Here is a 141,354-nt window from a genome sequence, read left to right as displayed (position 1 = left end):
AGGAGGCTTCCAGGAGGAAGTTAGGGTCATACTGGGGGACAAATGAGAGGGGACAAGAACAGCACATGCAAAGGCTAGGGATGAGGAACATGGCACAATAGGAACCTCTTCCTCCTCCTCCTCCTTTTTTTTTTTTTTTTTTTTTGATCAGTTGTGGGGCTGTCCCTGAGCTCTTCAGCTCAAGGCTACCACCCTACCCCTGGGTGTTGTCCTTGAGCTCTTGAGCTTAAGGCTACTGCCCTACCCTTTGAGCCACAGTGCCACTTCCAGTTTTCTAGTGGTAAATTGGAGATAAGAGACTCATGGTCATTAGTGCCCAGGCTGGCTTTGAACTGTGATCCTCAGATTTCAGCCTCCTGGGTAGCTAGGATTACAGATGTGAGCCACTGTGCCCAGCTTCTACCTATTATTTTCGTGGCTGGGTCTGTACAGGTACCTGATGAGATACCAGGGACGTAGATGAAGACCAGTCAGTCTTTGACAAGAATAGTCATCTTTTTATTTTTTTAATTTGTCAGTCCTGGGGCTTGAACTGAGGGCCTTAACACTGTCCTTGAACCACAGCACCACTTCCGGCTTTTTTTATATGTATGTGGTACTGAGGAATCAAACACGGGTGTTTGTGCATACTAGGCCAAACTCTCGACCAAGAATATTCATTTTTATCTAACTTCTGAGTACCCTGGGGTTGGCTTGAGGTACAAAAGTCAAACAGATGGTAGAGACATAGAAATGTTGGGACATATCATTTGCCTTATTTGTTTTTGTTTTTTGCCAGTCCTGGGCTTGAGCTCAGGGCCTGTGCACTTCCTTGGACTTTCTCAAGGCTAGAGCTCTACTGCTTGAGCCTCAGCACCACTTCTGGCTTTTTTCTACATATGTGGTATTGAGGAATTGAACCCGGGTCTTCACGCATGGTAGGCAAAGCACTCTACCACTAGGCCAAACTCGCGGCCCCATTTGCCTTATTTGTGACTGTACCTTGGGACCTGTCACAGTGCTAGTAAAGCACATGGCATGCACTCAATATAACACTTGTAACATGAATGAATGAATAAGTGAATGAATGAAGAGATGGTATGGCCAAGTAAAGAAAAATAGAGAAAAGATAAGTCAGTTGAGGCAGAGACCCTACACCTTAGAGAAGTATCCTTAGGATACTTTTTAAGCTAAGAGGATTCCTGTCATCTTGAGCCACTGTCTTAGCCGAGGCTTGTGCAGTTAGTCACTCAGCAGCATGGATTCAGGTATTTTGGCTGCTGATGCAATGTGCGGTGAGGTTTCCATAGTGCACCGTTGAGCAAGCAGCTAGGGCAGGGGAGAGTCTGGGCGGGGCCTCCAGAAGCTGGGAAGGAAGGTCAAACTGATGCAAGAAACAAACCTGAACAGGGAAATGATCATGCGCTTGCCCAACACACTTGGAATGTGCCCCCAGGTAGAAGCCTTTGGCTTCGCAAAAGCCAGTTTATCTGAGGACAGACTGTGACACTTGGCTTGCTCAGAGTTGAGAGCCCATAGGTTCTGTGAGTGGAGAAGAAATGTGTGTCCTTATTACAACTGAGTGGCCACTGTCACATTACAGTTGAGAGTGGCTACTCTAAGCTGGAGGCTGGAGGTTTGGTTTGGTGGGTGGGGACAGGGTGCAGAGATGGACCAGCCACAGATCTGAATCCTGGTCGAGTCTGCTCTCCAAGCTCTCTGGGGACATCTTTTGTGGTGTCTTCTCCAGGCTCCTTTGGTGGTACTTCTCCAAGATGAAACATTTCATCCTCCTCCCATCTCCAGCTCTAAGCCTCTCCTGGAAGAGACAAAAATAAATCCATGAGGCTGGGACTGTGGCTCAAGTGGTAGAGTACTTGCCCAGCACAAGACGCTGGGTTCAATTGCTCAGTATCACATAAACAAACAAAAAAAAAAGCCAGAAGTGGTGCTGTGGTAGAGTGCTATCCTTGAGCAAAAGCAGCTCGGGACAGTGCCTAGGCCCTGAGTTCAAGCCCTAGGACCAGCAAAATAACAACAACAACAAATCACCTCCTAGAGAATCATCCCTGACAGGACCCAGCAAGCACCCAGTGCCCCATGCAGATAAGTTCTAGACCATATTGCATTATTCATCTTACAAAGACTCCCCCAGACTGGATTTACCCCCATTGTCAATCCTGCTCTGCTCTGGAAAGCCTTGGGCAGACCCTGCAAGCTTAAGGTCAGAGGAAAGAGAAGTTCATAGAATTGTCCTGGGGAAGTTATCTGATAGGACTGAAGCAGATGATGTAGTAGGGATACAAGTAGGGCATGTGGTGATGACCCATAGCTGATTTGCTGGCTTTGTAAAGTACCAGTGGATTGCATAGGTCTGAATCTTATGGCATGTGAATACTATTTCCCCCCCCAAAGGATACTGAGAGCTTATTTGTGACACTTAGTACCTCTGTTGTACCCAGGCATGTCTAGTCTATGAAGCATTGCTCTGTTGCTGGGCTGCCTTCAGAGAGCTCAGTCACACACAGCCAGAGTGCTGTGTGTGTGTGTGTGTGTGTGTGTGTGTGTGTGTGTGTGTGTGTGTGTGTGTGTGTGTGTGTATGACTTTGCAGTTTAACCAAGTCCCTCACCTGTGTTGGAATCAAGACAGTGGTGACACTGCAAACAAGTTTCCTATCCAGCTGGGGATGTTGATGGGGGCAATTGAGGTGGCCTTGGTTGTTGGGCCTCAATTTACTTGGCATTTTTTTTTTAGCTCTAGGAACCTGGAATATGCTCAAGCCAGGGAGAAAGTTAACAATTATTAACTAGGAGCTGAGGAAAGGAGAGAAAGAAGTTGGGGCAGTTGCTCAGAGCTCCTAGGCTGATCTCCAAGTGTGGGGGAGGGAGGGAGCAATGTGTTACACCTTTGAGCCTGCAGAACAGGCAGGTGAGGTCTGCCACCTCAAAGAGGTACTTGGCCTCAGAAGGGCCAAGGAGAGCCACCCAGGCTCTGGTGTAGGCCCCACCCCTTTACAGGTGTTCAGACACCAGGGACAGACACCTCCCTCTCTGAGGCCTGCCTAACCATCCTCAGCTTGTAATTTTTGCCATTCCCAGAGCTTGGTTAGGCTGCATTTCCAAGTGCATGAGTGGCACATGCAACCCCTTCTGAGATGACTTCACTGGGGTGCATTTGTCTAAAGAATCCCACAGGATCAAAAGCAAGGGTTGCTTCTTGTATCTTTCTCTAGGACACATATGTGCCCACATGCATGTACTAATACATTGGGATCAATTTTTTCATTCTTTCCCCCCCGACCATCTGTGCCAAAGGCATATAAATGTGGCAGCATATTACATCCACAGAATGTTTTCATTCAAAGTCCTTGGCCAAGGTAGGTGAGTGTCTTGTTAGGATTGACTGCTTACAGATCTAGACTGTCATACCAGAGCTCTTGAGGTGAAGGTGGTAAGTGGAACTGAATGGGAGTCTCTTTGGAACCCCCCTACTAGTCACTGCCAATTTGCTTTGGACACCAAGTCTCAGCAGAGGACCAATGAGGGGAAAAGAGCAGGTGTCCCATTATTCCAACTACCTCCGAGACCAGGCTTGAGTCTCAGGTGAGGGACCCATCTCTGCAGCTGAAACTGGCAGCTGAAACTGCAGCTGAAACTGCAGCTTGGCATTGCTCTGGTGGCAAGAGGCAGACTGGAGGGTGGGGTGAGATCCCTATTTAGCAAGGTCCACCGCCATCTGCAAAGTTGAAAAAGTCCTTGGATGTTCTAAATTCTTGCACCTGCTCCACTCCATTCTTACAGGCATGCAGTCTGGCCAGAAGACACCCTGCCTTAGAATCTCAGCTTGGTTATGCATCATGTCTGTCCAGTACCTACCCCTGCCTTGACAGTTTCATCCAGTCAGGGGAGTAGCTTGCTGTCACATGTCCCATAACCTGTCTGCCTGCCTGCCTGCCTGCCCACATCCCCATCGGGAATGCCAAAGCATAATGGTGGAGCAACATACTTTTCCAGAGCTTCAGGAAAGGAAAAAAAAAAAAAAAGCATCCAGTGAGACAGTGGCTCACATCTATAAACCTAGCCACTCAGTAGGCTGAGATCTCAGGATTGCTGTTCAAAGCCAGCCTGACAGGAAAAGAAGTCTTGTGTGGGGAAACAAACGCAAACTATGTCCTCATTCCAACTCTTTCCTTAATGCAGTTTGTCTACGGTTCTTGAAGAGAATGGAATATGACAAGGGTGGCCCTGTGTGATTCTCACCCTCTTTCCTTTCCTCAGGGTCAACTCACCCACCAACCACCCATACTAAGACATTTTACAAGTAATGGTGCAAGTAGGCAGGCTTGGTGGGACATGTTTGTATTCCCAGCATTTGGGAGGCCCGAGGACATTGGAAGGTTTGAGATAAGCCCAGGTTACACACACAGACACACACACCATGCATGCACGCACGCATGCACAGAGACTGGTCTTAAATAGAAGAAAAAGACACCATTTGTAATTGTTTTTTAATTAAAATACTGTTATACCCAGTGGAATGCAGCAGCAGTCCTGGTTCAGGGTAGCATAACAAAAACGGCCATGTTTACATTTTTTAAATATTTACGATAACTTAAAAACATACAGACACACATCATGATCTTTGGCAGAAAATGTTCACAGCACAAAAAAATACTTTAAAAAGAAATACCAAATATTAATCCAAAATATATTAAGTTGCTTTTTTTCTTTCACAATATTTTTGCCTTTTTTCCTCCTGTTTTTTTTTCTTTTGGTTTTTGTAAACAATGCACATGAACCAAATGTATTTTTCAGCTTTAAACAGGGGCACAATAATTTTTTTAAAAAATTATGCAGTTGTCCAGCAAATGCAAATGTTTAAAAAGAAAACTTAAGAAACTGTCAGGATAGAACACATATAGAACTTAGAAACAGTAAAAGAAAAAAAAAAAGGAAAGAAAAACATGAAAATCTGAAATATCAGCAACAAGAAAACAATTAAAGACAAAAACTGCTAAAAAAAAAAAAAATCCACCAATTGCTCTTGGTGCTGAATTGGGGGATTTTATGACTGGAAGTCACTGCTGATGAGTATGAGGCTGCCATATGGATACCTCTTCCTCATTCCCAGTGTCATGTCCCTGCTCCAGAGCTGGGCAAAGGGTGGCTTGAGGAACCAGCCTCGTGGGTGCCATTTTTTAAGATTGAGGCTCCACTCAGAAGACCAATTTCCAACACCATAGTTTCCTCCCTCCAGGCAGAAAAAAAAACACAAGGACAAGACACAAAGTCCCATTAGTTCAAAACTGGTAGTGGGTAGGGCCACCCAAAAGCCCACAGGTGGTCTTGGCAGATGTCCATTGTGTGCTGGCTCATTTCGTCGGGCTCAGTTTATAACCAAATTGTCAGGAAATCCCATGGACAGGAACTATGGAGCCAGCCAAGTTGCATCATAACAAGGGCTCTACATGTAGGAAAAGGGGCAACCAATGTCTCAAGAATCAACCAGCATCATCACAGTTCATGGGCCAAGGAATCGAGGAAGAGGAGAAGTTACTCAGAGACCAGTGAGAAGTTTCCAGAACCGTGACAGCAGGGATGGGCAGCTCAGCCCATGGACATGAATGTGAACCAGCATGCTTCAATCTTCTGTTCCCAGAGAAAAGGGAATTATATACAAACTACACACTGTCCCTGGTCCACACAAATGGCCCCTAAACCACACCAAGTAAAGGACAAGACAGTGATTTCTCTGAGTCTCACGCCTTCAACAGTCTTCAGTCTGAGTGACCCCAAGAAGGCAGTGAGGAACTGAGGAGTGGGTGAGGCTGGCTGGGGCCATACTTAAACCAGAAAACAAACCTGGGCTAGTGCCAGTCTGGGGAATCAGCTTTCCAAACTAACACATTTCCCTCTTCCTCTCTGAGTATGAACAGGAAGGGCAGGAGAGGCCTGAACTCTACTCCTTTCACCCATCCAGCTGGTGAAAGATGGATCATCCTTCTCCATAGGTACAGGAAGACGATGGCCTAAAGGAGTCTTCAAGGTGCCGAGCTCTCTCAGGTCCCCCATCCCCAACAACACACCTCTCCATGAGCTCCCAGGAAGAGATAGTCAGTGGCAGAGGAAAAGTGAGGAGCCAGCAGTTGGAGGGAGTGGCTGGAATGGCGGAGAATGGCAGTGGTGAGGGCATGATTCAGGGTCCTCAAGAAACCCACTCCTTCCTTTCAGATCAGTATCTCCACCATATCTGACAGGTCCTGGGCTCGGGACGAGGCTACAGAGTCTGGAGAGACAAGACCATAGGCGCAAGCCGTGAGGGTTAGCAGCAATGCTTCATCCTAGCACATTTTAAAGACAGGACACTCTCTCATCAACTCCTGCCCTGCCCCCCCTTCAGTTGCCCTGGTTCCTATAACTTGGCCACCAAACACAATATTTTGTTCCCTTTCAATTCTTGACCCAGACTACCAAGTTTCAGTGTAGAAGATGGCATTTATTCAGGACTATAAACTGGTTGGAGGGCTCAAAGGAGCTGGTTGGGGGGGGAGAGGGAGATAGCCCTTCCCCCTGGGGAGGGGAGGGAGGTTGCAGAATTCCTCTCATGCCTGTGGTTTTCTGAGATCATGAGACACAGACAAATATGCAAAGGCTAATGTGAAAGGGAAGCTAAAAAAGAAAAAAAGGGCCTCTTCTCAAGTTTCTCCTTTCCTAGACTTGCTCCCATACTCTCGGTATAGGCCAGGAAAAGTAGAGGGCTTACCTAGAGAAGCTGCCCTCTGGCCACCGCTGCACCCCAGGAAACTGTTGGGTTCTGGAGCCAGGCAGGCAGGGGTGCTGTCTGGAAGGCCATCAGTCTGGGTGCTCCCGTCTCTGCTCCCGTGTTTGGCGTGAGTGGCAGGGGTAGCTGTGGCTACCAGTTCCTCCATGGGTGCTCTGTCTGTGGAAAACAGAGAAAGTTGGTGGTTACAGTCTGGCTGACAAGATGTGACCCCAAAGAAAGAGCTCCCTAAGTGAACCCAGGGCCTTCTGGGCATTTGTGGGTGGCTCTCGATCTGCAAGTCTGATAAGTCACAAATGCTACTGATTTTTCAGGTTGGATTAGCTTCCAGATGTTTAAAATGGTGAGCTCCCTCCCTCTTTATAGATACCTCTAGTTCTGAGGTATCTGCTTAGAAGTCACCAGGGCTTGTTTAGAAGGCATACTGCACGGGGAGTTGCTTTTACTTGGATGGCTAAGCAGGTGATAGAATGTGTGGGGATGTGCTAGCACTCCTCTTCACTCTGGTGAGCCTTGATTCTGGGCGGAAAGGTCCCTGGCAATCTGTTTAGGTCTAAGAAGTTCTTGTCTTCATTGCACCACCAGCCTTCTTCCTCTTACCTCCTGTGAGCCGGGCAGGAACATCTGCTTGGCGCTCACTGGTTGACAGTCCTTGCCAGCCCTGGGTTCCTGCAGTGGCTGCGAAGATAGATGGCACCGACTTGGCAGGCCGCAGGGACCCTTGGATGGCCTTGCCAGGGTCTTTCCTGGAGCGTTGCTGGAGGACTTTGATCACTGCATCCTTCTCTAAGATCTGGGCATGAAGAACCTTCAACCTGAGGGAGAAAGCCACGCCCCTACGGTCAGACCTACTAATCCAACACCGCCTCCCAGCCCACCTTTTGCCAGACACAGGTGAGATCTCCTGTCTTCCCTACAGATCCTAGGATGGGCCTAGGCGGGCCTGAAGAAATGTCACCACAGCCCTGCAGTTGATGGTCTTAAGCTCAGGCTCCAGAAACTACCAGCGTGCTTGAGGCTCTAAGCCATCTGATACTGCTAAGGCGCATGCTCAGGGGCAGGTCCCAGTCTCGCTGCTAGCACTGTATAACTCTTACTCTTCCTAAAAGGGCAATGCTCTTGAAGAGTCAGGCATAACCTAGAAGGATGTCCAACAGCTCCATAGTCAGTCTCCTGAGTGGACAATTTCCTGTCTATCAAAATTCTGTGGTCAGAAATGCCTGCTGAGCTGAGTGGGGAAAGGGCCTGTGGATCAGAAACGAAGGACTGGGCTGAGAATGTGTCTGAGTGTTACAGTGCTTGCCCAACATGCATTAAGCCTTGGGTTCCATTCCTTGGTACCATATAAACAGAAAAAAACCAAAAGTGGTGCTGTAGCTCAGGTGGCAGGGAATTAACCTTGAGCAAAAGAAGCTCAGGCTTGAAACCCTGGGTTTGATTCCTCAGTACCACAAACACAGAAAAAGTCAGAAGTGGTGCTGTGGCTCAAGTGGTAGAGCTCTAGCCTTGAGAAAGCCTAAGGACGGTGCTCAGGCCCTGAGCTCAAGCCCAGGACTGGCAGAAAATTAAAAAAAAAAAAAAAAAAGGACAGCACAGAAAACTGGCCACCCCAACCCTCTTCCTCAGGGGTCCCTTGGGTCTGGTCTGCTGTGTCGAACCTGCTTTCCATCTCCTGGTGCCTGTGGCCTCCGGCGAGCAGACCCTCATTGAAGCTGCTGCTGGGTGAGGGCTGAGGGGAGTGGCGGATAAGTGTGGTATCCCGCTGGGCGGCTGCAGTGGCAGCTGCATCCATGGCAAATTGCCTCATGGCTCGCTCTTCCAAATATTTCTGCTCCCACTTGGTCATGTCGGCCTCTAGTGCCAGGATCTGCTCCTCTTTCTCTCTCAGTTGTTCTGATAGTCGCAGGGCACTGAGCTCTTGGGACCCACCATGGCTACTGCCACCACTCAGGGTGCCTGTCTGTCTCTGCAGAATAAGGAGCAACCATGGTCAAGGGTGAAGGATGAAGTCCCATGGCCAATGGTCCTTGATCTCAGTCAAGGACTCTCAAAAATATCCCCAGCTCTGCCACCTCCATAGGCCCTCCAGACTCACCTGCTGGGCACGCAGGGCCTTGAGTTCCTGCTCCAGGCGAGTCCGCAGGCGCAATTCTAGCTGCTCCCGCTTCTCGCAGGCGGCCTGCAGCTGCCCAAGTGCCTGCTGTAGCCGCTCCACCTTCTCCACGTAGGCCTGCTTCTTCCGCAGCTCCTCTTCAGCTCGGGCAGCTCGGCCCTGAGCATTGCCCAAAGCCTGCTCCAGCAGCTCAGCCCGCCGCCGCTGGTCCTCAAGGCCACTGCGCAGCAGTGCCATCTCCCGCTCTAGCTTTTCCTGCTCCTGCTGCTGTTCATAACCTGCAGGGACAACGACAGGGGCTCAGGCAGTGATGGTGACCCTGCTAACTAGTCCTTTACCTGCTGGACTCAAACATCTTACTCCACTGTACCTTCCGATGACTCCAAGTAGGAATTTGGCCCTCAACTTACACAGGGAGGGGGAATGCATGGCAGGTGAATGGTGTTGTCAAATGGAAACCATGTTGTCCTGGCTCCGAAGCCTCCAGTCTATGCTTGGCTGTGCCATGAGGCATTTGCCACTGTGTTCCCCTTAAGTGGACTTGGGGGGGTCGTTTTGCAGGCCCAGTCCTTTCCTGTTCCTTCTATGGTTTGGAGGACCCTCCTGTGGATTAACCAGGCTCATAAAGAAATGCCAGCACTGCAGCACAATGAAAAACAACACACATACAAAAAAATTCCTGTTGAGTGCCAGTAGCTCATGGTCTGAAGATCATGGTTCAAAACCAGCCTGGGCACAAAAGTTCCAAAACTGGAAGTGATTGATGTGCCTCAGAAGTGTTAACATCTTAAGCTGGCCAGCTCAGGGATAGCGCCCAGGCCCGGAGATCAAACTCTATGGCCAATAGAAGACAAAAATGACCCCCCTCCCCCCAAAAAAGACAACAGCAACAAAAAAACTCTTGTCCAAAAGGGGCACAGCTAGCAGTCAGGCTTTGGAAAGTCAAGGCCAGCTTCTCAAGGCTTGAGCAGAGAGAAGGGTTAGACCCAGGTTAGTGCTGCATGATCTATGGCTCGCTTAGGGAAGAAGTAGCCAGCAATGGTGATGAGAACCACCCTTCTGTGCTGGGGCTGTTTGAGTGGGGGCCAGGGGGGCGGGGAGAGGGAAGACACATAAAGAAGAGATCAGGTATCTTGCTTAGAGCTAACTGTTTTGAAAGAAATACAGTTGCCTGGGTTTCTTTAGCCCTCAGGTGGTAAAGCCAGTGGATCTAGCCTTCTGTTCTAGAAATTTCCTGTAGCCTTGTACCACTTCTAAGATACCTTTGTGTGAACTGGGAGACTTGGGGGCCACTAGGACACAAAAACCACAGGCGGGGGATGGGGGAGGTTCTAGAGGAAGGGGAAAGGGAGATGCACATGCTCCTTGGAAGGAAGGAGGTCCTCCACCCTCTTCTCCTCCCTCCCAAAGCTGGGCAAGGAGGAGGCAGGGGGGACAGGCTGCTCCCTGGGAGAGAGAAGGGGGGGGCAAGCCCAGAGCAGAACAGCCCCAGCAGCTCTGGAATGCTAGGCATCCAGGTCAGCCATGGCTGGAGATTAATGGCTCTGAGGAGAAGCCAAGAACAGCCTGGCGCTAGCTAGCTCCCTAGGGAGGGGAAAGGCCTCTGGCCTCCAGGCCTGCCTCCCCACTCCCCCAGGTCCCCTTTCTCATAGGGGTCCAGAAACCGGCTCCAAGGCTTCCTTTCTTTCACTAAACTAAGCTCGGAAAAACTAGAGACCCTTTAATCACTGATACCTTGATTCCCCCTACCCAAGTACAGATTAATTTACTCCTCCCCAGAGCACTGTTCTAATTAGTGCTTTGACCCCCATTCCCTGGTAGGCTTCCCATATTAGATCTACCCTCTGCTTATCCCTCTTTCTTGCCCTTCAGGCCACTTGTAGGGCCTGTTCCCACCCTCTGAGCACCAGCCAGGGGGTACTCAGCCCAGTTCTGCTAAAGAACAAGGAAGTAATAAGAGCCAATAAACTTCGCCACCCTTCACTGATGCCAGCCAGTACCCATGTCTTTACAAGGAGACTTCCTCAGCCCCTTCTTTTAGACTGTCCCTATTGGTTAAGCTCCAGGGCTCACTGCTTTCGGCTATCTCTGGTGCTTCTTTCTACTTGGCTACTTTCCGAGGCCCAGCTAGCTCTAACCTGTTCTCACACACTCGGCTTTCTGCTGCCTCCAGCTCCCCAGGAAATTCCTTCTTCATTCTCCCGTGTTCCTACTTATTGACAGAGTTACCTAGCCTCACCCTACACCCTCTCATAGGCACCCTCTCATAGCTTTTCAATAAACGTAGAACCACCACATCTTCTCCCAGGTCTAGTCTAGTGTTGGGCACACAGTAAACAAGTTAGTAAATCTGTGCCCCCCCCCCCCAGTAAAATGCTTTACAAAGGCCCCGTCCAGAGGGGCCAGTGGTCCCTTTTCTGGCACACCCAGGGTTCTTAGGACTTCTACTCACTTTGAGCAAGCAGCTTGGCCACCATGTCCTGACTACCTGCTTGGGCCTCCTGGGACTTGCTTGCCAAATGACGGTTTGCAGACTCCAATCTCTCTGTTTCAAATGAAGAACGAACATATGTTTTAGTGTCAGGTGATGATGTAGCCTGCCTGGGGGTTCTGTCTGTAAGCTTACATGCTCCAAGCTGGGGAAAGGACATGGGGAGTCGCACAAAAGAGAGAGAAGCACATTCCTGCTCTTGGTCAATATGTGCTTCTGTTTGCTTACAGAAGTTCTGAATCTCCTCTAGAATGCAGCACCCCAGGCTCTACAGATGATCCCCAATTCTCAGTCCTCACATGCATGCAACTCTCACCTCTAAGATCACGGTTGAAGTCCTGTAGCCTTCTCATTTCACTGTCCATCTTATTCCTCATGGTTTTCTCCAGGGCCTCACGTTTGGAAGAGGCCCGGGTCAGGCTCTCGTGGGCCTCAGACAGCCGCTGGATTTCGTTCTCAAGCTGCAAAGGCAGACAAGCACAAACTGAAGAAAGGGAAACGTTCCTTGGGAATGATCCTAAGACATGTAGCCACTTCTCAGCAGAAAAGAGAGGATTAAGACGAAACAAAACTGGAGCCATCAAGAGATGCAAGCATTTTGCACTGGAAGGAGACCTGAAGAGAAAGGGCCAAGTGATCCAGTTCTAAGCTTTCTTGCTTTTTTTTTTCCTGCTCCAACAGGGACCCAAGCATTGGACCCTGACTGATTTAGACACAGGAACTCTCTGAGTGGCTGCTCCTAGGAGACGAGATAGAGATTTCCTATTTCCAGTGTTCAGAAAGAGGCATGCTACTTCTGGCTGGCATCTATTGAGAAATCAAGAGGACAAAGGGCCAGGGGTGGGCCTATTCTAGGTGGTTCCATCTACGCTGAACACCTGAAGACAACCATGGAGGCTGTGTGTGTACAGCATCTGCTTCCCTCAAGAAGTGACCATCGACACAGAGGGCTGCCTGGCTCCAGCTGCCCTTCCCACTTGGCAGCCACAGGTCCTACACGTGCTCCTAGCTGGCTTGCCATGCCAACAAGTCATTCTCCCCCTCTCAAAAAAAGGAGGAGCTTTCTCTTTGGCTAGGGTTAGCCTAGGAACAGACTGGCTGTTGTGTGGGGGATACAAAGGGCTCTCTATGGGAGGTATCCCTGGAAGTGGGGGGGGGCGTGGATGGTGCAGGGTGAAGGTGCTAGCTGGTGAATGAGCTCTTTCTAAGAGCCACTGGCCAGCAACTGCTCCTGCTGCCGGCCTGTAGGTCTCTCAGCTGTTCCACAGTTGTCTGGAATCAGCTTGGAGGAGGGGGTACAGGAGGGATAAAGGAGACTGGGAGACAGGAGGGTGGTACTAAATCCAGTCAGATACAGGCTTTCAGGCTTCTCTGGCCCCCTTTGCCCTGCCCCCTCCCCTCAGTCCCCTGCACCCTTCAAGGCCTACCTTCTCCATGCGGCCTGCTTTCTCCATGGAGCTTTCCAGCTCCCTCTGCAGCCTGTCATTATCCCGCTGCAGCCTGGCATTTTCCCTTAGAAGAGTCTCCATCTGGGCCAAGTGGGCATGGCCTGGGGTGGTCGAAGTGGCCTGGGTACTTGTTGGGCCCTCCACTACAGGTGGACTGAGGGAGCCCAAGGGGCCATGGCCGAGAGTGGCTGGATGTGGGGGTGGGGGGTGCTCCTGGGGCTGCTGCAGATACTGGTACTGTTGCTGCTGGAGGAACACAGGGGGTACCTGGGCCTGCAGGATCCTGGAACAGAAGAGGAACAGTTAGTTGATAGAAACCATAGACACCTCCTCAGCTAAAAGCAATAAATTACTAATACCACCATGCATCATTCACTACTCAATATTTTAGTCATCAGAGAGCAGGAGAATGTTTTTTTCTGAAGGGGCCAAATAGCAAGGTGGGAGATTAATGTCAGAATGCTTATTTTTCACTGGGACCTACTGTGTTGGCCGTGGGCTTTGGTATCAGCCTCCAGTTATTTTGGGCCCAATTACTGTTATTTAAACTGCTGTTTAAGAAAAATGGGGGGGCCGGGAGTTTGGCCTAGTGGTTAAAGTGCTTGCCTAGCATGCATGAAGACCCAGGTTCGATTCCTCGGTACCACATACATAGCAAAAAGCCGGAAGTGGTGCTGAGGCTCAAGTGGTAGAGCTCTAGCCTTGAGAAAGTCCAAGGACAGTGCTCAGGCCCTGAGCTCAAGCCCAGGACTGGCAAAAAAAAAAAGGAAGAAGAAAAATGGGAAGCAGGGCACAGTGGCTCACACCTGTAATCCTAGCTACTTTGGAGGCTGAGATCTGAGGAGCTCGGTTCAAAGACAGCCTGGGTAATACAAAGCCAAGAGACTCTAATTAACCACTAGAAAATGGGAAGTGGGGCTGTGGCTCAAGGGTAGGGCAGTAGGCTTGAGCTGAAGAGCTCAGGGACAGGGCCCAGAGTTCAAGCCCCATGATCTCCCCACCCCCCAAAAATAGAAAAATGGGGGCCGGGAGTATGGCCTAGTGGTAGAGTGCTTGCCTAGCACGTATGAAGCCCTGGGTTTAATTCCTCGGTACCACATACATAGAAAAAGCCAGAAGTAGTGTTGTGCTCAAGTGGGAGAGTGCTAGCCTTGAGAAAGCTAAAGGACAACTGCCTAGATTGAGTTCAAGTCCCAGGACTGGCAAAAAAAAATAAGAAAAATTTACCCAACATACTTATAATCAGTGGAAGGTTCTTTTGGGATGACCACTTGGAGTATAACTGAATTCAGTCTTGCAGAACCTGGGACCATTTGGTGGCAGGGCCCCAGCAGCTACACTGTGCCTGGTATGTGTCACCAGCTTCATGTCTGTAACACTTAGGTTTTCTCCTTCTTAGTCCTATTCAGGTCCTGTTCCCCCCATAGCCCCAATACCCAAAGTGCTTTTGGAAGATGCAAGTTAAGGTTCCAACACTGAGATAAATGTCAGGTAAATCTCAGCTCCAGTCAAACGAATGGGTCATGACAGTGGGGGGCGGGGAGAGGGACATGGGGAAGGAGATATCAGTTGTTTTACTCTGTGCAAGTGTCTCAGCCCATATCACCTTTCTTCTGCTAAATCAGGGTCTCCAGCTACAAGTACTAGGCCTGGCAGGTTTCTGGGAAGGTTCTCCTATAATGGCAGTCCGTCTGTGCACCTGTTTATTGGGATTTCAGCTTTCTCTTGGACCATGTATGTAATCATTAAGTTGGGTGTTTTACTGGCCCCATGCATTGGTGTCATGGAGGAAAAAGCAAAAAAAGAGGCTGAGGCAGGGCAGGGAGATCAAGAGTTCTTTGCCAAGCCTTGTGACTCCACCTATCACAACAGTCTTCAGTTTCACGAGGAATTTTTTAATTCTGCTTCTAGGTCTCTTCCCTGTAGCACTCAAATCTAGCCCTCTAAGCCTAGGGATCTTATGACCTTAGGCTAAAAGCCCCTGACCCAATTCATTTAACACCCTTCATGTAACTAGGAGAGACCAGCAGGTATATGAAACTTCTCCTGGTACCCACAGTTGGGCTTCTAGTAGGAGCAGAGCAGAGCATCTATACCAGGAATGTCCAAACTCACCCCTCCTCCTTGATAAATGTGGCCATTTTCCAGGTGGCTTAAACTTGCTGTCCCCTGCAGGAGGCTAGGCAGATGCAAGCGGCATTCTTTGGAAATGACTTAGCTCCAATTAAGAATAGCCTCTCCTTTCCTTTCACACTTGCCTTCCCAGGTTCTCCCTTTCCCCTCCCCTTTCTTTTTGTTCTGTAGAACAGTCTATTTCCTTGACTCACTATTATCTTTTCCTGACAGGGTTCTACTATAGACTTGGTCCAAAAGAAGAAGCCAGGACTCAGCTTGCACTCAGCTTCCGAAACTCTTCCCAAACCATCCAGAATGGGGAGATAAAGGCAGGGGAGGAGTGTGGACCTACTGAAGGTTGGCTACACCCCCCTGGTTCCTTCATACCAATGACATCACTCACTTCTGGTCACTCATTTCTTGAGAGCAAAGGAAGGCCAAATGGTGGGAAAATAAGTGACTAAATGAAGACTCAGCAGGCACAAAAAGAACCAGACTTTGACCCTGAACTGCAGGAGGAAAGGGAGTTTACAAATCTTTGGGTGCCTCTGACAGGGGTGGCGTTCTGGAACCCTCCCCTGCTCCCTGGGAAAGATGGGAGCAAGGATAACAAGATGTCCAGCCAGGTGAGAGATTTCTCTCATTTCCAGCAACCCGTATTTCTGCAAATTATCTGGTTTCCTTCCTCCGTAACTCTCTCCCTGCTTCCATTCTAAATGCAGCCATGTCTTACCCACGACTTACCATTAAATGCATCCCCTGATAGCTTCCATTCAAACTAAGTCACTAACTACCCTGGCCTAGCAGTCACTCTTGAGACCCCCCTTGAAAATAGTTTGATGGTGATTTTTATTCCTTGTCTTGAGACAGTGGGGTCCACCACTGAATGAAAGCAATGATACTCCCTTTAACCTCTGGCTTGATCCTCTGGCTATTTGCCTCCCTTTCCCAGAAAGGAGGGAGTCGATCAGGCGGCCTGTGGTACTGATGGGGACATGGGAATGGGATCTTGCCAGCTCAGACTTTAGGTGTGTGACCTTGAGGCTCTGCCCGCCTGGGACACTACATTGAAGGAAAGCAAGAGCTTGAGAGATCAAACCACTTACCTGACTTCAGCATGTTGGAAGTGTGGGCTGCCTCGAGCTCGGTACCTTGGGTCGGTGACAGCAGTGGTTTCTTGCGCGACTACAACATGTGGGTATTGAGGTGGAGGCCCACGGGGTTCTGGGCCTTCTGCAGGGGGACCCCGGAGTGGAGGGCCCTGCTGGCTGCGGGCCAGCTGTGGGAAGCTGTGGGAGGAACTCATGTGGCTGGGAGCGCGGGCACCATTCCTCTCCAGAGACAGCTGTAGGAGCCTTTCACTCAGGGAGCGCACGTGGCCATGCCTCAGGTCCCGAAGAGCCTCATCTTGCCTCCGGCTAACTCCGGGGGCACCACGAGGATCCCGGTCCCCAACATGTGGCCGGGGCCCAGCCTGCTGGGCTGCATAGTACTGTGAGTGGACTTTAGCCTCTTCGTAGGTCGGCAGCTCCTCGCCTTTGCTGGGCTGTGGGCACAGGCGGTAGAGGGTGTTCTCCGCCAGGTGGGGCTCAGTACCCTGGTGCTCCTGGCCTTGTGGCTCCTGCCTGGTGGCCTGTTGAAGCCCCTGGTTGTCCTCTGGTGGCAAGATCTCTAGGGAGGCCTGAGGGTTCCCTGTGCCACCAGCTCCAGCGCCACCTCTCAGGGCCTGCTGCTGAATGGCCAGCAGGGTACGGGTCTCAGTCAGGTTGCCATAGCGCAGCTGCTCCTGGATGAGGCGGTGCAGGACAGTGCCTGAAGAATCTTCCAATGTCCTCATGCTTCTTCTGCTCACACACAACTGCCTAGACAATGAGGTGCATGCACCTGGTCCCTGAGCACCTGGTGGGAGTGGGGGGGGGGAGAGGAAGGAGAGGGAAAGAGAGGATAATCAGTGGGGGACACTTGGAAAAGTAAAGGACTTTGTTTCACTCTGGTTGAAAGCATAAATATAATGATCATGGTTGGAATAGGTAGGTTACACGAAGGCCTAAGCTCAGATGCCACACTTACACATACTAAAGCAAGTTGCTAAACTTCTGAGCCAGTTTCCCCTGTGGAAAACAAAAAGAAGCCATACACTGGAAGATCACAACTGTAATCCTAGCTATTCGGAAGCATGAGACCTGAGGATCTCCTTTCCAAGTCAGCCCAGGCAGAAAATCAGAACTGGAGCTGTGGCTCAAAACGGGTAGAGCATTAGCTTTGGGCAGAAAAGTGCAGTGTCAGTACCAAGGCCCTCAGTTCAAGCCCCCTGACCTGCAGAACAAAACAAACAAAAACAAAAGGAAGAGCCAAGCACAGTGGCTCACACTTGTAATCCTGGCTATTCAGGAGGCTGAGATCTGGGAATCCAGATTTGAAGCCAGCCTGGGCAGACATATCCAAAGACTCTTATCTCCAACCAGCAAAAATCCTGAAGTAGAGACTTGGCTCAAGCGGTAGAGTACCAGCCTTAAGTGAAAAAAAGTCAAGCAAGGGGGCTGGGAGTTTGGCCTAGTGGTAGAGTGCTTGCCTAGCATGCACTAAGACCCGGGTTCAATTCCTCAGTACCACATACATAGAAAAAAAAGCCAGAAGTGGTGCTGAGGCTCAAGTAGAGTGCTAGCCTTGAGAAAGCTCAACAACAGTGCTCAGGCCCTGAGTTCACACATATACAGAAAAACAAGCCAGAAAATATGGTTGTGAATGCAATTCAGAATCATGAAGCAATGACTTTTTTTTTTTTTTGCCAGTCCTGGGCTTGAGCTCAGGGCCTGAGCACTGTCCTTGGACTGTCTCAAGGCTAGAGCTCTACCACTTGAGCCTCAGCACCACTTCTGGCTTTTTTCTATATGTGGTACTGAGGAATTGAACCCGGGTCTTCATGCATGCTAGGCAAGCACTTTAACCACTAGGCCAAACTCCCAGCCCCATGAAGCAATGACTTTTGAGCTTCCCTGGCAAATGATTACTGTTGTAACGGTATTCATGGAGACTCACTAAACCTAGGGAACTAGTTTCTAACAGAAATCACCATCTCCATAGCCAGCCACCCATCAATCAGGCTGGTAGGTGACTCCAGGACAGGCCTAGCTCAGATCCAATTGCTTCTTCTAAGTAGGGGTGAACAGGGCGCCAGTTTATTGATAGTTGATAAAAACAAAAAAAAAAATAGCCCAATGGAAACACTAGCAAAATGCTCCCTGCCCTCATTTCTGAGCACCGCCTCTTCACAGTAGTTCTAAACTATCCTCCACAGACCCCCTGGTCTTCATTTCAACAACAGCTGCAGGTAAATTTGAGACACCTTGCTAGGGATGACCTGCTGCAATCAGAATGCCAGGAGACGCAGAAAGAAGGGACTGCTTGTTAATTGAAGAGAGGCTGCAACTGACAATAATCGATGGCTTTGTGACAGGAGGCACAAAGGTGAGGCACAAAGGTGAGCGGTCAGTCACCTAGTGTGTGCTCACTGTAACTGCACCGGAGCCAAGGGACAGAAAGAGTGACAGGAAGTCTCTTGATTTATGATTGTCCTCTCTCTGCAGACTGGCTGTTTAGGGGAAAAAAAAAAGCCCTCAGTGGACCTCTAGACACACAAAGGATCACCACTGAGTAACAACCATTGCACCAACTGGAGAGGTAAGAAGGTTAGTAATGAGATGGTCTTGGCTATCAGGGACTCATGGGCTGTGAGCCTAAAGTTTGGGAAGATTATATTCGAGAAAGCTTTGTCTTCCAAAGCTGGTCTCCTAAGCAGCTCACTGCCTGGAAGGCTTCCTGCTTTCCTCACCAGCTGCTTTCTCCACAGCCTCCTCCAACACAAACCTCCAAAATGAGATTCAGGGAAAGCCAAACAAAATACAAGTCTGCCACACGGATCCTTTGTGTATGGGGGTGGAGGTGTGGCACAGGGACGTGTGAGCCCCCTTTTCTGCCACAAAACTAGCCCCAGTGTCCTGCCACAATTGCAGAAGGGGTGGGGGTGGGGGGCCCATGGCTTCACTCCCAGGACTCCAGCTGCGAGTGAGGAATGATTAGTCCAGGGGACACGGGATGTTCCCGGGATTCCTGGCACCAAATTACCGTTCCCCCCCCCCACCCCTCCACACACACCCTGTGTTACCAGGGCAAAACCCAAGCAAACAGAAGCGCGGCTCACATGGCTTTGCCTCTGCGGGGCTTTTCCTAACTTAATCATTGTCGGAGAAGGAAGGAATGCAGAGCCTGGCCTACAAATTCCAGGCGCGCCAACACTCCAAGCCTGGACCGGGCAGTCCGGGCTTAGACTCGTGGCACTTCTGTCCTGCTCAAAGCCCCTCAGACAGCCATCCAGATACTCACGGCCGAGCGGTTACCAAAAAGTGCTTTTCCGGCCCCCCCAGCGGTGCTAGCTTGCGGAAAAGAAAAGTCACCCCTCTCCTAAGCCAGCAGGCATCCGTCAGCAGCCTTGACCTGGGGGCTCCGGCTCGCCAGAGGAGCCAAAGATAATCACGAAAGGCAGATTCTCACTCAGGCCGGGGCGTGCGCGTCTTCACCTCGACCTTCAGGCCAAGCACGAGCGCCGGTAACCACCCTGTGCGCCCAGGGCGAGATGGCAAAGGGGAGCAGGTGGCCCGGGGAGGTCTTTTAAGCGTCTAGGGTCCCCTTTTCCCTCCCTAAACCTCTTTGTTTTCCAAATACCCCGGCGCTGACGTCACCGGGCCGGACTGCAGGCTGCTGCGTTCCTTCTGAGTGAGAGCCAGTTGGTGGCTCCAGAGAGGATTTACCAAGACAAAGAGGGATTCTTGGGCTAGTTGGGGAAGGGGGGGCAAAGACACCTGTGCCCCCGCCTCCCCACCTAATCAGATCAGCCACGAGGACCCTGTAGTCTGAACTGCAAGAGGCGCCCGCAGTCACGTTCCACGGCCCCGAGCCTCCACCACCGTCCCAAACACCAACCCCGAGATCCCCCAGTTCAGTCCCCTCTCCTTCACTCCCAGTCCCCGTCCCGCCACCCGGTGGGGAACCCGCGCGCCTCTGGAGTCGGCCGGGTCGCACCGCGTGGCGCACCCCGGGAGGAGCGGCCCTACCCGGGCTCGGCGCCTTCCTGGGAAGAGCGCACGGCGTCCCGGGGGACGCTAGCGGTGGCTGCGCGGGGGATCCCGGCTGCCGGTGGGGCACATCTGCTTGGGCCTCGCCCCCCCACCTCCGTCGATTCCCCCCCCTGGGGTCGCATGGCGACCACCCTTACCGCTACTGCCCGGCGGGTGCCTGGAGCGCTCAGCACCAAGGTCGCAGCCGGACTGGGCCCGGTTCAGCTCAGACAGAGGTGCGCACTCACCGGTGGCGCCGACGATGTGGCGGCTCCCAGGCCCCAGCGCGCAGCCCCGGGCTCGGTGCTGCGCTGGAGGCGGCTGCTATGCCAGGAATGTGAGAGTTTCAGGTTCCCCCGCGGGATCAAAGCGAACCACAAATAACCTCTCAGCAGCGCCGCCCTCCGCCGCCTCCTCCCGCTCCCCAGCCCGGCCCCCGCCTTCCTCTAGGGAGGCGGTGCTGCCGGCCGGGAGCTGGGACGGCCCGAGCTCGGGCCCCCCCCCCCCCAACCAAGTAGCCCAGAGTCCTAGTGGCCAGGCTGGCTTTTCACACTTTCCCCTGAGGTTCGCCCCCCACGTTGGCCGGCCCACAATCTCCCCCTCCCCGCCCCCACCTTGTTCTCACCCGCCATCCTCTCTGAACGCTTTGGCTGGACTGTTCTAGCCTGGTGTGTCCAGGGGTTTGCTGCAGTATGGTGGCGCGCGTGCGCGCGGGAGAGTGTGTGGGGGGAGCGATGAGCTGCAGAAACATCCGCTCTCTGCAAGGAATTGATTTCTCTGACCAGCTGCCTCTCTCTTTTCCCCTCCACCCCCCTGCTGTTTTCACACCCCAGTGGCAATCTTTGAATTGCACTTTTATTGTTTACAGACACCTTTGCTAGCCCTTTTCACACAGGAAGTGAGAATCTGGGTTGGAATTTGGGGGGGGGGAATCTGGCCTATCTATCTGCCCAACTAACTGGTCCCCTTTCTCCCCTCCTCCCCAGCTCTCTTCTGCTAGGTTGTAAGCAGTTTTTGTACCTTTAAACTGTGCACATGCCACTAACCTGCTTTTCATTCAGTCATCCAACTCATTGTACTATTATTTTTAATCATCCCCATGGAAGCCAGGGTTTAGAGATTAAGAGCGTGCCTCGGATTACACAGTGCCAGGTCCCTGTCTCGGCCTCCAGAATGCCGGATCCTTAGATGAAAAGGGCAGATTGGGAAACTCCTGTCCACCTGGCATCTATCTCTCTGCCCCTCCCCTACTCCAGCCAGGAGACCTTCTTTGTTCTCGCTTCTCTATCCCTTGTTATCCTCGCCCTCCCCCCACCCGCACGCATGGAATCCTCTTAGCTCTGCAGACCTTCTACCCCTTGCCTTCCTCCTGGGCTTAGTCCATATCCCTTCTTCAGAAAGCCTACTGGAGGGGCATCTGCTCACCTCTGTGCCATTCCTCAGGCCTCCACCCACCAGGCCTGATGAGTTCTGTCCCCCTCTACCCCAGGCATAATTTGCATTTCCTAGAATTTGTTGAAGGGAACTAGGGACAAGAAAATTCTGCAAGCTCACTAAACAGGGCCATCGGTAATTTTTAATCAAGCCTTCCAAAGTGTGTGTATGTGTATATAAGAGAGAGAGAGAGAGAGAGAGAGAGAGAGAGAGAGAGAGAGAGAGAGAGAGAGAGAGATTTCACTTGGACTCCAAATAGTGCATCTCAAATAGAGACTGATCTGAGACCAGTGAGGCCCCAAAACTACCTTACAAAGAGAAGCTATGGCCAGCATACAACTGTCCTAACCAGATGCAGTTAGAACCTTACATATGATAAGGAGGTTTCCAGGTAACCTCCCCCACCCTGCAGAATTCTTTTGGGAAAGGGAGTGATGAGAGTAAGTGTGGGCCTGTGTATTCTGGAGTTGCAAAATCTGGGGAAAGGCCACCTGGTCCATTCTGGTCTTTTAGGGGCATTTGGAACGAAGTTTGTCAACAAAAAGTTTGACAAACTTTCCTGGCATGGTTGCAGAACGGGTACCCATTTAGGGCAGTTAGAATCAAGGAGTCACATCCTGGAGTGAGCAATGTGTAAGCTTGCTGCAGCCTGCAACAGGTTCCCCTGACAGTTCACCTCTGTACCCCAGACCGAACAAAACCCAAATGGGAATGTGTGAACACTTCATTTGTTTATGGCACAAAGGCTGAGGACAGAGCCTCTGAGGTAGGGCTGGGCCAGGGCCTTCAGGGGAGCCTGCCAAAATGTTAGCCACACCTGACTCTGCAGGAGGGGTGGTGAGAATTTGTTCCCAGGTCAAGTGTGCTGAGGTAGCAGGTGGGCACTGAACTGGCCAGCTTGCTTGTATCCACATTTTTATGTACTTACTTATTTGCTGTCAACTGGGGAAGAGAGACCCTAGTAGTGAGTAAGCTAGGTTTCTAACTTCCCTTGGTTTGTTCCTTGCAGGTCATGATTCTTCCCAGATGACAAGGTGGCTGCGATGACAAGGTTGGGGCTGGAATCTTGCCCTGGTAAGATAGAGTTGACCCAGTTCTCAGATCAAGCCTTTTCTTCTGGAGCCTGCAGCTCCCATAGGGTGTGGCAGCATCACAGACCTGTGCAGGGTTTAGCAAGTGGTCCAGGCACCCACACCCTTAGTCCCTCAGCAGCCTGGATCTGTGTCTAGGCCTGCACTGTGACCTCACAGCCTGGTTTTGCAGCTGTGGTCTCACTGCAGCCAGCTGCAGGATGAGGCAAGAGGAGGGAGGTCTCAGTGGAGCCCTTTAGACTTAGCAGCCCCCTCCTGTGGAGTTGAGAAGGAAAGTCCTTCTGCTTCCCAAATGGTTAGTGGATGGGGGATGGCCTTCAGGGGCCTGGTGACAACTTCAAAGGAAGACTGCTCGTTGTGAAATCCTGCCCCCGCCTCCCCTGGACAGGTTATGGGAACAGGAAGACTACCAGAATCTGGGGCAGGAAGCAAATGGCAGGAAGTACCTGGACATTGAAAAAGAAGTCCCAGGGGTCCAGTTCCAAGAGCAGAGAAAGCCAAGTAAGGACCTGCTCTCGGTCCCCTCCTCCTCCCCCATCCTGCTCTCGGTCCCCTCCTCCTCCCCCTCCGACCCTCCACTACCGCCACCTTGGTTTTGCTCCCCTCAAGCCCCTGCCTTCTGCCTCTGCCTCCTCCCCTTTCACACCCAAGCACCAGATCCAGAATCTCTCTCAAGCTGTCTTTTCGAATCTGTGTCTAACAAGCAAACAAACACAGAGGAATCCTGACTTTCCAAACTGCATATACCCTGAGAGCCCTTAGCCACCCTCTGTGATTCTTTACTTCATGTGGGGTCTGGGTGAATCCTGCACATGTTGCAGGATATGGAGTGTGAGGGGGGTGTGTGGGGGTTCTGAACATGGCTCCTATTACCTCTTCCTTCTCTGGGGTTTCTAAGTGTCTGGACCCTCCATGAGTCCCAGTCCTGCGAGGAAGGTGAGTCAAATGGACATGGATGATTGTGTGGAGGAATGGAGTACCCTCCAGCTTATTCCTCTGTCTGGGCAGCCATCACACTGGGAAAGGAAGGAAAGCCAGTGGATGAGAGGAGCTTATTTAGAAATACCAATCTAACCCCTAACACGTGCCTCATATGTAGGTATGTTGACGTGTTGGGTATGCCAGTGTTGCCTGGAGAGACCCCCCTGCTTTTGACTAGAGACAGCAGGAAATGCAGGGAGGGGTTGGGTTCACAGTCCTTGAAGGGTTCAGGGTGGGGTTTTGTGAGGCAGGGCCAGTGTGACAGAAGAGCGCCCTCTAGTGAGTGGCAGCCCCAGCAGTCCAGACCAGCCTAACCCAGGGATCCCTTTGGTGAGTCTTGGCTCTGGGACAGGGAGGGGGAGGGGGGGAAGAAAGGGATTGGGACAAGATTTCATCCAGTGATGGATGACTCTCAGACCCTTTCCAGATTAGACTGAGAAGCTGGGTGCCCATGGATTGCACCTGTCATCTGAGCTACTCAGGAGGCTGAGATCTGAGAATCGCAGTTCAAAGCCAGCCTAGACAGAAAAGTCTGACTCCAGTTAACCACCAGAAAACAGGAAATGGCACCGTGGCTCAAAGTATTAGAGCACTAGTCTTGAACAAAAAGAGTTCAGGGATAGCACCCTGAGTTCAAGCTCCATGACCAACCAACCAACAAATACATAAACAGAGTAGACTAAGAAGCTGGGCATTGGTGGCTCATGCCTGGAATCTTAGCTACTCGGGAAGATCACAGTTCTAAACCATCCCATTACAAAATGCTGTGCAACTCCATCTCCAAATTAACCATCAAAAAGCCAGGCTGAAGATGTGGTTTAAGTGGAAACACGCCAGCCAAGCAAGTGAGTTCAAGCCACAGCACCAAAAAAAAAAAAAAAAGTCCAATAGTAGCACAAAGTAAAGACAGCCAGCACTCTGTCCGACTCTTAACTCCCTTCCCCCAAGTTCCATTTTGAATTCTTTTAGATAATCTGTATTCACACTTGAATTTCTTTTTCTTCTTTTCCCAGTCCTGGGACTTGAACTGAGGGTCTGGGCACTGTCCCTGAGCTACTTTTGCTCAAGGCTAACATTATTCCACTTAAGCCAGAGTACCACTTCCGGCTTTTTCTGTACTGAGGAATTGAGTTTAGGGCTTCATACATGCTAGCAAGCACTCTACCTCTAAGCCATATTACCAACCCCTGATGTAAGTTTTAACAACCTACTTCCTACTTCAAACGTTTATGAACACACACACACACACACACACACACACACACACACTTTTTCCCTCCATTCTTTACACATGAGTAAATGAATTTTGGTTAAATTACTAAGTATAAATCATAGTTTAATCATATACTGTATCTGCATGATCTTTCCCTATACAACTTTTTTTTTTTTACTGGAGTTAAGTATTATTGTGTTTTTCATTGGTTTAATGTTCTGTGTATTTAGCATTGCCCAGATAGGCAATTCTAAAATTCCCTTCCGTAAATATAGACTCACTGGTAATCCTTGGGGTCTACACCATCTTGGTAAATCCAAACAGATTTCCCTCTGTCTCACTGCTGTCTTCTGCTTATTTGATTTTTGTTTGGTCCTTTGTTTCTTGAAATCCTTATTCTTTTCTTTCTTCAATTATTGTAACTTTCCAAAGAATGAATTTGGGGAAGGCATTTTTTTTCTTTTTTTTTTTTTTTTTTGCCAGTCCTGGGGCTTAAACTCAGGGCCTGAGCACTGTCCTTGGGCTTTCTTAAGGATAGTGCTCTACCACGTGAGCCACAGCACCTCTTCTGGCTTTTTCTATGTATGTGGCACTGAAAAATCAAAACCGGGTCTTTGTGCATGCTAGACAAGCACTCTGCCACTAGGTCAAACTCCTGCCCCCCCCCTTTTTTTTGGCCAGTCCTGGGCTTGAGCTCAGGGCCTGCGCACTGTCCTTGGACTTTCTCAAGGCTAGAGCTCTACCACTTGAACCTCAGCACCACTTCTGGCTTTTTTTCTATGTATTTGGTACCGAGGAATCGAACCTGGGTCTTCGTGCATGCTAGGCAAGCACTCCACCATTAGTCCAAACTCTGGACCTTTTTTTTTTTTTTTTTTTTTTTCCTGTGGGTCATGGGGCTTGAAGTTGGCCTGGGTACTGTCCCTGAGCTCTTCAGCTCAAGGCTACGCCCTACCCCTGTTGTCCCTGAGCTCTACAGCTCAAGCCATCCTACCCTTTAACTAAGCTACTTCGGGTTTTCTAGAGGTTAATTGGAGATAAGATCTCAGCCTCCTGAGTAGCTAGGATTATAGGCATGAGCCACTGCGCTTGGTGGAAGGCACATTTTTTGCTGAGTTATTCATCCCTTAGTCCTCATGCATAATTGATGGTTGGCTGAATATAAAGTTCTAGATTAGAACTGGGTATAAAGTTCTAGATTAGGAATCATTTTCCTGCTGGGAGTTTAGAGGCTGAGATCTGAGGATCAAGGTTCAAAGCCAGCCCAAGCACAAAAGTATCTGAGACTCTTATCTCCAATTAACCTCTAGAAAATGGAAAGTGGGGCTTGGTTCAAGCTGAAGAGCTTAGAGACAATACCCAGGCCCAGGGGTAGGGTGGTAGCTTTGATCTGAAGGGCTCATGGACAGCACCCAAGCCGAGTTCAAGCCCCATGTCCCACAAAAAAAAACAAACATTTTTTTCCTTTACTTCTCACCCAATAACACAAGAGGCAGAAGTAATAGAAGGATTGCTGTCTGAGGCTGACTTGGGCAAAAGCCAATAAATACCCTACTTTTAACAAGGTAAAGCAAAAAGAACTTGGGGGTGTGGTTTAAATGGAAATGAAAGGCATTGAGTTTAATCCCTGGTGCTACAAAAACAAAAACATACAAACAAAACCACACAAAAGCAGAAAGAATTTTCCATGTGTATTTTGAAAGAATGCCTCATTGTCTTCTTGCTTCCGATGCTGCTCTAGAGAAACCAGATATGATACTGACCCTGACTGTTAATCACTGGGTATAAACTGTTTTTCCCTTTCTCTGCAAGCTTTTAGGGTTTTCTCTGTGAGTCCTGAAATTCCTCAGGGATATGTCTTGCTACATTTTTGTCCTTTGATCTGAGCCTTTCATAGGCCCATTATTTGGGCACCTCATGTACCTAAGGGCTATGAGTTTATCATATAATTTTGTTGCAACTTTAATCTGTTCTCCTTTCTGCAAGTCCAGTTATTTGAATATTAGAACTCGCAAAATTTTGAAGACTTTTTATTCCCCTCTATTATTGAAGATTGTCAAAATTTCCCCTCTATCATAGTATCGTTTTTTATTTTCAGAGATAAATTTTCTCCCCTTCCCCCTCTTCTTTCTCTCTCCCTCCCTCTCCCTCTTCCTCCCTTCCTCCCTCCCTCCCTCCCCCCCCCTCTCCCTTTTTAGTTTTCTGTGCCACTCCTGGGGCTTGAATGTAGGGCCTGAGCACTGTCCCTGACTTTTTTTTTGCTCAGGGCTAACATTCCACCACTTGAACCACACCTCTACTCTGGCTTTTTGGCGGTTAAATTGAAGACTTAGACCTGCATCAATGGAGGGAAGGAACATGGTTCATGAGACACTGTGGGGAGCAGAACATAATCCTAGCTGCTAGAATTGGCTGGCCAGCCCCAGCAGCAGGTTATGATGACAGTGGTGAAGATGAATCCGAGGCTTGCTTTTGACCAGGAGATGCCACTGGTCATAGATTGGGGGGGGGGTGTCGGATAAGCTGCCAAATAACAATGAAGTTTACCCTAATTTGTTAGAATTGTTATAACAAGGGGAAGCCCCTTCCTAACACACACACACACACACACACAAGTTGGGATCACATCATCCCCTTTCCCAGCTCCACTCACAGGAGGAAGGAAGCTTTCTCCCTAGGAACAGGGTTTGCTTTGGCTAAAAGCAATGTTCACTTCAGGATGAGCACAACAAAAACTTCAAGCGAGAGACCACACTAATTCTCCTGGCTTGGGCTCCTCCCCAAAGTCTAATTTTTCATGGCTCCGAGTTTGCCTTAGACACATGTTCCTCCTGCTTCAAGGGGTTTAAAGGTATCCCTCCACCACTTCTGTTTCTCTCCTGGGAGCCTCAGCAAGGCACCAGGACCACCTCTTTATGAGACCCTGCCTTGAAAAGACAGGCAGGACTGAGCTTTCTCTTCTCAACTCCCACTTCCAGCTCCAACAAGCTTCAAGGAAAAGAAAATCAGTTTAATTTCCCCTCCTCTCTTAAAATTTCATGTGGTGTCCAGAATCCCCTGGATTTCCTGGAATTTGTATGAAGAATTTCAGTTATTCCAACCATAATTCTCATGCACATAGCTCCTGCCAACTGAGTTAGACCATCTGGGGTGGCCATGGGGTGGAGTGAGCTTAGATTCTTTTTTGTGTGTGGGGGGGTCATGGGGCTTGAACTCTGGCTTGAGCGCTGTGCCTGAGCTCTTCAGCTCAAGGCTACTACCCTACCTTTAAGCCAAGCCCTACTTCCTATTTTCTAGAGGTTAATTGGAGATAAAGAGTCTCAGGTCCTTTTGTGCCTGTGCTGGCTTTGAACCTTTATCCTCAGATCTCAGCCTCCTGAGTAACTAGGATTTCAGGCATGAGCCACCAGGCCCTGGCAGTGAGCTTAGATTCTTGACCTTATGATTCTTTTCCTTCCTCAGTTTCCAAGTGTTAGGATTTACAGATGTGTGATACCATACTTAGTTTTTTAGTTTGGGTCCTTACATATCCCTTAAAAGAACATGTGTTAAATTAATGCTTAGAAGCCAGACACCAATGGTTCATGCCTGTAATCCTAGCTACTTAGGAGGCCGACATCTGAGGATCACAGTTTAAAGCCAGCCTGAGCAGGAAAGTCCATGAGACTCTTTATCTTAAACAAACAAACAAACCAGAGTGCTAGGTAGCAGGAGCCTTGACCGCAGAAAGGCTCAGAGACAAAGCCCAGGCCGTAAGTTCAAGCCCCAACACTGGAAAAAAAATATAGATAGATAGATAGATAGATAAATAGATAGATAGATAGATAGATAGATAGATAGATAGATAGATAGATAGATAGATAGATAGGTAGGTAGGTAGATAGGTAGATGGATGCCTGGTCGTCAAGGTGATGCTCTTGGGAGATGCTGGCACTTCTTACTCTCATGAAATGAGCAACTTTTCTATTCCACAATGCTCTTCTGCCCCTCAGCCCAGAGCCAAGGAGCCAGACAACCATGGTCTGAAACCAGAAGCCCAAATACATCTCTCCTTTTTTTTTTTTTTTTTTTGTTTGTTCTTAAGGCTTGAATTCAGGGCCTGGGTGCTGTCCCTGAGCTCTTTTGCTCAAAGCTAGCACTCTACCACTTGAACTACATCCACAGCTCTACTTCTGGTTTTCTGGTGGTCCTTGGAGATGAGTTTCACAGACTATTCTGAGGTTGGCTTTGAACGCAACCCTCAGATCTCAGCCTCCTGACTAGCCAGGATTATAGGCATGAGGCACCAGCATCTGACTATCTTTCCTCTTTTTTTTTTTTAATTGTTTTCTTTCAGCTACTTATTACAGTGTGGAATCATTAACGTATGACCCAGACTAAACTCAAAGGAGTAACATTCATTTTATCTGCCATGAAACATGAAACAATAGCAGATACACACACACACACACACACACACACAGAATTAAGAACAGTATTTAATTTGTCTCTATTGAGGTATTTAATCTCTTCTGAGGTGGTAACAACCCATCCTTACAACCTTAAATACCCCTGCTATAGTTGGACCTTGAATGTCCTCCGACAGTCCCTGCATTAAAAGTATGGAAGAGGGACCCCATCTGTGAATTGGGGAAGAGCAAAGGGACTTGAGAAGTGCTTCACTCCCCTGCCCCAACCCTTCCTGTGTCTGAGAATGGACAGTTGAAGCACAAATAGAGGCAAGATCTGAGATCCAGCCCCGCGTTTGTCCCCAGCAAGCCTCCCTTGAGAGGGAGAATTATAGGCTGGAAACATTAAAGAGCTACAGGAGCCTCAGTCTGTCCAGGTATTGGTGAGTGGGCTTCCGAGGAACTGGACCTTGTGTGAATACTATAAGATCAAGAGACCAGCAGGAAGAGTGATACTATGTATTGACACATCAGCCTCAATCACCTGCTGCTCCCTGACAACCCTCGGTGCCATGTAAGGTGCCCCTTAGTAACAGCACCCCAGGTTCAGGGTGAGGGCCTTTGGTTTTATAGGCCTAAGGAGTTCCCATCCCCTGCCCTGCCCCAGCTTCTTCTGCCTTTGGTCTTTATTTCCCCTGTTGAAGAAAAGAGTTGATGTACTGGTTGTCCACGGAGTGGCAGTGGGGATGGGTGGGATTTCTCCAAATTCATGTTGGGAGATTCTTAGGAGAGAGCATGGAGTAGAATCTTTGGTGGAGGAGGCTGGTTTTGGAAAGGCTGTGGTTTGGAAAGGCTGCATGGTCTACAGCTTGGTTGTGTTTTTCCTTTGTTTGTGTTCTGTTTGGCTGGATCACTCACAGTGAAAGTGTTTGAAACTACCCCTACTTACAGTGGGGGGCTGGGGATGAGGTGTTAGGCTAGCAGAATACGCATGTGTGTGTGTGTGTGTGTGTGTGTGTCTGTGTGTCTGTGTGTATATGTGTGTGTGTGTACACTTCAAAGAGCTGCCTTTGCCATTGCTGAAGAAAAGACCAGCTCTGCTTTCACCCAGCACTCATAAAGACACAGACAATTGGGATAAAGTACGTGGATCAGACTTGCAGGCAGACAAAACCAACATCTGCATTTGAAACAGACTCCCCGAACGCCTGCGCCCCAAAGAGCTTCGGGAGAAAGAATAACAGTGTAGAAAAGCCTATGCAAGGAGGATCTGGCTAGGATTGCCCACTCTCTGTCCTCCAGATTCTGGAGAGCACTCCCTTCCCTCAAAGAAGTTGTGTGCCAAAAAAAAAAAAAAAAAAGCTAGAGGACTAGAGAGCAGACAGATGCCCCCTGGGCATTAGGCTATTTTGTTCATGGTGACCTCCAAACGGGACTGGAATAAACCCTCCTTGTTTGCCTCCCACAAGGCCTAAGCCCTGGGTCCCCTTGGGTGTCGTCCAGGACACCAGGCAGGGATGCAGACAATGACACTCAGACGACAGATGGTGGGCAGGCGGGATGGGGGCACAGGGCAGGTGCTTGGGGTGTGGAGGGGAGGGGGCAGAGACACACACAGCTGCAGCACAAGATGCCAGGCCTTGGGGTGAATCGATCTGTAGCCACTATGGGTTTCAGAACAATAACAGAATTCTCCACAGCCACTGAGACGGCCCCATTCTCAGAGCTCGGCCCTGTGCCAGCCAGGGAGAGCCAACTATTGTACAGCTCAAGCCCATGTGTGCCCCAGGAGCTTTGGGCTCTAGTGCCAGGCCCAAACCACGTGTGTGTGTGTGTGTGTGTGTGTGTGTGCAGATTGCACAAACACAAAAAGGACCCACTCATGTGTGAGCCTGGTAACCTGGGGCAGTGTTTCCCTTCACTGGTGTGGAGACCTACACTTGGTTGGTGTAGGATTTGGGGTTTTTCCTAGAGTGCCGGAGAATCCAATCCTAGCATTCTTCTAACATGCTAGGAAAGCACACCGCCACTGAGCTACATCCCTTATCTCGGCCTGGTTGACTGATGAGCTAGGTTAAGTCACCAGGAGCCCCAGTGTTTCAGTCAGGACAGAGACAGCCTTGAACCAAGTGTTGGGAGAGTGACAACCTAGCCATAGCTGTGCCACTTGGTGAAGGGGGAGGAGGAGGGATGCCAGGTTGGTGGACAGTCCACCCGGCTTTATAGAACCACTGTCCCATGTTTGGTCCCCTCCCCGGTGCTGTCTTGAACAAAATGAAGCAGCACCTGACTGGCATGGCTCCCAAGCAGCCTTTCAGAACCAAACCGCTCCTGAGGCCAGTTCTGCCATGTTTTTGACTCCCCAGCTAAGGAACTTAATTAGTCCTTAGGGAAACCATCCTAATCCTCTGGAAAGATTGCGAAATTGGGTAAATCCATATTAAATTCAGGTAGGATACACTACCTGAATTTGCTGATGTGTAAAATGCCTGTGATCTGGGGACTGTGTGTGTTTGTTCAAGGTATGTAGGTAGCTATGAGTTTTTATTATGTACTTTGCCAGCATCCATTAGTTGTTGTTCAAGAGTTTTACATGTCTACTTAGGATATAGTACATCCTTTTTATTGTTATAAAGGTAATATACAGAGGGATTAGTGTTTCATAAGTGTGGTGCAGAGTACATTTCTTTTTTTAAAATGTTTTTTTTTTTAAATAATTTTTCTAGATCCCGGAGTTTGGCCTAGTGATAGAGTGCTTCCCTAGTATACATGAAGACCTGGGTCCGATTCCTCATACATAGAAAAAAGCTAGAATTGGTGCTATGGCTCAAGTGGTAGAGCTCTAGCCTTGAGAAAACCCTAGGACAGTGCTCAGGCCCTGAACTCAAGCCCAGGACTGACAAAATAATAATAATAATAATAATAATAATAATAATAATAATTTTTCTAAGCTGGCATAGGACTCACACCTGTAATCCTACCTACTCAGGAGGCTGAGATCAGAGGATCGTGGTTCAAAGCCAGCCCAGGCACTAAAGAATGTAAAACTCTTATCTCTAGTTAACCACTAGAAAACAAGAAATGGGGCTGAGGCTCAAGGGGTAAGGCAGTAGCCTTGAGCTGCAGAGCTCAGGGACAGTGCCCAGGCCCAGAGTACAAGCCCTATGACCCACCCCCCAAAGAAATCCTCTTTTAATTTTCTCTTTTGTTGTTGTTGTTTAGGTGGTACTGGTACTGAGGAATGGAACCCAGGGATTCATGCATGCTAGGCAAACACTCTATTACTAAGCCACATTCCCAGCCATGCATACATTTCTTTTAGGACAGGGTAACCCCTTCCTTCTTCCTCTATCCTAGATTTTTCCTTCCCGTCCTTACCCACAAGTTGTAGAATTCATTTCCAACACAAGATCTATGGAGTATCATGGCTTACAATGCATCTTGATCAGATTTATTTCCTCTCCTCCCTCCTGGCTCCCCACCCCCTTCCCGCCCCCATCAAGTCACTCAGTTTCTTTGTCCTGTTCCCATACATGTGCATAGATGATTATAACTACATTTGTTCTCCTTCCCCTTCTCCTTTTGCCCTCCCTCTTCACACGACTTCCAACATTCCGGTCTAGACATGTTTCAACTTCCTAATGTTTCTTTTGTTATACTGCCTGTTTGTTGTTCAGTGATTTTTGCCTTAACTTATACCTGCAAGGACCATGTTTTAGCTAAGTTGATATCCTGCATGTGTTTACATATATGTATTTGTATTTGGGGCTTAACATTCATATATAAGCTGGGTGCTGGTGGCTCATGCCTGTAATCCTAGCTACTCAGGAGGCTGAGATCTGAGATAGAGGCTCAAAGCTAGCTAGTCCAGACAAGAAAGTCTAAGAGACTTTTATGCCTAGTTTTTTTGTTTTTTGGTGGGTCATGGGGCTTGAACTCAGCCTGGGCACTGTCTCTGAGCTCTTCAGCTCAAGGCTACCACCCTATCCTTAAGCCAAGCCTCACTTCCTGTTTTCTAGAGGTTAATTAGAGATAAGAGTCTCAGGTCCTTTTGTGCCTGGGCTGGCTTTGAACTTTTATCCTCAGATCTGAACATCTTGAGTAGCTAGAATTACAGGCAAGAGCCACTGTGCCCAGCTGTTATCACTATTTAAGTATCAAAAAACCAGAACTGGAATTATGGCTCAAGTGATATGTATAAACTTAAGCAAAAAGAAAAAAAGAAAGCTAAGGGACAGTACCCAAGTTCTGAGTTCAAGCCCCAGTACTTACTCTCTGTCTCTCTGTCTCTGTTTCTGTCTCTCCCTTTCCTTTTCCCCCTCCCTCCCTCCCTCTCTCTCTCTCTGTCTCTCTCTCTCTCTGTCTCTGTCTCTGTCTCTCTCTCTCTCTTTCACACACACACACACTCACTCACAATTCTATGGAAACATAAATTTTCAAAACTGCCAAGACAAATTACCTTAAATGACTGGAAATATGATAGAAGGTATGCCATTAAAAAAAAAAACCCAAAAACAAAACAACAACAAAAACATGCCAGTATCACATGGGTTGATATCTGAAATATATTTGTTTTGTTGTGATCTTTAAAGAAAATCTGGTCATTGAAAAAGCTGGGATGATTCCAGTTTGTTTAATGAAGTTAGCTGTATGAGTGAGGTTAACACTACATAAGAATTTAAAACAAAATCAAACCTCAATGACTTTCAACATGGGCAGAAGACATGTGAGTTGGCCTGGCTATGCTTAGTTAGCTTGGCTACAGGGCTGTGGGTTGGGGCTGGTTCTATTCTACATGTATGGTAGTTTGTATCTCAGATATCTCTCCAAGGTCCCTAGGGAGTGTGATGTTATTAGTGGAAGAACTTTCAGTAGGCGGAGCCTAGGGGAAGGATGTTAAGTTATTGGGGGATTGACTTTGAAAGGATATCAAGACTCTAGTCTTTTCCTGTTGTTCTCTGCTTCTCACTGCTGACAGTAAGTAGAGGGAAAAATAAAGGTATTATTATCAAAGTACTGATATTCAAGTGTTGCAAATACTTCCAGCAGGTGTCTTAGACTTTTTTTCTCTTCTGTGGTTATAGAGATAGAAAGGCCATTAGACAATGGCCTCCCAGGATCCAACTACGACTTTCTATGCTATATCCTGAAAGGACTAAATAGTTCTTTTACTGTCTTCATTGTCACTTGATGCTCTGCTTTTGTACTATCTTACAACCCATGCTGGCATAGCTTCAGTCTTTATTTCTCCATTTGGGAAACCAAATCTTGGAAAGGTATGACACCTGTTAGAGCGGATATCTGGATGGTTGAAATGTTTTTTTTCTTCCATACCAGTCTGGCTCTTCTTAAAAAATTTAAATTCCCTCTAGACATCTCTACAGGAACAGCAGAATCAGTAGGTGACATTTGTTTCTATTCTTGGCTAGTCGTGGAAAATAACTCATTACTCCTTTCCTTTCCCTTACTTAGAACAAATGATCTCATTTATACACAAGTTAAAATAGATGTTGAAGGGATAGCATGGAATTTATAAGGGTTTTTGGAGGAGGAGAGGAAAAAAAATGTCCAGCAAGAAACCATTTAAAGTGCTTTGTCTTGCTTCTCAAGGTAGGGGGAGGAATTTCAGAATAGAACCCACGGAAGTGAGGTTTCCAAATAGAATAGTGGTGGTGGGTAATTATAATGCAATTGTGGGCAATTATGGTTTTCTAGGAAGTCTAGATGATAGGGTAAGGGATATTTCCATGTTACTTCCCCCTGAGGAAAACAGTATAGGCGTATGACAACTGAATACAGCTGGCCAGTTTTGTCTGGGTCTTCTCTTTGCTTCAGCCCTTTGTCACCTGCAGTGAGGGGTTGGCAATCACTTATCTCCCCTCTCACCCCCTCTATTCCCCCTGATACTTCATAGTGAGGTAGTACTGTTCACCAGTACCAGTTCTTTCGAGAGAAGAAACGGCGAGAAAGGCAACATGGATGAGGTCATTGGAGACCAGGCAGAGCTGTGAATAGCAGATCTCATTTCCCCTCACCCCCTTACAAAGGACACCTTTCATTCCCTTGGAAAAACCCATCATAGGCCCTCCTGAAGGAATGGATCGTTCTCCAGGACTCCTGTTTACTTAGCTTTGGCCTAGGAAGCCAGAGCTAGCTGACACAAATGCCACCTTTTTCAAGCCACATTGACCTCAAGTTGGCAGCATTCATGTGAGGGGCCTACAGGGACAGCTCATGGAATTTTCCTGGAGCCATTTTGACTACACCAGGAACAGCTGCTTCACACACAGTTGATTTCATGTGGAGACGTTTAGATTCCACCAAAAACGCAACAATTACACTTTAGGCTAAAAAAGAAAGAAAAGAAAAAGAACCCAGAATACATATTTTCATCCTGTTCCAGAGCTTCATAGCATGAAAGTTGGGTAAGGAGTAAGAGTCAGGAGATTCTCTATGTTTATTTGTTTCATTAGTCTTGAACTCAGGACCTGGGCACTGTTGTTGGACTTTCTCATGGCTAGTGCTCTACCACTTGAGCTACAGTACCACTTCCAGCCTTTGCTATGCATATGGTGCCAAGGAATTAAACCCAGGGCTTTGTGCATGCTAAGCAAGCACTCTACCACTAGGCCAAACTCCTGGCCCCAGTATGCTCTCTTCTATATACATGTATTATTAGTTTTTTCTTTCTATAGTCACCTATGAGAGAAGACATGTGGTATTTGTCTTTTGATTCAGGCTATTACTCTCAGCATAATGACCTATGGTTCCATCCATTTTTCTGCAAATGGCATGATTCTGTTTTTTTTAAATAGATGAATAGTATTTCTATGTATCTATCATAGATTTTTTCTTATATATTCATCTGTTTCTGGGAAATCAAGCTAATGCCATCAGAACTCAAATACTGCAAATGACATAGCAATAAATAGGGAGATGTGAATGTTTCTTTTGGAGGCTAGCACTGATTCCTATAAGCTGATGCTGCCTGTCGGACCACCTTGGAAAAACCTGTATGCTGTGTGTACCAGCCCAACACTCTTGGTGCCTTGCGTGGCACAGCACCCAGACCTTTCCAGCTAGGTACCTGCAGGCAGCTTCTGGGAAAGTTAGCTGTGGATTTCTAGAGGCCTTCCTAGGTCTGGGGTATGAGGAAAACAGGATAGGATGAATGCCATCCTTGAGATGTGTGAGAGATGAGGCACCTTCTCTGACCTCCCTGTGCTGCTCTGTGCCAGTTGTGAATGACTGACCTTGCAGAATAGTGGTTAAGTGGGTAGACACATCTGTGGACTCAGCCATGGCCCAGCCATCCACAGGGATGAGCAATAGGGTGTTTCACTCACAAGATGTTCATCCTGGTCTTTCTCACCCCCTCACTGTTTTCTCCATGATGCCCTAGGGGCAGTGAGAGACTTACTGCAAAGCTCAGGCTGTCTCATGGGAGGTAGGGCAGGTGAGCCTTGCTGTGAGGGTCACAGCAGAGTCTCAGGGGCCATTCTCTCGCTCTTGCTTTAGACACAGAAAGGAGGCTCAGAGCAGACAGAATTAGGGTTTTAGGTCCCTTCTCTCTGCAGGCTATTGTTGATTCCTTTAAGAAAGAGATGTCACACCAGGCATCCAGTGATTCATGTCTGAAATCCTAACTACTCAGGAGACTGAGATTTGAGCATCACAGTTCGAAACCAGCCCTGGCAACAAAGTCAGTGACACTCTTATCTCTAATACAATACCAAAAAAGCCAGAAGTGGAGCAGTGGTAGAGTGTTAACCTTGAGCAAAAAGAAGCTCAACTTAAAAATAAAAAAATGTCAAGCTGGTTCAGTGGTGCTTGCTTAAAGTCCCAGCTTCTTAGGAGCCCGATGTCGGAAGATCACTCTAAGAATTCAAGACCAGCCTGGGCAGCATAGAAACAACCTCATATTTTTTCTCTCTCTTCCTCCCCCTCCCCCTGCAAAAGATGACAAATTAGCCATCTGGGGTAAAAGAAAGTTCCAGTGACAGAGACCAGAGTCAAGGTTGAGGCACCATGTGCAGACAATGAGCTCTGTCCTCGACAGGCCCAGTATCCTGCCTTGGAGCCTGAGTGGATGCCACAGGAGGTCTAGCTGGGGTGTGGGCTGAGTCATCTTGGGTGGCTAGGCCGGGGTAGTCATGCCTGTGAGTGACGAACACCTTGACAGTGAACAACGTCACCACTGAGCCTAGAAGTGAGTCATGGGCCCCCAGAAGAAAAGCCTGTGCATTCTGGGGAATGGCTTCTGCTTACAGGGGTTTTGTTTTTGTTTTTGTTTTCTTCCCAAGTTAACCTCCAGGGAATGTTGTTCACTTTGCAAGTCACATGCCAGATAACAAAATGGGCTGGTGTGTCCTGGAGTTCAAGGGCAGAGTGCAACTTCCAATCCCATCAACCCCTATGAGATTTTGAAGGGGGATGAGCCCTTCTTTCTTCTCTCTCTCTCTCTCTCTCTCTCTCTCTCTCTCTCTCTCTCTCTCTCTCTCTCTCTCCCTCCTTCCCTCCCTCCCTCCCTCCCTCCCTCTGTCCCTCCCTTCTTTCCTTCCTTCTTTCTTTCCTTTTTTGCCAGTGCTGGGGCTTGAACTCAGGGCCTGGGCACTGTCCTTGGGCTTTCTCCAGGCTAATGCTCTACCACTTGAGCCACAGCCCCACTTCTGGCTTTTTCTGTGTATGTGGTACTGAGGAATCGAACTCATGGCTTTGTGCATGCTAGGTGGGTACTCTACCAGTAGGCCACACTCCTGACCTCCTTTCTTCCCTTTCTATATTCATCTTTCAAATACTTATTGAACAACTGTGGGGCATCAGGCATTGTCGACTGGGTCACAGTGATCATGTAGTTTCCATCCTCACCATATAGCAGGAGGATGCCAGCATTACACAGAAGATTGGCTGTAAACATAAATGCATAGTACAGGAGGCTCTGCAGGCATCTGACAGGGAGGCAGATAGCTGAGGAGATGGACAGGCTGAGAAGCTCACAGGGAAGAGAGAGTGGCGGGGGCGGGGGGGGGCGCGGTTCGAGCAGAGGGAGAAGATGCTGAGAGCCCCAGACCTTCCAAAGCAGAACACAGGGCTGTGTAGTTGAATGAAAGGGAATGGAGGGGGAGGGGCAAGGCCACAGCCGTGGGGTGCCTCAGATTTCAGGTCCATGGGCTTGGAGAACTGGATGGTGCCCCAATCTCTTCTGGCCAGCTACAGCCAAGACAATAACAATTGCAAGTTCAAATGAGAAGAATTTTCAAGGACAAACCCAGGTGGCAGTGACTCACGCCTGTCATCTTAGCTACTCAGGAGGCTGAGATCTGAGGATCAAGGTTCAAAGCCAGCCAGGGCAGGAAAGTCCCTGAGACTCTGGTCTACAATGAACTACCAGAAGTGGCACTGTGGCTCAAAGTGGTAGAGTGCTAGCCTTGAGCTGAAGAGCTCAGGGACAGCACCCAGACCCAGAGTTTAAGCCCCACAACCAAAAAAAAAATATTCAGGGACATGTGCAGGGAGGCCCAAGAGGAAAGAGAGCAGGAAGAAAGCAGGCCTATGGAGGGCTGAAAGCCTCTTCCTAAGCAGCCAGTTACTTTTAAGCCATCCCAATGGCTGGAGTTACCATGTGTTCCCTTCCCTCCCTACTCCAAATCCCAATGAAATTTCCAACAGAGAGTGCATTTGTCCCTACCACCTGACATCTCAAGTATTTGGAGATGATTATAGACAGGGTCTGTGGTCCACATCTGAGTTCTGTGAGCTCAGAGGCCAGAGGCAAAAGATATGGAATGCAATGTGGGTGTCAGAAGTCAAAGCAAGCTGACCGTGAGAAGGAAACCCCCTAAGCACACCGATGGCATCACAGTGGACGTGGTAATTAGCCTGATTTGATTGTTATACCCTCCAAACTTGTATTGAAATACCCTACTGTACTCCATCAATATGTGCCTTTACTTTCATTTTATTTTATTTTTGTTGGTCATGGGGCTTGAACTCAGGGCCTACATGTTTTCCCTGAACTTTTGCGCTCAAGGCTAGCACCTTACCATTTTGAGCTACAGCATCATCTCTGGTTTTGGGGATTTTAGTACGCCAGCTGGTTTTGAACCAGGATCCTCAGATCTAAGTCTCCTAAGTAAGTAGAATTACAGGAATGTGCCACCAATGTCTGGCCAATCTAGGAGTTTTCTTTGTAATGAATAAAAAGATCTCTTGTGGTCCTACACTCCTACACTGATAGTTTTGGAGAGGATGCTAGGAATGACTCTGGGACACATGGTCTCTATCCAGTGTCTTTCCAGAATGTTGGATGCTCTCTCACTCTGTGCTTAACACACCCTCACTCTGTTTTGTTTTATGTTGTTCTTTGGGGTGTGTGTGTGTGTGTGTGTGTGTGTGTGTGTGTGTGTGTGTATATGTGTATGTATGTGGGCGTGCTAATACTGGGGCTGGAAGTCAAGGCCTGGTAGCTGTCCTTTAACTTTTTCTACTCATGGCTAACACTCTACCCCTTGAGCCACAGCTCCACTTCAGGTTTTTGGATGGTTGATTGGAGATAAAAGTTTCACCCAGGGGGGAAAGAAAAGTTTCACTTAGTGCTCTGGATATTTGGCATAGTGGTAGAGTGCTTGCCTAAGCATGCACAAAGACCCAGGTTCTCTTCCTCCATACCATATATGTTGAAAAAGTGGTGCTGTGGTTCAAGTGGTAGACCACTAGCCTTGAGAAAACCCAAGAACAGTGTCTCAGAATCCTGGGTTCTCAGCTTCTTAAGTTTCAAGGATTATAGACATGAGCCACTGATGCCTAGCCACACCCCGACTGCAAGGGAGATCAAAGTATGTGTGTGTGGGAGAACCCAGTGCTTTTGAAGAATAGGTGACCATCTGGATAGTGCAGGTGTGAGATGACAGATGGCAATGCTCTGAGAAGACAAAAGAGTAAGCACAGGAGTTGACAGATGGGCAGGTGGTGGGTAATTGTGAAAAGGATATTTGCCCAGGTTAAAAAAAAAATATATATATATATATTTGGGGGGAGGGGTGCTGAACACAAGGCTTTTAACACTTTATTAACTACCTTTCAAACTTTATCCTCAAATGTAGGAAGAATCTCTTATGGAAGATTACTTTGGGGAAGAACTTGAGGAATAAAAAGAAGAGAAAGAAGTAAGGGCTTACCATCTCCCAAAGGTAAAACAGTTCCAAGAAGTGGTGTGTGTGTGTGTGTGTGTGTGTGTGTGTGTGTGTGTGTGTGTCTGTGTGTGTGTGTGTGAATGCGCATGCATTTTATTTTAAAGAACTGTTGTTTTTATTTGGAGCAGGTGCTGATGGATTATACCTGAAATCCTAACTATCCAGGAGGTTGAGATCTCTTTTTCTGAGTAGTTTATCAGAGATAAGAATCTCATGGACTTTCCTGCCTGGGCTGGCTTTGAACTGGGATCCTCTCAGATCTCAGCCTCCTTAGTATTACAGGTATGAGCCACTAGTGCCTTGCCTCATTATAACTTTTGAGACCTGCTCAGACCCCATTGGCATCCTGCATAATATAAGCATCGGATTACCTTTCTAAAATGCATCTGTCCCTGTGCCTGTGGGCACTTTCCTACACTGGCATATGATACAGGCTTCAGCAGGGTCTGGTTGTTGTAAGAGAGTGGAAAAGACAGGAGAGGCTATAGCTGTGGTGTGTCTCTGTGGGTCAGCTGGGCTGTGTGTGCTTTCGCTGGTTCCCGCTGACCCAGGATGGGAGGATGAAGTGAAACCCTTGAAATTTTAGTTGTTGTTGGTACTGGGACTTGAATTCAGGAACTGGGTGCTATCACTTAGATTTTTCAACTGAAGACCGGCTTTTGTTTGTTTGTTTGTTTGTTTTGTGGGTCATGGGGCTTGAACTCGGTCTATGTACTATGTCTGAGCACCAAGCCCCACTTCCGGTTTTCTAGAGGTTAATTGGAGATAGGAGTCTCAGGTTCTTTTGTGCCCAGGCTGGCTTTGAACCTTGATCCTCAGACCCCAGCCTCTGAGTAGCTAGGATTGGAGGCATGAATCATCACACCCAGCTTGAGTGACAGCTCTACTTCTGTTTGTTTGTTTGTTTGTTTTCTGGCTGATTAGAGATATGAGTCTCGTGGTCTTTTCTGCCCAGGCTGGCTTTGAACTGTGATCCTCAGATCTCAGCATCCTGAGTTAGCTGGGGTAACAGGTGTGAGCCACTGGTGCCTGGCTTCTTGAAACATCTTGATGGCATTTAAAAATACAAACCCAAACAAAAGCCAGCTCGATTCTATTAGGCTCAATTGTAAGTCAGATCTTCCTCCTTTTGAAAACACATTTCAGAAAGCTACAATTCCCTATGATGAAGGCCAGGCAGGAGTGTTGCAGTGGTGAACAGGGAAGTCTGGATGCAGGGAGTTGGGCAGAAGGTGGGGACAGAAAACAGGTGCTGCTTCTAGGACCAAAACTGGGGAGTCCCCATGTTCCCTTCCCCTCCTCTTGCTCCCACACTTCCCCTGCTCTAGGACCAAACAAGTCTAGAGGTAGCCAGCTCAGTTGATGGCTGTCCAAGGTTACTGCCCATACTTCCTTCTTTTGGGGGTGACAATAAGGCCCTGAAAGTCCCTTTCTAGTTATCAAGGATGTGTGGGCGTGTCTCCTGGGAACAGAGTCCACAGATTGTCTGTTATGGAAAGGCCCCAGAGATCACTGCACATGCCCTGTTGCAGACTTGAAGACTGACCCTGAGTCCATTTGCTTGTCCTCTAGGTGCTTCATAGAGGACCAAAGCTCATGGGTTCTCCATCTCTGATGCGTGTTGCAGGCTGCTTGCACTGAGGGAAGCTCTAGGAGTTGATTTTGGACTCTTTTCTCTGATAGGTGGTAATCTCCGTCCCCCAACTCTGGAAGTAGAGATGGCTTTTAGTAACTGAGAAAGTGGCAGGGGTATTGCTGAATATGTGACCAGAGCACTGACTGGAAATGACTCTTCCTTTAAAGTTAAGGGGAAAACCGAGTATTTCCAAAGGGTTGCCTTGGGTGTAGAGTCCATGATTATTCTGTCTGGCATCACTCAGCACCCACCCAATGGTTGGTACCCAAGTGGAAATACCTTCTCCCTGAGGATTCTGGAATGAGACTCGTGGAATTGGTGAGGGGCCAAGGATGTTTGAGGGCGCCAACTGTCAGCAAGTCTGAAGCCTAGGCCCAGAACCCAGGGGAGGATGGCACTGGGGAACCTTCTAGAACCATCTGGAGCCTTCTAGAACCATCTAGAGAATCGACTTTGGAAGAGGCCAGGTCTTCTTTTTTTTTTTTTGCCAGTCCTGGGCTTGAGCTCAGAGCCTGAGCACTGTCCTTCCTTGGACTTTCTCAAGGCTAGAGCTCTACCACTTGAGCCTCAGCACCACTTCCGGCTTTTCTCTATGTATGTGGTACCGAGGAATCGAACCCAGGTCTTCATGCATGCTAGGCAAACACTTTAACCACTAGGCCAAACTCCCGGCCCTGAGGCCAGGTCTTCTTTGAGTTGGAAAGGGGGGCATAGATAAAAACAAGATGTGATTTCCTCCCCCCTTTTACTACTGAGATCTGGGGTTTGAAGACTGTCCCTCCCAGTGGCTGTCCTGCAGCCTACAGAGGTACCACATGGGGGCATGTGGAAGACCAGGAGCCTTCTAGGTATTTTGGGGAGCCACTGCTGTGATTATCATCATTGCTAATGAGCCCTCACAAGAATGTTTTCATGAACTGTGGCCCAGTTGACATTGATCCTTTGTTGACTCAAGTTTGGTAACCAGGATACTATTGTCCAGGACATATCCCTAACATTTGTGGGTCCTAGGCCAAGAGTGCAGAAAGAGGCCCTTATTCTTTATCATAATAAAGTAAGCTTACAACCATGCTTAAAAGCAAGGCGGATTGTTGAATATTGCCAAATATTCCTTAGCCTCCCTATACAACTGTTCTGAATACAGCACTAATGAATGAGAGCCCCTTACAGAACACATTGAAACAGAAAAGGAAACAAGAAAGCAGATGCCTAGCAGAACTGGGAAAGTATATTCTGCTAATTATGCTAAGTAGCTTACTGTCTGTATTTCATTCACACTGTCTGAGAGGGAGGAATGGTGAGTTAAATGGCCTTTGCTTGATATATACAGTTTTATCTTGAAGTAGCAACACTGGACCATTTCCAGTGCTGTACCTTCTTAAGTATCCAGTCACTTTTGTTTTGAGGATACAAAGCAAAAACTCTCAAGTGTATTTTCCTTACGTGGCACTCATTGAGAGAGCATTTAGGTTTTGTGCCTGGAATATGTGATACACATTAGAAGCTGAGTCCTTTCTTTTGGGTGTGTGTGTGTGAGATGTCTATATTCTTTTATTTTTGGACATTAGTTAGGTGTATTCTTCAACCCATCACCCACATGCACACACACACACACACACACACACACACACACACACACACACACACGTTATTTGGTATGATCAAGTGCCTTTTCATAATAGCTGTAAAATACAGGATGAGTTTTCCAGAGAGATGAAGGAGACTAGTGGGAAAAAAAAGAGGCCAGGTCTGGTGGCTCATGCCTGGGACCTTAGCTTCTCAAGATGCTGAGATCTGAGGATCTCGGTTCAAAGTCAGACTGGGCAATTCAGAAAAAGCAGGAAGTAGCATTGTGGTTCAAGTGGTAGAACATTAGCTTTGAGCAAAAAGTCAAGGAAAACCAGGCACCAGTGGCACACGCCTAGCTATTCAGGAGGCTGGGATCTGAGGATTGTAGTTCAAAGCTAGCCCAGGCACAAAAGACTGTGAGACTCTTTTTATTTATTTATTTGTCTGTTTATTTAGTCAGTTGAGGGGATTGAACTCTAGGCCTGGGCTCTGTCCCTGAGCTCTTCAGCTCAAGGCACTGCCCTACCCCTTGAGTCACAGAACCACTTCCAAGACTGTGAGACTCTTATAGTCAATTAACCACCAGAAAACTGGAAGTGGTGCTGTGGCACAGTGGTAGAGCACTAGCCTTGAGCTGAAGAGCTCAGGGACAGGATCCAAGCCTAGAGTTCAAGCCCCATAACAGACAGGAAAAAAAAATGACTACTAAGTTGTTGATAATCTTTCATATTGAGTAATAGATTTAGGTAAATTTAAGATAATTTCAGCTTAGCCTCTGATATTTATTTATTTATTTATGGCAGTACTGTGTTTGAATTTAGGGCCTTGCACTTTGCTTGACAATCTTGGTCATCTGAGTTTCTTCCATTTGAGACATTCCTATAGCTCAGAGCCAGTGGTCTGTGTGTTCTTGGCTTGAGCAGGAAATGGAATAGGACAGAAGTATGGGCCCTTTGGTTATTGTGCTTACTATAGTCTGTAAACAGAGTACTGGGATCTGGGATCCTTCCTTCAGCCATTATTTACCTTGCAGGATCTTGCAATAAGGTATCAGCTACAACAGGGAAGGCTTTGGAAATGAGGCCCTCTCTTCAACTAGCCAAGTTGCCTCTGCAGAATTCATCTTTGGTGTTAATCATTTGTGCAAATATCTCTCCAATGTCTTCTTTTCACCTTTAAAATAAAGAGATCCTGTCTTCAAAAGTTTAATGCCCTAGGCCGGGAGTTTGGCCTAGTGGTAGAGTGCTTGCCTAGCATGCACGAAGACCCAGGTTCGATTCCTCGGTACCACATACATAGAAAAAAAAAAGCTGGAAGTGATACTGAGGCTCAAGTGGTAGAGTGCTAAGCCTTGAGAAAATCCAAGGACAGTGCTCAGGCCCTAAGCCCAAGCCCAGGACTGGCAAAAAAAAAAAAAGAAAGAAAAAAAGAAAAGTTTAATGCCCTAGAATAGCTAACAATGCCATCTGAGACAGCACAGATTTTCAATCTTATTTTTGTTTCCTGGTCCTAGAGCTTAAACTCTGAGTCTAGGCATTGTCTTTGGGCTTCTTTTTACCCAAGCTCTACCGCTTGAGCCACAATGCCATTTCTGGCTTTTTTTTTTTTTTTCTGAGTAGTTTATTAGAGATAAGAGTCTCATGGACTTTCCTGGCTAGGCTGGTTTCAAACCACAATCCTTAGATCTCAACCTCCTGAGTAACTAGGATTACAGGTATAAATCACTGGAACCCAATTAGGTCCTCAGTGTTATTGGTGAATGGAGGGATAAGTCAGGGAGGGCAAAGGTGGACCACATTCTTGCTCTTCTACAAGCTATAAAAGTAAACCCAGAAATTACAGGCATCCCAACAATTTAGTTTTTTAGATGAAAAAATATACCTCCTATGCTCATGTCTTTAATGGGTAGGTCTCATTAAAGTAGTTTGTAAGGTAGTTCTTACCCTAGAGATATTTTTCTTTATCATCCCCCCACCGTGGGAAGCCTGTTTTCTCAGCCTTTGCATCCAGACTTACTCAAGAGGCCCAAACCAGCTTATTTGGTGTTGGGCAACATACTTAGGGTGTCTGAGATTACTCCTAACTCTAGGAAAGCCTGTGAGATGACATTCCAAAGAGACTTCCTCCCCTGCCTTCTTTTCATTTAAATAATTACAGATATTTTCCTCAGAGGTTCTGAAAGAACTCCCCCAGGGGGCAAAATCCTTTAGAGGGTGGTTCAGACCTAGCATTAATGATGTGCACTCATAACTTTAAAAGCCCTGTTCTGTCAATTACCTCGAAAAGCTGGCAAGTCGCTATTTGTCAATACTGGGAGGAGAAAAACGTACTAGAGAGTCAAGTGCAGCTTAAGACTTGTTGAGTTTTCAGGGTGGGGTAAGTAGGCTCTGTCTATTTTCTATCCACAGCAAAGACCAGTGGAGGCATGGTAGGTTGATATAGTAATAGGTCATCCTGGAGCTCCTTTTAAGAATAAGACTAGGAGCCGGCAGCCTGTAATACTAGCTACTCAGGAGGCTGAGGATTAAGATTCAAAGCCAGCCTGGGCACAAAAGGACCTGAAACTCTTATCTCCAATTAACCTCTAGAAAATGGGAAGTGGGGCTTGGCTCCAGGATAGGGTGGTAGCCTTGAGCTGAAGAGTTCAGAGACAGTGCCCAGGCTAAGCTCAAGCCCCATGACCCACAAAAAAAAAAAAAAAAAGAATAAGACTAGGGGCCAGGAATATGGCTTAGTTGTAGAGTGCTTGCCTAGCATGTATGGGCCCTGAGTTTGATTCCTTAGTACCACATTAAAAACAAACAAACAAGCAAACAAACAAACAAAAAAACTGAAGAAGCTGGAGAGCTCAGGGACATTGCCCAGGCCCAGAGTTCAAATCCCACAACCGACAAAAACAAAACAAAGCAAAACAACAACAACAACAAAACAAACAAGAAAAGTCATTAAATAAATCATAAAAAAATATTTAAAAAGAAAAGAATAAGGCTAGCCGGCCTATGCGTGTTCACAGGGCTCTGAACGAAGTCCTATGTTCACTTCTCATTGCTTGTTACCTCAAGATGAAACTGGAGTTTTTAGACCCCCAAACTCCAGGAGTTTCACATGTCAGGTTTCACCACTCTATCTCTGTATGCGAAATAAAGAGACATGGGCGAAGATCAGAGAAATGTTTGTTATGTGGTTCAGGTATGCCACGGGAAGTATAACTTTAGTTCATCGTCAGCCAATCTTCAGAGTGACAGACATTTGTTTTAGGTTCTACAGGAAGAATTGGGGCAGGGAATGAGAAGATAGTTATAAGTCACATGCGTGTTCAGCAGTGGTCATAGAGTGGCATTAGAGATGGTCTTGACAGTCATTGTCTCAGGATTAGTCAAATGGAACCTCATCTAGCAGGTGATCTTGTCTTTCCTGGCTTCCAAGGTGGCTGAAAAGTAACTCCTATAGAGAATGGCTCAGGTACAAAATGGACGAGGCCAGAATGCCCACTCCTGCTCCTTGTTAATTCATGGGCCCAATTAAGGAGTAAATATTTCTCATAAAAAGCTGTTTTAAGGCATCTTTCACAAGGATACCAAGACAATTAAAGGGTAGGTTACCATACCAGGGCAACAGAAGAGACACTTTATTACTCAGAGTATACTTACTTGTTCATTTGCTCTGTCTTCCAGAAAACATTCTAGAGGATATTTCTCCAAAATTGAGATGGGAAAAGAGTACATTCATCCAAGAACTTATTCACTCAATAAACATTTATTCCATGTGCCAGGAATTCTAAGAACTGAGGATATGAACAAAACAGACACATGCTTGCTCTCTGGAACTCATATCTTAATGGGGGGGGTGGAAGAAGGGAAAGACAAGATGATAAACAGGCAGCAAATACATGAACAAGACAGCTGCTGATAGTGAGGAGTTCCAAAAAGGCAATAAAACAGGGTAGATAAGTTCCCTTTGGGTAGACACATGGGTTAGGGAGACATTTATAATCTGATTTTGCAAGTCAGGAAGGAACTCACCATTAGAGCTTTCACTTCAACAACCTAAAAGTCAGCACTATAAAGGTTGAGGGGTAGAGCTTCCTGGAAGGTGGGAGAACAAGAGCCAAGATGATGACAATGATGATGATGATTATTTTGTAGCCAGTACTGGGACTTGAACTCAGGGCCTAGGCATTGTCTTTGAGCTTCTCAAGACTGGCACTCTATCACTTGAGTCACCACTTCCAGCTTTTTCTGTGTATGTGGTACTGAAGAATCAAACCCATGTCTTTGTGCATGCTAGGTGAGCACTCTACCGCTAGGCCACACTCCTGGCCAAGTCTATTAAGAGGAAAATGTATGTGCTTCCAAGAAAGGTCCTAGTGGAGTTGAAGTAGGAGGAGAGGATGAGGTCAAAGGAAAAGGGGCCAGATTATGTAGTCAAAATAACCAAGCCAACATCTCAGTGACAACAGGAGAGGTTCCTGTTGTTATCCCTAACATAACATCTCACTTGACACTGGATACCTGGCTGTGCAGGGAACACTGGTTTCTGATAGGCTGTGAGACCAGAAATGATTTTTGCCACAGTCAACATATTCATGTAGGTGGGATCATCACTTCTACCAAACTTCTGATCAACCTCTTCCATTTCACACTTTCCTATTGACTAAGTCAGTGGAACTTTATTTAGAGAGAATCCCCACCGAAATAATTCATGTTCTGTGGAAAGGAAGTGGTAGGTCCTCTATGCTTTCTAGCAATGCCTCTGACTTTCACAGTACCATCTTCATCAAAGTAGGGCTTTCACAGAGTTGTACAGCATCTCTGTGTGTTTTTACTTAGCAGGTATTTCTTCTACTTGTCTGTTGACTAGAACTGTCAAAAGGATCCCTTGAGATTGTCACTTCAACCCCTGGGGACGGGGATCTTAGCCATGTCAGGATAGTTTCCACTAATAAAATATCCCCTCCCTCCCTCCCTGTAAAGAACTTAATTCTTTCATTGGACAACTTTACATTTTTTAGAAGACACACCTACCTATGGATTTTATCTTCTAGCCTTATTCATACAAATGATAGTTGAAGGAAGTTACCATCTTGAAGGAAGTTACTACTTAATCCATATAATCCTCAGCAAATTTTTGTGTTAGTTATTTTCCCCGGAAGATCTTGCATGAATGCCTAGGTACCACTATGGCCTGTCATTCTACTTAACATTTCCCAAGTAAATTGAGTGACAGATATGTACCACTAAATCCGAGAAGTACAGGCAAGATCATTTCTGGGTCAGAAACCTTCAGTCCATGGAAACATAGCTAGCTGATTGGAAGTTTAGTGGGGGTAGAATCCTGATGCTACCTGAGGTCCAGGTCTCAGCATCTGTGGCTGTCAAGTTTAGACTCCTGGTCCTAGGCAGAGCACTTCTAAAACTAACTGTAGGGAACTCTCATTCTGCATTCTTTCTAAATGACATTTTGTAATCTGGGGACACACAACTCCTGTGTGTCAAAATCATTTGTTAAATCTTCGACCACATAAACCATTAGCAAATCAAGGACAGTGTGGCCACATCAGAAATGGTGGCTATCCCCCCTCCCCTTCCTCTATCAAGAGATGCATCCTAAATCATCTCTGTGCTGAGGAAGTGAGAAGTATGGTTATAGCTTTGATCAGATAATTCCAACAGTCCCCCAGCAATTACACAAAAGGGTGCTCATTATCAGGTGTCACTCTCTGGAATCCCTAAGTTTTGAGATTCTGTGATTAGCATTCCAGGAGGGTGTTTGGGTTCTGCCCAGGAGCCAGGGCTAGAGAATGGGAGGGGAATAATTATTGGGTGGGGAAATTGAGAAGAGAAGGAAGCTAATACTGGCCCACTATGCCAGGCATGGGGTACCAGAACATGGGTAATAGAAATCCTAAAAGAGGGGCCCCTAAACGACAGGAGGTACATGGGAAGAGGCCTTATTCACTCAAGATAAGAAACATTATCTGACCTTAAGCTTCTTTATTAGATTTTAAGCAGATACAAATTCATGGATATAGATAGTTGTTTGTATAGGGGCAGTGGCATGGAGGGCATAGAACTGAGGGTCTGTACTCTTTTTCAGCTTGCTTACTTACTGCTGGCACTCTACCTCTTGAACTGCACCTCCAGTCCAGCATTTTGCTGGTTCATTGGAGATGAAATCTGGCAGACTTTTCTGCCCAAGTCTGGCTTTGAACCTGAACTTCTTCTGAGTAGCTGGGATTACAACATCCTTAGACTCCTCTTGAGAACTGTTCTTTATATACTTAGGTTTTTTTTTTCTTTTCACATTTTGTGAAATACATTTTATCCAGACTTTACAAATGCATCTTTGACATCAGCATCTGTCATCCTTAAAACCACTTTTTGAGTCATTTAATCTAGTTATTTCCCAGAGTATGTCATGTTCACCCTCCCCCCATATAAGTTATCTATCTTTAAAATATCATGACTGGAATTTATTCTGCATAGACTTTTTTTTTTACACGGATTGCTTTTTGGAAAATGCTTAATTCATATGAATGTGATTGGCAAGCACTAGAGGATGTGATGGTTTCTATTTATGGTTAATGTTAATCCATTGACCATATGGTAAACTTCTAGTACAAATTCCACTTGGGTGATGTGATATTCTTGGATTGTTCTAATTGTGTCATTTATCAATGTGAAAAATGGACTTAGAAATGTAAAAATCCAGCGCTCACCTAGGGGAGCAGCGTCAGTGAATTTAAGTGTATTTTAAAGAGCAGTTGTTTCTATGGGAATGAAATTCTTCTAGAAAGTCCCTTGGATCCCTTGGTCTACAGTATGAATCATTCATACAGGAGAAACTTAAGTTCTAAGCTTGACTCTGTTTTTCCTCCCCAGTCCTAGGGCTTGATTGAACTCAGGGCCTGGGCACTATCCTTGGGCTTTCTCAAGGCTAGCACTGTACCACTTGAGCCACAGCATCACTTCTGGCTTTTTCTGTGTATGCTCCCAGCCTCCAGGCTTGACTCTTTTTTTTTTTTTTTTTTTTTTGCCAGTCCTGGGCTTGAGCTCAGGGCCTGAGCACTGTCCTTGGACTTTCTCAAGGCTAGAGCTCTACCACTTGAGCCTCAGCACCACTTCCAGCTTTTTCTATATATGTGGTACCAAGGAATCAAACCCGGGTCTTCGTGCATGCTAGGCAAGCACTTTAACCACTAGGCCAAGTTCTGTGAGTGTTCAGGTTTCTTGGGATAGGAGCCTCAGCTTCTTTGGAACTTAGCATTCTTTGTGAATTGAGGGAGTCAGGCTGGTTTCCTGGTTACTAAACTTGGAAGTATCAACAATCCAGGAGTGTATTAAATTGGATTGTAGAGTCATAGAAAAGTTACAGACACTGGCAGATTTAGCAGGACACAGAGGCTTACGCCGGTCATCTCATAGTTTGAAGCTAATGGGGCTAAGTCAGCAAGACCCCACTACAGCCAACCATCCAGGCATTACAGCTTCGTGAGTGCAATCCTAGTTGCAAAGGAGGCAGTAGAAAGATCATGATCTGAGAATAGCCACAAGCCAAAAAAAAAAAAATGTGTGTGTGTGTGTGTGTGTGTGTGTGTGTGTGTGTGTGTACTCTATCTGAAAAATAACCTAAAGGAAGAAAGACCGGGAACATGGCTTAAGAGGTTAATCACCTAATAAGTTCAGGGCTCTGATTTCAAATCTCTCAGTATTGCTAAAAAGAAATGACTGACAGCTTCCTCTAATGTTATCCTTCACTCAATTTCCCTAACACCTGATAGAAGCATAGTACAGTTGTGAAAACTGAGAAATTAACATAGGCGCAGTACTAAAACTCTGGACTTCATTTGAATTGCACCAGTTTTCCTTGTTCAGACCTTCCTCTGTTTCTGGATCCAATCCAGGACACCACATTGCATGGATTTGTCATGTTTCCTTAGACTCTTGCAAGTCTGTGGCCATTTCTCTGTCTTTCCTTCTTTATCATAACCTCAATAATTTAAAAGAAAGAACGATGGGGAAAAAAAAAGACTACAGGTCAAGTATATTGTAGAATGCCACTGCTACAGTGGCTCACACTATAATTCTAGCTGCCCAAGAGACTGAGATCAGAGGATCATAGTCCATGATACTCTTATCTTCAATTAACAGCCTCCCCTCTCCCTCCCCCTAAAAAGCCAGAAGTAGAGCTGTGGCTCAAGTGTTAGAGCTCTATCCTTGGTTAAAAAAGAGTTGTATGTGGCAATTAAAGTTTCCAAATAAGATCTCAGGATTGCAAGTCACAGATATCTAATGGAAGAGGAAGTATATTGACTCATGTTCATGCAAAATCCTGAGACATTTGTGGGTTCAAGATGTTTTGTTTTGTTTTGTTTTTATGCTGGTCCTGGGGCTTGAACTCAGGACTTTGGCACTGTTCCTGGGCGTTTTTTTTCATTCAAGGCTAGTGCTCTTCCAATTGAGCCACAGCTCCAATTCTGGCATTTTTTTTAGCTGGCCGTTCCTGCCCCAGTTGGCTTTGAATCTCTATCTCAGATCTCAGCCTCCTGAGTAGCTAGGATTACAGGCATGAGCCACTAGTGCCTGGCTACACTCACTCTTTAAATGATGTCCAGGAGTCATTTGTGCTTATCCATCTAGCTTCTTCAACTGAAAACAGTTTCTACTCCATCCTCCCCTCCCACACACACTTTCTCATGAGCAGATACACCCTCATACAAATACTTCCAGATCTCTTGCAGATCCACATATTTTTGGCATGTACATAAAACCATTTATAGGGCTTAATCCATGAATCATAAACAGAAGATTCTCATTAGGAATGGGCAATGGGCCTCCTGAAGCTTGTATGGTACTTACAGTATTTGAAGGTGGGAAACTTAGCATTTAATGGGAGCTTCACAGATTCATAGCCTTGTACTCTCTGCATTTTGGTATTTAAAACAAAAAAACCCCCAAACCCAGGTAATAGTAACTAGCCTAAGGGACAATGACCTGATTTCAGAGCAGCACATATGTTTGGAACCTGGCAGAAAACAAAATAGTCAGAAACATTGGTTGAAGCTAGGTGCTGGTGGGTCATTCCTACTCAGGAGGTTGAGATCTGTGGTTCAAAGCCAGCCTGGAAGGACAAATAGGAGAAACTCTTAATCTTCAGTTAATCAGCTAGAAACTGAACTGGAGGTATGGCTAAGGTGGTAGAGGCCCATGTGTGATTCAAACAGCTTAGTGAGGGAAAACTCATACACACAAAGTTACAAGCAGTCATGGGTGAGAACTCATCACTGAGTATCAAATAAAGACATATATATATATATATATATATATATATACACATACCTACAAAACATACAAGCACACACAAACATGTGCACATACTCAAATCAGGATAAAAGTTTATAAAGCGGAACTTGAGGGCAAATCAATTCTTTCAGGATAAACTGCAAGTATTTCTGGATTGGTAGATGCTGAAACATTTGTTAAAGTTTTCCACAGTTAAACTTCAACAAGGCCGTGGACAATCTCCTGCATAATTTGCTATATTTCAGGGAACTGAGTTTGGCGTTCAGTGTAAAATTGGCTCCACACAGAGCCTGGAGGGTCCAACTTTCACACTACTGTTCAGTTCCATACCGCTGTCCCTCTTGGTTTCAGATTAGTTTTCCTGAAACTCTATCTTTATGTAGGTCAAAGCTTCCTTTTTCTTTAAAAACTTTTTTTGTTTTGTTTTCACTTTAAAAACAAACAAGAAGCCACCTTCCCATTTCCAGACATTCTTGCACGTCTTATTTCCTGTTGGCTTTATTTAGGAGCATTTTTTTTTTTTTTTGCTAATGAAATTTTGAGATGATTTCTTAAACGGATTAGAAGATTATGTAACTCTGCTGATTTATGGCTATCTTCCCTGCTAAATTCTTAATGGCTAAGTCTTTTTTTCTTTTAAAACAAAGGTTGCTTCTTCACTGTTGGTGTGGTTATGATGGCAGATTTTGTAGATTTTTTTTCTTTTCTTTTTTTTTTTTTTTGGTGCTGGTACTGGGGCTTGAACTCAGGGCCTGGGCACTGTCTTTTAGCTTTTTCACTCAAGGCTGGTGCTCTACCACTTGAATCACAGTTTCACTTCTGGCTCTTTTGGTGGTTAACTAAAGATAAAGAGTCTCAAGGATTTTTCTTTTCTTTTCTTTTTTTTTTTTTTGTTTTTGTGCCAGTCCTGGGCTTGAGCTGAGGGCCCGAGGCCTGTCCTTGGACTTTCTTAAGGCTAGAGCTCTACCACTTGAGCCTCAGCACCACTTCTGGCTTTTTTCTATGTATGTGGTACCGAGGAATCGAACCCGGGTCTTCGTGCATGCTGGGCAAGCACTCTACCTCTAGGCCAAACTCCCTGCCCTCTCGAGGATTTTTCTAATGTGGGCTGGCCTTGAGCTGCAGTCATGAGATCGATCGCAGGTTCTTGAATAACTAGGATTACAAGGTATCAGCCACCTGTGCCTGCCTGATCTCAGTTTTGATGAAGATGGATCCTTCTTTAGTCCTACACTTGACAAACCCTTCACTCTGTACCAGCTTACCTACGACTACTGTGGACGCTGCGGGTTCATATATCTCACCTAAGTCCACTCTCAGATCACAGGACACAGCCCCACATGCTTGTTTATGAGCTCCTGCATCATACAAGAAAAGCACCTTGTACCAGTAGCCACGCTCAGGGTTGTAGTGTCAATTCTGTTTTGGTTTCCCTTTTCTGCAGAGCAAGTTTACAGTGATATTTTCTGCGCTATTTCTGCAACTGACTTGTTTGGGCTATTCCATGTTTAAATTAGGCCTGGGGAAAGAAGATTGTAGAATCCATGATTTTTATTTCTAGTAGCTATAGATTGTGTGTGTGTGTGTGTGTGTGTGTGTGTGTGTGTGTATGCACATTCTATCATTATATATCCTTTTTGATCTAAACGAGGTCATATTGAGGTAGATATATTGGACCTATTTCTGCACAGGTAGATGTTGGCATTTGCACACCAAGCACTGAAGTCAGGGCCTGGACACTGTCCCTGAGCTTATCTTTGCTCAAGGCTAGCACTCTACCACTTGAACCACAGCACCACTTCCAACTTTTTCTATGTATGTGGTACTGAGGAATCAAGCCCAGGACTTCATGCATACTAGGCAAGCATGCTACCACTTAAGCCACATCCCCATCCCTGATGCTTGACTCTTTATAGTGTTGACCACCAGCATAATTTATTATTTTAATCCTTAGAAGGAAGAGTATCAATTCGATGGCATGTTGCAAGGCATCATCTTGGTTTAGGCTGAGCCAGCTGTCCCTTTGTTTATCAGCGACCCTGCTTCCGCATCCCGTATCCCATCTGTAGGGTGGGCCACCTGGTCTGCACAGGGCTGTGGGGAGGGGAAAATGAATGGGTGCACTAAAATCCCCTTGGACTTAAGGGCTGTCTTTGTGATTTAGTGATGGTCGCAGCCTGTGATCTGCTCGATAGAGGACAGGAGATGGACTGTGTGCAGTTACCCCTTTGGGAAGGGAAAGGGCTTTAGACTCCCTTGCACTCTTTGATGGAATGTGATGACTTAAAAAATAAATGAATACAGATAGAGAGATTCCTAGAGAATAGTGCTTCCTGTGACTCTATTGGTGGTGCCAGACAGGGAGTGCTTATTCAGAGCACTGAGGCTTTCTCCTTTCCCCCTACTCTGTTTTCCCTACCTCTGGAAAGAAAGAAAAAAAAGAAAGAAAGAACAAAAGAGAGCAGAGGAGAAAGATAAAAGGGGAGAGAGAGAGAGAGAGAGAGAGAGAGAGAGAGAGAGAGAGAGAAAGAGAGAGAGAGAGAGAGAAAGAGAGAACCTGAGAGAGGGAAAAAGGAAGGAAGAAAAGAACTTTCCCTGAACTTTCCCATTCCTCCATGGCCTAGCTGCAAATGCTGAAATTCCATCCCGTGTTTGTTGACACCCTCAGGCCTGTTTCCATGGTTACCCAGATTCCAGGCTCTGGCCCTGGGCCCACCACAACCCATCCCTCAAAGTCTCCCTGGCAGAGGGAAAACATTCCTTCTCCCCATGGCAAGTCAGAGCTGAAGGGAGGGTGCCCTCCTTCTCCCCAAGTCCCCTCCTTGCCTCCCCTCCCCCCCACTGCTGGTTCTAGGTGTTTCTATTTGCCATCATTTGGGAGGGTAAACACACAGAATAATTTTCTCCATCCCTCTTCTCTACTGAGCTGAGCATTACTTTTTTTTTTTTTGTCCCAAACATTTACACCCTTGGAAATCACTCCAGATGGTTCTCATTAAAATTCCAATTTTTTTTTTAACTCCCCCCTCCCTTTCTTTTCTTCTCAAACTGCTATCTGGAAAATAAACATCAGGCTGAAGTTCTGATGAATAGAATCTTTTCAGAGCCACCTGGTGTGATCATGTAAGGGCCTTCCTCCAGTTCCTCCTCTGAACCGTGGCTACGTGGCTCATCCTGGGGCTCTGGGGTTGGTAGACTTGAGAGTGACTAGCTTTCTGGTCACTGTCATCAGCCAGATCTTAGACACCTCTGAGGAATATCTTCCATTAAAGGGGAAAGAAGAGGGACACAAATCCTCTTCCCTACTGATCCTGGCTCCAACAATGCCTGCCTGCGGGGGGGCTTTTTGTTCCTTAGTTAGTGCCTTCCAATGGCTGCTGAAGACCCTGGCCACAGGGGTGAGGAGCCAGTTCTTGAGTCCTAAGAAGCTGAGGTGCGGATGGGGAGGAAGATAGCCAAGGCTCTTGGCCATAATTACAGCCTGAGTAGGCTACAGGCATTGCTACCACATCTGGAAAAGTCTGCTTTCGTGGGGGAAAGTGTGTGTGGTGTGTGTGTGTGTGTGTGTGTGTGTGTGTTCAAGGCTGTGTATTTAATAAGTTTTTATTTCCAGCTTCACATTCAAAAAAGAAGAAAAGGGGCTGGGAGTTTGGCCTAGTGGTTAAAGTGCTTGCCTAGCATGCATGAAGACCCGGGTTCAATTCTTGGTACCACATACATAGAAAAAAGCCGGAAGTGGTGCTGAGGCTCAAGTGGTAGAGCTCTAGCCTTGAGAAAATCCAAGGACAGTGCTCAGGCCCTGAGCTCAAGCCCAGGACTGGAAAAAAAAAACAAAAGAAGAAGAAAAAACAGACCTAAAAATTTCAGTGACTGTGTTTCTCTAGCTAGATTCAATAAGTGATTTTTTTTTTTAAATAATGGTTGTGTTCTTTGTCAGCCACCCCCTTTGTAGATAGATAGACATAAATCTCTTGCTTTGGCATTTGAAAAGTCTTGCTGTAGTGTTTAACTTACATACAAACGTGGTGTGTGAATCATTCTCACAGTTGGACAGTCAAGTAGTTGAACAGGATGGAAGTTCAGGTCATCTAAGCAAGTGCCAACGGTGGCTCTTCCTCCTTTTTCTATCCCCAACACCAGGGAGCTTGGTTCTATTTGTTCTCTTCTTTGTATTTGTGCACACAGGTGCATAAGTGTAACAGATGGGAACCTGCATTTTGTTCTGTGTGTTGTTAACTGTGAGATCATACTACATAATGCTGGTTGTTTTTTTTTTTTTTTTTTTTTTGCCAGTCCTGGGCTTAAACTCAGGCCCTGAGCACTGTCCTTGGATTTTTCTCAAGGCTTGAGCTCTACCATTTGAACCTCAGCAACACTTCCGGCTTTTTCTAAGTATGTGGTACCAAGGAATCGAACCTGGGTCTTCGTGCATGCTAGGCAAGCACTCTACCACTAGGCCAAATTCCCGGCCCCCATAATGCTGTTTTTACAATTTTTTCCTTTTTGTTAGTCATGGAGCTTGAACTAAGGGCCTAAGTGCTGTTCCCTAAGCTTTTGTACTCAAGGCTAGCATTCTACCACTTTGAACCACAGTGTCATTTCTGGTTTTCAGGTGGTTCACTGCAGATAAGAATTTTACAGTTTCCTGCCTGGGCTGGCTTTGAACCCTGATTCTCCCATCTCAGCCTCTGAGTAGTTAGGATTATAGGCATAAGCCTGACTGCAGTTTATTTACCACTTGCAGATACATCAGAGATCTTTTTATATTTGTGCATATCTCTGCCTCATTTGTTAAAAAAAAATATCTTCAGTCTGATGCTGATGGCTCAGGCCTGTAACCCTAGCTACTTAGGAGGCTGGGATCTGAGGATCAAGTTTCAAAGCCATTCAGGGCAGAGAAGTCCCCGAGACTCTTAACTCCAATGAACAACAACAACATAAAAAGGTAGAAATAGACTGGGAGTTTGGCCTAGTGGTAGAGTACTTGCCTAGAGTGCATGAATACCCGGGTTCAATTCCTTGGTACCACATACACAGAAAAGCCGGAAGTGGTACTGTGGCTCAAGAGGTAGCGCTCTAGCCTTGAGGAAAGCCCAAGGACAGTGCTCAGGCCCTGAGTTCATGTCCTAGCACTAATTTTTTTAAAAAAAAGGTGGAAATGGACCTGTGGGTCAAGTAGTAAAGAACCAGCCTTCAGTGAAAAGCTAAGGGACAGAAACCAAGTCCTGAGTTCAAAGCCCCAGAAGTGGCACACAGACACACACAAAAAATTATCTTCAACTTGTTGTACAAGGGAGTTTTCAATTTAACAGATCTATTTATGTGTATATTTCATCTCAATCTGAATCATCTCTTCCATCTTTCCTCACTCCCCCCGCCCCTGCCACACCAATTCCTTTAATTCCTGAGAAGACACCAAAGAATGGCTGTAGAATAATTTTTCTTAACTATTCCCTCTTGATGGACACTGTGGACTTTTATTACTGTTTTTCCATTACTCACTGTGATGCAATGAATATCCTTGGGAAATAGTTCCTTAAAGATATGTGCCAGAATTTGACAGATAGTTCAAATGGCTGGGTTGGAAATGAAGTCTATTTTGCATCTGGGTAGATGATTGCCAAAGCGTTTTGGAGAAAGATTGCCTCAGAGTTCTCTTCCCTCATCCTCACCAAAAGTGGTGTTTTACTGTTCTTTTTAAGTGCTGGCATTCTAATAAATTAGAAATAATTGCATTGCTGGTTTAGTTGGCATCTCTCTCCCCACCTCTCTGTATAATAATTTGGGGGATCTATTTTAGTGATCCTGAGATTTGACCTCAGGATCTTACACTTAGTAGGCAGGTGTTTTACTACTTGAACTACACTCCCAGCTCTTATGTTTCAGATAGGGTTTTGCTAACACTTTGTTTTGCTCCAGCCCCAGACCACAATCATTTTACTATAATTGAAGAGAGGTTACTTCATTGGAATTGGCTGACAAAGGCAGAAAACTCAGTGCAGGTATCAATGCCAGCAATGTCTGTGGCTTTACAAGTGCATTTAAGATGTTTCTTTCACCTGTTGGCATTGCACTGGTCACTGTTAGTAATTGCATAGAGCAATTCCTTGTTGTCATGTGTTTAATGATCACTGAAGGCACCAGTCCTCTCTGACATCTCTCCCCAGCCCCAGTCCTTGTGACTGTAAGGTTTTAGTCGAGAAAAGAACACTCAGGGAGAAATAAGAGAAGTAGAGGAATGTTTACTGGGGTACGCTCCAGGCAAACCACCTGGTTGAGACCAGAAAGGTTATGCTGGGTGTGATTGCAAATGGGGCTTTAATGGCTGGGGTAAAAGTGGAACTGATAGTCAATGGGAATTCTTAGCAGGGGGTTGTTTTGCAAATTTGGTGTGCCCCAGGAAAGGCTAGGCAGGTGGTGTTTTTATGTGGGGAAGTGGTTCCGGCTGCCATTCCTTCCCCCAGTGGCCTGACAGTGACAGCCAATAGGTGCCCCTGTTCCTTAATTTGGGAGCCTTGTTCCTCAGTTGAAAAGAAGGGTGGGGAGGGAGATTGGGATTGAATCATAATTTGTCAGAATGTCACATGGCATCTCTTCTTCCAAATTCTACATGTCCAAATCTAGACTTTTAAAGGCTAGTCTTTCCACAAATCTTTCTGAAATTCCTTCAACTGTAAATTTATTTCCCATTTGAGTTTTCCTTTCATGTTACCATCCATCCATCCATCCATCCATCCTTTTCAGAGGACAGAGAGTAAAATATGACAACTTCTGTCTGCTGTTAGCCAAATCGTTCTACTCAAGTGGCAATGTGGCCCAAAGTGGTAGAGCATTAGCCTTGAGTGCCAAAGCTCAAGGACAGTGCCCAGGCCCTGAGTTCAAGCTGCACAACTGACATCCAAAAAAAAAAAATCTTGTCTTCTAGAGAGGTTAGCCATGTGAAAAATGTCAAAGCCAGGTGCTGGTGGCTCATGCCTGTAATCCTAGCTATTCAGGAGGCTGAGATCTGAGGATCTTGATACAAAGCCAGTCTGGGCAGGAAAGTCTGTAGATACTTACTTCAATAAACTACTCAGAAAAAGCCAGAAGTGGCTCTCATGGCTAACCATGAGAAGGGGGAGAAGAGATGCAGACAAGTCTAAGATACTTAGAAGATAAATATCTGATTGGGAACAAATAGAAGAAAAAGAGGAACATTTACAGAGATTGGTAGATAGGAAAAGAGATCCAGGATAAAAGAATTGAAGAGACAGTCACCAGACTTTTGCCTTTTGCACTTCTGCCAAGAGTCAGGGATGCTGCCACCTCCCTCTTTCTTAGAAAGTCCTCTCAGTTAGACTGGGCACCATGAAGAGCCATGGTGAAGTGCAGAGAAAAGAGATTTATCACACCATACATCTGCCATGGGAAGACAGCACTTGTTTCAGTCTTCTGTAGAGTACAGACATGAGCTATCATTTTGAATAGACAAGGAACTTGGTGAGAGGTGTGCAGAGTGAAACAGTCTTAGTTGGGGCCTGATGGGCCATTTTTGTCCATCCTTGTCCTCTGAGGTTCTGGAGAAGGTGCTAGAAGTTGTACTGAACTCTCATCATTTCAGGGGAAGGGAGCAAATTATGGTTGTCTGGCCAGTTGTCTCTCCTGAGCTGGTGGTGGATCCTGGTTGTTCTTCATCCTTTTTTTGTAAGCATGCCCTGTCCTTGGAACCCAAGGTGTCTGTAAAGTGAGCGCAGGAGAGAGTAGCTCAAAGGACACAAATGCCAAGCAGAGACCAGAATACCTAGTTTTCCTCCTGCCTTTAGTTAATTTGTGGGGCTGAAGTTGAACAGTCAGTGCTTTTCAGAAACAAAACAAAACAGAATAAGCACCACTTACAGGATGGCATGGGGGAGGAAGTAGGGGCAGAGATGCCAGTTGTGCTGGCAGGATTTTGGAGCCTGGGTGGAGAAATTTTTCCTCTGCTCTTGGGTGGTGGCATCATGATAAAGGGGGTTTGAGTCACCAAAGAAGGCCTTGAATAACTGGGATGAGTTTACACATCAGCCTTCCTCACTTCCTTTCTAGTCATTTGGTTGTTTTCAAATCCTCCACTCTTTGCCCATTCTCCCCCTCCCTCTCAAGAAGTCCTGCACAAGGACAACTCTGTGTGTGCGTGTGTGTGTGTGGGGGTGTGTGTGCACAGTTGCTCAAATGGTAGAGTGCTAGCCTTGAGCAGAAAGAGGCTCAGAGACGGTGCTCAGGCCCTGAGTTCAAGACCCAGGACTGAAAAAAGAAAAAGGAAGCTCTAGAAAACAGTTTTGCATTTATTTGGTAGATGCTCACCTCTAGAGTTCCTGAATTAAGGGGAAAAAAAAAATCAGCCAGTGATTACAATTTTCTAAAAGGAATTTATTGAGTGCCCTCTGGTGGCCACTAAGTACTAAATTGTTTCTGTGCACCGAAATTTTTTTTTTTTTAAATCATGGGGCTTGAACTCTGCCTGGGTGCTGTCCCTGAGATCTTCAGCTTAAGGCTACGCCTGACCCTTGAGCCAACCCCCACTTGCCATTTTCTATTGGTTAATTAGAGATAAGAATCTCAGGTCCTTTTGTGCCTGGACTGGCTTTGAACCTTGATCCTCTGATCTCAGCCTCCTGAGTAGCTAGGATTACAGATGTGAGCTACTGCTCCTGGCTGGGTCTTACTTTTATGACAAAGACTGCTATCCTCTGTTTTTACATTTCCTGCTGTAGCTGGGATAATGGACATATAGTCACCAGGCCAACTACTGGTTGAGATGGTATCTTGAACTTCTGTTTGGACTGGTGTAGCAGGGTGACTCTCCTGTTCTCAGCCTTCTTACACAACTTACGTTTTAGCCACCATGTTGGCTCATAAAGTATATCTCTTCCAAACACTGTAACTTTCTCTTTTACTAGGTTATCTTTCTTCAGGAATTTTGGGGAGAGGAGAGGTGTGGAACATGGCTTGTCATCTTTATTCTAATCACTTATACCCCAGGATCCAAACAAGTAGTCGTGTGTGTGTGTGTGTGTGTGTATTAAACTTTGCTAGTAAAGTGAAAACAAGAGTTAAAGGTAAATGCTTTAAAGTATCATGTTCAAACATAAGCAGGTGAGTGAAAACTTACAGTCTTAAGGAGCTAAGTGTTCTGCATTCCTGAAACACCTTTGAATATTTTCATATTGTATGTTGCTGATACAAATGAAGTGTACAGGGCGGTATACACTTTTCAGTACTGATTTATTACTCCAAGATCTGAATTCAGAGATGGAAAGATATTTTTATTGGCATACTTTCAAAACAGCCAGCCTCAAGAGAGGGGTAGTGTTAGTTTCCAGCGGGGGGGATGTTCTCATGGAGGTACTGTAAAGACAGGTCTGTCCACTTCATTTCCTGTTCTTTCACAGATTCTGTGGTGCCACCATTGTCTTGTTCAGGCTCAGGAAGTTCATTCTGGAAAGGCACAATAGACATTCAGAACGATCTGCTTTTTACTATTTCTTTTTCTTCTTTTTTTTTAGTAGTAACAGAGCTTGAGTGTAGGGCTTTGCAATGTGCTAGACACTCAATGTCTGAGCAACATAATACCTTCAAGTCCTTTTTGCTCTGATTATGTCTGAGATAAAGTCTAGATTTTTTTTTTAAACTTCCTGGACTACAATCCTTCTGACCTCAGCCATTCTCATAGTTAGGATGACAGACATATATCATTATCATCAGATGAGGTCTTGGGGCTTGAACTCAGGGCCCTGAACTTTTTTGCTCAAGGATTCTACCACTTGAGTCATAGCTCCATTTCTGGCTTTTCTGGTGGTTAAGTGCAGATAAGAATTTCATAGACTTGAACCATGATTCTCATAAGTTAACATCCTGAGTGGCTAGGATTAAGGTTTGAACCACCAGTGCTTGTGGGTCATAGGCTTGAACTCAAGTTCTGGGCACTGTCCCTGAGCTCTTTTGCTCAAGGCTCGTGCCTTTTCTAGTTTTCTGGTAATTAATTGGAGGTAAGAGTCTCTTGTGGACATTTCTGTCTGGGCTGGGTTTGAACTGTGATCCTCAGATCCTCTGCCTCCTGAGTAGCTAGGATTTGAGGCATGAGCCACTGGCACCTGGCTCAGATTATACCTTTAACCCATCACCCTCAGCCCAAATCACTACCAGTGATTATAACCTACCACTGGTATGGCAACATCTTCATAAGGCAGCTTGTCTTCTCGCCAAGCGTCATCAATCAAATCCAAGATCCTTCCATCTCTCTGAACCTCACTGTCCATTTTCCTGTGGTTTTGCTGGTGTCAGATCTGTAAGTCAAAAAGTTACTTCAACATGAAGACTATGCATTTGGTATGCGGTATCATGATTCCCCAGGCCTTTGTGTCTGGTGATTAACTTATTTATAAAACCACAGTTCTCCTGCCTTAGATGACAGGTGCTTTGTATTATCTATTGTGCAGACAGCCCAACTGACAGACCAATGTACGAAGAGTGACACAAGAGCAACACCTTTCTTTCCTCTCTATCTCCCTGCCACACCCACTTTCCCCTTTCCTATGCAGTATTAGGGTTTAAACTCAGGGTGTAATAGTCTGTTTGCTTGGCTGGTATTCTACCACTTGAGCTGCATCTCCAACTTTGCTTTCTGTTGGTTATTTTAGTGACCAAGTTTCACAGATTTTTTTTTTTCTTCTCCTGCCCAGGCTATCCTTAAACAGAGATCCTTTAGATCTCAGCTTTCTGAGTAGTTCAGTGTGAGTCACTGATGTTTTGTGTGAGGGTAACACATTTCTAAACAAAGCTGTAATCATACTGCACCTAAATAGTTTTTCTTAACTTGCACATTTTTTCCCCCTCCAGATCATGATACTTTTGATGAGTCCTTAATTTAGGACTGCTTGCTCAGTCTCCTTTCCTGCTCTTTTGAGTCCTTCCTGTACTATCTTGACATAAAATCTCCATTTGCCTTAGCCTAAACCTCAGCATTCTCTGCAACTGAGATAACTCAGTTGGAATGGGTCCATTGGACAACTACAGGCCTGACACAAATCTTGAAGGCAAGAACAATGCTGACAGTTGAACTTATGAATGAAACTTCCTTTCTTAAGTAGCATCCTGGCAGATCTCTGAAAAAGACTGGATGAGCAACGGGTTCAGAGCCTCAGGTTGCTCTTGTTTTGGCTTCTCTTCAGAACTCCTTCTGAAGAGTTATACTTCCTTTCATTCCTGGCCTGAGTGGTCTTGAGGCTTAGCTATTTTGAGCATGGCTCACTCCTTACTGTTCTCCTTAAAGTTTTGATCTCTAATGCACCAGACTGCTAGCTGGGAGGGTACTTCTGGGTTCCCTAAGTTTGAGTTCTGTTTTGTCAAAGGCCACCCTTTGTGGCCTCCTGCTACCAAGTGCCAACCCTGAAGGTCTGGAGCTTGTGGAGCAGTGGTACTCTCAGCTTCTCAAAGATGTGCAAACAACCTCTGGGATGGAATTAAACTATGCCATGCAGTTTGGTGCCTGTCTCCCACAGAGTAATGGACAAAGCCTGTACCTGGTTTGGGGCAAGGAATGTAGAAAAAGGCACATAGCTACATCTGCCAGCAGTGAAGCAGGCAGGCTCTTAATTTTTCACTCGGAACTAATCTAGTGCCACCTAGTGGATAACTCAAAAAAGTTACAGGAAAATGCAAGAAATATATATCCAAGTAGTCCTTTATTCTCAGTCCTGCTTGCTCTTTTTTTGTTCTCCTCAAAGTATATTTTCTTTTTCACTGATACTCTCCAAATGATGACACTTCCATTTTATCTAACTATATTTTATACATATATGGAAACACAATGAAAACACTGCTTTTTGTACTTGAATGTTTGTTTCATATACTAATTTGATCCTTTATTTTTTTATTTATTTTTTGCCAGTCCTGGGATTGAGCTCAGGGCCTGAGCACTGTCCTTGGACTTTCTCAAGGCTAGAACTCTACCACTTGAGCCTCAGCACCACTTCCGGCCTTTTCTATATATGTGGTACCAAGGAATCGAACCCGGGTCTTTCTGCATGCTAGGCAAGCACTTTAACCACTAGGCCAAACTCCTGGCCCACTAATTTGATCCTTTATACAAGCTAGGTTAGCTTTGTAACCCATTGGCTCGGATATTATCAACACTATATATATATATATATATATATGTATCATATATACATATATGTATGTGTGTGTGTGTGTGTGTGTGTGTGTGTGTTGCGCCAATGATTGCCTACTATATTTTGGTCTCAGCAGTTTATAAAAGCCAGAAGCCCTATTACACTTGCCATGCGCTATGCTTAAAGCTCCTTTTCTTTGAGGGTAGGGATGGGAGGGGGAAAAAGAGAACAAGGAAGGGGTGACAATGACCCAAGCTTTGTATTCATACTATCACTTATGGAATTGTAGCCTCTGTACAACTACTTAATAACAACTATGCCAAGATATATATATATATACATATCGAGATATATTGTTTAGATATTATTAAAGGAAACGGTAAGAAGTGTTTAGTTAATGATATATCTATATAGATATTTATAGATCTATCTACCTATCTATCCATCCATCTCTTTTTCCTCAATACTAATGTCTCTTCTTCCTCTGCAGAGTCAACATCTCATTCCCAGGGTCAAGCGCTAAGGCGCTTCACCTCCAGGCAAAGCCTAGGTGCAAAGCCACGTAATTATTTTCTTATTTTCCCAACTCATTCTCAAAATCTTTAGCTCCTAGATCACTATCTTTCAGGGGCTGTCCCCCAAACCCCAAGCCAAGTACAAGGCATGAACCCACTTCGCGGACGTTCCCCACAGATCCCAATGAGGCAACTTGTCACACCGCCCACACCTAAGATTTCTGGAGGGCGGGGAGTGTGGCCTAGTGGTTGAGTGCTTGCCTAGCACGCACGAAGACCTGGGATCGATTCCTCCTGACCGCATACATAGAAAGAGCCCGAAGTGGTGCTGCTCTAGTGGTAGAGCTCTAGCCTTGAGAAAGCCCAAGGACAGGGCTCAGACCCCTGAGCCCAAGCCCGGGAATGGAAGAAAAAAAAAATTCTGGAAATTCCATCTTGCACCCCGGGGGCCGTCCCTGACTTTTTGCGCCCCAGGCCAGCACTCTACTACTGAGCCATTCATTTCTATCGTTCACAACTTGGTACACGGCTTAAAGCCGGCAGGCAGTTCCTGGTTCTCGAAATGACCCTCGCAGGCCACCGCCCTCCGCACCCAGCCGTGAGCCCGCCCGCCAGCGTCACTTCCGGCCCCGTGGCTGGAGACGCCAAACGTCACGAGGCGGGGGGAGGGGGAAGGAGGCCCAGCATCGCCACACACCCGACAGAGTGCGGTAAGGAGAATGCATCTGTCGGCGAGGTGACGGTCTCGGCCTCGGTCCCTCCGCGTGCGGGGACTTCTGAAGTTCACCACAATCTAGGCCCAAGGAGGGGGGGCGGCGCACGAGGGACCCTTACCCGCGGCGAGTGCTTTCCACCTGCTCTCCTCTCCGGACCACGCCTCCGAGGCCACGTGACCAACAGGCGCGCCTGTCAGACCCCGGATGTGGACGAGCCCTTGGCTTGGCGCGCGAAGGGGAGGACGGCGAGATCTGAAGTAGAGTGCGTGGGCCGTGGGGGCTGGACCAACGTGCCGACGTCAGAGTCCAGACGTAAGCGTGGCGGTGACGCGCGCGTGCGCGTTCCCGGCCCGAGCTAAACGGCGGGAAGACACCCCGGGGCCCTGTGGGGAAGGCCGCGCTCGCGGTAGCTCCGTAACCGCCTGTGCGCTCCGAGGAACAGGCTAGGGGGGGTGGGGGGAGGAGGCGGGCGTGCCCCGGTCCGCAGGCGGCCCTGGCCGCCGTGGTGCCGCTGGCCTCCCGGCAGCATGGCTCGCGGCTGGTCCCCGAAGCAGGCCGCCAGTCGCCAGGTCCGCCGCTGCAGGTTTGGGTCCGACACGGCGTCGACGGCTCCCCCCCGCAGGTGGGCGAAGGCGGGCTCTGCCGCCCTCGCAGCTGCGTATGGCCTCGTCAGTTGGTCAGCCCTTCCCCGTGGCCGGGCCCTGGGGAGGGAGACGCGGGTGCTGCCCTCAGCTCCAGCTTCCGGTGGAGCCTCCCTGTGGAGGGAGCCCAGGCTTCGCCACGACACTCTGGTTTACGGCCGGTGATGGCGGCCCGCGCACACTGCTTGACGGCCGGTGATGGCGGCCGCGCACACTCGCTTACCGCAGGCGATCGAGACCTGTGCACGCTTGGGTTACCGTCACTGGTACCGCCCGGTGCACTTGGCAGCGATCAGCAATTGTTACAGTTTTGTGAAGTGTGAGCTACTTCGGACGTTAACCTCATTAAGGCTGGAGGGCTGCATAGTAAGGAACCCTGAATCCACTGATGGCGCCACACATACAAATCAGGGTCAGGAAAGAAATCGATAGGTTGGAGGTTTTTCAAGAGGAAAAACGCTTTAAAAAAAATTGGTTATAAGGAGGATGTACAAATGTTCCCAGTTTCTCCCTACTATCCCTGCCCACAAGCTGTATAATTTTCAACGTAGCGTCGAGTGAGTACCACTGCTGCACTTATTCACCCATCATTTTTTTTTTTTTTTTGAAAGTAACACGTTAGGGGCCAGGAGTTTGGCCTAGTGGTTAAAGTGCTTGCCTAGCATGCACTAAGACCTGGGTTCGATTCCTTGGTACCACATACATAGAAAAGGCTGGAAGTCATGCAGTGAGTGGCTCAAGTAGTAGGGCTCTAGCCTTGAGAAGGCCCAAGGACAGTGCTCAGGCCCTGAGTTCAGGACTGGCCAACACCCCACCCCCACCCCCAAAAAACAAAACACCTCTTTAATGGTAAATGTACTTGGGAAACAGTAAGTCTAGATCTGGACTGCAATCTTAAGTCCCTTTACAAAGGTGGTAAAGGTGAGTAATGTATGGAGACCAATTTTGATAAGTACAATATAGCTTCATTTATAACTTTGTAACTTTGCAGTTACAGTTACATTACAGTACACTTGCACACTCTAGTTTCCCATGGACCTTACATTCACTGCCTTATATTGCTTAACATTTTTTCTTTAATAAAACAATATTGTAGGGTAGATGCCCTTCATTTATACAGTTTCTCATATACTGGATGTAGTCTCTTTATTTTGTTGGTTGTGGGACTTGAACCCTGGGCCTGAGTATTATCCCTGAGCTCTTCAGCTCAAGACTTAGCTCTGTACCACTTGACCCACAACACCACTTCTGGCTTTCTGGTGGTTAATTGGAGATAAGAGTTTCACAGACTTAGCTGGAGGACTTAGCTGGATTCAGTGGCTCACACCTGTAATCCTAGCTACTCAGGAGGCTGAGATCTGAGGATCAAGGTTCAAAGCCAGCCCGACACAAAAGGACCTGAGACTCTTTATTTCCAGTTAATCTCTAGAAAACGGGAAGTGGGGCTTGGCTTAAGGGTAGGGTGGCAGTCTTGAGCTGAAGCGCTCAGGGACAGTGTTCAAGTCAGAGCACAAAAAACCCACAAAAAAAAGAAAAAAAAGGGAAGGGGTGGGAGTTTGGCCTAGTAGTATAGTGCTTGCCTAGCAAGCACAAAGACCAGGGTTTGAGTCCTGGGTACCATATACATTGAAAAAAGCCAGAAATGGTGCTGAGGCTCAAGTGGTAGAGCTCTAGCCTCAAGAAAGCCCAAGAATAGTGCTCAGGCCCTGGAGGACTCACAAAGATAAAAAAATGAAAAGTTTCACTGACTTTTGTGCTCAGGCTGGCTTTGAACTGTGATCCTCAGATCCCAGTCTCCTGGCAGGCAGCTCCTGCCATAGGCATGAGCCACCTGTGCCTGGCTTGGTGTCATTTTTTTATGAAGAAGTCAAGGACCATGACCTACACATCTTCAAATATTTGCATTCTTAATAGCTATAGCTTACTGATACAATAAAGCCTGTATTGTATTTGTATTGCAGTGCTGTCTTTTGGTTAGATTTTGTCTGGAGCTGCTTGACCTATTAAAATGATGGCTAGTAAAACCTGTGAAATGCAAGTAGGCTAGAAGTTTATCGTTCAGATACCCCCCCCCCCCTTTTGGGTCCTTGAACTCAAGGCCTGAGTATTGTCTCTGAACTCTCAAGGGTAGCACTATACCACTTGAGCTACAGCTCCACTTTGGGCATTTTGCAGTTAAAAGAATCCCATAGGCTTTTCTTGTCCTGATTGTTTCAAACTGCTATCCTCCAGACTCAGCCTTCTGAGTAGCTAGGATTACAGGTATAAGCCACCAGTGCTGGCTTCACACTGCCTTTTCAACTGTACAAATGCCATTTCCTCACTTGGGAAGATAGGTGATCCTTGCTTAGTCATTCCTCCTGTGGTGGCAGATGGTTACAGCATCAGTAGTCCACTCAAGCATAGCTAACATTTTCCCTGGTAGATGCTAGGTTTGCTTTATCAGTTTTTACAAAGCTGCATTATTTTTACCCTTACACAAATGAATAGAAGTTCAGTAATACCCAGTTAGGGTTCACATTTCATCAACTGCCTCTTGAGTGTCTTTACAATAGCTTGTTTGGACCAGAATCCCAGATAGTCACCTGCTGCATCTTTGTGATAATGCTTTTAAAATTGTTTATAGCAGTTTCCTCACATCTCTTTACCATCCCGAATGTAGCTGCATCATGTGGTGTCCTTCAAAAATGTACTTCTGATACCAGTACCCTGAGCAGTTGAGAGTTTGAGCACTTCAGTTTCCATGCAGCTACTATCAGTCAAATAGCCATCAACCAATGATGACCATTGTTTTTTTCGTTAAATTTTGGTATCCTAGTTGCGTTAGCCAATTTAATGTGGTCACTAGCCCTTGGTGTCATGTGGCTATTGTTTGAACAGCACAGGGATTAACTATTTCTGCCGATACATTGAACCGTAGTGATCTAGAAGCTTGATTAGGTGTGGTCTTAATTTTTGATGGGGAAAAGTGTGAGAATATTTCACAGGTGTAATTTCCTATTATAAAAATCACTGTGCCTCCTTGGGGAGACTGGTAAGTCTGAGCTAGCTCTATTAAGATTGAGCATGTCTTGTGTTCTAGTGTTGTCTGCCCAATCCACCATGAAATTGCCCAAGAGCTTTTTCATTAGGGAAGTCCTTTCATGGATTAATAACACCTGTATCTAGTCACTGCATGAGGGGTTACAAAGTAGTTTTCCTTCAGTATTTAGCTAGGAATTGCTTTCCCTCAGCAGCTGCTTGACAATCCTGTTTGTACAGAGAAGGCAAGAAAAGTACTTACTTCTATCCCTCTTCTTTCAGACTACATCAGTGAGTTGGCCTAGCAACCTCCAAAGGTAACCATGAGGGTTTTTACCTTTTTTTTCAGCTTTAAAAAAAATTATCCCACATCTGTAGCTGCCTATCTAAATTGTTTCATCATAGAGCAATTATTATCTTATTCTTCCTTTGGCCAGTTAGAGCCTGTTTAGTTGGCTCTTATTTCATTTGTTAGGTAATTTCCTTACTTTCTGGTAAAAACATCCCTGGCTCATTCATACATTTATGGCCTCTAAGAGATGATACTAAGAGACCATAGTGTAGATGGGAAGAGTTGTTCTTTCTACTAAGTTGCTGCCACCTGGTGGTCCTAGGTGATACCATACTTCAGTTGAGTTTTATTTTTCATCAAGAAGTGTAAAACCCAATGGAGATAATGCTGGAACACTCTTACAATAGGAACTAGACATCAAATAAAAGGTTATCTGGTTAGTCATGCACAGAGAGTATCAGCAGCAATAGGACGATTTTCTTTTCTCTTTGTCTAGTATGTATTTGGTCCCAAGATATTTGTGATTTTAAAGTTAGGAGTACTTCAAACATGAAAGAATTGGTTGGGACATGAGAGTCAGCTCCTGGGTTTTAACCTCAGGACTATACTGGGTTGCTTACCATGGTCAAGTTCTTTAACTCTCTAAGCTCAGCCTTCTCAAAGTCATAATGTCTGTCTTTTTCTTTTGGGGAGGGGTGCTGGTACTAGGATTTGAACACAGGGCCAGGGCACTGCCCCTTACCTTTTCCCACTCAAAGCTGGCACACTACCACTTGAGTGCCACTTCATTTCTGGCTTTTTGGTGGTTAAATGTAGATAAGAGTCTCATGAACTTTTCTGTCCACACTGGTTTCAAACTGTTACCCTCAGATCTCAGCCTCCAGAGTAGCTAGGATTACAGGTGTGAGCCATTGGTGCCTGGCTCAGTGTCATATCATTTTTTTTTTTTTTTGCCAGTCCTGGGCTTGAGCTCAGGGCTTGCACACTGTCCTTGGGCTTTCTCAAGGCTAGAGCTCTACCACTTGAGCCTCAGCACCACTTCCAGCTTTTTTCTATGTATGTGGTACCGAGGAATCGAACCTGGGTTGTCGTGCATGTTAGGCAAGCACTCTACCACTAGGCCAAACTCCTGGCCCCATCATATCTTTTTTGAGTGTTGTGAGTATTGATTAGTTGAACATTCAATGACTTAGGATCTATTATATTGTTAATTATTAATGCCATCTAAAATATGTTAATTATGCATTACTAAATACATTACTGTTCAAGAATGACATGACCAAAAGAAGTATAATTTTAGTAGCAATGGTTTTGAATAACTAGTGGCATTGTCCTTATGAATAGCATTTTTGTGAATATTTAGTAAATATCTGTGGCTGGCTGTCAAGTTCATGGTATTTAGGTTGGACATTTAATTGGCTTTTAGACAAAATGGGGAAAAATTTGACAATTATTGTTTATGCCTTTTATTTTACAGGTGCAGAAAGTGAAGTCCACGGACACGTGGCTAGTTAGTTGTAAATCAGGACTATTCTGTGGGTATCCATCTAGCACTGTGTATACTCTGTACTGCCTCCCAGTTCTCCTTGGATAGGCCACCAGAGTATAATTTAGCTTTTACCATGGTATAAAAGAAAGTAGTTAGAATGTGGGAATCAATTTCCTTATGTTTTTCTGTTTTGTGAAATATTGGCGAAATAGGTCAAATAAACTAACCGGAAGAAACATTTCTGCCATATTTGTGCACAATACCTTTAGAAATAGATCTAATAAGGTACAGAGGTTGTATTTTCCAATTTTCGCTGTTTTTGTTTTTCCCTGTGTTTCTAGAATACCTAATATCAGTATCCTTTGCTAAAAAGATTCCTTCTCCCTCTACTCCCAACACTAAGAATTGAGCTTAAAACACTGAAGTTATTTGATCAGTCATCAGGGAAAATTAGGATAAGTTTGTTAGTTGAAGAAGCTTTGGTTCTGAAAATGTCTGAGTGGTTTTTTTTTTTTTGGCCTCTGCCTCTGTAATCATCTTAGGGATTTTCTCACATTTTCTCATTGTGATTTGTATGCTTTCATTCACATTCTTAAGTGAAGTTGCAATGTTAGAACTTAATGACTTTTTAAAAGACTTATTTCTTAGACTATATTCTGCTTCTATCCCCAGATATCAAAGCAAAGGGGATCTGGCCATGGAGGCTTTGTTGGAAGGGATACAAAATCGGGGGCACAGTGGGTAAGTGTGGTTTTGACCCTTCCTTCCTTCCTTCCTTCCTTCCTTCCTTCCTTCCTTCCTTCCTTCCTTCCTTCTTTCCTTTCTTCTTTTCATCATGGGGCTTGAACTCACGTCTGGGCGTTGTCCCTGAATGTTTTCAGCTCAAGGCTACCACTTGAGCCACAACACCACTTCCAATTTTCTGGTGGTTCATTATTGGTAAGAGTCTTACGGACTTTAGTGCCTGGGCTGACATGGAACTACGGTCCTCCGATCTCAGCTTCCTGGGTAGGATTACAAGTGTGAGCTGCCTGTGCCCAGCAACATTGTTTTTGTTGTTGTTGGTTATGGGGCTTAAATTCAGGTCCTGGGTGCTGTCCCTGAGCAGTCTTGCTGAAGGCTAGTGCTCTACCACTTTGAGCCACAGTGCCATTTCCAATTTCATTGGAGGTAAGAGTCTCACCCACTTTCCTACTTGGGCTGGTTTTGAACTGAGATCCTCAAATCTCAGCTTACCCAGTAGTTTAGGATCATAGGCATGATCTACCGGTGCCCAGCATGGCAATTATTTTTCAAATAGGTTTAATGTGCTTTAGTTTCAAATGTGAGGGGAAAAAAACAAAAACCCTTCTCAGACAAATGTTCTGTTTTTGGTCTATTCCTGTATATAGGGGATTTTTGACATCTTGTGAAGCAGAACTACAAGAACTCATGAAACAGATTGACATAATGGTGGCTCATAAAAAATCTGAATGGGAAGGGCAGACCCATGCTCTAGAAACTTGCTTGGACATACGCGATCGTGAGCTTAAGACACTTAGGACTCAGTTAGATATGCAACACAAAGAGGTAAATCAGTTGATTCACAACTTCTCTTCTGATACTTTGACCTTATGTTTATACTAAATATGTTAATTTAAAAGCAAATTAATTTTTTTGTTTTTGTTTTTCTAATTCTTAATGTTTCATCTAGAAGAAAAACTTATTATAAAATTATATGATTATTAATATTTCAAGAACCATTTTGCTTTGGACATATACATATACAATATATACATAGTTGTTTCAAAATGTAAGACTACCAAACAATCTTTTTTTTTTTTTTCCAGTCCTGGGCTTGTACTCAGGGCCTGAGCACTGTGCTTGGGTTTTCTCAAGGCTAGAGTTCTACCACTTGAGCCACAGCACCACTTCTGGCTTTTTCTAAGTGTGTGGTACTGAGGAATGGAACCCAGGTCTTTGTGCATGCAAGACAAGCACTCTACCACTAGGTCAAGCTCCAGGCCCAAGAGTCTCACATTCTTTAGTACCCGGGCTGGCTTTGAACCTTGATCCTCAGATCTCAGCCTCCTGAGTAGCTAGGATTACAGGTATGAGCCACGCACCTGAGCCCTTAGTTTTTTTTTGTTTTTTTTTTTTTTTGTTTTTGAGACAGAATCTCACTGTGCAACCCAGGCTAGTTCTGAACCTGCAGTCCTCTTGCCTTTGCCTTCCAAATGCTGGAATAACAGTAATGTCCTGTTATGCCCATGTCCAGCTTAGTTAAAAATTTAACATGCCCTTAATCTGTCAGTTTCTTTTCTGTGTATATCTTCCCCTGTGCCTGGTGGAGTCTGGCACTCCACCAGCTTCATTTCTTCATTGATAATTAAATGGAGGTTCTCCGCCCCTCCTTTTGTTTTGGCCAGTCCTGGGCTTGAAATCAAGGCCCAAGCACAATAATTTTTACTTTTGTGTTTCAGCAGGTACTATTTCAATGCTGATAACAAAAAACATACTCTCTGTGTGCTTTCAGATTGGAATGTTACATCAGCAGGTAGAAGAGCATGAAAAAGTCAAGCAAGAGATGGCCATGGAGTATAAACAAGAGCTAACTAAACTGCAAGAAGAAGTGAGATTTCACTTCATGTCACATGTTTAATTTTTTTCCTTTTAACCATTGAAAATTTTGTTACTGAGATCCATTTTCTTCTTTTTCTTTCTTTTTTTTAACTTTTGGTGGGTCATGGGGTTTGTACTCTGGGCCTGGGCACTGTCCTTGAGCTCTACCCCTGGAGCCACAGCTTTACTTCCCCATTTTTTAGTCTCATGGTCTTTTGTTCTGAGCTGGCTTTGAACCTTGATCCTCATATCCTAGCTTCCTGAATAGTTAGGATTACAGGCATGAGCCGTCGCACCTGGCTTGAGAATACATGTTTTATGGGAGGGAGAGGGGTAAAAATCTCCATCTCTGTTCTTAAATTGAGGCATAGAATCTTGCCTCTGCCTAGGACAGAGATTGATTACCTATAATAAAAAAGGTTTTTTTTGTTTGTTTGAAATAAGGCTGAGAAATATCAATGCCAAAAAATGTAGCATTTTAGGGGCTGGGAGTTTGACCTAGTGGTAAAGTGCTTGCCTAGCATGTACAAAGACATGCTCAAAAACTTAGATTTGACTTCTTGGTACCACATACATAGAAAAAGCTGAAAGTGATGTTGTGGCTCAAGCAGTAGAGCCTTGAGAAAGCCCCAGGACAGTGCTTAGACCCTGAGTTCAAGCCCCAGGAGTGGCAAAACAAACAAAAACTAGTATTTTAATACACCTTAAATAATGGAGGACTCAAACATTTAGGAAACATTTGGAGATACATAAGGAAAATAAGAAAGTTCTGTCCATTAAATCAAGTTTATTCTTCAGATTTAGAAAAACTTCTATTTTTTATTTTATTTTTTAAGTAGTTGTACAAAGGTGTACAAATCAGATTATGAGTACAACACTGCTTTTAATTAATTAATATTTTGCCAGGCCTGTGGTTTGAACTCAGGGCCTGGGCATTATCCTGAACTGCTTTTGAGCCTGGACCCTGAGCTTCTTTTGCTCAACACTAGCACTCTGTCACTTGAGCCACAGCACTTTTGACTTTTTTGTTTATGTGATCCTGAGGCATCGAACCCAGGGTTTCATGCATGCTAGGCAAGTGCTCTATCACTAAGCCACATTCCCAGTCTACACTGCTTTTATTCTTAAACCTAAGTACCTCCATTTTGCTCACTGAATATCAGTGCCTGTCAGGAGCATGGCTTGAGACTTGTACTTCTGGAGGAAAGAATAATTTTCATTTACTGCATTTATTGTAGGGTTGGTGGTAAGGTTTTTAAGTGCAGTGCTGTTATAATAAAAACTAAGATTTTGTTTTCCTTTTTTTATTGACCATAATTCTTTGCCAGTTATTTTCTGTAGATAGGTGTAAAAAAATTCAATTTGCAAATTACCATGCTGTCAATCTGTCTTCAGTAGTATGCCTTGGCACTATTCTTGTGTTCATATCAGCTTGTCCTGCCACCACTTCTAAATTTTCAGTAACCAAATAACTATCTTTCCAGTTAGGTAGACTGAAGAGAAGCTATGAAAAGCTGCAGAAAAAGCAAATAAGGGAATTCAGAGGAAATAGCAAAAACCAGAGGGAAGATCGGTCTGAGATTGAGAGGCTAAGTGGAAAAATAGAGGTATGTTCACAATGATGACCATGATGCTCGTTGCCAATGTATGTAGCAATCACCTGGGAAGTTTTTGCCTTTCCAGGATTCTAGTCTAGTGGCATGGCAGGGGACTAGGAATCTATATTGTATCCAGCTCCCATAGGGGCTTCATAATTTGAGAAAAATTATTTTTTTCTATAACTTTGAATGATTTCTCTGAATTTTTTCCTCTCTGAGAAATTTCATGCATAAATGCCAATATATCTTTACTACTTAGAATTGTAATTTCTGGGCTTAATATTCTTTTACATTTCAACATTTTTATAACAATTAGAATTCTGCGTTCAAAGACTACAAAGCTAATTGCTCCCCTTCTAGCCCCCTTTGTTGATAGCTTTTTCCTATCAGACTCCCAGGATCCTTATTGCTCATTATTATCGCTTTCTCCATTGCTTCCATCTCAGAGAACGCATCTTTAATTTTCATATCCTATGCTACCAGCACATTACAACTAAAGGGACTGTATTTGGACTTGTAAATTTCTGTTCCCAGCTCATTATCATTCCTTACTGCCACCACCATCACCACCAACAAAAGAAACACATGTTTTCATTTCATGGAATTATTTTTGATGGTCAGAGGAGTTACGAGTTTAGGTTCCTTTCCTAAGAATATCTGTGTCTCTTTTAGCCTGTTCGTTTACATGTAAATACATAGAGGTATGGCTCACTTTTTTTTGGCCAATCCTGAGGCATGGATTCAGGGCCTGAGCACTGTTCTTGGACAATTTTTTCTCAAGGCTTGAGCTTTGCCACTTGAGCCACAGCACCACTTCCAGCTTTTTTTCTATGTATGTGGTACCAAGGAATCGAACCCAATGCTTCGTGCATGCTAGGTGAATACTCTACCACTAGGCCATGCTCCTGGCTCCATCGTTCATACATACATACACACACACATATATATATATGTATATATATGTTTATATATATTATGATACAATTGGAGGAAAGCCATTAATTCTGAACTGTTACAAATGTCTGTTAAAATTTAGCACAGATTTTTCATGTTACTGCAGTTCGGTTGAGATGATAAAAATTGGACTATCAAAAGATATGTGATATGAATCTGTTTATTTCCTGGATTTTAGATTTTGAGAAGTAGAATTGGGCTGTGAAAGGGATTATCTGAAGTGTATTTGAATCTCTTCAAGTCTTGGTCTGGGAGTCAAGACTTTGGATAACAAGGCTTGACTATGTGATCACATTTTGAAGTTTTAGTTAGCATCTCTAGGGGAAAAAAAAACCCACTAAAAAATGAAAACATGGGGGCTGGGAGTTTGGCCTAGTGGTAGAGTGCTTGCCTAGCATGCACAAAGACTTGGGTTTGATTCCTCGGTACGACATACATAGAAAAAAGCCAGAAGTGGTGCTGAGGCTCAAGTAGTAGAGCTCTAGCCTTGAGAAAGTCCAAGGACAGTGCTCAGGCCCTGAGCTCAAGCCCAGGACTGGCAAAAAAACAAAAACAAATAAAAATGAAAACAACCCTTAGGTGGCAGCAAATCTTGATGATGTTCATGAACTCATTGTTGAGCATCTGTGTTTCTTACTCTTCATCATTAGGGTGTTAAATTTAGAAAGACAGATATCCACAAGGCTCAGTATGAGCAGGATTTAGTGTTAGGCTGCAGTTGTGTCAGCTAAGTGATTAATGGAGCTCCTGCCATGGAGAAAGGTGTAAGTGTCCTCAGGGACATGGCGGGTAGAATTAAAGCAAAGGGGATCTGGAAAATATTGACAGGATGGGAAGCATTTAGAAGTTGAGTACCTTCATTCCTTCCTCAGGAATTTCGTCAGAAATCATTGGACTGGGAGAAGCAACGCTTGATTTATCAGCAACAGGTAACTTCTCTGGAAGCACAAAGGAAGGCTCTGGCTGAACAATCAGAGATAATTCAGGTAGGCCATCAATTTAACATAATACAAGACAGATTTTGGTTAAATCTAACTTGGGTTTCATTTGGTTTCCCTGATATAAATTGCCTTCCTAGTTGTTTCTTTACTTTTACTGTGATTTGTATTGTTAAAAGAATTCCGCCCACTTTAACAGAGTAGTTCGAGCATTAGACATTAAGCCAACAACAAAAATTTTTGGTTTTTGTTAGTGGTTAATGTAAAGAAAAAGTTTTAAAATATTTTAACTCTCTAAGGGCAGATATGTAAGAGAAATAGTTGAGTTGGCATTGATGGCTCAGGCTTTTAATCCTAACCACTCAGGAAGCTGAAATCTAAGGATCACAGTTCAAAACCAGCCCCTGCAGAAAAGTTCACGGGACTCTTATCTCCAGTTATACACCCAAAAAGCTGGAAATGGAGCTGTTGGTCAATTGATAGAGTGCTGCTATTCTTGAGCACTCAGGTTCTGAGTTCAAGCCCCAGGACTGACATACAAAAAGAAGAAAGCAAGCTAAATAATCATTTTACGTAGTACACTTGTTATCTGTGACTTGCTTAGTATTGGAAGAGGTATTCTAGAAATTAGTTCAGCAGTAGTAGCGAAGATAATTTAAAAATTTCTAGTAGTCACATTAGAAAAGTAAAATGAATTATGTAAAATTAATTTTAGTAATATGTTTTACCTAACCCTGCATGTCAAAAATATTAAAATATTTATATTTATTTTTACTGTGCATTTTACATGTAGAAGCTCTGTCAGTGCAGACAAGCCACAGTCCAGAAGCCTCATGTGTCCAGTGACTGCCATACTGGGTAGTGTAGGCCTAGGTATTCTAGTTAATGAAAATTTAGAATTTGTACCTAAGATGATTATGTACCAGACAGACTGTATTTTTGCCGGAATGTAACAGTAAGTCAATGAAAAAAAGATGACGTTGATGCTTCGAATCTGCTAAAATAGTTTTTAAGAAGCAAATCTATCCTAACTGGTTAAAATTAATAGCTGTAACTTCCCCTTTGACTTCGCCTTCAGATTACAGATTTAAATAGCTACTGTATTGTTGAATGTTTTGCCATTATATATTGTCTCTCATCCTGAGCTCCCTTTACGTAGAGTTTCCAGCTGTGTTCCTACACTACTGGGCAGGTTAAGGTAGGGTAGGCTGAGGTTCAGCAAACAAATCCTAACCTTTCCTCCTTTACCTCCTACGTGATTTCTGCATGTATTTATTCTACACAGGATTTTATGTAAGTTTCCTTTCTGAAAAACTTTTGACTTTTTGACACAGGTTCCCATTGTATTGTTCAGGTTGGCCATGAACTTGCTATGTAATAGTATCTTTTTATAGAGTTAATTCTATTCTAGTATTCCTTACTCCTTGGTAATTCTTTTATCTTTTCTTTTTCTTTTTCTCTTTTTTTAAAATTTTTTAAAATGTTTTATTTTGCCAATCCTGGGGTTGAGCTCGGAGCCTGAACACTGTCCTTGGATTTTTCTCAAGGCTAGATCTCTACCACTTGGGCCACAGCACCAATTGCAGTTTTTTCTATGGATGTGGTACTGAAAAATCATTCTGGGTCTTCATGCATGCTAGGCAAGCACTCTGTCACTAGGCCAAACTCCCAGCCCTTAGCTTTTCCTTTTTACCTGTTGGTAATCTATGTGTTTCTAGGCTCAGCTCACCAATCGGAAACAGAAATTAGAGTCTGTAGAGCTGTCCAGCCAGTCCGAAATTCAGCACCTGAGCAGCAAGCTTGAGCGTGCCAAGGATACCATCTGTGCCAATGAGTTGGAAATAGAGCGCCTTAACATAAGAGTCAATGACTTGGTTGGAACTAATATGGCCATTATGAAGGAGCAGAGGCAAAAAGAAGACAAAATGAGGGAATCTGAAAAATTATTAGAGGTGTGTTTTAAGATACCAGAATTGGGGAAACATGAGTAGGAGTGTAAGAATAATCTGCAACTAGATTTCAAAGTCTGACGCTTCTTCCCTGGAGCCTATGGCTCCATTGTTGATACCTGGACTATCAATATTGTGCCTGACATAGATTTGCCATCTGACTTTAGAACTGAAGGGAAGTTGTAATAATACCTGCCTTTTTTCTTTCCTCTGAGTATTTTATAGGCTCTACAAGAAGAACAAAGAGAATTGAAGGCAAATCTTCACACTCAAGAAAATATTATCCATGAGACAAAAATGCAAAAGGAGAAGCTACAAGCAATATTAAAGGCAACTGAGATGAAACACACAGTAGAAACCTTAAGGTGTACTTTGTCATAACATTTTTCTGCTCATCAACTTGATGATTTAGCATAATTCTCAGTTTTAATACTGCATATTTCTAATTTTGTGTTTAATCATTTCGTGGACTTTCTTACGTAGTTTTAATTTGTGAGTTAGATTTTTATTTTGTTAGAAAGTTTTGTGTGGTAATTTTTTCCCCTTTGTAGTATGTTTCTCCAAGACTTTGATGTTTAAAAGTTAGAACCCACTCAGTCTACATTGTTGGTGAAACTCCAGAGGTGAAGGGAATTGTGTACAACCTCCTTCCTTGGTAAAGTTTTATTATCAATAACAGCCAGTTGAGCTAGCCCTTTGAAAAATATTCTTAAGACAAATCTTGCTTTTATATATTAATTATTGTTTGTGGTGTGTAGTGGAAAATAGAGTGAACTGTACTCCTTTTGTTTAGCTCTAGTGAACACTGCTGCTCCTTTCCCACACTGTGGGGAAGGAGGCCAAATAAGTTAAGAAAGGAGTAACTTGTTGCTCTTAAAGAACATCAGTGCTTTCTTGATTCTTGTTCTCCCAAACCAAGGAGTTCTGATAGCTTGCCTACCAATGATAGTGGGGAAAAATAGACTACTTTTGTGTTGGTTTTTCTTCATACAGATTAAAAAAACAAACCTGTAACCATCATTATTTTCCTTCCATAGGCCACTGGAGAACAATGAGTTGGATAGGAAATACTCTTCTCAAGGGCAGAGTGTCTTAGATGATATGCTCTCTCAGTTGGATTTCACCCACACTAGTGAAGAACTGCTGCAGGCAGAGGTGGTCCGACTTGAAGGCAGGTAGATAATTATGCATATAATATATACATACATATTTCAAAAACTTGAAGTTTTTAAGATGAAGTTTTGATGATCATATTGACACAGTTAACTAATATGTCGCTGAAAAAGATTTTTCTAGTATCCACCAATGACCATACTTCCTATTTCATTGAGGAAACAGAAGGACTTAAACAAGAACTTCTTACTTGTTTGGTCACTAGATGTGCTAATTTATCTGTATGTGTGCCCATAATCTGTTATGATGGAGGGGCTAGTGGAGTCCTGTTCCTGCGGACTATTCTGCATCAAGTTCTTTCTCTCTGCTGAGTGATTTCTACTGATACAAAATACGCTGTTGTATCTCCCATTTAGAAAAAGTTTATAATCCTCCTTTAATCCTATGTCTTCAGTAAGTTACTTCCTTATTTCTTTCCTCTTAAATCAGCTCTCACAGTGTTGCCATACCCACTGTCTACTGCTTCTCCCTTTTCCTGTTTAGAAGCTCTTCACACCAGCTTTTCTCCTTCCCACCTCACTGAATCTGTGCTGGGGAGGTCACAGTTAACGCACAGCACCGCTCCTTTCTGTTCTGGGGCCTGCCTGAGATTCCTGTGCTGGTACTGAATCCAGGCCCATGCCATTCCACCTCACCTCACCATGTTCATCCTTGTCATACTTGGGAACATCCTTTACTTGTCATACTTCTAGGCTTTTTGACTGAGAAGCGTTTGGTATTTCATTTAAAATACGTTGATGATGATCATTAGTATATGCAAATGGAAAAGCTTGGCATTTAGAAAAAGTAAAAATGGCTGTTTTGAACTTTTTTCCCCTGTGAGTTGTGGGGTTTGAACTCTGGGGCTGGTCGTTGCCCCTGAGCGCTTCGGTTCAAGTCTACCACCCTACCCCTTGAGCCTCAGCCCCATTTCCCGTTTTCTGGTGGTTAACTGGAGATAAGAGTCTCATGGTTTTTATTGCCTGGGATGGCTTTGAACTTTGATCCTCAGATCTCAGCCTCCTGAGTAGCTAGGGTTAAAGGTGTGACCCACCGTGCCCAGCTATTTTGAACTTTTATTGTATATTACAAAGGCAGTATTTTTGAATGCTACCTGATCTGGCAGGTTGGTGAAGCATTCTAAGTATTAAGCATCTATGGAGCAGTCTGGAATCACAGGGGCTAAGGGTGAGATCTGTGTTTAGAAGGACATAATGCATAAAAGATACCATTTTAGTAACAGTTTATGGATTTGAAATAAAATATGCATGTTAAATGACCTGAGAGGAATTTCAACTAGCAAATTTGAAACAGAAAATCTTGGAAAATTTTTAGATTCATGGATAAAAATTATAAAGAAATTATATTTAATGCAATTAGGGGGTCAAGGATTAGATAGCTCTACTTGGAAAAATGTTGGTTTGGTTCTTATTTATTTTATGCTGGTATTGGGGCTTGAAATCAGGGCCTGGTTATTGTCCCTTAGCTTTTTTGCTCAAGGTTGACATTCTTCTATGTGAGCCCTAATTTTTGAGAGGATGTTGACCATTCATGGCCAGGGAAAGATAAAGATGTACTGTTAGTCAGGAAGTGACATATAAAAAGACAAGTCAGACATAGTAAGTAGCCAGTAACAGGAAACTTCATCAAGGATTTTAGGAACAAAAAGATTAAGTTAATAGTAATACTGTGGTAAGAGCAGCTTGGTGCCTCTTAAGTTTTGATGTCTCAGAAGGGTTATTCTTGAGTAAGAGGGAGTAGGCCTCTTGAAAAACTATGGTATGGTAATGTATAGAAGGATGTAGCTGTATAGTGAAGACAGACTATGGTGGCATGCTGACGGATTCCTTCCTCCAGAGAGGAGACACTAGTCAAAAATGTCAAATTTAGTTGCTGCTAGTGAAAAGGAAATCAAGAGTGAGTTTTAATTATAGGTGTGGAAAGATGTTTAAGGTGTTAGAATTTTCTTAACATCAATGAGGAAACTAGATAATCCAGTTTCTGGATTTCAGAGATTTTACTTTGTTTGAAGTGTATGATTTTATTTTTGTCATATAGTTTAGAATCTGTGAGTGCAACATGCAAACAGCTGAGTCAAGAACTAATGGAAAAATATGAAGAACTAAAGAAGATGGAAGGACATAATAATGAATACCGAACAGAGATTAAGAAGGTAAAAGTCTGCATGCTTGGGATCACAACATTGGATGTATTTATGGATGGAGGAGTAGTTAATTGGAGATAAGATCTCAAATCTTTCCTGTCTGGGCTGGCTTCAAACTGTGATCCTCAGAGCTGAGTCTTCTGAACAGCTAGAATTATGGCATGGCCCACCTTCACCTAGTCCTCTTGTTTTTCCATTTGCTAGTTATTATCTTCTGTAGACCATAAAACCAAAGTGAAGGTCAGAGGTGCTGTTCTCTAAAGTGTGAATGGACTTTGATTTTGGTCCGCAGTGTTAGACATCTAATAAATGATGGTGGCTATAACCACCTGACCTTCAGGGTAGATGTACTGCTTGGTAACTTGCTAATTTTCTGCGGACTTGATTTAGGAAAAATTTCATCTCCTAAAGTGAGAGAAACATTCTTTTGCTAACTACTAATAGATTTGCTATGTATAGGTTTTCTCTAACTTTTGGTGCTTTTCTTTCTGGTTCTTTATAGTTGAAAGAACAGATTTTGCAGGCTGAGCAGAGTTATAGCTCTGCACTGGAAGGAATGAAGATGGAAATCAGCCAGCTAACTCGGGAGCTGCATCAACGAGATATCACTATTGCATCTGCCAAATGTTCTTCCTCAGACATGGAAAAGCAGCTCAAAGCAGAGATTCAGAAAGCAGAAGAAAAAGCAGTTGAGCATAAGGTGAAGTCTGAACGAAACTTTATTTGGTGTTTTTTAAAATTATGTTTGTTTTTAGAGATTGAATTTATTAAAGACATGCCTTCCATAATACTGAATTCAGCAAATTTTTATTGGGTGCCTGCTTTGGGTTGAGCAGCATAGTAAGGGTTGGTGGGGATGGTGAGGTGACAGTACCAGAGGTGGGTGCACGTGGTGCTGGGAGCACAGTGCAGAAGAGCACAGGTTCCAAAGAGAAGTGGTATCAAAGTTAAGGACCCTTAGAGTCCAATAGGATCGAGTTCATGAAGGGGAAGGCAAGAGAAAAGAATGTATTAGTGGAGCGAATAGCAGGGACAAGGCTGGAAAACAGGGATTAGCACATGAAGGGCTTTGCCCCTTGGATAAGGGCTTTCTGTGTGATTGTGAGGTCAATATGGAATGGCATGTAAGCAGTGGAAAAGCATTTTCTATGGTTATAAGTAGAAAATGAGCAGAGGCAGAGAGACCACTCAGACCTTGGTATGGTGCAGGATGGCATTCTGAGTAGTAGGCAGTGGGGTGGAGTGGAATAGATGGGTTCTGGTAAAGTTAATGGGCATTGTATTTGGGTGGATAGGGAGAATGAGGAAGAGAGTTAAAGAAGAGATATCAGTCATGCTATAATAAGCTTGGGCAAGCATGTGAAAAGTGATGTTCTCCACTGATACAGAGAAAGTCTAAACTTAAGTCTGGGGAAGATGACAGTTTTGTGTAAAAGATCCACACCATAAGGATATGGTGGAAAGAGCACTAGTTTGGCAAATTTGGCTTGAGATAAAACCTGGACTTCGTATGGAAATATATAATTGACAACCATAGTATTTAGGTGTGTGACTGCTTGCATGAAGTTGACATTTCAAATTCCCAAGAAGCCAAGGAAGTCTTTTTATTGGGGGGTGGGGAGAGGCCGGGGGCTTGGTCATGGGGTTTCAACTCTGCTGTCCCTGAGCTCTTCGGCTCAAGGCTTCTGACCTACCATTGAGTCACAGCCCCACTTCCTATTTTCTATTGTTAATTGGAGATAAGACTCTCACATTCTTTAGGTTCTTTAGTGCCTAGGCTGGCTTGGAACTGCGATCCTGAGATCTCTGCCTCTTGAGTAGCTAGGATTACAGGTGTTAGCCTCTGTGCCCAGCTCCCAGGAAGTACTTTAAAAGTACAAATAATCAAACAGAAAAGCTAAGAAGAATATTGATGATTAAAAATAAATGATTGCTCCATGAAAGAAATTCAGGTCCTTGCAATGTTGGAGACAGGTGTCAATTAGAGAAGGTCACAGCAGGAGAGTGGTTAAGGACTTACTGGAACTGAGTCTTCGCTATTCTTGCTTGGACCTATGGCTATCGAATACTCTTACATGTGCTGACTCCTGATAACACGTCTTAACACATTTTTTTTGGAAGTGCAGGTATGCTGGTGTGTATGTTTATGAATGAAAATGTCACTTAGCTATTGAAAACTACATGTGGATAGATTTTGTGAGACACATGTGAATTATTTATTACAGTTTTTCTATTTTCCCTTCCTCAGGAGATTGTGAATCAGTTGGAATTACTCCAGTTAGAAAATCATCGTCTTTCTGAAGTGGTGATGAAATTGGAATTGGGTTTACATGAGGTACCAAACTTAAGTTTCATTACTATCAAAGAGTTTTAAAATATCACACTATGTAAATATTGATATGGCAGAGTGAATTAAGATTGAGGCGGAATTTCTTTTTTTTTTTTTTTGCCAGTCGTGGGCTTTAGCTCTGGGCCTGAGCACTATCCTTGGACTTTCTCAAGGCTAGAGCTCTACCACTTGAGCCTCAGCACCACTTCCAGCTTTTTTCTATGCATGTGATAGCAAGGAATCGTACCTAGGTCTTCATGCATGCTAGGCAAGCACTCTACCACTAGGCCAAACTCCCGGAGATTGAGGTGGAATTTCTATAGAAATTTTTAAAGAATGAAATCCAAAAAATGATGTATGTGAACAAAATATGAGTTTCCACTCCAGCTGCAGGAAGATAATTTTTTAAAGTTTTTTATTGTAATTAATAGAAGGGTTACATTATATTCGCCAGATAGAAGGTACATTTCTTAACAATCATTGCTACCCCTTCTCATGTTTTTGTCCCCATTTCCCTTTAATTTTTTTTTTTTTTTTGGTTGGTCTTGTGGCTTGAATTCCGGGCCTGGGCACTGTTCCTGATCTCTTCAGCTCAAGGCTACTGCCCTACCCTTGAGCCAAGCCCCACTTCCTGTTTTCTAGAGGTTAATTGGAGGTAAAAGTCTCAGGTCCTTTTGTGCCCAGGCTGGCTTTGAACCTTGATCCTCAGATCTCAGCTTCCTGAGTAGCTAGGATTACAGTCGTGAGCCACTGCACTTGGCTTAATCAAATTCTTTATAATATTTTTATCTGAAAAACATTTTAGTAGGTGCTATAATAAAACACAGGATGAATAAGGTAGGATTCTGCTTTGAAAGATATTAGTTACTTGGTGGAGAGGATAGGAAATGCATACAAGCTCTAGAACCTATAGTGAGTAGCTAACAGTGAGTTATTTTATAATAAAATTCTTGTGACTTTTGTAAGATGATTTTCTGTTCTTCTCCGTCTTCTGTTGATGCAGGTCAAATGTCTAATGATTGTAGAAATTCTCTTTTTCTATCCTTGCAGAGAGAATTATGTCTCCAAAAGTCTCCTAGCTAGTTATAATCTCATATTCATGGAGGCTAGGATGGAAGGAAGTAAAGAAGGCTAAAAATATTTTATTTCAGCTAGAAAAATGGGGGACTATTTCTAAGATCTTTCATGTGGGTAAGATTCTCTAAGCATCATGCAGCCATAAATGTTAAATTTCTGGATGGCAAAAGATTCCATTAAAAAATTAACACACAAGGAGAAAAGTAGTCTATAAACAGATAAGAAGTTAATGCAAAATATTCACATGTAAGAATTTCTTACAAAAGAAATAAGAAAAAGATAATGCAGTAGGAAAAACAGTCCAAGGATATAAGTGGGGTAAGTCATAGAAATAATATAAATATCAAGTGAAAAAGCAGAGTTGTGCAGCCTCTTTTGTATTTATTGAAATGGTTAGTTTGTGGCCAACTAGACTATGAAATGAAATACTTTGCTATCATTTAAGATGGTAGATGGGGCCAAGAGCATGGCCCAGTGGTAGAGTGCTTGCCTAGCATGCATAAAGCCCTGGGTTCGAATCCACAGAAAAATCCAGAAGTGGTGCTGTGGCTCAAGTGGTAGAGTGCTAGCCTTGAGCAAAAAGTGTCCAAGCACAGTGCCCAGCCCCTGAACTCAAGCCCTAGGACTGGCAAAAAAAAAAAAAAAAAAGATGGCAGATAACTCCTGATCTTGTTCCCTTCCCAAATTTCTATAATAATATAATGAAAAGATTTCTTCCTTCCTTCCTTCCTTTCCCTCCCTCCCTCCCTCCCTCCCTCCCTCCCTCCCTCCCTTCCTTCCTTCCTTCCTTCCTTCCTTCCTTCCTTCCTTCCTTCCTTCCTTCCTTGTTTTCTTCCTTCCTTCCTTCCTTCCTTCCTTCCTTCCTTCCTTCCTTCCTTCCTTCCTTCCTTCCCTCCCTCCCTCCCCTCTCTCTCTCCTTCCTTCCTTTCTTTTCTTTTCTTTCAGCACAGGGCATGCATAACTTAGTACTCTGTAGGGAAAGGCATATGTGTGTCTGGCTGGCTTGGATAGGTGACCCGGTAAGTGAGTTGAGTGGATAAACAGTAAATGACTGTCTACCCCAGTAAAGCCAACAGTAAGCTAGTAGTGGAGAACTCCAAGTACAAATCTGATTTACACTACAGAATTCTCCCAAGGATTCACAATGTTCATCTGAGAAAACTTTATCTTACTGCAATGATTACCTATTCATATTCAAGAGCTGAGAACTCTCAGGGGAGCTTAAGCCAAAGATTCTGTTTTGTGGATTCTCTCCTGAAATCTCCATCTAACTGGTAACAATGTTTTTTCCTTACACAATCAAATGCATGCCTGCTAGTCAATTTTGATGTTACCTTTCACATTCATTTATCTGTAATTGGAAATTCAGAAATAACTTAGAGAAATATTTGATGGATACTTGAAAAAGATAAGTGTTATCTTTTTTTATTTTAAAAAGTATGGTTATGTGACTATAACCCTCTTTATACATTATCCCAACAATTAAAAAAAAACAGAAAATAACTGAAAAGAAAAAGTATGGTTAGTGATATCAGACATCAACTGGTAAAAGTCGTGTCAGCAGTTTAAGCTTTCTATAGGTTCAGAGTACTGCACAGTGAGAACATGCCACAGGTGTTATTCATAATAATTATTAGGAAGAGTCCTTTTTATTTTTACCACCAAGGAAGGTAGAGTTACTTTTCCAAAATGAGATTGGGCTAACAACACTATTTCAATATATTAGCTGATTATTTTAATGAAAGCAGTAGCTTTAACAAATATTTGCCACATTTTGAAAACTGGCTAGTTCAAAATTTAGGTCATCTGTTGTGCAGATGTTCTCTGAGATTTTACCTGGCATGGACATCTTGTTTGAATATTCTGTAACTTATTGTTCCTACTTGTACAGAGGTACTGACAAGTGTGTGTGTGTGTGTGTGTGTGTGTGTGTGTGTGTGTGTGTGTGTGTGTATGTATATATCTCTATATATCTATCTATATATTTTTTTTATGGGTTGTGGGGCTTGATCTCTGGGCCTGGGCACTGTCCCTGTGTTCTTCAGCTCAAGGCTACCATCCTATTCTTGGGCCTAGACATTGTCCCTGAGCTTTTCAGCTCAAGGCTACCACCCTACCCCTTGAGCCTCAGCCCCTCTTCCCGTTTTCTGTGGTTAATTGGTGATAAGAGTATCATGTTCTTTAGTGCCCAGGCTGGCTTTGATAAGTGATCAGCTCACATCTCATCCTCCTGAGTAGCTAGGGTTACAGGTGTGAGCTACCTCGCCTAACTCTGACAAGTATATTTTAAAATTTATTAGTTAGGTGGATTATGTTTGTCAAGAACATCGTTGACTAGCAGTCTTTCAGAATTTTTTTTTTTTTATAGAAAAGAGCAAGCTGGACTATAATGATCACATAATTTTGTAGAATCACAATTAAAATACATTATTATTAGACGAAAATGGCCCTGTATTACCAAGAAACATTTAAAATTGAAGGGGTAATGAAGTTTAGGATCATAGAGTTAAACTCAGATCAAGTAGCAATTGTCACCATTTAATTGAGTTCTGCCTATCACATCCAAACTTATGTCCAACTATGGGTACCAAAATTACACAAAAGTTATGTTGATGAAAGATTATTTACTTAAAAGCTGTCCCTGCCAACCAGAATTTTTTAAAGTTTAGAATGTTTCATTAAAATGTCTTTACTTGAACTTGTTCTCTTGATGTCCTTTCCTGGTGTATAGGGCTCTTAAGCTTTTTGCCTCTGTTTTCTTTTTCTAAGCTTTCCTCCATTTCATCCTGCTTTTCTTCAGCTTCTTGGATATACATGTTACATGAGGAAGCCTGTCGTATTTCTAATTTTCCACTAGTATTTGTTCTAACAGGCAGACAATTTTTCTGTTAGTCTAAAGAGCACTAAAGAAAAACGCTCAGTTTTTCCAGAGTAAAGAAATGGATTTAGTTACAAATAAAACAAATTCAAATTTTCAACCAGCAATGTCACAGATTAGATGCATTCTTGTATAAATTAAATGATTCTAGTATTCTTTTTTTTATTAGGCAAAAGAGATTTCACTAACAGACCTTCAGGAGAATTATATTGAGGCATTAAACAAATTAGTGTCTGAAAATCAGCAACTACAGAAAGATTTGATGGATACCAAATCTCAACTGGACATGGCTACTGAGATGTGTAAAATAAAAGATGACAGGATCTTTAAGGCAGCACACAGCAGGACAGCTGAGTTCAACACAGAGTTGAAGTAAAATTGCTTAAAAGTTTCTTTTAAATGTGTAGATGTGTAGCTTTGCAACACAATTCACACTTGCTTGAGAATAATTCCTGACTCATGAACATTAACTCATCAAAGAGCTCTGTGTTTTAAGTTTGAGGTACAGCATACATAGCAAAGCTAGGTATGATTGGGTTACAGTGGAGGGAGCACTTTCATTAAAAATTTACAGTTTAGGGCTGGGATGTAGCTTGTGTTAGAGTACTTCCCCGAGCATGTGATAAATCTGATCCTCAACATTGGAGAAAAAAAAAGACAAACGAGTTTTGTGCACTCTGGTTATAAACAACATCTTTATTGCTCAGACTTTTCATGCTGCCTTTTACCTCAACCCTATGTTTTTTATAAGAAGTAGAACCTGGCTTTGTTTTTGTTTTTGTTTTTATTTTTGGTCATGGGGCTTGAACTCAGGGCCTGTGTGCTGTCCATGAGCTTCTTTGGCTGAAGGCTAGCACTCTACTACATTGAGCCACAGTGTCACTTATGTTTTCAGGTAGTTAATTGGAGGTAAGGATCTCATGAACTTTCTTTCCCTGGCTAGCTTTGAATCCTGATAGCTAGGATTATATGAGTGAGCCACTGGTGCCTGGCTGAGAATTTGCCTTTTTATAAAAAGCGTCTATTGTATTTTTGGTGACTTAATTATAGGCTTTTATCTTAAGAAGGAAGTCAAGGGCTTCATTGACCTTTACACCGTAGGGCTTATATATTTTTCTAATAAAGTTTTTGTTAACAGTCCCTTCCTGCTTTACCCCTCAATGAGGCTGGGTGAGTTTTATGTGCAGGGTACTTCCTTGCTCTGACACCAGCCTCTCTAGTTTTCTCTGGCAGCCAGTTTGTCCTCCTACCATAGTATAATTGTTTGAGAGCAAGGCTTGGCAGTGGAGGGTGGACTTTTAGGTCCTGGATAGGGAAAGCAACACCTGGCTTGAGGAACAGACGTTCCTTTTCAAAATCACAGAGTCTTACTAGCTAGCCTCTTTGTTTATGCTTAAATCAACATCCTACAAAGCTTCTGTTGAAAAACCAAAGTTGCTACCATTTTTCATGTGTTTTGTTTTCTAATCTGCCATCCAGGCCAGAGCATGGCCAGCACAGACATGAAGGAATAAAGACCCAGAAGCATAAAGCAGGCTTCCACTTTCCGAGAGGACAAGCACCGGATAGCATAGACCCCAGGTCCAGGGTCCTCAGCCCCCGGAGTTCTCAGATCAGCCCTTGCAGCTCCACACTGTCCTTGGCTTCTAACTTTCTGTGTCCAACTCACATTTTGCCTTCAGTGATGGATATAAATGAGACCAATTTTTCTGATACTGTGTCTGACAGTATGAATGAACAAGAAGAGTATGTATGTTCGGTATGGAAACTTTCTGACCTTATTTGTTTATTAGCTTATTTAGTTTGATTTTACTTTTGAAGATGAAGAGGGTGATTTTGTTTCTTAGTGATTATCTGTCATAAGTACCTTTTAAAAATTATTACATATTTCTGACTTACAACTTTGCTTGTGAAGATATATTTGACCAAGGTCATTCTTCACTGTATATCCGAGTTCTAAAAAATTCTTTCCTACTTTTTTCTGAGAGCTGGTTTTGAACTTGAATGGTTGTTGGCTCAAGGAATATCTCTACCAGCCAAGAAAGCCTGAGGCATAGACAGTGCTGAGGAGCAAGGTCTGGGTGCAGGTAGAGGAGGAAGGCTGTCTATCTGAGGTATGCAGAGTGGGCCTGGGCTGCCATACATAGACCTTAGAGCTGTGCTGGGCTCCACTGGCATTTTGTCTTTTTGCCTGAAGCACTTGCCTCAAACGCCTCCTATGGTCTTCAGTGGGTGTGTGTTTGGGGAAGTGTGGTCTCTAACTTTATCTGTGGCTACAAGTTCATGGAAAGATTTCTAAGTTTCCAAAACAGATCTCCATTCAACTTATGTCATTCTAAGATAAAAAAACAAGCAAGCAAACAAACAAAAACCCTGAAAACTAAATTCATTCCTAAGTTTGGCAGAAAAACATTTTGTTATCAAAACTTCCCTGTCCTGAGTAGGGAAGGTTTATTTAGTGTAAGTAGCCATGCATCTTGCTTCAAAAATACCTGTGTATTTGGTTATAGCATGTTATCTCAGCTTCCACCAGGTAAATTAGTGTGATTGCTGCTTCCTAAACCTTAGTGTGGATTTCCAGTCAATATGTGGATGTGCACAGAGCCAGGGAAATACTTGAGTCACCAGTGGGGATGTTTTCAGTGGAGATAGTAGAAGGTCACCTTCTGCCTTCCTGTCACAGTGGATGGTGACAGCATGGGCAGCGCAGTGTAGTGTAAGTACCTCAGTGTTGGGCCAGCTGTATTGGGTTTGAACCCCAACTCTAGCAGCAGTTAATGAGGTGGCCTTGGGAGAGTCAGTTAGCACTCCTGAATAACATTTCTCTTTTGTAAAATGGACACTATGAGATCTTCCAGGCCAAGTGTCCAGGTTGTAATATGTGTGGGGTCTGTGTGTTACCTTTGTGCATTTCCTCCAGGGAGTGGTTCTGTAGTCACCAGCTCTGGATGATTGCAGGGCAGAACTTACTGAAGATGAAGATGGTCTCCATCTAGCATGCTTCCCTGAAGATCTGAATCTAAAACATCACCAGAGTAAACAAAGCTTTCACATGGAAGATGGGTTTTAAGGAAGGGAAAATACTGTTTTGAACTGGCATCTGATCTATTATTTGTAGATTTTTTGGTGCTTCAAAATGAAAGTCACACAATCAGAGTGTTATAGATTTGAAATAGTAGGCATTGAGTACATTCTCTTTTAGGGTATGGAAGGCTGTATAGGTCCGAATTGAGAAATTCTTCAAACTAGTACTTAATAATTACATTTATTCCACACTTTACATTGATACAAGGTCAAAAAGGGAAAGATCTGTGTCAATTTTTTCTGTTTTTTTTTCTTCTTCTTTTACTGTTCTTGTCATTAGGATAAAAACTAAGAAAAATCTTTTCAGGGGAAAATAACCTTTTAAAATCTTGCTAGTTAGAAAATGGTAAAAGTAGTGCCAGAGTGCACATTTTGACTCTTATCCATGTCACCATGTGCTCCTCTCCTAGTCTTCCATGCCTATATCCCCACTGGGCTCAATAGCAACCAGATTTTTGGAAGAAGAAGAACTGAGATCTCATCATATTCTGGAACGTCTAGATGCCCACATTGAAGAACTGAAAAGAGAGAGTGAGAAGACAGTGAGGCAGTTCACAACCCTCATGTAGCCACTCCCCAACCACGAGCGGGAAGTGAAATGGAGCACTAGTCTCAGCATAAGCGAAGGAGCAGCTCTTTAAAAACACCAGCCATACAGAATTACAGAGGTGATGCCTGTTAAATAGGTGAAGAAGTCTGGGAAATGCTCCTTCTCCGTACATTCTCACTGCGTCGATTTGTTTGAATTACTTCTCCCAGCAGTAATTTCCAAGAATAAACCATTTTGCAGACCTTTTCTCATATGGATATTTCTTATTGGAAAGTGATACTTTCTCTTGAGTGAAATTTGAGTAGGTAGGTACTAACTGAAATAAAGCTTTTGTGAAACATTTTGGAAATTCACTACAGGAACTTCCTTTTAGGGAAGTGTGTAGTAGAAGCATGGGTTTGAGGCGCACTGATCTGAGTCTGTCTGGAAGTCTATGAAGGGGCCGTGCTGAAGACCTTGGCAAAGAGCCTCTCACTCCACTATGAAGTGGATGAGGTTGGTGGAGGGACAGGGCTGTCTTTAGAGTGTGGAGCCTATGGTACACCCAATAGGAACGTTCAGCATCTGCATCCCGAGGAAAGGTTCGGGGGAGACAGAGGCCTGGGAGTCAAGACTCAGAAGGCATCTGAGGGTCATGGGAGTTGATAAAAACCAAGGAGGATGAGACAGTGAAGAGCAGGTTGCTAGGCTAGGAGCCCTGAAGGATGCCAGCGATTGGGGACCATAGAAACTGGATCCAGCACAGGAACTGCAACGTGCAATTAGGGACAAGGAGAAAGCCAAGTGTGGTGAATTTGCCAGCTCCAGGGCCAAATCCTGCTGCTGTCCAGTGTCATTGAATCATTCCCACTGGATACAAACATCCTGGTATGTTCACTTCCTTTAATGACAAAACAGATTCTCAGTTCTGCATGTCTTTCTCTACTCTCCATGAAAACATTTCTGATAAGAGTTGTTTTTTTCAGGGCCCTTCTGAGCCCTCTTCAATCCCATCCCCTCCCCACCTTGAAGTTCTTGCTTCCAAGGTCATGGGTAACCTCAGTCAGCATATTTTTCCTCACTTGGCACTTCTGTTTTCCCCTGCCTGCTGGCTGTTCTTCCTCATTCAACATAACTGGATTTCCCTCTTCTCAATGAGTTTCTCAATAGGCTCTTCTATTTCTTTCTTTCTTTGATAAACGTATGCCATAGCCTGGCCTTGAACTCAATCTGTAGCCTGGGCTGGACTTAAGCTTGTAATGTTCTTGGCTCAGCCTCCTCAGTGCTGAGATCAATAACTAATCTTGGCCTCCTCCCAGAGCTGCTTCCCAGCTACCTAGATGTTTACAAGATAGCATTCACGTGGATGCCTGGTGAGTACTGTACATTAAATGTTTTCAGCAGCGGTCTCTTAATCTCAGTCCATGGCCTTGTGTGCCATTTAGTAGGAGCCATCCCAACCCAGGCCTCTGGGAAACGCTGTCAGTTCTGCCTTCAGACCCATTTCAGGGCCAACCACTTGTCCTCTACTTCCAAAGCCCTGATCTAGACTACAGACTCTTAAGAGTCTGGCAACGCTGTTCAACACCTGACTCCCAGTAGTTCACTCACAGAGCCTCCAGAGCTGTACTTGAGGAATATGAAGCCATGTCATTGCTAACTCCCTGGGAATCTTTTGGCACTCGAGCTAAATTCCAAATGACTTCTGCTGCTCTACAGAGCTTCAGTGAGCCAAACTTGCTTATGTTGCTTACTGTACCATATCCTTCAGTGAGCTCCTCCCTGCTAGCCCCCTTTTTGCTTCCTGGGTGCAAAAAGCTTTACTAGCTCAGGCTACCCTTTGCTCTTTACCTAAAACCCCCTTCTCTCACTACTCTCTCAGGCCTGCACTCTCTAGGTCCTCTTAAGTGAGTCATTCCTGACTACTGTATCTCCAATCTACTTCCCCCATTTTCTCTAGATCTTTGTCCTGAGGTAGCTCCTCTCTATGGGTTCGTCCCTCTCTGGGATATTTTTCTTGTTTGCACAAAACTCCTTGAGGATAGAGACTGCCTGTGTGTTTCCTGGTAGGACCCTCCCATCATCCTTCAAAAGCCCAGCATTCAGGAAGTGATCAGAAACAACAAGCTAGGGGATTGGTATCCTTTCTTTGTGCTATCATACATGGTAACCCTCAATTCTCCTCTTCCCATACTCTGTCACCAGCTCACCTCTGTTAACACCTAATTTACTTGGCATCTTTGTCTCCTGTGACAAAGTTTTGTCTTTTTTTTTTTTTTTTTTTTTTTTTTTTTTTTTTTTTTTGCCAGTCCTGGGCTTGAGCTCAGGGCCTGAGCTCTGTCTTTGGACTTTCTCAAGGCTAGAGCTCTACCACTTGAGCCTTAGCACCATTTCCGGCTTTTTTCTATGTATGTGGTGCTGAGGAATCGAGCCCGGGTCTTCATGCATATTAGGCAAGCCCTCTACCACTAGGCCAAGCTCCCAGCCAAAGTTCTGTCTGTTAGCCAGGAGTTTTTCCTAATTACCAATGCCATGTGATGCCTTCCCCTGGCACCACCCACACTGTGCCATCCTCCCTGATTTCTGTCTCTTGAGCCTGCCATTGTAGAGCATAACATACAATGACAAACTCTAGATGAATGAGTGTCATTACTGTTCTACAGCTTAGTGTGCTTACTTTAAAATGGGGTTAAGAGGACTTATTGGACATATATTTCTGAAGGCTTTGCAGGCTCTGAAAATACTGTACCTATGTGGATTGGTGTGAGGGGGTTTCTGACTTCCAGACTGTCAAGCATTGGCTTCAAATCTGAAGGCTCCTGCTTCAGGTTTTCATGCAGAACAGAGATGGAGTAGAGTCACCGGGCATGTCTGAGGAATCATGAGGTACTGTGTATTTCCTTACATTTATACTGTATTTTAAAAGTTGACATAATTAGTTGATGGCTGAAGTTTGAGTTTTGGAGCTCAGGCTCCAAAAATTTAAAGGAGTCCAGTGTCTTTATGATTGGTGGAAAATAACCAGTGGTTGATGAACATAGGTATGTAAAGTAGCTGAGTAGAGCATTAAACTGTAAGTCTTGACTGCAAGTTAACATCTCAATTTTGTTTTAAAAAATGATTAGGTACCCAAATCAGTCAAAATTACTTTTGAATTTTCTAGCTCAGTTTTATACCTTCAAGGAGACTCAAATGAAATGAAATGATGAGGGGTCTGGTCTGCTTTTGGGGTGCTCTATCGTGGTTGGTTGGGTGAGTTCTCTTGTTCCACTTGCCCTGAATTCTCAAGGAGTTTGGGGGAATTGCCCAGATTTCCATACAGATTTCAGCTGGAGGGGACATAGCAGAGTCCTACCAGGGGCTGGACACTATCTTCCTGTGGGGCCTCATTTGGTCTCAACAGCTTATAAAGGGTCTGGTTTGTCAAGAGCCAAGTGGTAGAGTATGGTCTCAGCAGGCTGACAGCCCTGTTCCTAAGTCCTAGCTCTGCTACTTTATTGGTTGTACAATCTTGGACAAGTAATTAACTTTTTTTTTTTTTTGTCAGTATGCGATTTGAACTCTGGGCCTTGGCCCTGTACCTGAGCTCTTTAGCTCAAGGCTACTACCCTACCCCTTGATCCACAGTGCCACTTCCAGTTTTCTAGTGGTTAATTGGAAATAAGAGTCTCATGGTCTTTAGTGCCCAGGCTGGCTTTGAACCGCGAGCCTCAGATCTCAGCCTCCTGAGTAGCTAGGATTACAGGTGTGAGCCACTTCGCCCGGCTTTTTTTTTTTTTTTACTCGTACAAAATGAGGCAATATAAGCAATACTCATAGACCTTTTGTGAAAAATTAACTTTTAATAATTATAAGCACTTTAAACACTATTTGATGTAGCAGGTACTGTGTAAGTGTCACATTGAATGAAAAACAGATCTACAGCATTCTGTTTTGATATTGATCTCACTCCAAACAGTTCTGCCTTCCATCTTATACTCGTGTGCATAACACCTAGTAAACAGTGAGTGATGGTGTTTTGTTTGCAAAATACCCTTGAATCCAGTACCTACAAGTTATAGGTGAGACCGGTGGCCATAAAATAAACTCATCACTGAGGATATAAGTGTTTAAGTAGCATTGAATGCAGAATTACAGAGAATAGAAAAGGGACTTTCTTGGCTTGTTCCAGATGTGGTTTGAAATAGCATACAAAACTCTATCAAGAAGAGCCAAACAGGAGAATCAGGGCAGAGTGACATGAGGGCTTGCAGCATTGATTGACAAATTAATTCAGCTATCTAGTTTAGTTGTGCGAGGCTGCCAAGTTACTTCTGTTGCTTCTTAGGAGCAAAAGCAGAGGAGAAAATACTATACTTAAAACTTGGATAGCTACGTATGGCGCCTCATTTCTATAATACTAGCTATGTGGCTGATGGAGAGGCAAGGATCAAATTTTCAGGCCAGTTTAGATAAAAATGTTTGCAAGACCCTATTACAGAAAACAAGTCGTGTGGGTATTTATGCTTCCATAAAATGTTTCTGTAGTTCAAGTCTATTTTGTAGTTTAAATCTTTGTTGGTTGATAACTAACCATAGGAGAGCCATGCAAATGACAGTTGATGCATTTATCAGTCCTTCAAACATTAATCAGCAAACTCCTCACTTAGAAGATGGAACTTCTGCTATTCCCTGAAGGCACCAGCACAGGTGACAAAGATGCCAGCTCCCCTCCAGCTCCCAGACCTCTGACAAGTGTGCATGGCAGGATGGACAACACACCTGGGCCCTTAGCAGTTTGCATCAGATGTGTTTGAAGACAGCCCCAGGGCCTGAATCCGTGTGACCAGTGAAGTGAAAGCAGAGAGGGAAGACCTCAAAGCTACCTGGCCACTTAGCAGCTGTATGCCCCCGGGCAGTGCCTTCGTATGCAGAACGTACACTGTGATCCTAACTCATCAAGGCCATCACAATGCCAGGTAAGATGCTCAGCAGGGAAGAGAACATGAGTACCGTGCATGGAGCCCTGCAGGTAGTAGCATCATTCATAAATAGGGCAAGGTGTCAGAATCATCTACTAAGGCCCTTCATCTTAACTACAATGTCTAAGAGACGATTGTAGAAGCAGGTTTGGGGAGATGTGGGAAAGATACGGATATCCAGGGGTAAGAGGCAAGTAGAACCCTGACTAGACATAGCCTGAAAATAACTTCCCATATTATATTAACTTGTCAAGAGAAGAGAACAGAGAAGGAATATTGGAAGTATGAAGTCACATATTAAGCCAACCCTGCAGGATAACAAAAGATTTCTCAGAAGAAATTCTGAAGGCCAGGAGGGCTTGGAGTTGAGTATTTCCAGACCTGAGAGCAGATAACTGCCAACCTGGATTATTATATCCAGGAAAGTTACTCCTCGGAGTAGATAGAGAGAATAAAGATCTTCCAATATAGGAATGCATGACAATTATTCTAGAATTGCAGAAGATATTTAATCATACATGAGGAAGAGGAATTCGTATCCTATGATTTTGGAAAAGAATAACCTCAGTAAAAGAGTAGAGAAGCAAATGAGAATTAGGAAAGAATCAAACATTATCTTTTCATTAAACCATCAAACCTTTAAGATGAACGGAAGAGAAAGAAGAATATTTGAAACAACTAGAAGAAAAACAAAATAAATTATTTCGTAACTTTCCATTATAACTCTGTGTATAACTTATTTTAATTCTCCAATTAAAAGACAGACTGGCTGATTGGATCTAGTTGTTTGCTATCGGTAAGAAATGCACTTTACTCACCAACATGTACACCAACTGAAGTAAAAACAGAAAAATTATGTGCAAGAAAATAAAGTAGGAAAGCATTAGCTATGCTGGTATTCAGCAAAGCAGAATTCAAGACAAAATGGGGGGGGGGAGGGAAATGGGTACCAAGACATGTGAAAGGGTATCAATGTATGTGAATTAATGCACCTTCTATCTGGCAAATATCATGTAACCCTTTTACTAATTACAATAAAAAAAATAAAAATACAATTGTAGGAAAAAAAAAGAAAAAAAAAGAATTCAAGACAAAATTAGAAGACACAAGGTCAGCATGATCCTGAATATACATGTACCTGGTAGTGTTGCCCACCCTTTCATAAGCAAACACTACTGGACATAAAGGCACTGGTAGGCCCAATACAATGACATTTTTTTTTTTTTTTGCCAGTCCTGGGCTTGAGCTCAGGGCCTGCGCATTGCCCTTGGACTTTTTCAAGATTAGAGCTCTACCATTTGAGCCTCAGCACCACTTTCAGCTTTTTTCTATGCATGTGGTACCAAGGAATTGAACCCAGGTCTTCGTGGATGCTAGGCAAGCACTCTACCACTAGGCCAAACTCCCGGCCCCTACAATGACATTTTAATTTTAATTTTCCACACTCATAGAGGAAAAAAAAAGTAGGGCAACCTCAGAGTTAAACTATACCTTGGATCAAAAGAACCTAAAAGGAGCTCTCTTGTTTTCTCTCTTCACCATCTTTTCCTGTTATGGGGGCCTGCAGGGACTCTTCACGCCTAGTTCCTATATGTCTGTGGTCACATGGCTCAGTTGTTCTTAGTCTTTTGCAGCTGTGGCTATGGCTCTGTCCTCAACCTCTATCCTCTCCACAGTCCTCCCTGCCACCTTGCATGGGGATTACTACCTTGGTCCTCCTGAAGCCAAAATGACATGCTTCCTTGTGTCATGGGTGCAGTCAGCCATCTGCCTGTGATGGAAACAAAGCCATCTCAGCTTACTGTCAGGGCAGGCAGATTCTCCTGAGAGGAGGGGCTCCTTGGATCCATCCATCGGTTGCCCAAGCCCTAAGTTGTTTTCCTGGCGGTAAACACCACGTATGCCCTGTACCAGGTGGCATTTGGTCTCTTTCTGTAAATTTGCATTCCTACTGAGACAAGGGAGAGTTACTGCCGTGCGTCTGATTCTTAAATTAGTTGGAAGCAAGAGGCAAATGACTCCTTAGGATGTTGGAACTCAACAGCCTCTTTGGTCAACAGCTGTGTAAATAACACAGTAATCTATTACTTCATTTTTTTGAAATAACAAATCATACTGACCACTTGTTTGAAAATCAAGGTATTGTTTGATCCTAGGGATGAAGTATCTGGCAGGTGTGCCGTTGATTTTTCCCATGGGTGACAGGCCTGAGTACATTTTCTCACTCCAAGTCGGGGATGTCAGGCAGACTCGCCATTGGAGTCCAGATATAGTCTTTTTTTTAATGCTTTATTAATTTTTAATATTTTTATTTTTATGCCAGTCCTGGGCTTGAGCTCAGGGCCTGAGCACTGTCCTTGGACTTTCTCAAGGCTGGAGCTCTACCACTTGAGCCTCAGCACCACTTCCAGCTTTTTTCTATGTATGTGGGACTGAGGAATCGAACCCGGGTCTTCGTGCATGCTAGGCAAGCACTTTAACCACTAGGCCAAACTCCCGGCCCTCCAGATATAGTCTTAAGACCCCCAGAGCACCCTGGAGGGCTGTGGTTTGGCAGCTTGCTGGTTGGGTTAGCTGGAAGCCTATGCATCAGATAGCTCTGAATAATCTTTGCTATTTTGGAGTGTCTGCAAGTTCCATTTGGCACATTTGTGGCACACATTGCCCTTCCTGTGTCCAGTATCACCAGTCTTAACTGAGCTCAGGTGTGACCCCTAGAAACCTTCTGAGCCCCATTCTCCAAGCAGCAGTGAGCAAATCTCACAAGATAGCTATTGAGATGACATCTTCCTGGAATCTGTCCAGGTGTCCTTTTCTTCCTCAGACTTGAATGACATCAGGCACCCCCCACCTCCCCACTCCCACTTCCTCTTTTCCTTCAGCCTGAGGGTTTTCTCTTTTGAGATCAGCTTTGGGGGGTGGGAGGATGCTGTTCACAGAAACTGTGAGCTTTGAATGTTCACTTTTGTTTTTAAATACCAACTCTCCTGAAGATAATGACCCACACTCCAACTCTATGCAGGTAATTCCACATAGCACAGGTGGAGCGCTGGTGAGGGTTTGGTGGAAGTATGGTGAGGGAACCCTTTAGTGCAAGCAGGACTTCCTCAGGGGGCACAACGAGTGGGATGTCCTCAAGACAAGGGCAGCATGGACAAAAGCAGGGTGCTGAGAACGTGGCCTGGCTGTTGTCATGTGGTTTCTTCTAAGGGGCTCTTGGGGACAGTCATGAGAGACAATCTGAAAAAGCCATGAGGATTCTTATCCTCAGCCATTTGCAGGTTTTATGTGAGAGCAGGAAGTGGACAGAAGCTTTGGCTATAGTGTTGAGCTGACCTGGGTGACAGGGACAAGAGGTCAAGGAGAGGCAGTAAGGAAGAACTTCCTTCTGTCCAGTTAGTCCAAAGATGGTTAATTTTCCTCCTCCTCTTCCTCCTCCTCCTCCTCCTCCTCTTCCTCCTCCTCTTCTCTCTTCCTCCCTCTTCCTCCTCTTCTCATTTTTTCTTTTTTGTGTGCTGATCTAAGGCTTGAACTTGGGGCTTTTTTCTTTTACCTGGTGTTTCTGCTCAAGGCTGGTGCTCTACCATTTGAGTCACGCCTCCACTTTCCTCCACCTTATTCTTCTTGGGGGAACTGAGGTTTGAATTTAGGGTTTCATGTTTGCTAGTCAGGTTCTCTACCCTGGCCCTTTTTGAGCCTTTTTTTTTTCTTTTGTCTTTTAGGCAGGGTCTTGGTTTACCTAGCTAGCTGGACTGGAATCACCTTACCTAATCACCCTGTGATACCCAGCCTGTCTGTTGAGATGGGGTCCCACTTAATTTGTAATCTCTATCCTCTTGGAGAGAGGATACATTCAACCTATGCAGGAGTGGGTCTGATGGACTATTGCACAATTGTGTGGATTCCTAGATCCTGGATGGCTTTAGGTCTGTTCCTTCTTCACCAGTCATTCCCAAATTCTCTATAGCAGAGCCCAGGAGCTACTTGAAGTTCAGACCCCACTTTGGAAAGAACCTTCAGATCTGTAGAGAGTATGATACCTGTTCACTCATCCCTTTGAGGGCCAGTCTTGGCTTTTGAATTAAGGCTAAGCTTTCTACAGGCAGCCCTAGCCAGGGGTTGAGCATAGTGGGTTGTTTAGTGCCTAGCCAAGTTTTGCTCAATTCAGACTCTCCTCTAATTAGATCTTCACTCAAGTTTCATACTGCGTTGGCTGGGATGTGTTCATCCTCTTGTTCCTGCCTGAGTCGCTTGCTATTTGCCAGGTCCTGTCTTCAGCCTTTTATCTTTTCTGGATTTTACCCTCATTACACTGCATCCTAACTGGATCTCAGCCCTGGCTTCCTAGTGTATTGGATTCGTGCTCCCGAACATGTCACCAGTACCAGTGCTGGATGTAATCTGTGTGCTTTGGTTGACTTACTGGGTGTAGTTTATTCACCTGCAGCCCTGCTCTGCAAACGGCCCTGTCAACATTCCCCCAACGTAGACGGGATATAGAGTCAGCTTTTCATCATTCCCCAGGAGTGAAGACCTTGGACTTGATCTCTCCAGAGAGAAAGGGGGAGACCAAGCATTTTTTTTCCCTCCTGGCTCCCACTACTTTCTAAGTTTTCTACAAGTTCCCAGCCCTGGTTATGCCTTCTCAGAGACAGCAGAAAAATTTGGAGGACTTTCTGGAAATATTAGCATAGCCTAGAGCTTGTATTCAAAGGAGAGGCCTGTGTGGAGAGTGTCATCTCATCATGGGGAGGACAGAACAGTGCATCTGAGAGAGCCGGTGGGGTAGTGGTAGGGATACAAGCCAATTCCTGAGCCAAGCACCCTGGAGGGGCTTGAGATAAACTGGGGAGGAAAAAAAGATTTCCGTTCAGCATCCTTGCATGCCCAGATGCCTCTGGGACATGCAAAAATGGACAGCCTGGGAGGCTTTTCGTTTTCCTGAGTGCAAAATCAGAGAGAACCAACCTCCTGTCAGGGGCTCCTGCTTCCCTTGGACCCTCTGCTGGGCTGTCTCCAGCCCCTTGCCCTCCGGCTAGAGAGGGGCCAGCAGTGTAGACTGCTGGGGGGCTGGAGGAGTAGGCTCTTAACACAGCGGGACCTTTCACATGTTCAGTAACTGACATCCCCAGGTCGTGCCTGCCAGCATCTGTTCTGAGAGACACAGCTTCACAAACTCTCTGGGCTGGAAGGGACGTTGGAGGTCGTATCATCCAGCCTCTGGGCTGGCATTTTCATACTGTTTCTGATAATTCTAGAGTTTTTTTCTTTCTCTTTTTCTGACTTCATTTAAGATACTGCTAAAGACAGGATCTACCTGCTATCCTCCTTCCCAAGGGGAAATGTACTGTATCTCATATTTGTGGATCTAGCAGCAAGACACATGATAAGCCCAGATTTGGGGACACAGGTTCCTTTTGTTCTCCATACCACAGCTATGAGAATGGTCTCCATGGTTACAGCAGCTTCTCAGAGGTGTCTGGATTTTTATTTTATTTTTCTCCCCATCTTCCCCTAAATGTCTAATTGGTGAATAATCAGTTTAGGGAATGTGCTGGGAAGTTTCTATAGCATACACATATCAAGGCATAGATATTATATATTCAACACCCCCCCACACCAAATAGTGGGTTGACAGGATTTTTTTTTGGCACATTCTTTTTTCTCCTACTATAAAAAGAAATTTGGATTGACTTTAAAAATTTCAAGTTAAACAAGATTCAATGAAAGAGATATGGCCTTTATGTTCTTCAAAGGCATGTGAGCCAGAGAGGGGCTACAGCTAACCTAATTATGTTTTCTTTAATGTGGAATAGCTATTTGTCTGACATTTCATTTGCATCTTGTATCACATTCAGATGGCTGGGACATTGATTTTTTTTTCCTAGGGCACTCTTTGAACATGAAAGTATTTTTTAAAAACTATTTCCCCCTCCTTATGAGAGCAGGGATAGACATGGATCGATCATTACATGGTTGGATAAAAATGAATATAAATTTTATTGAAAAACAACACCAGCATCAATGTGGAGGAAGCTTGTTCAACAGTCATTGGCCCACAGCACTCCGTGCACACATCATGAGGAATTATCGTCTCTTAAGGTTTCCAGCTACTTATTCCAAATGAAAAGAAATTAAACAGACCTCCGATACCCAGTATGTACATCACCTTTGAAATCTTTGCCAGTAACACAATGATGTGTGTTTGCTCTGGGCACATTGGCATATTTCAAGACTTAATTGGTTTTAGAGAGAATGTAATCCTTCCAGTGAGCATGGCTTGGAAAACTCAAGAACCACTAGGAAAACTTTGTTCCTTTTCAAGCCCTTTTGAGGAAGAGAATTTCACAAAACTTTCTTGGCAACGTATCTCTCCTGCTAAACCACAGGAACTACTTCTTTATGTCTAGCCTAAATCTTTCATGCCTCAGTGAATCTATTTATTTTTCTTTCATCTCAGCAGGCCAGGAGGAGTTTGTCCTGGTGGGACAGTGTAACCTAGGAGGAACTCACAATGATCATAAGCACACCAAAAACAGTCCCACTGGGCTTGGTGGCACTTCTAAAGCAAGCTGAAAGGAAGTTAATGGCATCATCCCTGCCCCACGCTCATGTACCCTAAGACCCAACTTGGGGTTTGCCAGCAAATACTCTCTGAGTTTGATCAGTTTCCGTCCATTATTGGCATAGCAGAATGTCTGATTAAAGCTGCCCCATCCAGGCCCGTGTCCAGGGTTTCAGTCCCAGGAAGAGATTTCCAGGCAAAAGATACGTCTCACTATATTCCAGCATCTTTTCGGCATGCCAGGGAGTCCCTGCTTTCCCTCACAGCTGTGCTAGGTGCATACACGTGGAAATTTTGAGAAACCATGAGAATGCATCCAGTGATTGCAACATAAAACATTTTCTTTTTTGCAACATAAAACATTTTAACATCGTTCCCTGCCCTCCCTCCTTTTTTTCCAACTTTATGCAAAAGCCCAGGGGAAGGGATCTAGCCCCATAACCAGGGTTGCAGCGCCAGTAGTTCTGCATTTGAACCACCAGGGGGCAGCTGTGCCATTCAATTGGGCGCTTGGGGAAATTTGTCAATCAAGGAGACAAAGATGGGGATTTGAATAAAAGCCTTCAAAAATGCAACCCTGGATTTCTAGCCCAAGCAGCATGCATGTAAAAATTCATGAAGATTGAATTTCACTTCATGTATTTTTACTTCGGTGGAAAGGAAAAGAAATGCAGGTGATTTTTCTGACTGCGCTTACATCTGTCTTCACAAAAGGAGTTGCCTGATTAAATGAAGAGGGAGGGGCATTCCAGTTCCCTGCTGTTTTGTGCACTCTTCCAGAGCCAGGGACAGCTCCTGTTTTGCTGGGTGCCATTCCCTGCGTGCTTCACCATGTATTGATTAATTATGCTTTTTTTTTTCTTTCCAAATTTAAGATGCAAGTTGTCTTTTGCAAAGCTAGGTTGGTACCCAATGATAGCAGTTGAAAAAGGCACTTATTAATTTGAAGAGAGAGCACATTTCATTCAACCCATAGAATCAAAGATGTGAGAAAAGGCTGTTTGTGAGATGTAAACACTGTGTACCAGTTATGCCTTCCGAGTATTCCTGTAATTTTTGTTTGTTTTTAGACATGAGTGCCTTGGTATGGGGTGGCCAAGTCTTTCAGAAGGTACTGGGCACAGGCCAAGGCTGCTCAGATGCCCAGGGATTACGCCTTTCCCATGTAGAGGCCCCTGATGGGTAGAGGAGGTTGGGTACCCTGGACATGGGCCTTGCCTAGGTCCATACTGAGTGGTAGTGTTGATCCATAGGGGAGTGAGTCTAAGGGATAATAGAGTAAAATAATAGAGCCTGGAACTCCAGAAAGGTTGAGACAGGGGAGATGGCTCTGTTTTGGTCCCCAATCTGAGCTATGGATGAACTTGGTCAAACCCCCTTTGTTTGCCTCGATAGTCCGAGCACCTAACACAGGACCTGACACTTACCAAGTACCCCGTAAATACTTGAGGACACAGATACAAGAGGCTAGTCATAGCTGCAGCTGAGCCTGGGGATAAGGAGAGCATCCTTCAGGGAGAGATGAGACAATGTAAATTCTTAGGAAGGGGTACCCTGAGTTAGGCAGGGTCAGCAGAGTCAGAAAACCTAGGAGTTTGGCAGGGAACTATCTGGAGTGTGTCTTCGTGTCAGGACGGTGTTGCAGAGGACTTGTGGTGGGGAGGAAAAGAAATCTCTTAGTCCTTCCTCCCAGGAGCCCAGCCTTTTCTGCTGTTGCCATGGAAACACCAGCCTCAGGCACTGCTGAGGGTGAGCTGGGCAGCTGAGGCTTCTCAGGACAGGCCTGAGAAAGCAAGGGGGCCCTTCATGGAAGGCAGGACTTAAGGGTTTCTCCACTCAAAGAAAAGCAAGCAGAGAAATAGGATAGGGCTTGTCATAAAACAGTACTCAAGGCAGATGGCAGTTTCTCCAGCCTGGTTTTGCTGGTAGGGACTCTTGTGGGGGGAGGTTGGTGTGTGTATGTGTATCTCGTGTGTGTGTGTGTGTGTGTGTGTGTGTGTGTGTGTGTGTGTGTGTATGTGTTTATGTAGGAAGAGCCCTATTATTATATGAGTGTCACTAGAATTGCTGCTTGACCACTTGTTTACTCATCTTCTGACTTAGAGACCAGATCTCTGGAGGCCTGGCAGGACAAGGTCAAGCCTGAGGCTCAGGAGCTAAGAGCATCAGGAACATCCCCAGGCCCTGGGCTGAACTTAGGAGAGGAGCACTGAGTCTGAGGCCTTTCTACCATAGGCTTGGGTTTCAGGACTGCTATTGGTGCCACTTCTTTGCAATGTGCTCTCTGCCTCTTGCCCAGGACACCCATGGATACATACTGGCTACTTTCTGCCCTTGTCACTTTCCTGTGACCCATGGTAAGATGCTCAGCTTCTATCCTACAAGCTGTGGAGTACCAAGCTTCCTCTTCATCCCTTCTTTTTCTTCTTCTTTTGTAAATGCAGAACTTGTGAAGAGGAGACGGTGGCTAGTGGAGAAGCAGTGGAATGTGGAAGATGGTTAGGTCCAACATTCCCAGAAGTTGTGGGGAGACACAACACACACATTACTCGGAAGAGAAAAACACAAGCATGCTCTTTGGAAGGGGACTCTCAGATTCACTGGTGATTTGGACTTGCAGATTATTATGCTCCTCTAGGGCTGGGAGAATTCTCTTATGAATCCCATACAAGCTTGCAGCCTGGACAAGTTCTCTCCTTTCCCCACATCAACCCTACGACAACAATAGCACTAATACGAGAAGGGGCATCTGGGCACTGGATGTACAGTTCACAGTACCTTGGATTTACATAGCACCGTTTTCATCCCAAGGGTCTTTCATCTCTGACCCCTCAGCCAGGGCCGCACTGAGTAAAAAACACAGTCATCTCAGAGCTTGCGTGCGGCGGCGGGGTGGGGGAAATGGAAGCAGAGGCCTAGAAGTGGTTCATGCAGATCAGAAGTGTCTGGGGCTCTCTGTATTTTTCTGGAAGCCTCGTTGGGAGAGGATTAGCCCTGGCCTCTGGAAGGTGTGTGAGCATGGAGGTGCAGTCCCTCACTGGGCATTCACTTGGTATTTCAGGATGTAGGAGTAGAAGTTGTGGTTGGCATTCTCCAGCACCATGACATACACTTCCTGACAGCCAGCTGTGCTACAGCTGCCCTCCCAGTAGCCCTCGTGGTTTAGGGTCAAGGGCCATGTGTCCTGCCCCTTCACCAGGGCTTTGGCGATTCCAGGCAGTTTCAGTTTGAATGGGATGTTACGATTGGCAGGAAGCACACCAGACAGGGGCTCCAGCAGCTCATTGTCCTGTCCCCAGTGGCCGAAGATCTCAGGGAACATGGGCCAGTTCACCTTGGTATTGACACAGCACAGGAGGTAATTGAAGACAAAGCTGTAATTGCCCGGCTCCTGCCTCTTCTTCACAAAGATCTTGAAGGCAAACTTGCCGGCATGGGGCAGCTGGACTTTGAATTCTGTCCGCTTCTCTCTCTTCACCTGGAAGATGTAACGCCTCTGCATCTCCTCGGTGACAAAAGAACTGTCATCTCCATGTAGGGAAGCCAGGAGGCTGATCCCTTCCTCCACACGGAAGCTGATGGAGCAGCGCCCGTCGCTCGTGTGGATGATGGGGTCAGGGTGCGAGGGCTTCCTAATTCCCATCTGCTCTGAGAACCAGCTAGGGCCCACCGGCTGGTGGAGCTCGGCTGGCAGCTGGACACCCAGGTCCACGTAGTTGCACTTGAGTGTGTACTCGAGCACGGAGCTGTAGATGTCTGAGTTGCCTTTGGCGAAGATCTGCAGCTTATGGGTGCCCATGGTTGGAGGGAACACCTCTAGCTTCATCCCGTTCTTCTTGAGGCTCAGCAGCCCGTGCTCCTGTTTGCCATTGAGCATGAACATGAACAGCGTGGGGGCGCAGCTCTCGATGGTGACCGTGGCCTTCCCGTTCACTGTGGACACACCAGGTTAAAGTCAGGTGAGGCGGGTCCAGTGTCGGTCTGACTCTTGTGTACGTATGTGCGTGTTTTCTTATGTGCAGCACCCTTTACTGTGTGCCGTGTCCCTGGTATCATCATTTCCAAGGTTGGTTTTCACTGACAAGATGTTAGCCAACATGGTATAAGCCAACTAGAGCAACCCTCCAGGGAGAGGTCTGTGTCCTTTAAGTGGGTCTCTGAAACAGGATTAGCTGGGGGCGGAGGTCTTAAGAAAAAACTCTTCCCCTCAGCCATATGGGCTCCTGGCCTCCATTTGATGAAGGCTTGGCCCAACTCCAGAGTTTAGCAGAAGGTCAAGAAGTAGGAAGAGCAATTACCTCTTCTAAGCCTCAGCTCTTGGCTTTCACACCACTCCCTCTAGCATTTCTATGGTGTCGATAGTCTTAAAAAGTAGTTGTGAGGGCTTCACAGGGGGCAGGGTGGTGGTGGTGGTGGTGGAAGTGGGGTGTGTCCTCAACTCCTGTTCTCAAAGGGTGTGCCTTAGGTGTGTCTCTGGAATGGGACTTTAGAGAGCCAGTGTGCACACCTGAGGGTCCTCTGCCTCCCCTCTCCCTGTACATCTCCTTGTCCTGCACTTTTGCCTTCTTCCCTCCTAGTCATTGTCTTTCATGGGTTGGGATCAGTTCCCTGGATCTTTGATCCTCTGAGTACTCTTTGGTTCCCCCCTCCCCACTCCCCAGGACCACCGGGAGGGATAGTAGCCTCTCCCAGAGCCTAGCTTGGCACTGTCATGAGCTGGTCCCCAACCACGGACTCTGGCAACTTTCTCAGCCTTGTTCGATGGGTAGAGAAGGCTCTCTGGTTCGTGCTCACTGTTAACTCCATCTTGCAAAGCTGGCAAGGCTTCACTCTGAAGGCCTGGCTGCAGAGAAGCGTGTCCTGACCTGTCAGATGAAGTGTAATTTCCTCTAAGCCTTCCTCCTGGCCTTGGATCCTGTCAGAGGATCTATCAATGTTGGAATGAATTACACACGCATCTTTGAGTAATATGCCCGTCCTCGTCTGTGCTGTGGATCCTGTGGTAAGAGGCGGTCGTGTTTCTTGCTGTGTTCTAGAACTTGATTGTGGTGCCTGGCCCAAACACTGCTTAGCGGAAGTGAACTTCTAAGAAGATGGGAAGGGAAGGACTGGCCAGCCCGAGACCCTGTGGCACCTCCCACCCTTCCCTTCCTTCCTTTTCTCCCTACTTCCAAGTTCTTACCCCTGATACTCCATTACTTTTTACCTTCCTTATCTTGGGGTCTTCTTCCTTCCCTCCCTCTAGCCCCCCCCAGATTCCTTCATTTTTTTTCTTTTTCCATCTTTTACTCTTTAAGACACATTGCAAGCTCCAAGAAATACTCCATGTGTATCATGAATATGAAAACAAGTGTTAGATGACTACGAACTAAGAAATGTGCTGTTTACATTTTTGCACACCTCTTGAAAGGGCAAATTCAATGCAGTCACATGAGTGTGATGTTACCAGGTCCCAGTGGATTCTTTCCTGCGGTTGGAGGTCCCACCACAGCCTGAACAGGACCTCCATCAGATGTCAGCTCAGGAAACAGATTCTCAAAGTGAGCAGCCCTACACTGTTATTTTAGCAGCAGGAGTTGCCAGGTGCGTGTAACTTTTCAGAGTGTGTGGGAGCCTGGCATCCCAGTTATGGCACCAGGTGAGAAGTAGAAAGAGAAGGTCACCCGAGCCTGGCTTGTGCTCCTTGGCCACCCCCATCCCCATCTCCCTGCAGTGCAGGATGGGATTTGGGACCCATCCCCAGCCCAACCTGGCCAATAGCTGGTATGATGCCGGGTCTCCTGTGCATGGAGGCCTATGGTGGTAAAGCTGGTTGTGGACAGGCAGGGTTTTTGCCGAGGTGTGGAAGGTGGAATGACGGGAATACTGTCTGAATAAAGATAGAAAGGGCAGGGGTCTGAGCAGGCCAAGCTGAGCCCCTCATCAACGCATGCTCAAGTGTGGAGGTTGAGTAACTTCTGGTGCCCCCTTGTTTCACACTGTTCCCACTGACTATAACATGTCCATCCTGCTTCTTCTCCTTTTCCCAGGATCCAGTTCACTGGCCACCTCCCTAAGGCAGCCCAACCCAACCCTGTATCCTGCTGGAAATGGTGGCCCCACCTCTCCCACAGCTCCTGGGACCTCCTTGGGAGGAGAGCACAGCAGGTGGGTCGGTGTCCGTTGGAAACCTGAGCTGGGAGGTTGTATGTAGACTGGCTCAGATAGGTCGGGACCCTCCATCCCTGGCTCATGCAACAGGCCAAGCTGTGTGCCAGGGAACCCACCTCTCCCTGGTGTAGCCCCTTTCCGGCTTTCCTCAAGGTGACCTAAGGTTCTGACCTGTCCTGGTGGCCTGAGAGCCTCCACTATCTGCTAATTCCACAGCCACACATGTGCATGGACTAGGGATCACCTGCCCCAGGTTACCTGTTCTGATCATGGAGGTGTCTGGGCGGGCACTGAGCATCCCCTTGTTGTAGAATTCACTCTTGTGATACAAGTTGTCCTCAAACTGCCTCAGGGACTGAGGAGGTTTTAGTAGTTGCCAGTTCTTGTTGTCTGGGAAATGGTCCTCGATGAACAGTGCGGGATGGGTAAGGAAGTAGAATTCATTGTAGCTGGAGTAGAGAAAGAGCTGGTCAGGAGTCATATTTGGGGAGGAAGGGTATATGGGCCCACTCTTCAGAGCCCAAGGGGCTCCTCTTTTGAGCCTCCCCAGCACCCACAGAGGGGGGTGTCTACTGATAACCCATGTGTGAAGAGAGGCTACTTCCAGTCCTAAATGTGGGCACTGAAGACTCCTCAGTGGTTGCTTTTAGACTCTGAAGTCAAGCAGTGTCTCAGGTCTCTTCTAAGGAAGAGGCCATGGCTCAAAATTTAGGATGCCTGATGGTGGGGGTGGGAGGTAGGAGATGGTCCAACACCAGAGAGAAATTTGAAGGGAGCAAAGGCATAACCAGTGGGCCAGCTGTGAGCAGTGGAGGTATCTGGGGACAACAAAGTACTGCATGCAATATTTCCATCTGTTCCCCCTCTCCATGTCTGTCTGTCTGGCTGCCTATCTATCTATCTATCTATCTATCTATCTATCTATCTATCTATCTATCTATCTATCTATCTATCTATTGCTAGTCCTGGGGCTTGAACTCAGGGTCTGGGCACTGTCCTTGGGCTTTCTCAAGGCTAGAGCTCTACCACTTGAGGCACAGCACCACTTCCAGCTTTTTCTGTGTATGTGGTACCAAAGAATTGAACCCGAGTCTCAGTGCATGCTAAGCAAACACTCTCCCACTAAGCCAAACTCCCGGCTCTGATCTGTCCCCTATTACCACTGTGCCTGTGTAGCTGTGTGGCCATGGCCTTTGTGTCTGGCTCCCTGAGGGCCTATCAGAGGAATGTTCTAGAAGGATAGGGACTGGGAGGTAGGTAATATGTAAGAGCGGGAGAGCCTGACATGTAAGATGTGTGTACATGTTTGTTCTGAGTATGGGGGGTGTCAAGATTTAAACTGCATACATCCAAGTGAACTCTTACTTGGCTGAATAAGAGGTGTCTGAGCTGCTGGTAGACAAAGTAATCCAAGACAGTTCTGTGTGTGGTCTTATGTTAAAGACAAGTTTGACCAGAGAGCCTAGCAGGATAGAAGTGAAATCTAGTCCACAGGCCAACTATCTTGTCCCCCGGACCCCTGAACACATAAAACTCCTACTTACAGGAAGGTGAATTTGGAGGTGGTAGTGTTCACCAGGCCGCTGCCCCAGGTGCTGTCCAGCAGGTGCCATCTCCCCTCCAGGAACACGGCATTCCAGGCATGGTCAAACTCCCCAGAGAAGCTCTGACCTGTCTGGTAGCCAAAGCCTTTGGAATAGCCCGCCACTGTCGTGCACTGCACACCAGCAATCCTGGAGTGAGGAGGTAGAACAAGGATTTGAGGGGACTCCTGCTGGAGACGGGCCCTTCCTTCCTTCCTGCTTCTCGTTTTTTCCCCCCTGCCTCTCACACTCACAGGTGATTTAAAAAAAATAAAAGAAGTGAAGAGCTTTTTATTTCTTGGCGTGGGGACAAGAGGACCTGGTGTTGGTTGCTTCTGTCAGTGCAGGCTGGCCACAGTCCTTCCTGCCCACTCCTCCCCCCCGAGACTCTTCAAATCACTTCTGAAATGTCTCCCCAGAGCCTGCTTTACATGATCCACGAGGAACTCTTCAGGAGGAGAAAAAAAAATGAGGGCAAGAGGGAAGATGGCCTCACAAACACCAGGCAGGAAAAATGGCTTTTGGAACAGAACCTACATATAAAATATAGGCACAGAGGTTGGGAGAGCCAGGATACCTCAAGAGAGGTGTGAGTCATGGTCCCCAGATGTACCTTCCCAGGTACATCTACATGGGGACTGCAGATGGCAGGCAAACTCATGTGTCTAGTGCTGTCTTTGGTAGAAACGGTCAACTGCTAAGGACCCCGAGGTCTGATTGACAGCTCTGTCCTTTGTAAAGCTGGTATGACACCACCATGGTGTATTAAGGTCATTTACTCACTGATGGCCCACCCAATGATTCTGGAATCTCCTGTTGCTTTCCTGTGGGCATTGTCCCACATCCCTTTTATCCCTCCGTAATATAAAAGGAGTCCTGGGTACCACAGTACATGGCTTCTTTTGCATTTAGGTGAGCTGACTAATGGAGTTGATGGACCTGTGGACACTCCACTCACTGTAGCTCGTCCTCTGCTTAGAGCACACTGAGACAAGGAAGGACACATTGAGCATCCACAGACTCCAGGCCTTGGGGGTAAGTGAAGGTAGAAACTGAGGTTGGTAGCTTGGACATCCTCTGGGGGAGGGGGCATGGGAGGAGGAAGGCCTGCTTTGAGCAGTCTGTGTGGGGCATATCCTCCCACCAAGGGGGATGATGCAGAAGAGTTTTATCTGAAAAAGCAAGTGGGGAGCAGCTGTGACAACCTTGCCAACCCAGGAAAGGGCTGGAGGAGGAGGGAGTAAGTGACCAGGGCATTTACCTATATTGCCTGGAGCTGAAATGGATGATCATTTGGCCTAGCCAGGAAACCAGGGCTCTAGTTCCAGCCATAGCAGTCACCTGTGGTGTGTGACCTTGTCTGACTTACCATGGGCAGAAAGGAGGGTGGCCATTAAATGATCTCCTGGGAGTAAGACTACTCTGACAGGCGGAGGAATGCTGTAGGGAATGCCCCCAGCAGCAAAAAGATGAAAACCAGCCTCTGCTGTAAGCTTATGCATTGCTTGCCTTTGACATGAGGCTGTGTTAGTCCCTGGCAGCCATGTGCAAGATGAATTGGACAAAGGAAGTCAGAGTGTAAAAGCATTGTTGCTAATAACCTAGTTTCTATGCAAAATGAAGTAACGTGTATGTATAAAACAATAATTGTAGAACTAGTAGGGTTTTGCATCCAGTGTCTGGCTGCCAGTCAGGATGACCCATGACCCTTTCATATCATCAAGAAACCACTGGCTGTATTCATGTGTACATGGCACTAGCCATGGTTTATCATGGAATGACAAGACATACAACATAATAAAAATATATTGTTCCTGTATGTGAATTAATGCACCTTCTATCTGGCAAATATCATGTAACCCTTTTACTAATTACAATAAAAAATGCAAAAAAATAAAATAAAATAAAATGCAAAAAAATATATATATTGTTCCAAAAATAATGCCAGTATATAAAATAAACTAGCAGGAGGCCAACAGAGGGAGATTCACTTTGTTAGCTGGAGCTGGGAGAACAGTGAAACAAAAGGCAGAGGGTTGGGTGTGGTGGTTCGAGCTTGTGATCCTACGTACTTAGGAAGGAGAGATCAGGGGAACACAATTTGAAGGCAGCTCAGGCATACACCTTAGGGAGATTCTACCTCAACCAATAGCAGGGTGCAGTGGTACAAGCCTGCTCTCTTAGCTATGGGAAGTGGCACACATCTATCATCTCCAGAAACACAGGTAATGTGGATCACAGCCCAGGCCAACAGTGGCGTAATGCACTGGGAAAATAACTAGTGCAAAAAGAGGCTGGATGTGTGACTCAAAGGGCAGACACCTGCCTTGGAAGTGTAAAGTCCTAAGTTCAGTCCCCAGTACTGAAAAGAAGGGAGAGGTGGTGGAAGAGGAAGAAGAAGAAGAAGAAGAAGAAGAAGAAGAAGAAGAAGAAGAAGAAGAAGAAGAAGAGGAAGAGGAAGAGGAAGAGGAAGAGGAAGAGGAAGAGGAAGGAAGAAAGAAGAAGAAGGCTGAAAAACACTTCTACCTGCTGAAGGGCTCAACTAGCCAGCTGAGAGCCTAAAGTGTCGCACAAGGACATCTATCTATTTAACAACCTCGTGCTGCTGGATCTTGCTTTTACTTTTGACAGTTTTGACAACTCCAGTATCGGCTCCTCAGCAGGGGATCATGTGTAATTCAATCTACAAAGCAAACATGCATACAAGATGCCTGAAGTAAACTTCCCCAGGGTACCTGAAGGATCTGAAGAAAGCTGAAGCCCCAACCCCAGGGCTCAGGGACCCAACCACAGCAAATCTGAGTCCTGAAAAGGACCCCGTGGTCATTTGTGATGGTTTGATAGAGATGAACCACACAGAAGCACAGGCAAGCAGAAGGTAACAGTGTTACCTGGGTGATCTCTGAAGGTACCGTAGCTTCCACGAATACATTATCCTTCTTACTTAAAAAAAAAAAAAAGATCTGAGCCATGCATGGTAGCTCACGCCTATAATCCTAGCTACTCAGAGGAGGCTGAGATCTGGGGATCAAAGTTCAAAGTCAACCTGGGCACAAAAAAGACCTGAGACTCTTATCTCCAGTTAACCTCTAGAAAACCAGAAGTGGTGCTGTGGCTCAAGGGGTAAAGCTCTAGCCTTGAGCTGAAGAGCTTAGGGACAATGCCCATGCTCAGAGTTCAAGCCCCACAACCAAACAACATTAACAAAAAAATCTGGTTGTGTTGTGTCCTCCGGTAGTAGTTGAGGAGGCCAAGACTATTACTGTCATTCTTTTTTTTTTTTTTGTTAGCTGTGGGGCTTGAACTCTGGACCTAGAGCACTGTTCCTGAGCTCTTCAGCTCAAGGCTACTGCCCTACTCCTTGAGCCACAGCGCCACTTACAGTTTTCCAATGGTTAATAGGAGTGGACTTTAGTGCCTGGGCTGGCTCTGAACCTCGATCCTCAGATCTCAGCCACCTGAGTAGCTAGGATTACAAGCATGAGCCACTGTGCCTGGCTTCTTACTGTCATTTTATATCAAGAGGGTCAAGAGATATCCCGAATCTCTGGGAAATCTGCTATCTGGTGGTACCTAAGCCGTGGTAAAGAGATACAGAGAATTGACTGGAGGCTGAATCAGTGGCAAGAGTCTAGAGAATTAACTTTGACCCCCTGGTAGGAGATTAGACAGAATCAATTAAAGCTATGGGCAATCAAAGCAAAAGGAGAGAACATTTATGTTGGATGATAGAAAGTCAGAAAGAAACCAATCCAGCAGTTGCAAGCAAGAACACCAACAAAAGATGCCACATTGATAACTTGGGAAAGACCACAAGAAGATGAATCATGCTACAAAAAAAACCCCACCCATGTTCTCTACCAAATTATGTGTTAAATAAGTCTTTATTTATGTCATTGCAAAGAGATAGAGTGTACTGGCAGAGAGTAAAGATCGCTGCAAGGAAACAGCTCTTCCCTGACACCCATGTGGGGGTAAGTGGGCAGCTGTAGATTGCATTGTCTTCAGTGATGAAGTGATGAGCTAATGAATCCGCCAAACCTCTGTCAGTTAGTTATGTTAGAGGTAAATAAGATTAGGGAAGTGATGCATGCATGAGTTACTAGTCCATAAAAGGCAGGGTGAGGGATTTTGTTCCTGGTCACCATCAGATTGGAGCTAACTTTCAGGGATGCAAGGTGTTGAGTTGTATTTTAATGATCAGCTTGCAGCCAGAGTATGGCTGTTGTTAAGAAACTAGACCAGGTATAGAGATGACAATTTCACTCAAGACAAGTGTCAGTTTTCTGAGTCTATGTGGGCCAGCCCAGCCTACAGGAAATTTCCGTAGACCAAAAATAATCCCAATATAAAAAAAAGACAGGAAAGGGCTTTGTTTTCCTTTTTTTTCCTTTCTTTCTTTCTTTTTTTTAAAAATAAAAACACAAAAACTCCAGAGTCAGTTGGAAAACCTTAGGTGGTATGTTCTCAGCCAGTCCTTTCCTGCTAACTAGATGATATGGTCCCCAGTATACAGATGAAGAAATAGAGCCTCTAAAAAGATAAACTGCTTATCAAAAGGAGTACAACAGGCAAGCAGTCACTGAGAAACTGAAACCCAAGTCTTTCTGGCTTTATATCTGGCATTCCTACAGCATGCTAGAAAGATTACACTGGATAAAGAAGCATAAATCTAGAACTTGTTCAGATTTGCAAACTCAGATGAAAACAATCTTATTTGACAGATGCTAGGTAGATGGGTTTATTTATTTATTTAAAAGAGAACACCCAAACGAGCCTAGGAATATCCTGTCCATTCCTGTCATTTTATCACTATCCATTATAGCTATAAAACTATCTGTTTGGGGCCGGGAGTTTGGTCTAGTGGTAGAGTGCTTGCCTAGCATGCACGAAGACCCGGGTTCGATTCCTTGGTACCCCACATACATAGCAAAAAGCCGGAAGTGGTGCTGAGGCTCAAGTGGTAGAGCTCTAGCCTTGAGAAAGTCCAAGGACAGTGCTCAAGCCCTGAGTTCAAGCCCAGGACTGGCAAAAAAAAAAAACCAAAAAACTATCTGTTATAGTTGTCCAATTTGACTTTCTATCCATTTGAAGGCCTACTTGTGTATAGGATGAGATATTCATAGGGGAGGTAAAAAAAAAACATGGCTGAAGACAGGGAAAAAAAACCAACCTGTTAACACTCAGAGGACGTGGAACTGAGTGTGGGTAATGCCTATACATACTGAGTGAACTCTGGGAGGGAATGTAACAGTATTATCAGCTCCATCTCTAAATGATGAGATTAAGAGCTACTTAATCTTTTTGCTGTGTACATTTTCTACATCAGATATGATGGGCCATATTTTTTTTTAACTAATTGCAGTTGTTACATGAAGCATAAGGCAACACATAAGCTGGAGTCTGGGTGTGGGAAGGAACATGGAGGACTTCAAGGGAAGGAAGGAACCTGGAAGAGTGTTATGGGGAGAGGAATGGGCATGAGGAGAGGGAGGCAGCAGAGCTGGGAAGGTACTGAGGTTAGATTTTGGAGAACTTTGTAGCCTACGGTGAGCAGTCAGTCGGGTTCAGGAATCTAGGACTAGGGGATCCTGGGCCCAAAGGCAGGTGGGGGCGATAGCTGGAATGTGGAACAGTGGTGAGGGCTGCCCTGGAGGGGTGGGTGGGTCAGAGTGGGATCCTGTGTATTGGAACTTATTCTGGATGCAGCCGAGGCTTGGGGACTTGAAGATGGGCCTTAGAGGGGACAGGAGGGAAGGACAGGGAGCTAGGCAGGAAGGTAGGAGCAATCCGTGGACCAGGTGCCTGGTAGTGTGGTGACCAAGGGTTGTCAGATGGTACAGCTGGGAGTTTAAGTCAGGAATAGGTTACATATTCCCTAAGAGCACAACACCAAGCCATCTCAGCTTCCTGTGGCGCGAGTATCGCCATCTTTGGTTTGAGGGATGCAGCCCCGGGGCTGATGTTGGGTGCATGAAAAGATCCATTCCCAGAGGCCTACAGAGGTGCAGGGAGCTCTTTGGCTGTCTGTGACAGCCTCTACAGCTGCCTTGATGGTGTCCTAGCGGAACCCTGCAAACCTCTGAAATGAGGCACAGGAAACTCTAGGGGTGGGCAGGACTCCCCGAGCCTTGAACCTGTTCTCAGTTCTCCAGGAAAGCAGTACCGGTTCATTCTTCAGTCAAGCCAGCAACTTGGCCACATGCCCTGAAGATAGACAGAAGCTTCTCCCTGGCTACCCCAGTGTTCTGACAGGTCTTTTCAAATACAGACTTTGTTTCCCTAGGTAGAGGCCTCTGCACCTTCCCAAAGGATTCCCACAGCCCTCTTGTTGTGAACAACTACTGTCCTGTTTGTTGTTCCCAGACCTGCCATTCTTTTTTTTTTTTTTTCTTCCAGTCCTGGGCTTGAGCTCAGGGCCTGAGCACTGTCCTTGGACTTTCTCAAGGCTAGAGCTCTACCACTTGAGCCTCAGCACTACTTCTGGCTTTTTTTTCTCATATATGGTACGGAAGAATTGAATCCTGGTGTTTGTGCGTGCTAGGCAAGCATGCTACCATTAGGCCAAACTCCCGGTCCTGCTGCCATTTCTTTTAAACCTTCAGCGGCACAACGATGGGAGAAGGCAGGAAAGGGGGCTTTTAAAACCAAATTATTGCTGTGCATTCATCTGCCGTTATGTTAATGCATCATGAAGCCCAGCAGATGGTACAAGGTCAATTAGGCTGGTGCTGAAAAGGAGAAATTGACCTTTTCAGGACTTACTTGGATTTCAGAGCAAAGTTTGCAAACTCAGGTTTTAGGCCAGGCATGGGAGGAAGCTACTGAGAGCACTGGGAGAAGGGAAGAGGATGGGGTGGGGGTCATACCTGCACATTCTTTCAAAGAGACCAGCATAGCCATCACAATTGGTCTTCTTGGTCTTCAGGATGTTTGTAGGTTTGAAGGCTTTGTGATCCTTCTGAGCAGCCTCGATGTCATACTCTGCGGGGAGGAGAGGTGGGGGAGGTAGCTGTGAAGAATCAGGGCCCTGCAGTGTCTAAGGCTGATTCAGGAGGTTGAGAAGAGGCTCCAGCCACAGCACTATCCCCAAACCTAGCCATGCCCTGGGTATCAGCAGGCCAAGGGGAAACCACAGTGGGTTGACTAGAACTGAGGTTCCTGGACTGAGCCAGGTCTAGGAAATGTCAGCTTTTATGCAGATGAGAAGAGGAAGAGCAAGGTCAAGACAGAGGAGGGCATTTGGCCCTCAGACCTGTGTGTGTGTGTGTGTGTGTGTGTGCATGTGTGTGTGTGTGTGTGTGTGTGTATGGTAGCTCACACTTGTAATCCTAGCCACTGAAGAGGTGAGACTTGGAGTCACAGTTCAAGTCCAGCCTTGATAGAAAAGTCTTTGAGACTCTATCTCCAAATATCCAGCAAAATACTGGACTGGAAACATGGCTTAAGTGGTAGAATTCCAGCATGAAAAAGTAAATGAGGCAATTTTGAGACCCTTGAATTTAAGCTCTGGTAATGACATGCATGCACACAGATGCGTGTGCATGCACACGTGCTCACGCATGCACACACACACACACACACACACACACACACAAAGTGAGCATACCTATGTGGTGGCATATCCATATCCAGATGGCACGGACCTTTTCCAGATCGCTGTGGGCCTTCTGGAGTAGGTCACTCACTAGCTCATCCAGGCCACTCTTGACAGTCACCTGGGAAGCAGGAAGGGTGTGCTGCTTCAGGGCTTGGAAGAGGGCTGTGGGGGGCCTAGCTCTCACCACTGACAGCCAGTGCTGCTTTTCCTCCGGGCGAGGAAGCTGGGGGAGAGGCTCAGAGGGACAGGCTGGCTGAGTGTGGATCACAAGCAATTTTCTTTTTTCTTTTTGTTTTAAAGAATGAGTTCTTCCAGTGGGACTTCCCAATGTCAGAACTATAAGGCTAATATTTTGTATTAGCATAGACTCCAATCGACCCACAAAATAGAACTGAGAATTTAGAAATAAGCCCATATACTTTCATAGCCATTTGAATTTTGATAAGGGTGCCAAGTCTATTGAGTAAGGGAAATAATGTAGCTTAAAAAAATCACAAATGGTCCTGGAAGGATTGTATTTCAACATTCAAAAGAATGACATTGGATCTTTGCATTGTGTAGTATGCAAAAATAAAGTAAAATGGACCATTGACTCTAATATAAGAGGTTAAGCCATAAAATTCTTAGAACTGAAGTCAATCATTGTGACCATGGATTTGGCTGTGAATCCCTAGATATGACATGAAAATTACCAGTAACAAAAGTAATAATAAGTAAACTGGGATTCATTGAGACACAAAGATTCTGAATGTTAAAAGATATTATTAAAAGAGGGACAATTTACAGAATAGGAGAAAACATGACAAATTATATACCTGATAAGGGCTTAATATTCAGAATATGTAAATAATATATGTATTTATTTATTTGCTTATTTATTTGTTTATTGTGAGGCTTGAACTCAGGGCCAGAGTGCTGTCTCTGAATTTTTGTGCTTAAAGCTAGCACTCTACCACTTTGAGCCACAGCTCCTTTCCCAGTTTTCTGGGAGTTAGCTGGAGATAAGAATCTCACAGACTTTCCTGTCCAGGCTACAATCCTCAAATCTTAGCCTCTGGAGTAGCTAGGATGACAGGCATGAGCCACCAGAGCCCAGCTACATTTACATATTTGTATATAGACCCTTTTCCCAAAGGAGATACACAAATAGTGGATAGATTGGTTTTGGACAGGGGTCTACTGTCTATTTTCCATCCTGGGTCACCAGTCAGGGAAACTCAGGATATGTTCAGGAGGCTTTGCTGCTGTGGTTTGAGGGACCTTTATGGACTATAATTATGGGCTCTTGGCTAGAGGGCCAGCTCCCCTACCTGTGAGGCATAGGTGTCCAGTTTTTCAAACTGCCTGAGGTCCAGAGGCATGGATTTGAGACTGGACTTGTCCCAAGGATAGGCTAGAAACACAGAAAAGCTCAGTCAGCAGTTGAGACCCTCTGTGGAGGGTTACCCTGCCCAGGTTCTGTCCTTTCTGTGCAACAGCCTGACCATTAACATGATTCCCAAAGCTGGAAACTCTAGCCCCAGAAACTGTGTCTCCTAGCAGAGCTCCCTGATCAAATTAGTTTGGGAACTCTGTGATGCCTACACAAGCCTTTGTGTGGACCCAGGGATTCCCGATTTTACAGAAACTGGCTTAAACTCAGTCGAACCCAGACATAGTGATGATGGAACTCCTTTCTATCCACAGTTCAGTCCATAGCTCCCTGTGGGAAGTGCTTAGGCGGTACTCCTAGCCCTTGACAGACTCCAGGCCATGGTCAGGTGCTGGGGGTGAGGTGTTACAGGGCCAGCCATCTGGACCTTATAGAGTGGTGTATTTGGCATTCCTGTCTTACTCTTTTGTCCATGGCCACCTGGAGACACCCCAAGAAAGCCAACTGTGGTGGTGTCACAGGTGCTTGGAATAAGCCTCTGAAGGAGGTAGAACCTCAAAATGACTGATCTTACCCAGCCTTTCTCATAGGAAGCCTCCTGGTCCGAGTCTGGTTGTGGGGACAAAGATAAGAAAGAAAACTGATTTTGACACAGGGCCAGCAGCTGCCCCAGGACCCAGGAGATTCCCAGACAGTGCTGCAAGGTGACTGTAGAGGCTCAGGGGACTAGCACCATCCTGATTCCCCCCTCACCCCTCTGGAGCCGAGATTTCTCTCTGGGTGTACCATGACAGAATCATCACCACCCACCCCTGGTTTGTGTGTCCAATGGCAGCCATCCTCCAGCTAGCCCCTCAGAATGGGACATACCCTGGAAGATGCCTACCCAGAAATTTCTTAGTGCCCTTTCCCCCAGAGATTCTGGGTCCTGCCACTGTCTAACAGGAGTCAACAGGCAATAAAAGTAGATTTGATGTGGATTTATACAAAGCAGGTTTCCACTTAGTGTACTCTCCTCTGGCTCCAATTTAAAAGAAGGATGACATGCCTAAAATAGGCTGTAAACCCTATTTTACTATTTTTTCCCTTTCTTGGTTCCATTTTACAATGGTTAACATTTTTAATACTGAAACACCCACAACGGTTTATGGTTCATTAAATCTACTACCCGAGCAGGTCCTATAAGGTACAGATACAATTTTTTTACATAAATATAGTTAAAATACCCAGTAACATTAACTAAATTATTCTAATTATCAAGTGCAACAATTGGAAGAAGTACTGAGCTACCCTGATGATATCTGGTATATTAAGGTTGGGGGAAAACTGAGGCAAGACAAGTAAGGAGCAAAAGCAAACCAAAAAACAGAAACCCAGGCTGTCTTTCATCCCATTCGATGTTTCTTCCTCTGCCTACTACCTTGCATACATTTGGCATTCCACTGAAAGTTTACATCATTCTGAACTGTTTTGCTGCTTCCTATAATGGGCTGCTTTGTTAATGGAAGGACTTAATCTTTGGCCTTGGGATGACTTCTGACACAGGAGCCTTCTCCTCCTCCCACGTCCATGTTAATCAATCATGATGCTCTTCCCTCCAAACCCAGAGGTGGCCCCAGACTCAGTGTCTCAGGAAGTCATTGCCAGTCATCTGGGAAATTGACTCATGAAACCAACTCTGTGTGTGTTCTTGGGAACTGACCCTAGAGAAGGCCCAGAACTTACCATGAGCATCTTTTCCTCCAGGCTGCCGGGGTCTTGTGTTTCCATTTTTGTCGCCTTGCAAACCTGTAATATTCCAGTGGTTCAGAAGAAACAAATACAAACACAAATGACTCTCTCTGCAGCAGTGCTGGCTTCTGACGCCTCTTCAATCATTTTTCACACTTTCTTCTTCCCATCCTTTCCTACCGTAGAAGTGCTATTAGAATTTGCCATGAACTTCCTGGTGAAGAAGAGAAGACTGGAAGCCAGGAGTGGATGGATGATGGAAAAGGGAATTGTGGTCTCAGAGCAGAATCAGAGTATTCTCTGAACTTAGTATATCGAATTATATGCAAGGAGCCTGGACTCAACTCTTTCCTGAATCCTTGTGCCAGCTCAGAACACAGCCGGGGTTGCTGACGGCATGAACCAGTTCCCCCCAGAGAATGCCAATACTAAGACCAACCATGGATAAAAGTAAAACTAGAGGAGGAGAGGGCAGTTTGTTTGGCCCTGAGAAACTCAGAAGGCCTAAGAATTTATCCAAGGGCAAGTGAACTCTGAATTCAGGATGGTTAAGGCAGAATGGTCAATAGTTATTAGATTCCATGTGTAAAAAACACCAAATAAGGGAACTTTTCTTGCTGATTTGAAAGCAGGTCAGGTGGGTCTCTAATGGAACGAGTGGAGTTGGTGGGTGGGAATGCCAAAGTGAATAGCTTATGCCCATAAAAGCCACTTTAAGCTGTTAAATAAAACAATGGAAGGTTGCAGACACACGTACACACATGCCATTCTGAGAAGCAGCTGTTCCATTGTTTCTCACATTTATGTTTGGTTTCCACTTCTACCATCTAATGGAATAATGGTACTTCTTTGATAAATACTCAAGCTAATGCTTCTTGTGAACTTAGGATTTCTGGTTCAGATTTCATTTCCACTATTTTTTTCGTTCTTTTTCTTTTTGGCACTGTGGTTTGAACTCAGGGCCTCCGGTGCTCTGGCACTGAGCCACACTTCCAGCTACTTTTACTGTTTCATTGACTCTCATAACAGTCTCATCGCTTTTTTTATAGATGAAGAAATTGCATCCCAAAGCTGGGTTAAGCTATGTGCTTAAAGTGTACACAGCTGAGAAATGGACCCCAGCCACTGGATCTCAGAGCCACACTAGTTTGCCCTCCTGAGATCCTAACAGCAGATAGCCTCAGAGGACTTGAGCGCCCTGAGTGGACATGCAAAGGATTTGAGCCTTGCCACTCTGCCACCTCCCTTCCTTGGCCCACCTTCTTCCTGAGGCCCATTGGGCCAAGAGATGAGCACATACAAGATGAAGAGGGGTGTGGAGGGGGCGTTGTAGTCTTTTCTGTACACAGGCACTGAGAGTAACTAAGTACAGGCTTCAGAGTCGAACCTAGGTTCTGACCCATCTGGGTAAACCTGGGCAGTTATATTACCTTTCCGAGCCTTGCGTTGCTGCTCTGAAAAACATGGGGATAATATTGCATATGTTAAAAGGTTATAAGATTAATGAATGTTAAGTGCTAGGTTCTTGGCAGTTCAACAAAATGACACCAGCCACAATTAAATGCACTTTTAGTTGCATGCCCTATGTCACCCAGGTCTAATCCCAGAGATACAAGACCACTCCTCCCCATCCTTCAGGTGTTAGGCTGGGGTCTGATTCATGCTGCTATCCTCTCTCCTCCCCGTGAAAGCCCCATCTGATGAGCAGCGCTGTACGTACTTACGTTTGGCCAAGGAGAACTTCTTGAGCAGCTGTGGCATGGCGTCACAGGGGTGGACCTCCACCGTGAGCTGTGTCCCTGGAGAGAAGGGCGAGGGTATTCTTAGATGCAGCCAGGACACACTCACTAGCCCGTGACAGGTATTCAAATAACAAAATATGATTTATTTCAATGCTGTTTCCCCCCCCCCTTTTCTTTTATGGTGGTACAGAGGTTTGAACTATTCAATCATGGCTTTGCACTTGTTAGGCAAGCACTCTGCCACTCAGGTCACACCTCTAGCCCTTTTGTGTTTATTTGTTTCTTTCAGATAGGGTCTCAAGCTTGTTTTCCTGGGTTGACCTTGGATGACAGTTCTCATACCTACATTTCCCACAGGGCTGGAGATGACAGGGATGAGCCACTCTGCCTGGCTAGAGCTTTCCTTTGAATATACAAGTAATTCTGGTTTTGTTTTTTGTTGTTGTTGCTGTTGTTCAGAACCCCCAAGCCAAGCAGTTTCTGGATCTGGGCAAAATGGCAAAAACACTCCACCCCCCTCCCTCTGCCACTCAGTGTAACTATCCATTCTAGACAGCTTGCCTGTAAAAACTGTCTGCAGACTGGGAGGTGAGAAACTGAGGCAGACGGTGGAGGAAGACCAGGATGTAAAAGGCATCACCAAACGGGCAAGTGAGTTTTCCCTTCTTTTTCCCCCCCTCAGCCTGGACTCAGAAGAGTTGCAGGGAAAAAAATAAACAAACACCGAAGAGAAGTCTTCTCTGTGCTGAGTGAGAAAGGGGGATTCTACAAGTCAGAGAATGGTAGGGGGTGGGAGGCATTCCTTTTTCCTGTTGCTTCCTAACTTGGCTACCCCAACAATGGTGTTAGTGGTCAGACAAACATCCAAGGCTCTCCCAGAAAAACATGGGCCCAAGAGTGTGAAGGCCAATATTCATTTAAAAAAAATTTGCTGATTGCCCCCAATTTTATACATAGGTATAGGAAGTACATGATAGAGAAATGAAAGACATAGATCTTGTTTTTATTTGTTCATTAGTTTGTTCATTTTGGGCGAGGGGATCAGAAAGATACGAAGACATGGGAGTTGAAGGGAGTCATTCTGTACCTCATGTCAGAGCCAGCATGAAAGCGACTCATTTAGAACCTAGTCTGGACCCACAAGCTTCTCCCCCCTGCAATTTCCAATCCCTTTTCTCCTGTCTGCAAAACTCCTTGTCCTTTAGAGTCAGGCCTGATATCCAGTGTGCTCCTGGCTCCCCCACAGCTGAGCTGCTGCCTAGTCTGCCTCAAGGACACCATAGGGTTCTCAGTGGAGTCCTGCTCTTATTTTCACAGATGTGTGGAAGCTTTCAGAGGCTTCTCTCATTGCTAGAATGCCCTTGGCCTGGTTACCCGGTCTCAAGGTGAACAGCATTCACTAGATGGTTTCATGTATCCAAAAGGTGTGAAATGGAGTGAGTAAGCTGACTCCTAATACTCTTGTATTAAGTAAGACTCCAAATGTAAGAAGAAAAATGCTAATTATGACCCATCTCTAATAGTAGTCATCCTTTCAAGAAAGACTCCAGTTGAGTCTAAACTTTAAGTGTAATTAGATACCATTACACTGATTATGACTCTGAACCATAATGGCCAAATGTGAAGGAGACCCTTCCTGGGACTTTAGGTTTCCTGGTGGGCCTCTCATAACATTCCCCCTCAGCCCATCCATCGTCACCCCAATAACATCTCTGAAACTACAGCTCTGGCTAGTTTAGTGAAAAGATTTTAGAAATTTTTTCTTTCTAATCCTGTGAAGGTACTTCCAGACCCTTTCCTTAAATTCTCCAGACTCAACTGCCTGAGCCCTACCCTTTCAGAATGGAGATGTGTATGGACCACCTCACCTATGAGTGTGCTGCTTTGTGGAGACTCCTCCCACCTGATATCTTCTCTTTAAATCGATTTGGGCTTCAATCAGGATTTGTCTAAAGGCTTAATTTTTCTCAGAATACCTAATGTAGGGAGGGCAATCAGGTTTTGTGTTGTTAATTAAATCTGACTGATTGAAAGTGGCTGCCCAGAGCATTGGTCAATTAACAAACACCATCAGGCGTGTGTGTGTGTGTGTGTGTGTGTGTGTGTGTGTGTGTGTGTGTGTGTGTGTCCGAGCCCTGGAATTGGTGCTAGATACTTACCAACATTGACCTAAGGTATGCACTAACTCTCTATTAACAGGTTATTTATTATTAATTATTTCCAAAGCAGAATTGGAAATATTTTTCTGCAGCAGCTCAGAACCAGGAGGTCTCAGTTAAAGAGTACTTGTAATGTTGACAAGGCCTTGGTTAGGTATTCAGCAGAGTTGTGCTATTTTTCTGCCCCAGCAGGCTGTCTTTGGGAGGTGGTGAGCTAGGACAATGCAGGAGCTAGCATGCTAGCAGGTAATGGGACTGTCCAGCTCTCTAGTCCATCACTGGGGCACCATCCTCACTGGGTGTTAGCAGATGCACCATAAAAGCCCCGCTCAACATCCCTGGTTATGAGATGGCTATTTAGTGCCCTGTAATTTAGATCTGAGCCTGCCTAGGTGCCCGTTGCTATGTGTAATGAAGGTGTCCTTTGCAGCCCTGGCTGTCCCTAGCTTCCAGTGAGCTCTTGAAAATACAGCCCCATTCAGGATCTTTGGGGTAGGATGGGCTCTCTGAGAAGTCCCAGGCCTGGAATCATGATGTGTGATCAAAGAAAGCCTTTGCTCTGTTTGCATGGGGGTAAGACTGAAGACCTAGAAACACAGAGAACTTCCTTTCTCTCTCTTTCTGTTTCTCAGAACTGGGATCAAACACAGGAGTGCTCTACCCCTGAGCTCCACCCCAAGTTCCACCTGCTCTATTTTAAATAGTTCCTTGTAATAGACTGTGAAGACCAGCCTCTAAAGATATCCGTGCCAGAATTTCTGGAACCTGAGAGCATTACCTTCTCTACCAGGATGATTTTGAAGATGTAATTAAACTAAGTTTCTTAGGACAGAGAGATTATCCTGTATTATCTGGTTGGCCCCTAAAGGCAACCACATACAACCTTATAAGAGGAAGACGGGGAGAGATTTGGTTATTTATAAGGAGAAAAGGCAATGTGATAATGAACTCAGAAACCGGAATGACACAGCTACAAGCCAAGGAATGCTGGCAGCCTGTAGAAGCAGAATGTAGAGGCAAGGAATGGACTTTCCTCTAGACCTTATAAAAGTGCCCAGCTGACAGGTTGACTTGAGCTTACTTGTTTATTGGCTACAACATCTCCAGGAAACAGATACACCCCATTACCTGTGTCGTTCCTGATCTCTTTATTTTCTCCTTTAGGCTTACCCTGAATCTCTGTTTTATTTGTTAGGATTGGTATCCATTTTCCCTCACTAGGACATGCTCTCCACAGGCCTTGAAGCTGTGTCTTTCTTGTTCCACAAGTGAGGTAGGCATTGCTCATCCCCTCTCTTTCTAACAGGGTATTCTGAGTTTTGCTTTGTGGTGGGTGATGCAAGATAAGTGGTGGTAGGGCCTTGGCTTGCATTCGTGTTCAGATCTACCCTGGCAGATCTTGGTGGCCCCAGCAACTAGGCTGTAAGGGCTTGTCCTAGCGTTTCTAGATAAAAGGGATACTGAGACAGACTGCAGAGTTGTCCCCCTTGAACCAGTGACCCAAGTTGGCTTTCTCTTTCTTACTACCCGACAGTGCCTTTCTACAGAGAGGCTGGGTCAGCCCATGCTTTGCAAAGCAATTCCCCAAGGGGTTCCAGATCTCACATAACCATCTGCTTCAGGTGGAGTGAGCTGCCTGTCCATAGATGCAATCATTTAATTTCTGTGTAGGGTAAGACATCAGTCCTAAAAGCCAGGGTGATATTCATGCCAGAATCCAGGGAAGGCTTGGAAACACGAGCCAGCAAGGGAAAGCCAGCAGGGGGAATCCAGATTCTAGGGGAGACACAGTAGTTGACCCAGGAGCCAAGTGAAGGTTAATAGCCGAGAGCTTAATGGGGAAGAAAAAGGCAAAGGCTTAAGGCTCTAACTCTTGCTTATCATGTGATTTTTGGATTCTTGATAGCCTTTTCCTGCCTCAGTTTCTTGCTTTGTAAAATGAAGGCACTGAGAATACATATCAAATAGGATTACTGTGAAGCTGAGGGAACATGAGAATAAATGGTTCCGTCGAGTAGGTGCCGGACACAAGGTCAGTACTGGATAAATGCTAACTGTGGTGATGATAAGATGGTGATGGTAATGAGAGGGTTCTGTGGCTTAAGGATTTTATACCTTGACCCCAGGTGAAAAGCAAGGCTTGAATCACACAGTCTCTCAGTGTTTCCTCTGGGATCCACGGGGAGGACACAGATGTTCCCATCCCCATGGGGCAGAAAAGATCTGACCCCCAAGCTCCATATCCTGGATGGTCTCCTGGCCCAGGCAACAGAGGCAGGAGTTTGAGCTACAAGGAAATGCACAAGGCACAGTGATTCCCTTACCTTGGTTTTCATAGGAAGTGATGACCTGCGGCTGCTGAGGGTGCTGCTTCTCTTCCAGGCTTGCTATTTAAGGAAGACAGAGAGGATTGCAGTGACCACTGCGGCCATGGTGGAATTTTCCCCTGGCAGAGCAGGGAGCTGTGTACATTTATAAGAAAGGCAAGGCGGTGGGGACTGAGCACATCCACAGGCCTGAACCAAACGTGAGCTTACTCATAAGCGGATCCCCATGGTGTGCACACTGGTAAACTGTTACCAGTCCCCGCACACAAAGGCCTGTGGACATGTGGACACGTACCCCTTCCGCCTCTCAGCATGAGCCATCACTCCTGACTTCATAGCCCCAGTGACAGTCTCCAAAACCTTTTCTCACCAACGCATGTCTCACGGGCCCTTCCACCTTTCTGTGAGGTAGGCTGAGAGGTTCTGACTCAGGAATAGAACCCCGAGTTTCCTGGTTCTTAGCTCAGGCTCCTGACTCCCTCTGCCCAGAAGAGCACAGCAGCTTGTCCCCCTACTACATCCTGGTAGTTGAGAACAAAAGACAGCTTGGTTTAGCTTTTCAAACATTGTAGGACACCCATTTTATGCAAATGCTCTCCACCCTTCTGTAAATATTCCTCTCCCTGGCATCAGAGCCATGCCTTGTTCTTGCCATAGACCGTCAAGTGGGAAACATCCTCTGAGAAGGATGGCATTACCGTTATCCTTCTTTTATAGCTGGTGCTGTGGTCGTGTCGTGGTCTCACTGAGGTTGGGGGTGGGAGATTGGTGACTAGGAAGAGGGCCAAAATTATGGTGGAAGGAGGTTCTGCTACCATTGCAACCCTAGCCTTCTATCATCTCCCTCTACCTCCTACTGGCCTACAGTGGGCTTGCTACTGGAAGTGACTACCAGGACCACAGTGCCTCAGCCTTTGGGATGCTGGCCTGAACAGATTCTGTTCATATGACTGCCCTGTGCCGCCAATCAGATTTTGGCCACTTAGTGTTCCCATGAACACTAAGCAAGCAAAAGCCAGTCCAGTGGGTGGGTGAGGCACTGAGCTGGGATAAGCTCATAAGTCACCTGACAAGGCCTTGTACCAGAGAAGCTCATTTGCTTCAGTCTTCTGTAAACAGGCTCCACAAGGCCTCTGAGGCCTCCAGGTCTTGGTTGATCAGTTCAGGGTGATGTGGCATGATAGAGTCCTAAGGCTTCCTGAGACCTCTGGGACATAGCTGGCTATCTGAGACCCAGGTCCACTGTGCTAAGTTCAGGGTGATGTGGCATGCTAGGCTGGAGCCCAGGCTAGCCTCAGGAGAAGAGAGTGAGGCTTCTTCCTGTGGGCACAGCTGGCTGCATCTCTGGGAGGAAATAGGATCTGGGAAGGGAATCCTCAAGGAGGGTGATTGGCTGGCATAGCTGTCATGGGGTATTTATAGTCTGGGCTGCACAATTGGTTTCCCTCTAGCTGTAGGACACCAGTCACTGTGCTGCTAGGCAGACTTTGGCCTGGACCCACAAAGCAGCCAATCACAGCAAGGGAAGCTCGTTGCTGGGCAAGCTATAGGGGAGGGAGGGGGTAGGCAGCTCTGCCCAAGCACCTGCTGTTTCCAAAAGTTTGAAGTGTTCCAAGATTCCCCCCCCTCTCCACCCTTGCCAGCACCCAAGCCCAAGGAGCATACAGAATACCAACAGGGTGGGAAATGTGGCCCATGTTTGACCACATTTATATGCATTCTACCAGCACAAACTATCAGCTGCCTTCTGCTAGTTACTAGCAGACTTGGGTACCAGCAAGGAGGGTATGGGGTAAAGTCAACCTCAATGCTTGTACTCTGAATCTTGGTCTCTGAAAACACAGAAAGAAGCTATAATTTTAATTTATGCTTGCGTGGAAACATACCACTAAGAAATGAAATGTTTTACTTAATTACATGTATTGGTGGAGTGGTAAAACAGTCATCTTTTCTGGATTCAAGACCTCTTTAGAGCCTCTCTTCAGCCCTGAATTTACCCTAAGCGCTTAGTTCTCAGGATGGTTCCACTCTCGACCTTCAAGGCACTACTTTCTTTATTCATTGTCTGTGGATAGACACATGGCATCAGTGCCCACTTTACATATTTTACAAGAGTTTTGTGATTGTCTCATGATAATTCCAATACTAATTTGTGTTTTGCTACATCTTTCTACTAACTCCCCATATCCTCTCCCTCTCAATCAGGAATCTAGAAGATGATCAAAATAGGATGAACTCAGTAGATTTTCAGTCTGTGGAGAAGACTTCAAATGAATGTCTGACAACTCAGTCAAGGTAAGAGACAGCTACGATAAACAAGAATACTGTGATTTTGTGTGTGTGTGTGTGTGTGTGTGTGTGTGTGTGTGTGTGTGTGTGTATCCACTATGCTGGCTTAGCATGTAAACCTTCATGGCTATTTCTGTGGCAGGCTTTTGGAGGTCTGATTCTTATTATAATCCTCACTAGCCTATACTATACTTTCTCTGGTTATGGCATCTGCTTCACTAGAGCTGGTTATCATCTGACAACAAAGAGGCCATTGTACTGATGCATGTTTCCTGGCTAGGATGCACCCTGATAGTACCGAAGCAGAGTCTTGAAGATGACTGCTACCCATGAGCAGGGCAGGGGCCAACAGGAAAGCTTGCCAGGATTTTGAGACTCTGTGGCTGTAAGTGGTATTACAATTGTTATGGTGATATATGTCCATGAAGACAGGGCTTCTTGACTCTTCCTCACTGTTTCAAAAATTGTTCCTGGCAGATGGTAAAACTAAAGATATTTGTTGAGAGAATGAATTTACTTTTAGAAACTTTGTCACTGTCAAAAGGATGGCAGAGCATAGTTATTTGGTCCTGTTTGGTTTTAGTCCCATTTCATCATTTGTGGAAGGCTGCATGACTGGGGTTCAAAGAGCCAGTCATCTGAGTCCAGGGCTCACATGATAGGTCTGATGCCTATTATGTGCATTGCCATCCATATTTGTCCCTAAAGGCTGGACTAATGAGTCTACAAGGGACACCAAAACAAGTCCCCTATAGTCAGCCCATCTGTAGATTTCTGAGAGATCCTGAGGCTGCAAGGACAGTAGATGCCTGGCACCAGAGTGAAGAGGGTTCAGTTCATTTCTTATTATATTCTGGGTCTTAGGCCAGCAAGGTTCTACAGAGCCCTTACCTAGTGTCTCTAGACAGGACACAGAATAAAAACTGTCCTCTCTGTCTGGAAAATATTTCAAGAGATGGAGAGCCCTGATGATCAAGCACCCCTGCTTCTTGTGTGGGGACATACTTGAACCTCACCACCCCTGGGGAAGGCTTAGTCCTCCCTTGCCAGTCTTCACCTATAACCTACCAGCAAACAAGCAAGTGCTCAAGTTCATAGCATTGCTCCTCAGCGATAGCCTCTAGGAGAGCAGGGGCCTGGAAGCCAGAGGAAACTTTCCAGATTTACAGTGGCCCTAGAGTCCTGTCTTGAGTCATAGATAGCCACTCTTTACTTAGTGTCTTAAGGACAGTCTTCAAATAAATGGAACCCAACCTTTCCATTTACTTTTCAATGTATTGAGTTATAGAGATCTCACAGAAAATAGGAAGAAAAAGAGATTTACCCTGGAAGTCATTTTCTTCTAATTTCTGCCACTTCCGGATTCCGTTTCTGACACCTTGGAATTCTGTGAAATAACAAGGACTGACATGAGGGCCTCTGCTGAAGGGCAAGAGTCATGCCTCCATTGTGGGCTTCTCTGAGTTAAATGAGGCTAGTAGAACCTGGTTGTCTCAGATCCCAAGGAATGCCACCCTCAGTATCAAAAAGCACTAAATAAAATGCTAACACAGTTGTTTTCAGTGGCGGTTGAGGCTGGTTGCAAGGGTTACCAGGGGAAGTTTTGCAGTACAGATGCCCATTTCCTACTTCCACATCTCTAACACATAGATATGAAAGCAACATCTGGAAGACACCGGCTATTCCTTTTTCCCACTTATTTCTCTGTACATGTTGCTTGTAGACTCGATGTCTTATAAGGTACTCCTATGGGAATGGGAGGTAATAGTTGCTTTCCCTCCCAGCTTCCCTTGCAGCTAGAGCATGGACACATTGGTCCACTGGGTACACTTATATCCTGAGCTGGTGCGGATGCAGTGTGAAAGGGAAGGGAAGGGATGCCATTTCACTGGGGCAACCCGAAGTGGTAGCTTCCAAGTCAAGATCCTGGCATGAACCTGACATACATCCTGGCCGTGGGAGTTACTGCAGTCAAAGTGAGCCACTCGTGTGGAAGGAGTATCTAGTGTGCCTTGGTAACCCTGGAGATTTCCTCACCATCCTGCTCTGTGGCACACAGAGCAGATCCATCCTTTTGGGGACTGTTCCTAGAAGCTCAGCCTGCAGTGTGACTCTGTAAGCTTTGATACTCAGAAGCCCCCAGTTCCTCTGGGGGCAGTTCTGCAGTGTCTCCCTGCTTCCCCACAGGATGAAGCAGAGTGCACAGGTACATAGATTTTTTTTTTGTTCCAGTCCTGGGCTTGAGCTCAGGGCCTGAGCACTGTCCTTGGACCTTCTCAAGGCTAGTGCTCTACTTGAGCCTCGGTACCACTTACAGCTTTTTTCTATGTATGTGGTACTGAGGAATCAAACCTGGGTCTTTGTGCATGTTAGGCAAGCACTCTACCATTAGGCCAAACTCCCAGCCCCATACATAGACTTTTGCTAGACTTGAGGCTCTTACAGATTTGGTGCAGACAGCTTTAGAATCTCTCTTCTATGGCTGCAGGAAGTGCTTTCTGAGCCGGTATGGTTATAAGAAAATGACTACAAAAGTACTAGAGCCCCAGAGGACAGGAGCGAGGTCATCTGCTGGCAGAACTGCAGGCCAAAATCCCTGGTGACCAGCTCTCTCCTGCATCTCCTTTCCTGTTCCTTGGATGCCTTTCTGACATAAGGCCACTGTGTCTGTCTGTACTGTGAAAGTAACTGAACTTCATTCTTCTGACATTGGGCTCAGGCAAGGAAGAGTCGTCCTGGAGGGCATAATGGCTCTGCAGAGGTGTTAGAACCTGGGGTTTGTGTGGGGTGTCATGCACATCTGCAGGGGACCTGGGAACAAGTGGTTTTTCTGTCTTTGGCTGTGTCCTGAGGAGTGGGCCTGCAAGCTGGCTTAATCTGTGTTTTCATCTAGACAGCCCAGCAGACCTTGAAGGTCAGGTACTCCCTTCTCCTCCACTCTGGTGCAGACTGTTTGTGGAATTGGTGATGTGTTTGTCTTCACTGCCACGGCATCTTCAAGAAAGTGCCAGCATCTAAAAAAATTGCCAGTATTTATCAAGGAGAGGCACCTTTAGCCTTGACTCATGGCCGTGGCTCCTGTGAGGCACACTGGTCTGCTGTCTGGAGCCTTGACCCCTCGTGGCTACTATCATGACCAGTGTTCTTCTCCATGTTTCTCGCTCTCTCTCTCTCTCCCCCCTCTCCTCTTTTTCTCTTTCTCTCTCTGATGTCAGAGTCTGGGACAGATGTGATTATGGGAGCCTGGGAATTGGGAGCTCCTGCACCTCACCACCACACACTAGGGGAAATCTTCTGGATTGTGGTGCACACGGTAGGGGTGGTCTTATGTTGATTCTGAAGCTGATGATTCTGCTGTTTCCTGCCCATGAAGACCTAGGGTCTTGAAGCAGGGCTGAGGAGTAAACAACTCAAGTAAACAGTCCCAGGCCCCCCTAATCTTTTCCAAGTCTGTCTACAAGCTCACTCCTCTAGCCGATTTCTTTTCCTTGATTGCCTCCACACGATCTCCTTGGGCCACTTTCAGTCTGTGGCTGGTAGGGCAAGGATGCCCACAGAACCACCACTTGTCTGAGGAAGAACAGCAGCAGGACTGCTGAGGAACTCTAGAGATGGAGTGGAGTGGAAGCAAAGTAATTTTCTGCACAATGTCAGGTGTCATTCTTAAAGAAGGTGCACAGACTAGTGTACCCAGAAACTAGCGTTGGTGCAGGCTTCCTCAGAGACCCAGGACCCTGAGGCCTCCCTCTTTAAAAATAAAAAATAAAACAAAAAAACCATGTACATGCTATTTGCATTGTGCACCTTGAGAATATAGGGGCCCGCCTTCTTCCACAGGCACTCAGCAACCAGGCACTTTGGGAGTTTTCGCTTCTAGACCCAGTCTGTGGGACCAGCAAAATTAACCAACAAGTTCAAGTGGGGACAGTAGATTTCAAAACCCCACCCCACATGCACCTGCACTCCTTCATCTCTTTCCTACCTTCTAGCCGCCAGAGGGCATGGCTCAAGATAGAGGAAACTGAGGCAGTTAAGTTGTGAGGCCACCCCAGAAGCTCCTTATCTTAAAGTGTGACTGGGTCCATAGCTTCCCCGAATTTGTCTGGATATTGAGTTGGGGGGGGCGGGGAGAGCAGGCCTCTCACACACCAGTCAACCAGAGGCTCTGGCTCCCTTCCTGCGGGGCATCTTCCGTCCCTGTTGTACACCCTACAGGGAAGCGAAAGGTTTCCCGGGTGACAAGCACCCCACAGGCCTTGCAAAGGGAGTCAACCTGGGACAATTGCTGGGCTGGGCTGCGGCGTTGCCAGGGGACACCGGTGCCATGGCGCCGGGGCATGGGCAGCAGTGAGGGGAAAAGGGCTGGGCTCATTCAGGGCACATGGAGCGTCCCCTGGGCAGGGAGGGAGAGGAGGTGCCCAGAGCCCTCCGGAGCCAGCCCGGGCGGGCCGGGCGCGGCGCGCGGGTTACCTCCTTGGCGCCGCAGCAGCGCGCCAGGGTCAGCCTGCGGGTCCAGGTGCATGCCCTGCGCGGCGGCGCGGCGCTTCTCCGAGTGCACTATCAGCAGCATGTCGATGGACACGGCGTGGCTGTCCTTGTTCAGCTCCATGGTGCCGCCTCCCTCCCGGCCGCTCCCTCGCTGCTGCTGCGGCTGCTCGCGAGGCTGCCTGCCTTGCAAATGGCCCCCGTGCGCGGCGCTGCCCCGGCGCGGGACAGGGCCAGGGCGAGGGCGCGGGAGAGGGCGCGCCAGCCCGATCCGATCCGCCGGGCGCAGCATTTTGCTGACTCTGCCAAACATGCCATTAGGACCCGCCTGGGAGGGCGCTACCCTAATGCAGCGGCTCTAAGTCACCTTTGAAAGGAAATCCCCGGGCAGGGCCCGGACCTGCACCCGGGCCACTGTCCCCAGAGGAGACTTGGTTTGCAGAGTTTCCCTCTCCCTTTTTGCACAAAAGCACCGGTCCTGGTCTTCCAGAACTGTTTCTCCATCTGGGCGGGTGCTGCCTCATCCTCACAATTTCCAGGGGAAGGGGTGTGGGTCGACAGCGAGTGGGGGCAGGAACATGGGGGCTCCGGGTGGAATTCCAAGGTGTGCAGAAATTGACCAAGTTTCTACCTTGACTTCATTCTGAGAATGGATTTTGGAGGTCCCCCCCCCTTCTAGGAGGGAGGTTGGCTGGAGGTGGGGACCCCTCCTCCCCTCCCCTGCTCCCAGCATGGCTCCTCCACATCTGGGTCGTGCCCAGTGGGTGTCAAACTAACAATCCTCTTTGGCCTGAAATACAAGTATTAAAATCACCATTCCTTTGGCTCTTGCCCTGTGTGGGAGGGGGAAGGGAAGGAGATGGGTGGTTGGGAGGGAAGAGGAGGAGGAAGAGGAGGAGGAAGAGGAGGAGGAAGAGGAAGAGGAGGAGGAGGAGGAGGAAGAGGAGGAGGAGGAGGAGGCTGGGGCACTGGGAGCTGTCTTTTTGCTGTCAGGGAGCTGGACCTGAGAACCCCTTCTATTTTTAGCCAGGCCTGGCGTGCCCAGCCCACAACAGCAGACATTTGGCTGTAGGTTTGCCTACCATGAGCATCTGCCTGGTAGCTTTTGGCACTACAAGGACCACCCAGTGGGGCACAATTCTGTAATTCGAATTTTCATCATTGATAAATACTGCCCACATGGAGGCCTTCGCTTTGGGAACCCCCCCCCCCCATCACAGTGGAGTGTCCTCACGCCACCTCGCAGCAGGGCTGGGGAGAGCTCCCATCTTCTCCTTGGAACTGTCAGCCTCACCCAGCCCTGCATTCCAGAACCAGCGCCACCAGGACTTGCTGGCCATGTGATCAGGGACCCAGCCATTTCTACTCCACTTTTCTCACCGTATCATTGTGGTAATAAAAATTCTCACAGGGCTTTTGTGAGAATGACATGCATGTAAGTTGCCTGGCACATCACTAGTGGTCCTCCAAATGTTAGCTGTTATTACCTTGTCTTAAGGGTGGGGAATGAGACAGGTGGAGTGACGACTCAGTAGTGGAGCTGGGGTGGGGAAGAACAGAGATTTCTGAAGATCTTTTCCCAAGCCTGTAGGCTCAGAGTTTTGTCTGTGTAAAAGCTGTGGTATCACACCTCAGTATCTTCTGTCCACTGGGCATCTTTCATCAGTTTCCAGTAAAGTTGATCTGGGATCCCTCGATAGCTTAGCCTTGTGTGCATGGAGGTAAGTAGAGAGGAGTGCCTTTCCAAGCAGGTTTCCTCATGCTAACACAGATCTTGTTTCTGCCTTACGTGTATGTAAACACACACATGTCAAGCAATAGCTTACCTCCTTCAAAGGAGCTATCTTTCCTCAGAAATAGCAGTTGAGAATTGCTTGTCACAAGGGTTTTTGCCTCTCTTGGATTCTCAGAGGCATAAGACTTTCAGGGAATGTGCAGAGAAGCCATGCATTTCCCCATGGGTGCAGTGGTATCAGTAGGGATAAATAGCAGTGGTGTGGCAGTTGTCACAAGTCGGGAGTTATAAACATTCATCAGTGTGGGATGATTTGATGAAAAGCAACATATCAGGTCCTCATTTCTTATTTTCCTTCAGCTCCTCTGGGGATGAGTGATTTCTTACATAAGGAGCCTCTTTCTTTCTTTCTGTCAGTCGTGGCACTTGAACTCTGGGCCTGGGCATTGTTCCTGAGCTGTTCAGCTCAAGGCTACCACCCTACCCCTGGAGCCACAGTGCCACTTCTGGGTTTCTAGTGGTTAATTGGAGATAAGAGTCTCAACAGTTTTTAGTGCCCAGGCTGGCTTTGAACTGTGATCCTCAGATCTCAGCCTCCTGAGTAGCTAAGATGACAGATGTGACCACTGCACCCAACTTTAGGGAGCCCCTTTCTAGAAACTTTCTACACAGCTTTCTCTGGCTTCTCATGGTGCCATGGCCAGCCTGGATTGCTTCTATTCCTGTGCCTTTGTTTTTGCTGTTACTTCTTCCTGGAAAATCTCTTTGTGTCTCCCTGGCAAGGACATTCTAGTCTTCCTTCAAGGCCTCACACCATTCTTAGCCTCCACCCTGATGCCGAGGTCAAAACGTGTGTGTGTGTGCATGTGTGCGTGTGTGTGTGTGTGTGCGTGTGTGTGTGTGTGCGTGTGCATGTGTGCATGTGCGTGCGTGTGTGTGTGTATGCGCGCGTGCGTGCATGGGTGTGCATGTGTGCGTGCGTGTGCGCGCGCGCACGCGTGTGTGTGTGTGTGTGTGTGTGTGTGTGTGCGCACGCGCGTGCCAGACTAGGCACTTGGTCTTGGTCCTGGGTACTCTTTGAGCTCTTCTGTTCATGACTAATGTTTTACCACTAGAGCCACAGCTCCATTTCCAGATTTTTAGTAATTAATTGGAGATAATAGTCTCATGGACTTTCCTACCCTGGCTAGCTTGAAACTACGGTCCTCATATCTCAGCCTCCTAGGAAGCTAGGATTACAGGTATGAGCCACTGGTGTATTCTGTCACTTGGAATAAATTCTCTCTCTCTCTCTGTCTGCCTGTCTGTCTGTCTGTCTTTCAAAAATAAAATTGGGGGCTGAGATGTAGCTCAGTGACAAAGCATTTGCCTAGCACGTGCAATGTCCTGGGCTCAATCTCCAGTACCAAAAAAAGAAAAGACAAAAAAAATTGGGATTATACTATACAGAGTTTTATATCATGAGTTTTCTCCCCTCTTCAACACATGCAATAAATTGTTTACTAAAACCTCTTAAAAGCCAAGCCGCCTAGTCACCAGTTACATTGCCACAATCCTCTTTTTTACTTTTTAAGTAATAGGATGATAAATATCTTTATGCTCCTACATTTGACCACCACATATCTGGTTATTTCCTTAGAATAGATTCTTGGAAGTGGAATTACTGAGTCAAAGGTTATGACTATTTTAAGGCCTGAGATATATACAATGTCAAATTACTTTCCAGAAAGATTGTACCTATTTGTAATGTCATGAGCTGTAGATATCTGCTTTTCATTCAATATCTCTAACATCAAACATTTTCATTAGGTAAGCCTTTGACATGAAGATTTTCTATACACACTTTTCCTTTTTTTTAAACATAAATTTACTTGTGCTTGCATGTATTCATATGTGTAAGACTTTTGGGGACCTTTATCCTACCGCTTGGACCATGACACAATATTTATTTGGAGAAGAAAGATTCTTCCAATCTACCATAGATCATTATTGTTTTATGGCAAGACTTCTGATGGAAGTCTTTGCCATTTTAAGCTCTGTCCATTTTAAGCTCTTTGAGGACCAGGTCACAGTCTGATTTATTCCTGAATCCTCTCCACACACTCAGCCTCTGTGCTGCATACAGGAGGTACTGAATAAATGTCTGAGTCAAATTGGACAGAATGAGTACTCCCAGCAAGCTGAGACTTCTCCCTGTAGCCTGGAGGGAGAGCAGAACCTCTCAGAGTTTTATAGCATTTCTCTCCTGTATGTTCCTCACAGACCTTCAGGGAATGCTGGGAGAAGGTTAAACGGGGACAAGTACAGAGGTACTTCTAAATCTTTCCTGAGCATGACTTTTGGGGTACATGAGATTGGTACTGAGAGATAACCAGGTCCTTTTGTAGATTTTACCCCAATCGGGTGCTAGAGTTGTGATTTGTGTTAAAACAACAGCAGCAGCAGCAACAACAACAACAACAATTTTTTTTTTTGTTGCTGTTGGTTGTAGGGCTTGAAGTCAAGGACTGAGCACTGTTCTTGGGCTTTCTCAAGGCTAGAGCTCTACCACTTGAGCCCCAGCACAACTGCCAGCTTTTTCTGTGTATGTGATACCAAGGAATCAAACCCTCGTCTTCGTGCATGCTAGGTGAGCGAGCATTCTACCACTAGGCCAAACTCCTGGCCCCAATAGAAACAATTTCTGCTTCCAACCTTTCTGGTTGACATCCCTCCCTGATCTGCCATCAACCTTGTCTCACTGTTTGTGTTCATGACACCTTAATTGACTTTTCATATTTTTCTGTCCATAGCTCATTAAAATCCCATCTTCTTGTGTATAATCTCATATAAATGGGGGACTCACTTCACTCCAAACTCTTAAGTACTGGGAATTTATACTCTAATGCATCTTGGCCTTTTCCTGGGGGATGGAGATGATGAAAATCAATTTGTCTCTCACCACCATATCTAAAATATCTCAAGCAATGCCAACAGAGGTATCCAGTGGCATATGAAAGCCCATGGAGAGATTACCTTTTGGGCTTTGCCAAGTGTATATCACTGAGCTCTTGACATGTCCCTTGCCTGTTCTTCGATGTATCCACCCCTCCACATACATCTGGCTCTGCACATCTGGTGCCTGCCTCAGAGTCCCCTCTGGGCCAGCATCTGGCTTCTGTTCAGAATTCTGCATTTCTGTCTCCAGGAACTTGAGGCTGGATGAATGGATTTGCATCCAGTCTGTTGGCTGAGAAACGATCAAGAGATTTAGTCACACAGTTGTCCTGGTGGTTTCTAGACAGGGCTAGTTAATTCCCACCAACTCTCATGGATTCCACTCATTTCAGTATAAAGAGGACTCATAGGTATCTTTTACATGACTCAGGTTGATATTTGGGCTGGACACTTGAAGGACCCAAGGGGTACTTTGAGTTCTCTGAGCAGGAACCTTCTTCTGGCAAGGGGGAGCTAGTTGTCTAATGGAGTGACAAGCAGGGTCACAGGGATGGCTTTAGAGAGACTGAACAAAGCCACAACCTTTGGATCATGACTGACTGTAGACCCCCAGGGTCCCATGGGGAGGACGTTATTGCCTATCAGCCCCAAGAGAGACAGGCCCAGCAGCCAGGATCCCAGGGGACATGAGTGAGCCAGCTCTTCATGTCAGTACAGACTCAGCTTTGCCTGTCCCCGGGGCAGAGCTTCTAATAGGAGCCGAGAGTATTTTTAGTTTCACGTGTGCAGGCACAGGACAGGACAAAGCTGGAC

General features: G+C 45.5%; 4 protein-coding genes across 15 annotated transcripts; 1 reads left to right on the top strand and 3 right to left on the bottom strand.

Annotated features, from left to right (window-relative positions):
• Positions 1 to 502: 502 nt before the first annotated feature.
• On the bottom strand, positions 503 to 20,405 carry Amotl2 (angiomotin like 2). Of its 2 annotated transcripts, none has more exons than XM_090323513.1 (10): positions 20,290 to 20,405; positions 16,034 to 16,826; positions 12,792 to 13,095; positions 11,681 to 11,825; positions 11,326 to 11,418; positions 8,856 to 9,151; positions 8,419 to 8,726; positions 7,361 to 7,575; positions 6,743 to 6,919; positions 503 to 1,798 (listed from the first exon to the last, which is right to left on the bottom strand). In XM_090323513.1, the coding sequence occupies exons 2-10, from the start codon at positions 16,762 to 16,764 to the stop codon at positions 1,788 to 1,790; spliced, it is 2,280 nt and encodes a 759-aa protein (XP_090179639.1). In that variant the 5' UTR covers positions 16,765 to 16,826; positions 20,290 to 20,405; the 3' UTR covers positions 503 to 1,787. The 2 variants fall into 2 exon arrangements, with proteins under 2 accessions (XP_090179639.1, XP_090179638.1); XM_090323512.1 differs by lacking the exon at positions 503 to 1,798 and adding an exon at positions 6,158 to 6,265.
• A 2,079-nt stretch (positions 20,406 to 22,484) lies between these two features.
• On the top strand, positions 22,485 to 93,172 carry Cep63 (centrosomal protein 63). Of its 11 annotated transcripts, XM_090323517.1 has the most exons (17): positions 22,779 to 23,067; positions 40,251 to 40,337; positions 70,154 to 70,188; positions 72,325 to 72,393; positions 73,044 to 73,221; positions 74,168 to 74,263; positions 75,738 to 75,860; positions 77,678 to 77,791; positions 79,462 to 79,695; positions 79,918 to 80,057; positions 80,730 to 80,867; positions 82,903 to 83,017; positions 83,511 to 83,708; positions 85,257 to 85,343; positions 89,462 to 89,664; positions 90,772 to 91,051; positions 92,787 to 93,172. In XM_090323517.1, exons 4-17 carry the CDS (start codon positions 72,350 to 72,352, stop codon positions 92,943 to 92,945), a joined length of 2,109 nt encoding a protein of 702 aa, XP_090179643.1. In that variant the 5' UTR covers positions 22,779 to 23,067; positions 40,251 to 40,337; positions 70,154 to 70,188; positions 72,325 to 72,349; the 3' UTR covers positions 92,946 to 93,172. The 11 variants fall into 11 exon arrangements, with proteins under 11 accessions (XP_090179644.1, XP_090179643.1, XP_090179642.1 ...); XM_090323518.1 differs by lacking the exons at positions 22,779 to 23,067; positions 70,154 to 70,188 and adding an exon at positions 22,485 to 22,549; XM_090323516.1 differs by lacking the exon at positions 70,154 to 70,188 and having other exon boundaries at positions 22,780 to 23,067.
• Anapc13 (anaphase promoting complex subunit 13) lies at positions 62,111 to 66,466 on the bottom strand. Its single transcript, XM_090323527.1, has 3 exons — positions 66,328 to 66,466; positions 63,026 to 63,151; positions 62,111 to 62,303 (listed from the first exon to the last, which is right to left on the bottom strand). The coding sequence occupies exons 2-3, from the start codon at positions 63,122 to 63,124 to the stop codon at positions 62,178 to 62,180; spliced, it is 225 nt and encodes a 74-aa protein (XP_090179653.1). The 5' UTR covers positions 63,125 to 63,151; positions 66,328 to 66,466; the 3' UTR covers positions 62,111 to 62,177.
• A 14,188-nt stretch (positions 93,173 to 107,360) lies between the features above and the next one.
• Ky (kyphoscoliosis peptidase) lies at positions 107,361 to 136,182 on the bottom strand. The gene is made up of 13 exons (XM_090323183.1): positions 135,855 to 136,182; positions 135,367 to 135,450; positions 132,709 to 132,771; positions 129,093 to 129,155; positions 124,592 to 124,666; positions 124,298 to 124,321; positions 122,862 to 122,924; positions 121,075 to 121,157; positions 119,774 to 119,882; positions 119,034 to 119,148; positions 112,126 to 112,314; positions 110,840 to 111,030; positions 107,361 to 108,364 (listed from the first exon to the last, which is right to left on the bottom strand). Exons 1-13 carry the CDS (start codon positions 136,180 to 136,182, stop codon positions 107,466 to 107,468), a joined length of 2,286 nt encoding a protein of 761 aa, XP_090179309.1. The 3' UTR covers positions 107,361 to 107,465.
• Between the last annotated feature and the right edge of the window lie 5,172 nt (positions 136,183 to 141,354).

The sequence above is a fragment of the Megascapheus bottae genome, chromosome 32 (assembly GCF_031878675.1).
Source record: "Megascapheus bottae isolate mThoBot1 chromosome 32, mThoBot2.hap1, whole genome shotgun sequence".
Taxonomy (NCBI): Eukaryota; Metazoa; Chordata; class Mammalia; order Rodentia; family Geomyidae; genus Megascapheus; species Megascapheus bottae.
Note: the sequence above shows the minus strand (reverse complement) of the source record. Positions and strands in the feature narration are given on the sequence as shown.

What these genes read in the sequence shown, in the direction of transcription:
- Anapc13 (XM_090323527.1), bottom strand. Translation starts at nt 63,124, where the DNA reads ATGGACAGTGAGGTTCAGAGAGATGGAAGGATCTTGGATTTGATTGAT. An exon ending in AAGATGTTGCCATACCAGTG is followed by an intron (nt 62,304 to 63,025) that starts GTAGGTTATAAT and finishes GTGCCTTTCCAG; the next exon opens with AATGAACTTCCTGAGCCTGA.
- Ky (XM_090323183.1), bottom strand. Translation starts at nt 136,182, where the DNA reads ATGTTTGGCAGAGTCAGCAAAATGCTGCGCCCGGCGGATCGGATCGGG. An exon ending in AGAAGAAAATGACTTCCAGG is followed by an intron (nt 129,156 to 132,708) that starts GTAAATCTCTTT and finishes TTCCTTAAATAG; the next exon opens with CAAGCCTGGAAGAGAAGCAG. An exon ending in ACCTCCAAATTCACCTTCCT is followed by an intron (nt 111,031 to 112,125) that starts GTAAGTAGGAGT and finishes TCTCTACTCCAG; the next exon opens with CTACAATGAATTCTACTTCC.
- Amotl2 (XM_090323512.1), bottom strand. Translation starts at nt 16,764, where the DNA reads ATGAGGACATTGGAAGATTCTTCAGGCACTGTCCTGCACCGCCTCATC. An exon ending in TCCTGCCCGGCTCACAGGAG is followed by an intron (nt 6,920 to 7,360) that starts GTAAGAGGAAGA and finishes TGTTTTCCACAG; the next exon opens with ACAGAGCACCCATGGAGGAA. An exon ending in CCAGAGGGCAGCTTCTCTAG is followed by an intron (nt 6,266 to 6,742) that starts GTAAGCCCTCTA and finishes TTGTCTCTCCAG; the next exon opens with ACTCTGTAGCCTCGTCCCGA.
- Cep63 (XM_090323514.1), top strand. Translation starts at nt 66,737, where the DNA reads ATGGCTCGCGGCTGGTCCCCGAAGCAGGCCGCCAGTCGCCAGGTCCGC. An exon ending in TCGACGGCTCCCCCCCGCAG is followed by an intron (nt 66,832 to 72,324) that starts GTGGGCGAAGGC and finishes TTCTATCCCCAG; the next exon opens with ATATCAAAGCAAAGGGGATC. An exon ending in AATCTGAAAAATTATTAGAG is followed by an intron (nt 79,696 to 79,917) that starts GTGTGTTTTAAG and finishes AGTATTTTATAG; the next exon opens with GCTCTACAAGAAGAACAAAG.